The sequence below is a fragment of the Polypterus senegalus genome, chromosome 1, assembly GCF_016835505.1.
Source record: "Polypterus senegalus isolate Bchr_013 chromosome 1, ASM1683550v1, whole genome shotgun sequence".
Lineage (NCBI taxonomy): Eukaryota > Metazoa > Chordata > Cladistia > Polypteriformes > Polypteridae > Polypterus > Polypterus senegalus.
Window position 1 is genome coordinate 222,991,404 of NC_053154.1, and position 144,179 is coordinate 223,135,582.

General features: G+C 37.6%; 2 protein-coding genes across 3 annotated transcripts; one reads left to right on the plus strand and one right to left on the minus strand.

Moving 5' to 3' along the window:
- Positions 1-4,280: 4,280 nt before the first annotated feature.
- Positions 4,281-23,434, minus strand: ikzf5 (IKAROS family zinc finger 5). Of its 2 annotated transcripts, XM_039769463.1 has the most exons (5): positions 23,194-23,434; positions 20,190-20,496; positions 16,930-17,096; positions 15,901-16,083; positions 4,281-6,945 (listed from the first exon to the last, which is right to left on the minus strand). In XM_039769463.1, exons 3-5 carry the CDS (start codon positions 17,060-17,062, stop codon positions 5,984-5,986), a joined length of 1,278 nt encoding a protein of 425 aa, XP_039625397.1. In that variant the 5' UTR covers positions 17,063-17,096; positions 20,190-20,496; positions 23,194-23,434; the 3' UTR covers positions 4,281-5,983. The 2 variants fall into 2 exon arrangements, with proteins under 2 accessions (XP_039625397.1, XP_039625390.1); XM_039769456.1 differs by lacking the exon at positions 20,190-20,496.
- A 746-nt stretch (positions 23,435-24,180) lies between these two features.
- Positions 24,181-94,589, plus strand: acadsb (acyl-CoA dehydrogenase short/branched chain). The gene is made up of 11 exons (XM_039769444.1): positions 24,181-24,278; positions 36,685-36,853; positions 47,151-47,251; positions 51,297-51,503; positions 52,469-52,639; positions 57,405-57,530; positions 58,936-59,028; positions 64,084-64,173; positions 83,056-83,193; positions 92,163-92,262; positions 93,933-94,589. Exons 1-11 carry the CDS (start codon positions 24,246-24,248, stop codon positions 94,007-94,009), a joined length of 1,305 nt encoding a protein of 434 aa, XP_039625378.1. The 5' UTR covers positions 24,181-24,245; the 3' UTR covers positions 94,010-94,589.
- The last annotated feature ends 49,590 nt before the right edge of the window (positions 94,590-144,179 follow it).

Sequence of the window (144,179 nt, forward strand, 5' to 3'; positions counted from 1 at the left end):
AGTATACCTTCTCAAATTGTTTTACTGCGCACATAAATACAGATATAATTTCTTCATGATGAAGTTATCCTATGGATACAAGTTTTTCCCCATTTCTCGATGCAGGATTGGATTATGAAAGATTTGAAATAATATTTTTATTACAATATCATGCTAAAGGACAACAATTTCACGTAGTCCCATTTCTTGAAAAAATATTCATGGGCAAGAAGCACTTCAGTCTTCAGTTCAAGCATAACTATTTATCTGTACACTGCAGTCCAATGTTTATTCTGTCAAAAGAGGAGACGGACATCCAAGAGACAAAGGCAGAAATGAAGGAAAGTATGGAGCTGTTTTAGAAAAAAAAATATTATCATTCCATTCATTTAATGGAATGTGTGCCAGTGTACAGGAAGATAAACATTCAATGACATTTAAACATATTTTCTGTTTATATTGTGCTAACCAGAGGCCACCGATTTCCACTGTAGTAAGGCTAGTATTTTTGTACAGCATAATGGCTAATCTAGTCTAAGCTGTTGTTGCTTCTGGCACAGAATTTACAAAGCAGTTAAAAAAACAAAAAAAACAAAAAAAAAGATTCAATAAAATGTAAAATATAGATGAACTATTAGTATTAATATATGCGACAAATGGAAAAGAGCCCAATTCTTATAACTCCTGTAGTTATATTCATGAAATTCTTAATTTACAGTAGCGGTAGGGTACAGAAAGAACACATTCGGCAGATTTTACAGTTCAGTTTAGCAAAGGTAAATAGGGGATCAGTGCAGGTGTGATAATAACTAGCAGTGACACAAGCATCAGCTATAGTCTAAGAATTGAAATTTGGCAAGATAAAATTTGTCGTCTTGCTACACTGACAATAAAAGTGATACATGTAACAAATGTGGCAACAATACAAACAGGTTATAAATTAAGAAAGCATTTTAAAAATAGTTTAGTCACATTTCATTTAGCATTATAATTGTTTCATTTTTAGAGGTGAATTCAGTATTGTTATGCTTTTCAGGCAAAAAACACAGTATCCTCTGTAACTAGGATCTGTCATTCCCAACAAATACCATACATTTAACAGCACTGCCATAGGTATAATTTTTTTGTTTTCCATTTCCGATTTCAGTCTATTGTTACCCCAGTTACTTAGTTAATAGCACAAGTTTGCATACAATGTTGTACCTAAAGACGCATTTAGTGAAAATGTATAGAAATAAATGTGCAAGTAATTCATTGGAATACCATGATGGACAAATACAACAAACTTTGCCTTTCATGTGCACAATCTGTACATATGAAGAGTGCTCTTTAAAAAAGATTATTCAAAAATTATTGAAGAAACCTTTGGCCTTGAAATGACAGGTAACTTACAAGTATCAAATATTAATTTATACAATCCTATTTCTTAACACCAAGTTTCTAGACTGTTCTTCAGTTGCTTTGAAATGATCAACGAATGCACACATAATACTTTTTTCACTGAGGAGTCACCTTTACTGTGGAAAATCTAAAATATTGCAGGGCAGAATCTTGAAATAAGTTGCTCTGTCCCTAAACCCCACATATCAAGGTTGACATCCTAACTAGCATTTTAATGACTGCATTTTATGTAAAATTATGTAACCAAACAGGTTGGGAGCATGCAGAATCGTTTTTTAAGTAGCATAATAGCTAATGCAGATACAAATTTTAATCAGTACACATGATAATCTTGAAGGTTCTTTTTAAAGACTTTGCTTAAAAAGGAGATGTACAGCCTGTTCTATGATTTTGTATTTCGTTATTTTATCTCGGTTGCCAATAGGAGTAAAAAAAGCATAGGATAATTTAGAACAGCTGCCAATTCAATTTTAAACTTTACAGTTAAAAAAAAACCCTGATTGAACAGATTTTTGTTTTCCAGCATGTAGGAAATAAAAATTAAGTACTGTAGATATTCACATATAAAATTTACATCATAAAACAGAATAAATCTGAAGTTATGACTGACATTAATGCGAGATTAGCCATGATTTCTTTGTAAATGCAAATTAGTAATGGCCTAATGGTATGCTTTTGTTATCAGTATTTTTCTATGAAATGTTGTGGTGTTTGTATGCATAGTCAAGCAGTCACTTCATGGGTAAATTTACATTATAAAAAGCAAACACTGATTTGGGAAAAACAAGACATAAGATGAAGGTTATAAGCTATCCTGCACATATTAGATATTATAATTCCCTCTTAAACTTCCACTCCTCCAATAGCAGTACAGAACAAAATTACCAATAGTACAAAGATTTGGAGAGTAGTAGGGGGCCAGAGCATACCCTCTCAGTATAGGGTGCAAGGCAGGAATAATCAGTGGATAGTGTGCTAGTTCATCATAAGATACACTCATGCAAACATCTACACTTATTTACTTTAGGACAATTAATCTAGCACACATTTCTTACAGGGAGAGAACTGATGTGTGTAAAAAATAAATAAATAACTAAAAAAAAACTCACACAGTTGCGGGGAGAAAAAAGTGGAAATTTCAAATTAGTTTGTAAAAAAAACAAAAAACAAAAACTACTTGATACTGCAGCAGATTGAAGTTTGAGTGCTGTCTTCCATATAAAGCTCTCCCTACTCACAGAAGAAACTGATGAAGTGCAACAGTTTAGTTATGTGAATTAAGAAAAAACAGAACATTTGTAATATGTCTTAGTAGGTTTGAGAGCAAATTTTAATATGGACACAACAGCAGTTCTCTTAAGTTGAAATATTTGGGTAGATGTAAAACAGAACTTTGTTCTTTACAAGCCTCTCTCCTTGATTGAAGGAGATAAAGACAGATAAGGTAAGTGAATTAATGCATGAAAGATCGATTAATGCATCTATACTTAGGCATAGTGCTCTGTGCCTAACAAAAAATACCGCATATGAATAAAAACTCCACTCAAATGCAACATTAAATCTATATGATCTACAAGTAGCTTGAGTTTCTTAGATAATTCATATATGAGTATGGTATGAGAATGTTGGTGACAAAGGCTGTACTGATAACAGACAGAGAGGATTTTCTTCTGATAGCAGTTAAATGTAAGGGGTGCAGAGCTTGTCAGTTTTGATAGAATTTTTCATCCGGCAAAAGATGCATTAAATTTTGGTAATCAAAACTGAATTTCCAAATTCATGGTGCACAGGTATCTACAGTATGTACAGTACATAAAGGAAAAACAAAAACTGAATAGTTAAATTTGTATTGTGACGATCATCAATCATAAGCAATGTCATTTCCATCAATATTGTCTGCAGTCTTTAATTTTACTGCTGTCCTTAATACTGTACTCCACAATTCTAGTCAGCTACAGCACAACTGGGATTTACAGTCATTGATACTAAAGGCAGCCTCATATTAAAGTGTTCAAGTTTTCAGAAAGTACCATAGTCGCACAAAACATCTGTTGAGAAATCTATTTTGGAAAAGTATGTTATACAATGACTATTTTCACATTTTTCCTAAATATGGTCATTGAAACTCTGAAAGGTTTTCCAAATCGTCTAAAACTCTGGTTGTTTTATGATAACTAATATCAAATACAAGAACAAAAGTGGGCATAAATCTATCCCTGTAGTACAGTAAATTGAATTAATTTTCATTAATTTGTATATGCAGCTTCTAGACACAATGTGTTGTAAAGTTTATATATTACATACACACACACACACACAGTTGCACTCATAAGATTACATACCTTGGCAAAATTTGTGAAATATTGGCCACTGTTTGGAAAATATAAGTGATCATGCAGAAAGCTTTCTTTTAATTAGGGAGTATGCTCAAATGAAGCAATTTATTGTCACACAATTGTGTGCGCACTTTTACATCACAATGATAACTGAAATCACAGAAAATGGGGTGGATCAAAAGTGTACATACCCTTGAATGTTGGGGCTGGTTATACAAATTGACACACACAGGTTCAAATTAACGGTAATTAAGGGAGAGTGCCCACACCTGTAATTTATTTCATTGTAATTAATGTGATTGTATGCGGGAAGCATATCGTATATCATTGAGGAGTTTTATTTAATACGTAATACGTACTCTGATTGGGTAGCTTCTCAGCCATCCGCCAATAGCATCTCTTGTATGAAATCAACTGGGCAAACAAACTGAGGAAGCATGTACCTTAAATTAAAAGACCCATTGTCCACAGAAATCTGCGAACCAGCGAAAAATCCGTGATATACATTTAGATATGCTTACATTTAAAATCCGCGATGGAGTGAAGCCGTGAAAGTCGAAGTGCGATATAGCGAGGGATCACTGTATATAAATAGTCAATTTAAATTAATTAACGGCTGCACTGACTTTGCTGGATATTGATTCATGGGGAAACAAAAAGAACTGTTAACAGGACCTGTGAGAAAACATTTTTGAATTGTATAAATCAGGAAAAGGATATAAAAAGATATCCAGAGATCTGAAAATGCCTTGTCAGTAGTGTTCAAACTCTGATAAAAAAAGTTCTGTTGTTATCAAGCCTTGGTCAGGTGGGCCAACCAAGATTTCAGCCACAACTGCCAGGATCATTCGTCGAGATGCTAAGAAAAACCCACAAGCCACTTCAGCTGTAAACAAGTGCTGTTGCTGTTTCAAGATGCATAATAATCCGGTACTTGAACAAAAATGGGCTACACAGTTGAGTTGCAAGAAAAAAGTCTTTACTGTGCCAACACCACAAAACAGCCTACTACAATATGCCAAACAGCATCTAGACAAGCCTCCAAACGTCTGGAACAAAGTCCTTTGGAGTGATGACACCAAAAATCAAACTTTATGGCCTTAGCCATAAGCTCAAAACCCATGACAAAAAGTACACCATCCCAACTGTAAAGCATGGAGGTGGATCTCCGGTGTCCTGGTGGTGTGTGAGCTATAGCGTCACAGGTAACTTTGTGAAAATTGATGGCAAGATGAATCTCGCACTGGAAAATATTGGAGGACAACTTTCATTCATCAGTCCGGAATCTGCACATGGGATGCACTTGGTTCTTCCAGCAAGACAATGATACAAAACACATGGCCAAGTCAACCCTTCAGTGTTTACAACAGAAAACAGTGAAGGTGCTGGAGTGGCCACCACAACCTCCTGACCTCAATATCACTGAGCCACTTTGGGGAGATCCCAAATATACAGTTCATTCAAAAGAACTGAAGAAGAATTTTTGGGACCTGGTGGCTTTTCGGCAAAAAAAAAAAAAGCAGCTCTATCATCTGAGAAAATCATCATTCACAGCTATCACAAAAGACTGCATGCCATCACTGATGCTAAAGGGGGCAATACACAGTATTAAGAACGTAGGGTATGTAAACTTTTGAATGGGGACCATCTCATTATTTTCCTTATTACTATTCTGTGATGCCTTATAATTTAATTTGGATTGCATTAACAGTAAATGAAATGTGTTTTGCCCAATCAGTCATCTTTTCTTTAAAGTATGGTACGTATCTTACAAATTCTGCTAGGGTATGTGAACTTATACAGACATAGACACACAACTTAAGAACAGTTGACATAATGAGAGCTAATATAGTATACTGACATCTGCCCTGCTTGATATGATTCTGCATGCCTTTTGAGTATGCTAAAATGATATAACATCACTCTAGTGTCATTTTTGTATTGTAGATGAAACTATTCTCCTAATGACTGGACATAAAATAGTGCAATTTTAACTGCTGATTTTTTGCAGAAATTGTAAAGTGACCACTTCTCTTTACTGAAACTGAATTGATCAAGAAACAATCATGATCTCAGTATTATTCCCTATTCATATCAATTAAAAAAAAAATCATTTAGCACTCACAAACATTGCTTCTCCCAAACAGTGAAGGAAACGTTTTCCAGGTTTAAATCTGGAAAGTTGTGTGAAATTCCCCAATAGGGAAATAAAAGATGAATAAGTTCTAAATGAACAAAGTTTACTGTTATTGTATTCTCATTTGCAGTCACTGTTGTTTATGCTGACCCCTTGCAAAATGACAAGCAAAATCATACTTGTTTTTGCATTTGCATCCACATATGTTGCACTGAAATGGGTTCTCATATCCATGGCAGCCCATATGGATAGTATAGAGTATGTTATCTGCAAAATAGGTATCACAGTGCTGGCAGTGATGAAGTAGCTGTGGGTCTTGTACTGGTAAGGCTGGTGTCGGGGTGCTTGGTTGGCTGTTACTAATACTAGGAGTGCTAGTCTGAGCACTGTGCTCACTGCTTGGCCCTGCAACAGGACTATAGTTCCTCTGATTGTGGGGAAGAGGCCTTGGATCAGGGCTTGTTGGAGAGCTACTTTGAGCTGCACTGGTAGACACACCAGATGTTACTGGAGGAGCTGATGATTGCTGAATTAGGAATGGCTTCTCATCACGACAGGCAACAACATCTGGAGAAACTGGGGTGTGACTCTCTGGAGGCAGGCTGGACAGCTGGCCTGCCAAAGTGGAAAGCTGATTTAAAGGATTTTCTACCATTAAATCCTGAGGATCCCTGGAGATGCTGGAAGTACCACTACCACCACTGACTTGAGTTTTTGCAATGCTTTCATAGGCTTCTGCCTGAAGACTTGGCAGCTCATGAGAAAAATCATTCAGGTAGTCTGGTTTCTGAACCACCATTGATGGTGGACTAAAATTGATGAGGAGACGACGACTATAGGCAAGGTTGCTAGATTTTTTTTGAAGGACACTGAGCATCTTCTTATTAGCAATAGCAGATCGGGTACCCTTGATGGGAAGCATCTTGTGTCGACGTCTCCGATGATGGGAAAGATTGCTACGGTCACTGCAACGGAAGGAGCAAAGTTCACATTTGTATGGTTTCTCTCCAGTGTGTGAACGCATGTGTGCTTCTAGGTGGCGCTCATAGGCTGAGGCAAATGGACACAAGTGACAACGGTGAGGCTTTTCACCTGAGAGGGAAAGAAAAATATATTTTTTGTACCTGCACCAGATTATAAAGATATGCAATTGTTTAATAAATTTATCTTAGGAACATTAAAAAAACACACCACATTCTAATCAGTACATACACAAATTGTTTTATTGCTGTTCTGTTGACAATTGAACTACAAGGGACTAACAAAAAGCTTTAACCTAAACTTAACTTAAAAATGTATACAGGTAGCTTATTTACAAATAAGTAAAACACAAAAAATAAGTGACATTAACCTTTGTATAGTATTATAGAAATATTAACTCAGTTTTCAAATTAAAAGGATACGTTTGGTATTTTTCAATTTTAAATTATTACTTCACAAAGATAGTACCTGTATATATGCATTTGCCACATGAAGCTGCATTCCAATGTCTAGCATTTTCTAGTAGTACTAGGGTGTTGTACCGTGTTAGCCATTATGAATATAGTGAGAAGTCAAGCAAAATGACACCTTGATTACATCTTGCCTGAAGAAGGGGCCTGAGTTGCCTTGAAAGCTTGCATATTGTAATCTTTTTAGTTAGCCAATAAAAGATAGCATTTTCTATAAATGTTTAAAAATAACTTGCCTGCGCTGGCATTTTACTTTGGAATTCACCTGCATGGGTATAGCTGAAAAACAAAGGCCTTAAAACTTACTGAATACATTACACTTTGAAGCATCAAAGGTTTGGATTCAAGAAAATACACCTTTCATGTTTATGAGGCATCCATCTGATAATGAAAGGAAACTAGAAATACTTACTTTTATCACAGACTCTTAGAACAATTTTTCTTGTGGTAGGAATACATTTCCTTTTGTCTGCTCACAGCCATTGTCAAGAGTGGACTTATGAAATCTCAAAAAGTCCCTAGCATCAAGCTCTATTCTGCTTATTATCATACCTTTGCTCCTGCAAATCTATTTTTTCAATAGTTATGTTCTTCATTGGCTTGTGATAACTAACAGATGCACACACACATCATACGGTTATTTTTTCCCCAAATGACACTTACTTTTCACCCATTACATTCAGTTGTTGTGGTTCGACAAAATCTACAGAATAATATTCACACTGAGTGGCAACATAGTAAAAACAGCACATAAGAGCTTCATTGCACTTTGAACAGATAACAAATAATCTATAAATACACAGAGAAAACATGCAAAACTAATGTGGACCCTGTCACTAAGAGGCAAGCACAATAGTTCTATGCTACCTACAGAAGCCGGCATAACAGGAGCTCCATGAGCAGCAGCGGAAAAAGCAGCACTAAAGGCTGGATGAACAAAGGCATAGACCACAGGCACAACATTAACTAAGTGAGATGGGAGCACGTGTCGCTGCATAGAATCGACAAAAAATGATTATAAGTGTCCTTTTCAAAGTTATTATTGCCTAGTTGTCTACAGAACATAGAAAGCAATTCACATCTGCACATCAAATCCCAGGCCCTGAAAAATGCCCCAGAAGAAGGCAAGCAGTGCAGCAAATTGCACAGTCGTCTTTTAAAGTGGCTGAATTCTACAACAATGATTTGCTTTTTATATCTTTTACCTTCTGAAAACAACATGGATATGTTGTTTTACAATATGTGTGGAAATTAACAGACATGTATTAATCCTCAATAACATTTTTGGTTTGAAAAAGCACGGATTTAGAAAATTTTAAGGCTTTTGTTTTCCGGCTATACCTATGCCCCATGAATTCCAATGTAGAAAAATGTACAGAAAAAGCTTGACTTTAAAATGCCATTTTGCATGGCAAATGCATATACACCATATTTGTGAAGAAATAAATTTTACTTGAAAAATATCAAACATCTTTTAAAGAAGAAGAAAAAAAACACCCACACATTTGTCAAGAATGTAGCAGCAAGCCATATTAAATGGACTTGCTATTTTTAAACATGACTCCTGGTACGCAGGATGTGAATCAGGAGTTGGTTTAAAATTGCCTCAGGTCATAGCCTAAGGAAAATAAGGACAGTTTTCATGGGAGGCTTATTAATGAGAGAAAAGGCCTTGGTAATGGAAAAAAAGGTGTAAAATAGTGCATAGAAAGTGGTTAACCCGCCCCGCCATGTAGACAGTTTCCCTTTTCTCACTGTAGTTATCCCTTATGAGACTGTCTGCTTTGTTTTCTTATTGAAAAATAAACATCCTTTTTACATATATACATATACACACACACACACACGCATTTAGGTTTATAAATATTTGGACAGAGACATTTTTTTTCTAATTTTGGTTGTGTACATTACCACAATGAATTTTAAATGAAACAACTCAGATGCAGTTGAAGTGCAGACTTTCGGCTTTAATTCAGTGGGTTAAACAAAAAGATTGCAAAAAAATGTGAGGCAAAAAAGCATTTTTTAACACAATCCCTTTATTTCAGGGGCTCAAAAGTAATTGGACAATTGACTCAAAGGCTATTTCATGGGCAGATGTGGGCAAGTTCGTCGTTATGCCATTATCAATTAAGCAGATAAAAGGCCTGGAGTTGATTTGAGGTGTGGTGCTTGCATGTGGAAGATTTTGCTGTCAACAGACAACATGCGGTCAAAGGAGCTCCCCATGCAGGTGAAAAAAGCCATCCTTAAGCTGTGAAAACAGAAAAAAAACCATCCGAGAATTTGCTACAATATTACGAGTGGCAAAATCTACAGTTTGGTACATTCTGAGAAAGAAAGCATGCACTGGTGAACTCAGCAACGCAAAAAGACCTGGACGTCCACGGAAGACAACAGTAGTGGATGATTGCAGAATCATTTCCATGGTAAAGAGAAACCCCTTCACAACAGCCAACCAAGTGAACAACACTCTCCAGGGGGTAGGCGTATCGATATCCAAGTCTACCATAAAGAGAAGACTGCATGAAAGTACTGTAAACACTGCAAGGTGCAAGCCACTCATAAGCCTCAAGAATAGAAAGGCTAGATTGAACTTTGCTAAAGAACACCTAAAAAAGCCAGCACAGTTCTGGAAAAACATTCTTTGGATAGATGAAACTAAGATCAACCTCTACCAGAATGATGGCAAGAAAAAAGTATGGAGTAGGCGTGGAACAGCTCATTATCCAAAGCATACCACATCATCTGTAAAACACGGTGGAGGCAGTGTGATGGCTTGGGCGTGCATGGCTGCCAGTGGCACTGGGACACTAGTGTTTATTGATGATGTGACACAGGACAGAAGCAGCCAAATGAATTCTGAGATGTTCAGAGACATACTGTCTGTTCAAATCCAGCTAAATGCAGTCAAATTGATTGGGCAGCGTTTCATGATACAGATGGACAATGACCCAAAACATACAGCCAAAGCAACCCAGGAGTTTATTAAAGCAAAGAAGTGAAAAATTCTTGAATGGCCAAGTCAGTCACCTGATCTTAACCTAATTGAGCATGCATTTCACATGTTGAAGACTAAACTTCAGACAGAAAGGCCCACAAACAAACAGCAACTGAAAGCTGCTGCAGTAAAGGCCTGGCAGAGCATTAAAAAAGAGGAAACCCAGCATCTGGTGATGTCCATGAGTTCAAGACTTCAGGCTGTCATTGCCAGCAAAGGGTTTTCAACCAAGCAATGTTCTCCACAGAAATTTTTTCCAGCCAGGTGGCATGAAAAAGTGGCCAGGTGGGGCAGGACGGGGAAATTTGGTGGTTAGTTAATTATTGTTAACTAGCCAACCCGCGGCATAGCATACGCCGCATAATTATGCATTGATGGGTGAACACTTCCTGAAAGACACAGTTCTCCAAATGGGGTTGGTTTTTGAGGATACGACTGCAGGTGAATGAAAAGATATAATTCTGGAGAAGGCAACATACAATACAGCGATTCGCGACAAACTGTTTTACACACCGCATACAGTGATTCACATCCGCGACAAATATGATTCTTCTTAGATGGTGCTGTCACGTCCACCCACGCTCTTGAAGCATACATACTGCCTGGTCATGTGGCCGCTCGCAAGAGCAACTAACAGAGACCCGCCCACCAACTGAAAGACCATGGGACACACCTTGCAAAATGTTCTACACGCCGCATACAGCGAATCACATCCGCGACATGATTTTTCCTAGATGGTCCTGTCGTGTCCACCCTCGCACTCGAAGCACACACACTGCCTGGTCATGTGCCCGGTCGCAAGAGGAACTGACAGAGACCCACCCACCAACTGTAAGACCATGGGAAACCCCTCGGAAACTGTTTTACACGCTGCATACAGTGATTCACATCCGCGACAAACATGCCTCTTCTTAGATAGTCCTGCTGCGTCCGAACTGCCCACCAGCTGTCTGTGTGTGTGCTTCTGTCTGTTTCTGGCGGTGCCTGTGTGTGTGCGCGGCTTTCTATCGCGCTGCCTCTGTGTGAACCAGTCACGCACAGAGAAGGTCAGCTGCTGAGAGAGTGTCTCGACTGTTGTAGGGCCTGCATTGGTGAAGAAGGTGAGACGGTAATGAGGCACAGGGCTTATTGGTTTTTAAAGACTGCTTCCTTCATTGTGTTTTAACCTCAGTTTTAAAGGATTGTTTTAAGGATCCCATGGGATACCCCTCGCAAACTATTTTACACGCTGCAGTCCTGCCGCGTCCACCCTCCTTCTCGAAGCATACACACCGTCTGGTCATGTGCCCGCTTGGAAGAGAAACTCATGGAGACCCGCCCACCAACTGCCTGTGTGTGTGCTTCCGTCTGTCTCTGGCGCTGCCTGTGTGTGCGCGCGGCTTTCTCTCGCGCCGCGTCTGTGTGAACCGGTCAGGCACAGAGAAGGTCAGTTGCTGAGAGAGCATCTCGACTGTTGCAGGGTCTTGCATTGGTGAAGCAGGTGAGACGTTAATGAAACAGAGGCACAGGGCTTATTGGTTTTTAAAGACTGCTTCCTTCATTGTGTTTTAACCTCAGTTTTAAAGGACTGTTTTAAGGATCCTATGGGATACCCCTCGCAAACTGTTTAACACGCTGCATATAGTGATTCACTTCCGTGAGAAACATGCCTCTATGAACAGTCAACGTGGCTCAGAGGTGCATGTGGACTGTACGACAGACGAACATAAATTACTCCGTTTTTCCTGTGTCATCGCGTCCGAGTTGGTGGGCGTGGTTCTGCGAGTTGTTGTCGTATCCAATGGTCTTAGAGTTGGTAGGCATGGCTCCTTCCTGCGTGCGCCATGGGCGTCTTACTTGTCGGCGGCTTAGTGAATCCACACCCCTTCCGGCGTGCTTTTCATGGGTGTCTTGCCTTAGTGAATTATATATAGATTATTTTCCAATGCTCAATATGACTTCCTTTTTTAAGGTTTGACACTTGTGCCAGAATATTTTTTATTAAATTTATGAAGTATCCAATTCAGGATCCTGCAACCCTAACAAAAATTTTAAATAACAATTGTTATGACATAAACCAAGAGGCACAAGTATTGTCACTTTCGGGAAGTAAATATTGTGTAAGTGTTGGGTTCATGATCTGGTGGTTGGAGACACGAACACAGAATTCAATGGATGTTCTTCTTAGCAGGCTTTCTTTATTGCATGCGTGCTGTCTCTATCTGACGTGCCAAAACCCCAATTCCTACCCTTCCTTTTTCTTTCTCCACATAACCAATCATCACACGATAACACAAAGCATTTCATGCGCTACATAATTTATCACAGGGTTTGAGAAAATCTAGTAAATTAAATATTCATTTTTAGATGAAGTTTAGTTTAGTTTACGACATACTACTTTAATGAAAACTACGAGAATAAAGTCAACATGTCGACTTTAAATCTCGAGATAAACGGCGAGAATAAAGTGGAAATGTCAATTTTATTCTTGACATAAGCTTAGCAGCACTACACAGACTGCACTAACACTAAGAACAGAGACGTCACTTCCTGACGCCCTTTTTCTGATATCTGATAGGCTGGTTACACGAGTATTTTTTTTATTGTATTAGTCCTCCTCTCGCCTGCCCACCTCTACACCGTCTTTACTTGTGAAGTGTCGCTCCGCCCCTGCTATTACCATGTGCACCCCCCTCTCGAAAGCCAACCTCCCCATACTCTTTGCTTGTGAACTACGCTCTGCCTCGTCCCTGCTATTAGCACCGCGAAACTTGCGATCCTACCTCTAAAATATTTGCACACCTGCCTGCTCATTCCTTGCCATCTCTGCAGATCATTAGATCTGTGGCTGTCATCTCACAATGTCATGCAAGATGATAGCCGGGCACTCAACTAAACTAGCCGGGCGGAGCGCCCGCATAAAAGATGCTAGGGAGAACACTGTCAAGTATTAGAAATTAACATTGTATTTCCAGTTATTTAATTTGTCCAAATACTTTTGAACCCCTGAAATAAAGGGATTGTGTTAAAAAAATGCTTTAGTTGCCTCACATTTTTATGCAATCTTGTTCAACCCACTAAATTAAAGCTGAAAGTCTGCACTTCAACTGCATCCCAGTCATTTCATTTAAAATTGATTTTGGTAATGTACACAACCAAAATTAGAAAAAAATTGTCTCTGTCCAAATATTTATGGACTTAACTGTATATACTGCACATACACACAGTCAGTCATATGAAAAGGTTTGGGAACCCCTCTCAGCCTGCATAATAATTTACTCTACTCTCTACTCTCAACAAAAAAGATAACAGTGGTATGTCTTTCATTTCCAAGGAACATCTGAGTACTGGGGTGCTTTCCGAACAAAGATTTTTAGTGAAGCAGTATTTAGTTGTATGAAATTAAATCAAATATGAAAAACTGGCTGTGCAAAAATTTTGGTACCCTTGTAATTTTGCTGATTTGAATGCATGTAACTGCTCAATACTGATTACTTGCAACACCAAATTGGTTGGATTAGCTCGTTAAGCCATAGACAGGTGTGTCCAATCATGAGAAAATGTATTTAAGGTGGTCAATTGCAAGTTGTGCTTCTGTGACTCTCCTCTGACAAGTGACAAGCATGGGATCCTCAAAGCAACTCTCAAAAGATCTGACAAAGATTGTTAAATATCATGGTTTAGGGGAAGGCTACAAAAAGCTATCTCAGAGGTTTAAACTGTCAGTTTCAACTATAAGGAATGTAATCAGGAAATGGAAGGCCACAGGCACTGTTGCTGTTAAACCCAGGTCTGGCAGGCCAAGAAAAATTCAGTAGCGGCATATGCGCAGGATTGTGAGAATGGTTACAGACAACCCACTGATCACCTCCAAAGACCTGCAAGAACATCTTGCTGCAGATGGTGTATCTGTACATCATTCTACAATTCCGCACAATCTGCACGAAGAACATCTATATGGCAGGGTGATGAGAAAGAAGCCCTTTCTGCACTCACGGCACAAACAGAGTTGCTTGTTGTATGCAAATGCTCATTTAGACAAGTCAGATTCATTTTCGAACACAGTGCTTTGGAGTGATGAGACAAAACTTGAGTTATTTGGTCATAACAAAAAGCACTTTTTAAGAAGAACACCACATTCCAAGAAAAACACCTGCTACCTACTGTCAAATTTGGTGGAGTTTCCATCATGCTGTGGGGCTGTGTGGCTAGTTCAGGGACTGGGGTCCTTCTCAAAGTTGAGGGTCGGATGAATTCAACCCAGTATCAACAAATCCTTCAGGATAATGTTCAAGCATCAGTCACAAAGTTGAAGTTACGCAGGGGTTGGATATTCCAACAAGACAATGACCCAAAACACAGTTTGAAATCTACAAAGGCATTCATGCAGAGGGAGAAGTACAATGTTCATGTATAGCTGTCACAGTTCCCTGAGTTGACTATCATCGAAAATCTATGGAATGATTTGAAGCAGGCTGTCCATGCTCGGCAGCCATCAAATTTAACTGAACTGGGTTTTTGTTTATCATTGGCTGAGCTTTCAAAGTAGCAACTTCCTTTTAATATATGACATGCCTTATGGAAACAGTAATATTTCAGCAATGACAATAGGTTTATTGGATTAACAGAAAATATGCAATATGCATCATAACAAAATTAGACAGGTGCATAAAATTGGGCACCCCAACAGAGATATTACATCAATACTTAGTTGAGCCTCCTTTAGCAAATATAACAGCCTCTAGATGCCTCCTATAGCCTTTGAGGAGTATCTGGATTCTGGATGGAAGTATTTTTTATCATTCTTCCATGCAAAATCTCTCCAGTTAAACCATGATACTGAACAATCTTTGTTTTCAAATGTTTCGAGGGTTGCTTTGAGTATCCTATGCTGTCACTATTCAGGGGAGATTCAAAGGGAAGCACAACTTGCAACTGACCACGTTAAATGCCGCTTCTCATGATTGGACAGACCTGTCTATGGCTTAACGAGCTAATCCAACCAATTTAGTGTTGCAAGTAATCAGTATTGAGCAGTTGCATGCATTCATATCAGCAAAATTACAAGGGTACCCAAATTTTTGCACGGCCAGTTTTTCATATTTGATTTAATTTCATACAACTAAATACTGCTTCACTAAAAATCTTTGTTCGGAAAACACCCCAGTACTCAGATGTTCCTAGGAAATGAAAGACATACCACCTTTATCTTTTTTGTTGAAAGTAGAGTAAATTATTATGCAGTCTGAGAGAGGTTCCAAAACTTTTTCATATGACTGAAGTTATATGCCTTGGAAAATGAATATCAACCCATAATGTTATTTCTATGTAATATTATAAAAGAATTTCAACTTGTGCCTTTTCAAGTAATTAGACCTGAGAAGTTAGTCAATATAGTAACATTAAAAGGGTAAAACATTTCTAATGATCTATTTTCTTAATAAATACATTTTCATTTCACATTTCATAAAAAACACACACACACAAAAAAAAACCCTTTCATTAATAATTGGCAGGATGAGTTATACTCTGGTTGAAGGCCCAAATACTTTACAACTTTTATAACAAGGAATTCACAACCATATGTAAGTTTAAACCACCCACTAATGTCCTTACCTGTATGAATTCTGATGTGCTCAATAAGGCGTGCTGTTCCTTTGCTGGCATAATTACAGTAACGGCATTTAAGTTTCCCATCATATGTTCTCTCAAATCCATCTACCAACATCCCAGAGCTATCCTCTAGAGATACTTCTACTGAAGGATGATCCAGTCCATTCTGATCATTGTCTGTCCCAGCTGTCAGCACATAAAGTGAACATAAATGCTAAAATCCATGCCAAAATGTCTGCATGTTAATTAGAAGTATTTTTTAAACTAAGGACTGTGACCGTGATAGTAGTTCAGCAATGGAAAAATATGGGAAAGCAGAGAAAATAGACTTCAAAACAACAAATAGAGATGAATAGAGAATATAATGAATTAAACAATTATCTGGTCAAATTACCATTTTGTTGCAGTAGCTAAGTGCTCAAATGGTGTGGCATATCTTACTGAAATGGGAATCAAAGGTTGGAGAGGTTGGATAGTTAAGAGAAAGGGTTAGAGAAGAGTTGTAGAGGAGAATGATGCTCAACAAGGACCGTAGTACTAAGCAACATGAAGATGAAAAAGAAACTATTTTATCTATAAAGCCAAACAAAACCCTATACGGTTTGAGAACATTTGTGAAACACACAATTATTTATGTACAGCTATATTGCAAGGTTTCAAATTTCTGACAATTGGTGATCTGAAGACATTTTCTAAATTGCTTGACATTATTTTCCAAACAGGTATCATTTACATTTCTTGATGATAAACAAGAAATGTCCTGCTAATCAGGACACTGAACACCTCTACACAATTTGTATCCTGGTGGATCTACAACCACTTTCATTAGGATAGGTTTTTGATGCTCACTAACTAAACAACCAATATAAGAAATAATCTAGAATCTGGAAATTCTGAATGAAAAAGAAAATACAAAGATTCTCCCATGAATTTAGCCAAATATCACAAACGTAAGTCAAGTAAAATAATACACTGTAATAAAATACTACAAGACGCTCATCTAAATTGTAATGGAGAATACAATTTTATTACCTCCCTGAAGAGCTTCTGCCTCTTTTTCTCCTCCAACAGAGCCAGATATCATGTTGACGTGCTGTGTTTGCTGTGTGAGATACTCTTGAAAGTCCTTCACAAAATCCAAAGGCTCTGGTTTCTTTTCACCCATCTTAGGTGTGTCCTGTTATTTATATATGTTAACACTACAATACAGAAGAAGTGGTAGTTAATACATTAAAATTGGTCTTAATTTCTATTATTACAAACAGGGTCAAAAGTTTTTATTAACTGCATTGAAGTTCAAACATTATTACTTCTTTGAAAGAAGTCATCATATATATATATATACATCAAAAAGATTACTACAGTTTGAAAATGTAGTATCTCTTTATACACTAAAGGAACATTTAGTGTATTTTAAAAGCTCTTAAAATTGAATCTATCTTAAAAGTTTTGACTTGAGCACCATATTTAGTCCCACAGGCATCCAAGCCTTATGCTATTACCATATACCATTACTTTCATAGATGGGTTCAGTCAGAGTCTGTTTTAAAACATGTCGGACAAGCAAAAGAAACTCTATCATGCCATGATCCGCACTGAAGACATCATAGAATTCTTACCATTATGAAACAAGCTCAGTGGTGAGTGACAGTCTTAAATGTAATAATCCTGCTACAAGTAAGCAAACATAGTCAAAGGCTGCTGTAGAAACTTGAGCTAACAACTACTCCTAACTTGCAGAGATAACTGACTTTGCTTGTCCTTGTATAAGAGAAGGACAGATCTGAAAACGAAGAAACTGTCCTTAACCAAAATTTAAAAGCACTGAGCCTTCATGGTGGACAGCATACTTCTTTGCAACCTCTACTCGAATGATTTGGAATACATGACAATAAGAGCTCAGCAATTATCCAAAATCACTTGAGCTCAAAAAAAAGAAAAATGTTTGTTTTTCAAAATACCAAACATGTTTATATCCTTCCAGTTAAAAAATATATTAAACTTGAAACTGAACAACTTTAAAATCAATCATTTTAAAAGCAATGTCCTGGGACATGTGTAATTCCATTGAACATTTTGGTCTAGCATGTTGTAAATTATTATTTGAATAAAACAATAATATGCACATACCTAAGCTAAAAATACATGAAAAAATAGTACATTATACTCTCATAGTGAAAGGTGCATGTGTTTGTGTATATGTATTTTTTCTACATTCATCCACTTTTTAACTGGTTTGCCTATACTTGCAAAGGGACAAATGGAACTTCTCCATGTATTCATTCCAAAATAAAATTAGTCTCTTTAATGTTTTAAAACATCCACATTGGCCAGACATTGCAGTGGCTCAGGTCATAATGTTTTAAAGAATGAGGCAGACTACTCTGATGATTACACCGTGAATACATTAATGGGAGGTCATAATTGCCAAGATGAGTATTTAGTTAATGAGGCTGGTTAAAAAGCAAAATGTTAAACTAAATGTATATTGTTTGTAGGGTTTCTGAAGCCATACTAATGTTTACTGGTATAACAACTAAAATATGACGCATGTACTTGATTAGTAAGGGAAAGATTAATACAAAATCTCCAACTAGGAGCAACTAAACCAGGTATAATCAGTCCACTTCAACTGATAACACTGGCTTCAGTAAACATACCAAGCCAAAAGTGTCATAACATTTTGGAGGTATCTGGAGTATTAAAGCATCAGGAATTTGTGACATTTGAAATCTGAATTAATTTGACTTGTCCATTTATTATCACCCATCATTAAGTGTTATTATCTGGCTAATGTTTCCTCCATATAGCAATGCATACATAAATCTCACAACACCAAATATCACTAACCCAATATAAAAATGTACAGTTATAAATTTTACTTTGAAGGAATACTCCACACAAAATTTATATTTTTTAAAAATGTTACTTCATGTAAATTGTATTGCTGGGTGAGAAAAATGTTTAATCTCATGTTTTTGTAGAGAAGTTAAGTATTGAATATTCAAACTTAAAATGGACACTAACAGACTAATGCAGGATATTGGAAAATAATATGAAAGTGGTCCATGTAAAAGAAAAAAAAAATTGTCACATAACTTTTGTCACATAATTTACAAGTCCGATATCCACTTGTATGATTAGTACATATTTTGTTAAAATAGTATTAACAGTTACTTCCTGACAATTCTGCATTGAATGTCAACAAGAAATACATCATTTCCACAAAGCTGTATATTAGTATTGAAGATCTGCCTCTCCCCCTCACTCACTCTTTCCCAAGCCCAAAATCTTACCAAAACATCCCACACTCTCCAAAGCAGAAATAGTACCTTGTAAAATTTCTTTCACCATTTCCTCTGCAATGGACTTCATAACAAAACCAAAACACAACAATAACAACATATACACACTACTGCCAAATATCAGGGCATCTAAAAAGTATATATTGCTACCAGTCAAGACATATCAATCTACAGGTCTTTAAGTGCAACTGATTAATTTTTATTTCAGATTCCCCTTCAAGATCCTGCAACTCACTTATTAAATAGCTGACTGTTCTGCTGACTCCGAATAAAACTGTCCATCAATTGGGACTGTCAGACACCAGCTCTCCATCCATCTAACATCTTTCTGGCTAAACTTGCAGCAGAAGGTCATTCAGAATTTTTTTTACAGTTTCTGAATTTCACACACTGAAATTTGCTGAGCGCTTTGAGTAGTGAGAAAAGCGCTATATAAATGCAAAGAATTATTATTATCATTATTAATGTGTGAAGCATCACTACAAAACATTCTTTCATTGCTCCTCTTATGGACTCACTTTATTCTATTAAGTCGACTGAATATAAAATGTCATGATCATTTCATATAAGCATTTAAAGAAAATGGCTCTATATACACATCAATTACAATTGCTGTTTTGTAGATTAATCTTCCATCAAATGATGATAAAGTACACTGCTATACATATTGACAATTCAAGAACATATGGAAATTGATGTACATTAATAAATGTTAAAAAAGTGGCTTCACTTTATTCACATTTTGCTATGTTGCAGCTTTATGCTCAAGTTATTTAAATTCTTTTTTTTTTCACAACAAGCAACACTCGACGCCCCAGAATGTCAAAGCAAAAACAGGATTTTATATATTTTTGCAAAGTTTTTAAAAGTTAAAAAACTCTAATATCACATTGACACGACTATTCAGACCCTTATTTCAATAGCTATCTAAATCAACTTTGGTAATGATTATGACATGCAGTCTTCTTGAATATGAGCTTTGCACACCTGGATTTGTGGATTTTCTGCCATACTTTTTGTAGATCCTCTCAAGCCTTGTCATTTATAATGAAGGCCATCGATGGGTTCAAGCCTGAGCTTTGGTTGGGCCACTCAAGGACATTCCCGGAATTGTTCCTTAACCACTCCTATGCAATCTTTGCTTTGTGCTTATGATCAGCATCCTGTTGGAGCGTGAACCTTTGGCCAAATCCCATGTCCAGAGCACTCTAGAGCAGGTTTTCATGGAGGATATCGCTGTACTTTGCTCCATTTAGCATTCTCTTGACCCTGTATTGTCTCCCAGTTTGTGCCACTGAAAAACAAATACACAGAATGATGCTGCCACCACCACCACCACGCTTCACCATTGTAATAATTTTGCACAGGTCATGAGTGGTGCATGGTTTCCTCTAGAAATTATACTAATCTTGGTTTCATCAGTCCAGATATCCTTGTTTCTAACAGACAGAGTCCTTTAGGTGCCATTTTGCAAATTCCAAGCAGACTTTCATGTGTCCTTTACTCAGGAGAGGAAAAATAAGAAAAAAGTGGCTTGCCTGGGCCAGGAACCAGAACCATTGTAATACTGAATACTGGAAGGTGGTCTTAAAGAGCAATGAATCAAAATTTAAAATCTTTGGTGCGCCATGTAAGTTTTTTGTATGTTGTTGAGTACAGAAAAGATGGTTCTTCAGTCTATCACTCAAGCTGTTGACTCTCAGTAACGTGTCTTCTTATTCTGTTGTAGTTCTGAGCCATGAAGACCTGTTCCTGTCAGAGTTTCCACTAGTTTACAAGTTCCTTTTGATAGTGTAGGAAACTGCACTCATTGAAACTTGAAAGACGCTATACTTTTAAGGGTTATAATAGTGTGTGTGTCTGTCTGTTTTCCTTTGTTATGTCTTTTTATCACCATTATGAAAAAATATACTACTTCCTAAAGTGTAATATTGTCCTAACAATGTTTCACAGGGTCTAGCAAGGCAGCCCCCACCCCCTGCTTTTTTACATAGAGAGGATTTTCAGTAATCAACAAAAATTAGGACACCTGTAGGAATTGCTTGCATCAACTTTCAAAGCTTAATTAACTTTGATTGTTGTAGAGAAGTTGTAACTTGTTAACTAATTACTTGTTCCCTGAAAAAGACTTTATTGTATAATTATGAAAAATACAGTATTTTTTAACTTTTGGTAACTTATTATTTTTTTTTTTTCCAAACCTCTAGCAGTTACACACACAATAGTTGGGGCACCTGGTGCAGCCACTAAATAAATTCTGAAGGGGGAAAGTTTTTGTCCCATACCAAAAATGTTTACTCACTAAATCCACTGTCAGGTGGATTTAGTTTGCATACCTGTAGCAAGTCCCAAAAATACCTCCAAGGGACACTCTGATAAATCACAGATTCAGAATGAAACAAAACCTTGTACAAATCTAGAATCAGTGCAAAACCTGGTGAAGATAGCTTTAACAACCAGTGAAACGCAAGCAAGGGTACCAGGTGCTGTACAAGATCAGAGTTTTAACTTCATTTTTGAGGCCAAACAGACTATGGCCTTCTCCTGTACAGAATCTGACCTTATTTTGGTGGATACATTTCCTCTCTCAACTGCATTTCATAAAGCCTGTTTCTCAGACACTCTCATTATTTTCGAGGTGACTTGTTTGACTCCTGCCTGCTTTTAAACATCCCATCTTTGAAGGCGACTTTCGGCACACATCCTACATATTTACTCCTCCTCGCATATCTCACACTTAACACTTCCTCTTTTGATCACATTACAAGAACCAAACCAACCAATTAGATTGTTCGTAGGAACTGGTCACGCACACAGACCTTAGCATTTCATTACATAACAGATAGATAGATAACTTTCAAAGTCAGGGTACAGCTATTTATTACTTTTTTTCTTTCAAATGGAGCATAGACACCTGAAGTGACTTGTTCAGAGTCACACAATAAAGGTCAATTCCTTATTTCTAATTTTACTTATTACCAAAGCAAAAAAGGCATGTGGCTCAGAAGTAGGGATATCTATGAAGTATTATTTATTTAACGTGAACTATTTCCAGAATTTATCAATTTGCAGGACCCCAACACACACCCACACTTGTGTCTTATTTGAACATAAATACTAGAATTTATTTTTACCCATTTTCTGAAAATCCCCACTTAAATTGCGACTATATGCCAGCTGCATCCAGCTTGGATGGTACAATTGGTACTTAAAAACCCATGTTCTCTTTATTAGTTTGCTTAGAAATCACCACTACTTCTGAAATTAAAACAGGGCAGAGCAGTAAAGTGCATACAGTTACTCAGACCAACCAACTTAAAGTTACTGATCATCCTAACCTGCACTTTTGGGATTTGGAAGTTAACACGAGTATCTGAAGAAAAGCCACATAAACAAGAGAAAACGTTCAACTTTGGCACAAACTGTGTCCAAGCCAGGCCTAGAACTTTATTTAAGAGGGAAACAACACTCCATTGGAGTACCAAATGTACTGATATAACTGCATTAACCAGTTCGTTTAAGCTAATTAGTTATCAAAACTGTAAACTTATATACAAGACTCTCGAATTACACCCATCAAAATGTTGTATGTTAACAGCAATTCCTAAAAACAAACTTGCCGATAATTGGCTTGATGTGCTCAATTTAACGCAAAACAAGACATGCAATTACATATAAATGTATCTTATAAAGTGCCAACTTTACTAAACGTGATGGTGGCATACACTGTACATTTTTCTTTAAAAATTTCATGCCTACAAGACATAACTGCATCAGAAGGTATAAAACGATTCCTCACTAAATCCAAGTTAACGCATTTTTCTTTGAAGCCACTGGTCACGCCATATATTTCTCGTTGCAAATCCACAATACGACTGAAGAACTGAAAACCTCTAGATTTTGTGTCGTGTCAGATTTGAACACCGCTGTTCCCGTGTCCGTTGTATCAAACACAAGCGCCGATGTGCAAACACCGTAGTAAAGCTCTCACCTTCTCTGTTTACACTTCGCTGTGTAACCGCATCCAGATCCCCAGGCACGTCCGCTGCGATGTAGCCGCTCTCCCCATGCACTCGCTGCCAAACTCAGCCCGGGTTCATGGCTTTTGAAGCAGAAGTGCTAATGGGGAGAGAAAATGCTTTCTTTCTTTTTCTCTCGTACCTGTGTAAATCAAATAACAATTAGGGGCCGCATATCCATGTATACAGCGGACCAGCCCTACACAAAAGGAAAGCCACCTAGGGCTTCTGGAGTGAAAGTTCAGTGCAACAACAAAATAAGCTCTAACGAGCACCAAGGCTCTAGGGAGAAAGGGTTCCTATGCATCACTTTTCGAAAGAAAAGCAACGGGAGGGATTCTAGCGGCTTAATAATAATGAAAATATACCATGGTATCAACCTGATGGTATTATCTATGCATTTTTTTACAGTTCTGTTTCTGGTTAAACTCAGCTTAGCGTGATTACAGGAAAATGTATAATCATTATTAACGCATCAACAATGATAATGTGATTATGAAAAATCGATTATCAAACAAACTCCCCTATTTCATTGACTACATTTCTATAGTCTTACTAGCTTCTTATTGCACAGTTACACAGTTCTTCAGCTTTGCGTCTGGGTCTTTATGGAAATTATACAGTACTTGGCCCTTGAAGCACGACAGAATCTGTACGCAAGAGTGAAGTCTCGTTTCTCTTCTGCAGTAATATGCATAGTTTAACAATTAATTTCATAAACATTGAATGCATGTATATCTTATTACTTAAATCACGCATATTTTACGAAGCTATAGATATTCTATATGGGGCTATTAAAGTCTCTGTTTTTTACATAATGTGTCATGTACGGGCAGCTCGCCATTGCCGATTTATTTACACTCAGTTTGTTAGGGTGTCACAAAAAATCAGTTTTGCAACTTTTATTTGGAGTGAAAAATCAATAATAGAGCCGATTTAATGCGATTGTGTCTTTAAGTAAAATTCGGGGGCTCGCCTCTTACACACAATCATCGCGAGAGTTACGGCTGGGGAAAAAAAGAGCATGGCGGCGTCCTGGGCAAGAAGTGGTCTGAAGGTGAGTAAAGCAGCAAGAAGAGGAGTTGGGGCTTCTAATATACAGTATACAGAGGGTGGCACCATAATATTCACAGTGGACGTCATAGATGATGCAGCTCAAATTGGTTTGAACTATATACTGCACATATATGTAAACTGTGTGTGTGTATATATATACTGTATATATATATATATATATATATATATATATAATTTGTCCTTTTACAAACCATCAATAATACATTAGCTGCATCTGCTTATTCAGTTCGGTTACTAATAGTACAGTCAGGAATGAGATCATTTAAATAGAACTGCAGTTATTACGCGTCTTTATTCATAGTTTCATTGTTATGATTTATTTGAAGCTTTATATTGCCGGTGTAGAACAAGACGGAAAAGCTATATAGTACAGAACAAGTTTAACTTGTTAAGACCACTCTCCAGATTTGTCTATATACTCAACAATGGAGTTTAGTAATTAATTTTAGTAATGTAAACTACGCTTTATTATTTACGCTTGTCAGTCAGTCATTCTCCAACCGCTATAAAGGATACATATACATTTTTAGGTTATTGGTGTACAAATTTATAGCAGTTTAAATAAATAGTTATGTTACAGTAGAGAATTCTTTATATATTTGACAAACTATATTTTATTTTTTGATGGACCATAATCACTTTTATTATGATAGGAAATATTAATTCCAAAGAATATGAATTGGTGTAAGCCATTTGGGATGTTCATTAGAAATGTAAGATTTATGTTATGATGTAGAAGTACATAATAAAAAAAGAATAGCTGTGTCATATATTTAAAATATGAAAATATGTGCCTCATTATAAATGTTTAAAGACTAAATATTCTCAACTGTAATTTGTAATTTTCACCCTTTGATAGATGTCCATAGAGGGCTAGATTCCTAGTAAAAGATCAAAAATAACGTCATATTTGTAATCACTGACCTTGAAATAGTCTAAAACAATATGCCACATGCTTATGTTTTAAATTGGTCATTTTTAAACTTCTGGGAGTGTCTCTTTCAGGGCTAGGACTACAGGTTGAGAACCAAATGTCAAAAATATTTTATATATCATATTTATGATCAGCAACCTCAAAAAGTATAACACGTTACTTCACATATCTGCATTACTGATCACCATTTTTTGTGTCTAGTACTAGGGTGTTGTTCTGTGTTAGTCATTTTGGATGTAATGAGAAGTCATGCAAAATGACACCTTTTATTGGCTAACTAAAAAGGTTACAATGTGCAAACTTTTGAGGCAACTCAAGCCCTTTCTTCTCTTTCCTGAAGAATGTGGTCTGAGTTGCTTTGAAAGCTTTTATGCTGTAATCTTTTTAGTTATCCAATAAAAGGTGTCATTTTGTCTGACTTCTCATTAGGTTCTCGAAAGACATTTTAAAAACCCGTGAGACAAAAAAGACTGGCCATGGAGCGTCTTGCAGGGCCGTAAACATGAGACTTAGAGCCAAGAGATTGTCCCAGGGCAGTCTCACGGGGACGTGGAACATATAATTCTTGCAAGACACGCCCTTCTTATCAAATAAGAACCCGGACAGCCAGCAAAACATTCAGTCATGTAACGTCACGTGGCACACACAGATCCTGTGCTCTCAGCAAAGAAGAAAGAGCAGCGCAGAGAAAAGAGACCGAAGGCGTGATACATATGCAGAGAAAGGTACAGAAAATGAAAGCAGTAACAGTCAAAAGTATTGTAGAGTCCCAGCCAAGCGGAAGCCTTTTTTGTTTTAAGTGACTGTTGGGTCCGATCGAGGGAGGGCAGAGTACAGCATGGCAGACTGATAGCTGGGTGCTGATTGATGCGGTAAGGGGGAGGCGAGACCCATGGGAGCTAGAAAGTTGTGTTTGGGGTTACGCAGTCGGCAATTGTTAAAGTAGAACTTTTGTGACACTTTATTATGTCAGTCGCTACAGTATCAAAACAAAGATAGCACAGATCTAATTGACACAAATAAAAGGAAATTAGTTTAAGTCAGAGAATTTCAAAAACGGGGTTTAACTCACAGGCATTTATTGGTTACTTTGCAAAAAAATTATTAACTGTTGATGATGTGGATCGTTTTGTCTGTGCTGAAATTCCAAACAGAGAAACCTATCCAAAATTTGGTACAAAGTCATTAAATATAAGTCTCACAGACCTCATTTAAAAGATTCGGCATACTGGGACACGAAAGATTCCAAATATTGTTTTTACTGAAGTTCTGAAATAAAAGTGAAACTAATGAAATATCAACAATTCAAAGAAAAAAAAAATCTTACAAGTGTGTATCCGGAAAACCAAACACAGAGGTTGGCGAGCGAAGCGATATATATACAGCACTGTGCAAAAGTTTTAGGCAGGTGTGAAAAAATGCTATTTCATGTTTCATGAAGACAGTTTCATTTCATGGCAAGATTGAGCACAGCAAAAAGACACAAGGTAGTTATACTGCATCAGCAAGGTCTCTCCTAGGCAAAGATTTCAAAGCAGACTGAGTTTTCAAGATGTGCTGTTCAAGCTCTTTTGAAGAAGCAGAAAGAAACGGGCAATGTTGAGGATCGTAGATGCAGTGGTCAGCAAGGAAACTTAGTGCAGCAGATGAAAGACACATCCATTTTATTACCCTTCGAAATCGGAAGATGTCCAGCAGTGCCATCAGCTCAGAACTGGCCGAAACCAGTGGGACCCAGGTACACCCAACTACTGTCCGGAGAAGTCTGGCCAGAAGTGGTCTTCATGGAAGAATTACAGCCAAAAAGACATACCTCCGACGTGAAAACAAGGCCAAGCGACTCAAGTATGCATGAAAACATAGCAACTGGGGTGCAGAAAAATGGCAGCAGGTGCTCTGGACTGATGAGTTAAAGTTTGAAATATTTGGCTGTAGCAGAAGGCAGTTTGTTTGTCGAAGTGCTGGAGAGCAGTACTCATTATTGTCTGCAGGCAACAGTGAAGCATGGTGGAGATTCCTTGAATGTTTGGGGTTGCATTTCTGCAAATGGAGTTGGAGATTTGGTCAGGATTAATGGTGTTCTCAATGCTGAGAAATACAGACAGATACGCCTCCCTGATGGTATTGCATGATGGATAAGTATGATTGGCCCCAAATTTATTCTGCAGCAGGACAACGGCCCCAAACATACAGCCAAAGTCATTAAGAAATATCTTCAACGTAAAGAAGAATAAGAAGTCCTGGAAGTGATGGTATGGCCCCCACAGAGCCCTGATCTCAACATCGAGTGTGTCTGGGATTACATGAAGAGACAGAAGGGTGTGAGGAAGCCTACATCCACAGAAGATCAGTGGTTAATTCTCCAAGGTGTTTGGAACAACCTACCAGCCGAGTTCCTTCAAAAACTATGTGCAAGTGTACCTAGAAGAATTGATGCTCTTTTGAAGGCAAAGGGTGGACATATTGATTTGATTTAGATTTCTCTTTTGTTCATTCACTGCATTTTGTTGATTGATGAAAATACATGATTAACACTTCCATTTTTGAAAGCATTCTTTGTTTACAGCATTTTTTCACACCTGCCTAGTACTATACAATACACAGTACTGTATATATATATTGTGGAGGACTGCCGGCTTCCCATGCCGGTCCGCACCCCCAGGCCGCCAGGAGGAGCTCTCCCGACAGCAGGATCGTTCCCCGAGGTCCATTAGGGCCTTATGGACTTTGTAGTGTTTATACACAGCCCTGCTGGATACCTTGGGGACCACCAAGAGTCGCTGTGGGGGGGGCTTATAGGCTCTGTGATGCCGTGACCCAGGAGTACGTCACGGTCACGTGACAGGAAGAAATGTCGTGCTCCCGGGTTGAAATAAAGGACTGATTGCCCTGACCCGGAAGGAATAAGTAACTGTGGACTGTTGGGACAGAAACACCTCTGGGTCAGGGGTTATAAAAGGGTGGTGCCTCACTCCAGACAACGAGCTGTGCTGGGAGGTGGAGGAGCAAAGTGTCTGGGCGGGGAGGAGAGATTATTGTGTGTATTTAGTGATTAGTCGTGGATTGTTGATTATAGTTATTATTGTGTTGGTGTATGAGTAGTGTGGAGGGTGCTTGGTGCACTGAAGAACAAAATAAAAGTATTGGACTTTTACCCGTGTCTGGAGTTGTACCTGAGGGTTCAAGGGAGCACTAGCCCCTACTGACACATATATATATATATATATATATATATATATATATATATATATATATATATACATACAGGTGCCGGTCATAAAATTAGAATATCATGACAAAGTTGATTTATTTCAGTAATTCCATTCAAAAAGTGAAACTTGTATATTAGATTCATTCATTACACACAGACTGATGTATTTCAAATGTTTATTTCTTTTAATTTTGATGATTATAACTGACAACTAATGAAAGACACAAATTCAGTATCTTGAAAAAATTAGAATATCAATTAAGATTATGCAAAAAAGTATTTTTAGAAATGTTGGCCAACTGAAAGGTATGAACATGAAACGTATGAGCATGTACAGCACTCAATATTTAGTTGGGGCTCCTTTGGCCTGGATTACTGCAGCAGTGCGGCGTGGCATGGAGTCGATCAGTCTGTGGCACTGCTCAGGTGTTATGAGAGCCCATGTTGCTCTGATAGTGGCCTTCAACTCTTCCAAATTGTTGGGTCTGGCGTATTGCATCTTTCTCTTCACAATACCCCATAGATTTTCTATGGGGTTAAGGCGGCGAGTTTGCTGGCCAATCAAGAACAGGGATACCATGGTTCTTAAACCAGGTACTGGTAGCTTTGGCACTTTGTGCAGGTGCCAGGTCCTGTTGGAAAATGAAATCTGCATCTCCATAAAGTTCGTCAGCAGCAGGAAGCATGAAGTGCTCTGAAACTTCCTGGTAGACGGCTGCGTTGACCTTGGACCTCAGAAAACACAATGGACCAACACCAGCAGATGACATGGCACCCCAAACCATCACTGACTGTGGAAACTTTACACTGGACCTCAAGCAATGTGGATTCTGTGCCTCTCCTCTCTTCCTCCAGACTCTGGTACCTTGATTTCCAAAGGAAATGCAAAATTTACTTCCATCAGAGAACATAACTTTGGACCACTCAGCAGCAGTTTTGTCTTTAGCCCAGGTGAGACGCTTCTAACGCTGTCTCTTGTTCAAGAGTGGCTTGACACAAGGAATGCGACAGCTGAAACCCATGTCTTGTGACGTCTGTGCGTGGTGAAAACAACAACACTACTGCTAAACTGAGCCTACATTCACATTTTATGACCCCCAATCCTCCATCTCCCTGGTATGTTGGCTTGCTAACTTGCCCACCTCTTAAACATTATGAAATCCATCTATTATTTTTTTTCCTTCTGTCTGTTCCTCTCTCTCTGGCATCTCTTCCTTGCACCAGTGGACCCTTCAACCCATCTTGCCTCCCAGCTCAAAGCTCAATGGAATCTTTACTGTGAGGGGTCAATAAGCCCCTTCAAAAGATGTTTCCTTTCCAGTCAGTTACAGGGTTAGGAGTGAGCCTGTAAAGCCATAATGCTAATTTTAAAGACAATTAAAATTATTCAAAATTATTTAAAACTATTTCCAGTTGCTATTGGTTAAAACAGTAAGTTAAGGCCAATGAGTTAGTTATTTAGATAATTATGGAAGGAATGTATACATCTGAACAATAGCTAATTGCAGTACTCTGTAATCTTCCTATTAGGGCCTTACTATGCTGTATCCTTGACTTATACCACCCTTTGCATCCTGGCAACTCATCAGAAGGATTCATCAGATAGCTCCAGAAAGCTCTAATATGTGCAACGTCACATTGCTTCTCTGTGTGTTTCTAATTTTAATTTCTATTGTCTTGCTATAAACTTCCTTACAGCTTGTTTCCTCATGATGATCTGTTGTTCCTGAATGTCTTCACATTTTCCCTACTTGTTTGTTGATCCTGTTATCCTTTTAGGGGACTTATTGGTCCATGTTTACTCGCTGCTTCTCTGGCTTTACTGTAAGCTAGACAAAAGTTCATCAAACAAGAGTTTCTTCAAATGCTACTTAAACACTGAGGAAGTCACAGTCGTTTCTTTCCTGTCTGTGTATAATCCCTTTTTAGACCATTTCATTTCATGCCTTGTTTTCTTTTTCTACCTATTTTGTAAACAAGGTAATGGAAATTGTAAAAATACTGTTTTTTCTCTCTCCTCTATCACATTTAACACCTTGTTTTTTCTGCTGCACACTTCAGAATAATTTGAACATCTCTATGTAGACTTTAACTAGCATTCTCTCATCATCCATCTCCTTGATTCTCATGCCCTTCAGTAATTTGTTCGACTCACTTAACTTTTCAGACTTGGCTAACTTTTATTTGCATGGTATGTGCAGTTCCCTCAAGGTTTTATCCTTGTGCCTATTTTATTCAGGTTTTAAATGCTACTACAAGGCTAAATTCTTCAAGATAACAGGATTGCCTACTATAATTATGCAGTTGATACCTAAATTTGTTTAGCTCTTTCATCAAACAACAACCATTCAACAGACCTCCTGTTTCAAAGCATTGAACAAACATATAACTGGATGGTTACTAAATGAATATATTATACACATTTTATTTGGCAGCAAAAGACAATATTAGAGTTAGCACTTATCTTGTCCTAAATAAAAGACAGATTAGAATGCTTGGCGGTTTAATACAGGTAGAGTCATATTTCAGCTTTTGTAGCCATATCAAAGCAGTAACTACATTATCTGTATATTATCTTAAACATATAGTAAAAGCAAGGTTTTATGGCCAAGAAAGAGTTGAAACTGATCTATGCCATTATCTCCAGCAGGGTAGATTATTATATTGCTGTCTTATCTAGCCTCCCAATGAAAACCATTAGACAGCAACAGGTTATTAAATATACCACTGCTAGGTAGAATACTAGTATCCCACCAAGGACCACAAGGTTGCTTCTTGTATACAAATCTCTTAATGGGAAATAATTGAAATGTACATAACAAGCCTATTACAGGAGATCTCTTGGATCTTCAGGGATTGGTCATTTAGTAGTGACCAGAGTTAAAATTACACATGGCTAAACAACATTTAGCTGTTATGCAGACCATAGCTGGAACCAGCTTCTAGAAGACAAACAAATGTGCCTCAACTGTGACCATTTTATATCCAGACTAATTTTTTCTTCTCTTCTGATGCTGTTTGTCTTCTTCATGTTAAGCACTGCAGTGCACTTTTGTCTCATTGTTAAATTCAATATATTTTTTGACTCTGTAAAGCACTTTTATTACTGTAATATATGAAATGTGCTATCTAATGGGAGCAGCCGAAGATGCTGAGAAATACAGGCAGATACGCCTCCCTGATGGTATTGCATGATTCTGCAGCAGGACAACGGCCCCAAACATACAGCCAAAGTCATTAAGAAATATCTTCAACGTAAAGAAGAATAAGAAGTCCTGGAAGTGATGGTATGGCCCCACAGAGCCCTGATCTCAACATTGAGTGTGTCTGGGATTACATGAAGAGACAGAAGGGTGTGAGGAAGCCTACATCCACAGAAGATCAGTGGTTAATTCTCCAAGGTGTTTGGAACAACCTACCAGCCGAGTTCCTTCAAAAACTATGTGCAAGTGTACCTAGAAGAATTGATGCTCTTTTGAAGGCAAAGGGTGGACATATTGATTTGATTTAGATTTCTCTTTTGTTCATTCACTGCATTTTGTTGATTGATGAAAATACATGATTAACACTTCCATTTTTGAAAGCATTCTTTGTTTACAGCATTTTTTCACACCTGCCTAGTACTATACAATACACAGTACTGTATATATATATTGTGGAGGACTGCCGGCTTCCCATGCCGGTCCGCACCCCAGTCCGCCAGGAGGAGCTCTCCGACAGCAGGATCGTTCCCCGAGGTCCATTAGGGCCTTATGGACTTTGTAGTGTTTATACACAGCCCTGCTGGATACCTTGGGGACCACCAAGAGTCGCTGTGGGGGGGGCTTATAGGCTCTGTGATGCCGTGACCCAGGAGTACGTCACGGTCACGTGACAGGAAGAAATGTCGTGCTCCCGGGTTGAAATAAAGGACTGATTGCCCTGACCCGGAAGGAATAAGGAACTGTGGACTGTTGGGACAGAAACACCTCTGGGTCAGGGGTTATAAAAGAGTGGTGCCTCACCCAGACAACGAGCTGTGCTGGGAGGTGGAGGAGCAAAGTGTCTGGGCGGGAGGAGAGATTATTGTGTGTATTTAGTGATTAGTCGTGGATTGTTGATTATAGTTATTATTGTGTTGGTGTATGAGTAGTGTGGAGGGTGCTTGGTGCACTGAAGAACAAAATAAAAAGTATTGGACTTTTACCCGGTGTCTGGAGTTGTACCTGAGGGTTCAAGGGAGCACTAGCGCCCCTACTGACACATATATATATATATATATATATATATATATATATATATATATATATATATATATATATATACATACAGGTGCCGGTCATAAAATTAGAATATCATGACAAAGTTGATTTATTTCAGTAATTCCATTCAAAAAGTGAAACTTGTATATTAGATTCATTCATTACACACAGACTGATGTATTTCAAATGTTTATTTCTTTTAATTTTGATGATTATAACTGACAACTAATGAAAGACACAAATTCAGTATCTTGAAAAAATTAGAATATCAATTAAGATTATGCAAAAAAGTATTTTTAGAAATGTTGGCCAACTGAAAGGTATGAACATGAAACGTATGAGCATGTACAGCACTCAATATTTAGTTGGGGCTCCTTTGGCCTGGATTACTGCAGCAGTGCGGCGTGGCATGGAGTCGATCAGTCTGTGGCACTGCTCAGGTGTTATGAGAGCCCATGTTGCTCTGATAGTGGCCTTCAACTCTTCCAAATTGTTGGGTCTGGCGTATTGCATCTTTCTCTTCACAATACCCCATAGATTTTCTATGGGGTTAAGGGCGGGCGAGTTTGCTGTAAAGCACTTTTTATTACTGTAATATATGAAATGTGCTATCTAATGGGAGCAGCCGAAAGAAAAAGATATGAAATGTGCTGTATAAATAAATTTGTCTTGCCTGATTGGTATATTCAGTTCCTCACTACACTCACAAACTGTATTTGCGTTGTTCTGTCCTCCAATTCTAGTTGTTACTAGAAAATGGTTTAAAGTTCTTGTCTTGATCTACAAGTATCTGCATGACTCTGTTTTACAGTTCATCCATTGTCTTGTCTTTGCATGCATTCTTCCAGGAAGTCTCCATTAGACCTCTCCCTGTTTACTAAGTGTTATTCGTTTGATAAGGCTTGCTAAAAATGGACATTCCTACTAAACTATTAAATTAACTTCCCATAACAGTCTGTGCTTTTTACCCCTCTCTTCTTCACTTGATTATTTAAAGTATAATAAAACAGTTAAAGTTAGGGGTTCCAACAGGAATGATCCATTTAATCTGAGGTAATTGAAATAAAATGCAAAAGTACCAAGAAAAATTCAAAGTCTGTCCTGTCAGCAGTCTATGCAGGTAATTACTTCAACTCATGGCTTGAATTTTGCTCAGATACACACTACAAACTATGGGACTTTATATATACAGTTGTAATTTCAACTATTTTTGCACAACGCTGCAACATAGAAAAATGTGAAAAAAGTAAAGATTCATCCTCTCCAGCAGCAGGTCCATAAATTGACATATATGCAGGCTGGGAGCATCTTAAATAGTTGAAGGAGAACAGAAGGGGCATAATTTTTGGAGTTCCTCTAGGGCATTCTCCTCTGCTTTTATGATAAAGAGGGAAAGAAAATGAGTGATTGTGTCATCCCTTTATTGTTGCACAACCTATTTTCTACCTGGACAGATCCTTCAAAACATTCCATAGATTCACATCTGATAACAGTTTTACTGACCTTCACTGTATGTTTTTTAGGTTATTTTTCGTCGGTTTGTAGTACTAGAGTGTTGTACTGTGTTAGCCATTATGAATGTAGTGAAAAGTCAAGCAAAGTGACATCTTGATTACATCTTGCCTGAAGAAGGGGCCTGAGTTGCCTCGAAAGCTTGCATATTGTAATCTTTTTATTTAGCCAATAAAAGGTGTCATTTCGTCAGTTTCAAAGAGTCTTTGGATTAAGTATAGTTATAAGCTTTTTATGATGTACTTTGAAATTGGTTCTCTATTGCTTGATACTTCATGCTTCAAAACTCTAAAATGTGTAGTATGTCTTTGTCAGTCATCATGGATAAAGATGTTTGCTTAATTTTTAATTATTAATGCAAATAATATGACAATAATGGTGAACTAATTATATACTAGAATAAACATGGCAATAATTAAAGCTTTTTTACATGAAACTGATCTAAAAAGTCACTTGTCATAGGGTTACTACATTTGTACTTTTGGAGTTTTTTTTTTTAATTTGGCAATTAGTTTTCTTTTGCCTAATTGATTGTTCTTTTATTCACATATACTTGCTGTTTTTCTTTGTTGACTGTCTGACTGTCCACACCTACACAGCACAGTCTGATCTTTTTTATTTTTTATTTAAAGGATCACTGTACCAGAATTTGTCAGGTTTGTTGGAGGAAAATCATGGTACAACTTCAGCCTCCTGCTTCTTGCAGATTAAGTGAATTGGGATTGGGATTGGGATTAGGATTGTGGCAATGGCTTGATTGAGCTACATAATACTAATTGATAAAAAGGAAGATAAGATGTGTCAGAGACTGTTCCTGATTTCTTGCCTAGGCACATGTGAACATATTGTTTTGCTTCTTCTTGGTGACTTGTGTTTGATTGCTTTATTACATTGATCTTGGAGAAGATCAGAAAGATTTCTTTTAGGCTTCTTCACATCAGTTTAGGGACAAAAGAAAACCTAAGTTCTGCTAATATACAATACCAATTAGTTAATTTCCAACATGATTAACAAAAGAGAAAAAAGCACAATTCAGTATTTTTAAAGGACACATGTAAGAAAATCCTACACAATGATCTGTGCCTTGAACATGGCTAAGTCTTCTTTAGGTGATTCTGTATAAATTCTGTGATATTTTCCCTAACATGCTTGCTACAGCAGCTAAAGATAAGAAAATGCTAAAGCTTTCCATTAAATGGAGTCTTATGCAACAAGCCAGAGTTTACAGGGCTTGCTTGCAAAGACAGAGATGACATCTATTTCATAATCAGTAAAGCCCTACAGTTCATGTTAATGGCCACAATTTGCTCACCATTGTGTATTTTCTAAAAGTGTCTGCACATTTTACAAAAAGAGAACCTCCTGTTTTGCAGTATTTAATGCAGTTACACTTCATATGCCAGCACAAGTTAAAATAGTATTATTTTTCCCAATATTTTAATATTTCAGATTTAATCAACTTATTTTGAATAGTTTGTTCATGTATCACAAAAAGGTCTGATGGTTAGGATCATTTTTTTTCATCTGACAATTGTAGAGCTCATTTCTGAGAATGTGATACTGCAGCAAAAAATGTGGTCTTATGATTATCCAGTCTCTTAACTTTGAGAAAGCTTTCAGGGCTTTCTTGTTAAAATCAGGATTTCTTGTTGACATGTTTAGTCATTGAGTCTTGCTTATCTGTTGCATATCAGAAATTGCTAGCAAAGAGTAGCATCGAAGGTAACAGCCACTGAACACTGAGCAAACAACACTAGTAAGGAGGGGAGAATAATACAACAAAACCAAGTGGGTCACTTTACTGAATGTTTTTACCATTGTTTTCCTAGGCTTCCAGGATTCCTTTGACAATATCTAATATTATGAATGATTCTTGCAATCCCACATTGACATTCAGTCATTATTTTGTTTTTAAACTCAATCCCATTTTAAGTTTATTGATTAAATCCAAGAATCTCCACACCATGGATAGCTTCATAACATATTTTAGATTTGTATATTTTAAACTATAAAGTTTATCATTTCTATAATGGATGATAAAGGAAAGTGGGTCTCTTCTCTGGCAGATGTGTTTTATGTTAGTATTCCCCACATCACGGATAGTTTCATAACATATTTTTAGGTTTATATGATTTAAACTATAAAGTTCATCATTTCTACAATGGGTGATAAAGAAAAGTGGGATTCTTCTCTGGCAACTAGCATATGAAAATATTGATTATAATTTAAAATAAGGCCATCAGTCTTTAAGAGCCCATGGAGGAAAATATAATACTCTTTAATTCTTGTTATTTTCTGTTTTGTCCTATATAACATATATGGGTGCACTTGTAGTACTTTTGCAATTTAATATACTGTAATTTGCCTTCTCCCAGATTACTTGAGTGGCGCAGGGCAGTGTATTGGTTAGTTCTAGAAAGTATATTTTTCTGTGTTTCTAAACAATAGAAAATAAATGCATTAATAATGCATTCAATTATGCTTACAGTTCTGCAGAAATTTTGTTAAACCATGGAGTGTAGAGGTCTGGAAGGGACAGGCTGTGGGAGCAAGGAGAGGCATAACTCAAGCATCCACAGAAAGAGCTGGAGTGAATGGATTTCTGCATGCACCACTCCAAACATTTTGTGAAGAGGAATCCATGATGAAAGATGCAGGTATGTTCATTGTTTAATTGAACATTCTAGTTCTTTTTATTTATTATATGCCACAAGGGCAATTTTATGTTATCTTTTCTGTGTTTAAAATTTATCTAGTTAAGGTCACATTTTAGGAGTCTTATATATCAGAGATACGAGTCTGGAGAAAAATCTGAAACTTACAATTTATTGTTGTCAACATACTAGTAATTAGGGAGGTCTTTTTCTTTGTCACTGTGGCAAGATGTATCAAAATATTAACTAGAATAATTTGTGTCACATTGTGTATATTCATTCTTAAGAAAAGTTAAACTGGATATATTTTTTATTACCAATTTAAGGCAGATATACAGTATGTCTGTTCAATGCTATATCAGGCATAGTAGTAATGTGCTTGACTAAATGTTGTTAGTATGGCAGTGCCTTTAGTTGCTAGATGTGAAAATTGTAAGCACATATTAAGCTCCATGACAGATACCACTAGCTTGGATGTAATTACTGTGACTTATAGTTAAAATGCATTGGACTGAATTTCCCTTTTTTATTTGAAGAAAATAACTCCATAAAATTAAATTAAACTTTTACAACAAATAACTTCATAAAACTAGGGGAAAAAAAAGGAAAAGAAAAATAATATAAATGTAAAAAATACTTTTTAAAAACCATGCTTATATTAAGTTAAAAAGTGTACTAAAAAGTAAAAAATAAGTCTCTCATACATCACTCGTAAAATAAAAGTGTGGGCGCTTTTGCTGAGATTTTAAGAAATGTTTTTTGAATGTTGATTGATGAAAAGATGTATGAGAGACTTATTTTTTACTTTTTAGTACACTTTTTAACTTAATATAAGTGTGGCTTTTAAAAAGTATATATATATATATATATATATATATATAATATTTTCAACTTTTCAGTCTTGGGTTTAAGTATAATTTTGTAATCAATATTTTAACACTTCCTTTAATATCTATCTCATCCGGCGCCGCTGTGAGTGGCAGCCTTTCCAGCAGCTCCATGTATGACTTTATCTTTCTACCTTTTTTCTCTATTTTTCTCTATTTCACTGATCACTCCTACCACTTTCTTTTATGTGGACTCGTTCCCTGGACACTACCACTTTTACTACCTGGACATGGATATTTACACACCCAGACTCATCTGTTCAAGTAGTCAACTTCAAGCACTGAGAACAAATGCCCACATCTGTGCGGTTCCCTATTTACCTGATGAGGTAAGAAGGCGGTATTGGGGCAGCAGAACCCGCGCTAAGATAAAAACCAAGCGTCTAGTGAGAAAGTGGTGCTACAAACCTTCGGTGCCATCTGTGATCCTAGGAAATGTGAACTCACTGCCAAATAAGATCGACGAACTGGCTGCGCTGGTGAAAAGTGTCAGGATCTACAGAGAATGCTGTATTTTAGTGAAACGTGGCTAACAACTAACATCCCAGATGCTAACGGGTTTAGCAAAGTTAGAGTGGACTGAGACGCAAGTACCGGCGGGAAGCAGAAAGGAGGGGGAGTCGCTTTCTGTGTCAATACAAGGTGTTGCAACTCTGGACATGTAAACGTTAAAATCTCCACTTGCTGCAGGGACATCGGACTGTTGGCCATACGTTTGTGTCCCTATTACTTGCCCAGAGAGTTTGGACACGTCAATGTTGTTATTATTCACATCCCTCCTCGGGCGGACGTGGAGATAGCGGGTGATATAATCCATTCCGCGGTTGCTAAGTTACAAACACAGTACCCTGAGGAGCTTGTGCTAATCACTGGAGACTTTAACCATGTGACACTGGAAAAAAACATTACCTCCCTTCTCCTAGTATGTGGATTGTAACACCCGGGGAAATAGAACTGTCGACCTACTGTATGCAAATGTAAAAGACGCATACAGCGACACCCCACTACCTGCGCTTGGGAAAGCAAATCATAAACTGGTTCAGCTTCAGCCTCACTATAAACCAAGAGTGAGGGAGCTACCAACAACCACACGCTCATTAAGGAAGTGGTCCCCTGAGGCTGAGCAGGCTCTGAGGGACTGCTTTGGAACTACGGACTGGGATATCCTGCAGGGGTCACATAGTGAGAACATTGAGGAGGTTGTTGACTGCACTACTGACTACATCAACTTCTGTATGGACATTGTAGTTCCAGTAAGAACAGTACGCTGCTATGCTAACAACAAGCCATGGATTATAAGTGACATCAAGGGCCTTTTGAACCATTAGAAAAGCGCTTTTAAAGGCAGTGATCAGCATGAGCTCAAGTGCGTGCAGAAGGAACTCTGAGTCCAGCTGAGGGTGGCGAAGGAGCAGTACAGGAGAAAGCTGGAGCAGACGTTGCAGAATAACAGCATAAAGGAAGTGTGGGATGGGATGAAGATCATCACTGGCTGCAGCTCGAAGGGGGTGCCACCATTGAGAGAGACGTGGAGAGAGCAAACCAGATGAACAACTTCTTTAACAGGTTTGACCACCCTAACCCACTCTCACCTCAGAGTGCTGCACTCTCCACCCATCCTTCTGCTGATACCAGCTTAGGAGAGAGTTCCCCTAACCCACAATTACAGCAGCCCAGGTAAGCAGAGAGCTGAGGAGACTTTGTGCCAGCAAAGCAGCGGGTCCAGATGGAGTATCGCCACAACTGCTGAAGGCCTGTGAATTGGAGCTGGGGAGTCCTCTACAGCGCATCTTCAACCTGAGCCTGGAACAGGGGAGAGTCCCGAGGCTTTGGAAAACATCTTGCATCACCCTAGTCCCAAAGGTGTCACATCCTAGTGATCTGAACGACTTCCGGCCTGTCGCTCTAACGACACATGTGAAGAAGACCATGGAGCGGCTGCTGCTTCACCACCTGAGGCCACAGGTCCGCCATACCCTCGACCCTCTGCAGTTCGCATACCAGGAGAAGGTGGGAGCTAAGGATGCCATCATCTATATGCTACACCGATCCCTCTCCCACTTGGACAGAGGCATTGGTGCTGTAAGAATTATGTTTCTGGACTTCTCTAGGGCCTTCAACACCATCCAACCTCTGCTCCTTAGGGACAAACAGACAGAGATGGGAGTAGATTCATATCTGGTTGCATGGATTGTGGACTATCTTAAAGACAGACCTCAGTATGTGCGTCTCAGGAACTGTAGATTTTATATTGCGGTCAGAAACACAGGAGCGCCACAGGGGACTTTCTCCGGTCCTGTTCAGCCTATATACATCGGACTTGCAACACAACTCGGAGTCCTGCCACGTGCAAAAGTTTGCAGACGACAGTGCTATCGTGGGCTGCATCAGGAGTGGGCAAGAGGAGGAGTATAGGAAACTAATCAAGGACTTTGTTAAATGGTGCGACTCAAACTACCTACAATTGAACACTGGCAAAACCAAGGAGCTGGTGGTGGATTTTACGAGGCCCAGGCCCCTCATGGACCCCATGATCATCAGAGGTGACTGTATGGATGATAAATTGGACTGAACTGCCAATACTGATGCTCTGTGTAAGAAAGGACAGAGCCGACTATACTTCCTTAGAAGGCTGGCGTCTTTCAACATCTGCAATAAGATGCTGCAGATGCTCTATCAGACAGTTGTGGCGAGCGCCCTCTTCTATGTGGTGGTGTGCTCGGGAGGCAGCATAAAGAAGAGGGATGCCTCACACCTGGACAAACTGGTGAGGAAGTCAGGCTGTATTGTAGACACAGAGCTGGACAGTTTGACATCCGTGGCAGAGCGATGGGCACTGAGCAGGCTCCTGTCAATAATGGAAAATCCACTGCATCCACTGAACAGGATCATCTCCAGACAGAGGAGCAGCTTCAGCGACAGATTGCTGTCACTGTCCTTCTCCACTGACAGACTGAGGAGATCGTTCCTTCCCCACACTATGTGACTCTTCAATTCTACCCGGGGGGGTAAACGTTAATATTATACAAAATTATTGTCTGTCTGTTATACCTTCATTGTTACCACACTTGAATTTAATATTGTTCTTTATCAGTATGCTGCTGCTGGAGTATGTGAATTTCCCCTTGGGATTAATAAAGTATCTATCTATCTATCTATCTATCTATCTATCTATCTATCTATCTATCTATCTATCTATCTATCTATCTATCTATTACTAGCGCCATCTATTGGTGAAATCTTTAACTGTTCTTCATATGAAAATTTAATTTCTTAATTAACATGGATTAATTGATCAATTAGTAAAACTGATTATTGATTCATGCATTGTCATCGGAAGTGAGTAAGTGTGCAAAATATCAAGTCATTTGGACAATAAGAAGTGGGTTAAATATCGATTACAAGATTTATACCAGGCAACAAACAAGTGAAGTTAAAAGAAGCGTGGTAATAAAATATATATCAGAAAGTTAAAAGGAAAACAACCAAACAGATGTCAACCCCCACACGGGAGAAAGAGTGGAGAGCTGACAGCATGGGCAAAAATAGAAAAAAAAAGAAAATTGTCTTTTTCTCCCAGTTTCACAATTTTTTATACTATAAATAAAATCTGATATTTTTGCTGTCATGAACAGTTCTCTAATTGACATTGGTTGCTTTTGGGTACTATTTTCATAATTGAAGGTTTCTATTATTGGGGGAATTGTGTATTTGAATTAATTTAAATATAGTATGTCTTATATAAAAAACCCCTACCTCACACTAAAGGTAACTGTGTTTCATCATGAACTTTATTTTTTGATCAAATTTATTTCTGAAAAACACAAGAACAGGAGCAGTAAAATCTGTACTTGTCATAATTACAAAAGACTTCTAGCAATACCTTCCTCCACCCTCAGCACTTGTAAAAGAGGTTCACAGAGGATCTGAAGCCTGCAGACCTTGGAGAGAGTTTTGATGAGCCTCTTGAAGCAACATTCTTTTTTCCTCACAATACTGGATTTCTCAGACCCCATATAGTGTTTGGCTGGATCCAGACTGCAATATCACTTTCTCTCTTGAAGATATCTTAGTAATAAAGTTTTCATCAGTTTTTCTCAAACAGCCTGAAGATGCCATCTGTGCTTGTAGTAAGACTTTAGTAAGGTTGACTAAAGCAATATAAAATATTTTTTCAGCACTTTTCCTGTAGCTGACATAAGGAGAAGACCATATCTGCTTTTTTGCGATTAAGAAAAACAATAATAATGTGAAAGAATCACAAACATATCAGCTACAAAAACAAACAGTACCCTTCCATGGATGAGCACCTCTGTTGTTGATATGTTTATGAGGAGTGGCTATGTTAATGTTTATTTTTTAAAGCTGTTGATGTAATGTATCTTGCATTTTGGCCTCTGGACACTGTTGAGATTGTGTGAAGGACTGTTCAAGAAACAGTGATGGATAGTATTGATCTTTGCAACTCTCTTTTCCAACTACAATTTTTTTGCATTTTGTTTGAACAAGATAGAATGATTGTTTTGACCTCCTGGTTAATTACCTCTGTTTGCCTTCTGGCCACAAATTTTTACCTGCAAGGGTAAATGGGGAGGGTTAAGTTGGGAAGGGCATCCTATGTTAAATTTTGCCAGGTCAAAATGTAGGCAACAATACAAGGTCTGGATTAACAATGGCCACCACCAGTAGTCTTTGCCAACAGGGGCTAGGGAATATTTGGGCTACTGTTGGCTGAAGGAGAAGAAAATGGGAAAGGTGTGTTTGAAGGCAGGAAGAGCAGAGAAAGGTTAGGAGAGTGGAAGTGAGGGTAGGAACTTTGAATGCTGGCAGTATGACTGGTAAAAGGAGAGAGTTAGCCAATAAGATGGAAGAAGGAAGGTTGATATTTTGTACGTGCAAGAAACCAAATGGAAGGGGAGTAAGGCCAGGTGTATTGGTGGCATGAAAATTGTTCTACCATGGTGTGGGCAGAAGGAGAAATGGGGTAGTAGTTATCCTGAAGTAACAGTGTGTCAAATTTGTTTTTGAGATGAAAAGAGTGCCGGACAGAGTGTTGATTATGAAGCTGGAAATTGAAGGTGTGATGATGAACAAATGTTATTAGTGCATATGCCCTGCAAGTTGGACATGCAGTGGATGAGAATGAAGATTTCTTAATTGAGTTGGATAGTAGTGGAGAGTGTACCCAAGGAAGATAGAGTGGTGATTGGAGTGGATTTCAATGGACATGTTGGTGAAGAGAATAAAGGGTGAGGAGGTGATGGGTAGGTATTAGGGAATCCATTCCCAGGCTTCCCGGACATTTTTCATTTCCGAAACTGATGTAATTCCCAGGAAACCAGGAACGGCCAATCTCGCATATACAGCATGTAAAAGTGTAAAAAATCAATCAAGAAATAACAGAGTTACAGTTGAAAATAATTAATTGGCATGGTTTTTTGGCCCACGGTGTAGTGTGTTGCAGATTAATTCAGTTAACAAGCAGTAGTCGTCAGTTGGCTCTGACTAAGACTGAGTATAGTGAACTGGGAGGAGTCTGCACTATGCAGCTCACGAATGCCGGTACAGGGCAGACTTCATTAATGTCTGTCGGACAACAGCTTTGAACAGCAACTTGAAATTGCAGTGCATCAGTCTGTTGCATTCGTATTATCTGTGCCAAGAAACTTGCCATCACAGAATGATGACAAGAAACTGAATGCATCAGTAAAAGCTGAAATGGCGGTATTTCAGAGCAATGGCAAGCGCAGGCGTTGTTTAGAACAAGTGTATCAGTATCTGATCAGGTAGATCGCGTTGCATTCCAAAAAAATTTTTTTTAAACCTTAGTCTATCATATATCCTCCCTATGACATTTGCCACTTGATTAACATACGGGACAGCCAATCTGAGATCTGTTTTCTTCTAACACACTGGTCATTCAACATGCACCCATACAATCAGATTGTGATTCAGACTACGAATGCCATGAATATAATTACCCCGATCTACAAGCTGTCAAATAAACGAACCACGCGCCGTGTCTTCGCTTCTGACGCTGACGTCCAAGGTTCGATTCCCTAGAGGGGGTGCAGTGAGTGTGTATGCCTGATGAGCCCAGAATTAGGGCGAAACACGTGTTGCATACTCTTTGCATTATTTGACAGTAAAACTTTTGCAACATTCTATGATCTGCTTCTCGCAACTGAAGAGGGCACTGTGGCGGATGTTTGCCGACACAAGCATTACCTGATAGGTAACCACCCATACAATCAGATTGTGATTCAGACTACGAATGCCATGAATGTAATTACCCCGATCTACATGCTGTCAAATAAACGAACCACACGCCGTGGCACAACGTAAAGGGTGAAACACGTGTTGCATACTCTTTGCATTATTTGACAGTAAAACTATGCAGTATATATATATATATATATATATATATATATATATATATAGCATTTTTAATGTAGGTAGATCATTTCAACCTGGTCATTTTAAAAGTAGCTCACAAGCCAAAAAAGTGTGGGCACCCCTGAACTAGATACATGTACTTATATGACAGCATGAACTGCTTGTAGATAAGGTTAGTCTTTTATTGGTGTCAACATATTGCAGTAGTTTTATTAAAAATAAATGTGTTGGTCGTTCTAAAACCATTCACATGTGAGATGCCCATGCACTGTGTCATCCCCGGGAATGACATGCGGAATTCCCGGAAATGGATAAACCCGTCCGGGAATGGATTACCTAGTAGGCATGGTATGAAAGAGAGGAATGAAAAAGGTCAGATGGTAATTGATTTTGTGAAAAAGATTGACATGGCTGTGGAGAATATGTATTTAAGAAGATGGAGGAATACAGGGTGATGTACAAGAGTGTAGGAAGATTCACACAGATGTATTATATCCTGTGTGTTAGGGTCAGTCTGAAGGATATTGGAGACTGCAAAGTAGTTTCAGGGGAAAGTTTACTTAGGCAGCATAGGATGGTGGTCTGTAGGATGATGTTGGAGGTCAAGAAGAGGAGGAGTGTGAGGGCAGAGCGAAGGATCAAATGGTGGAAGTTGAAAAAGGAAGACTGTAAGGTGTTCAGGGAGGTGGTAAGATAGGGGCTAGGTGGTAATGATGAGTTGCCAGATAGCTGGGCAACTACAGAAGAGTGCTTAATGTGACATCTGAACAGAGGAAGGACAGAGAAACCTGGTGGTGGAATGGGAAAGTACATGAGAGTATACAGAAGAAGAGGCTGGTGAAGAAGATGTGGGATAGCAAAGAGAGTGTGTTGAGCAGATGGAAAGAGTACTTAGTAAAGTTGAAGAATGAAGAAAATGAGAAGAGAGAAAGAGAAGGTTGAATGATAAAGCGCAATGGATTAGCAAGGAGGAAATAGGGACATCTATGAAGAGAAAGAACAATAGGAAGGCTGTTGGTCCGAATGACATTCCTATGGAAGCATGTAGGAGTTTAGGAGAGATGGCAGTGGAGTTTTTAACTAGATTGTTTATTACAATTTTGGAAAGTGTGAGGATGCCTTAGGAGTGGAGAAGAAGTGTACTGGTACCGATTTTTAAGAATGAGGGTGATGTGCAGAACTGTAGTAACTACAAAGGGATACAATTAATCAGCATGAAGTTATGGGAAAGAGTAGTGAAGCTAGGTTAAAAAGGGAGGTGATGATTAGTGAGCAGCAATATATTTTCATGCCGGGAAAGACACTACAGATGCGATGTTTACTCTGAGGGTGTTGATGGAGAAGTATAGAGAAGGCCAAGAGGAGCTACATTGTGTCTTTGTGGACCAAGAGAAAGTATATGACTGGGTACCTAGAGAGGGGTTGTGGTATTATATGAGTAAAGTCGGGAGTGGTAGATAAATATGTAAGAGTAGTACTGGATATGTATGAGGGAAGTGAGACAGTGGTGAGGTCTGTGGTAGGAGCCCTGAGTTCTTTCTTGTTTGCAGTGGTGATGGACAGGTTGGTATACGACATTAGACAGGAGTCCCTGTGGACAATGATATTTCTGGATGACATTGTGATCTGTAACAAAAGTAGGGAGCAGGTTGAGGGAAACATAAAGAGGTAGAGATATAGTCTAGAAAAGAGAAGAATGAAGGTTAGTAGAATCAACACAGAATACATGTGTGTGAATGAGAGGGAGGTCAGAGGAATGGTGAGGATGCAGGGAGTAGAGTTGGAGAAGGTGGGTGAGTTTTAATACTTGGGATCAATTATACAAAGTAATATGGAGTGTGGAAGAGAAAAGAAGAAGAGAGTCAAGCAGGGTGGAGTGGGTGGAGAAGAGTGTCAGGAATGATTTATGACAGATGGGTACCAGCAAGAGTGAAATGCAAGGTCTACAAGACGGTAGTGAGACCAGCTATGTGATATAGGTTGGAGACAGTGGCACTGGAAAAAAAAGACAGGAGATAGAGTAGGAGATGGCAGAGTTAAAGATGTTAAGATTTGCATTGGGTGTCACGAAAATGGACAGGATTAGGAACAAATTTATTAGAGGGTCAGCTGAGTTTGGTCAGTTTGGTGACAAAGCCAGAGAGACGAGATTGCATTGGTTTAGGCATGTGCAAAGGAGAAATGCTGAGTATATTGGGAAAAGGGTGCTGAGGATGGGGCTGCCAGGCAAGAGGAAAAGAGGAAGGCCTAAAGGAAGCTTATGGATATGGTTATAGAGCACATTCAATCTGTGGGTTCAACAGAGTAAGATGCAGAGGACAGTAAGATATGGAATCAGATGATCTGCTGTGGTGACCCCTAACAGGAGCAGCCAAAAGAAGAAGACTGCTTATAATATTAATCTATTGGTCATTATTCTTTTGCCCTTTTTTCTTTAAGTGTACACATTTCTTCTGTCTACTTTTAAATGTATTTTTGCATATATGTTTTAACTAAAGCAGTTGCCACAAGCAACTGGGCTGAACATAAAAGAATCAAAATATCTTTTTTTAATTAAGGCTGCTAGCACTGCTTTAAAAACTACAGAATTATGCTTCTGTTTATATGACTAGCAAGCCAACATTTACAAGTAGTGGTGCTCATACACTGTAAAACAGACTATTTTAGGTTTTGTTTATCCTAACCTGCACTTATAAATAGATAATTAAATTCTTTTGAAGAGGAAAAAAATGTTATCATGTTGTAGTTTAACTTGGGTAAATTCTGGTAAAATGGAAAATCAAGTGTAATCAAACAAACCATTGGACAACCAGTTTAACTTTGCTATTCTCACTGATGAGTTCTTTAAAAGGCTTGAGATCAGCAATACCAATTATGAAAACAAATGTGAAATCTGACATGCATCCTTAGTTTAAATACACACTTAAGAAAAATGTTAGCTGGTCACTTTGAGGGAAAAGTTTGATCATGGGCAGGGATCTGTTTTCACTAACCTTAAAATTTATTTCTTTCGACAGTTAAGAAGTTTGCCCAGGAACGCATTGCTCCATTAGTGTCAAAAATGGATGAGCAGTCTTACATGGATGAATCAGTTATACATGGATTATTTGAACAAGGGGTTTGTACACAAGTCATACTTTTTAAATTTTAATTAGGAACATAAAATAATACAAGTTAGAAAATGTATGCATGGTATAACATTCAGGTGCATTTAGCTAACACATTTTTGTTTATTAGATATTTTTGTAACAATGGGTCAATTAAAAAATAACAGAAATAATAGAATGCACTTACAAGTGTTAGTAGACAATATAAAATATATGCTTTTTAACAGTACTTCATAATGTCATGTAGTTAAAAGACTAGCTTAAATAGGCTTGTGGTGGCTCAAAAGTTTTCATACACAGCAGATTCCATTTCAAGTGATTTAAAAATGTATTTTAGGGGTGGAGGGCCTGAGATTAAAAGTTTACCTAATAGAATAGTAACTACTAGAAGAAAAATAACTATGAATACAAAATGACCAATATTAACATAACATAATTATCAATATTACCCTATGAATGGAGAATAGCAACTGAAATAAGTTCTCCATCTACCTATTAATTTTAGTTAAAACCTAGTAATTCATTAAAATTATATAAATAACTAAGAAGTGGGAAAGTAACAAACTTCTTGTATAACTTAAATACCAAAGATGACACCTGCCTTAAATATTTTAATTCCAACCTGAAGATAAACAGAAGCAATAATCGCTCTTTGGGCACTGATAAACCATAACTCATTCTCAGTCTGTTATATGTTATACTGCTAAGTAACTCTTTCAGCATGACACAAACCGTAATCCTATTCTGTCCTTGGTATTTGCAGCACACTCATCCTCAACAGGCACCATTAAAACTATATACCACAGCGTGGTCTTGATCTTCTGCCCCATGTCTTCTGCAGTCCACTTTTAAACTGATCCTGGGTTTCTATTAATTAGGTGTGCTGTACCTTTCCTTTCTAATTAATTAGCTCAAACACTATTCAGTTGCAGGTTGACAACATTGGTTGCTTGCAATAATAATCCATCCATCCATCCATTATCTAACCCGCTGAATCCGAATACAGGGTCACGGGGGTCTGCTGGAGCCAATCCCAGCCAACACAGGGCACAAGGCAGGAACCAATCCTGGGCAGGGTGCCAACCCACCGCAGGACACACACAAACACACCCACACACCAAGCACACACTAGGGCCAATTTAGAAACGCCAATCCACCTAACCTGCATGTCTTTGGATTGTGGGAGGAAACCGGAGCGCCTGGAGGAAACCCACGCAGACACGGGGAGAACATGCAACTCCACGCAGGGAGGACCAGGGAAGCGAACCCGGGTCCCCTAACTGCGAGGCAGCAGCGCTACCACTGCGCCACCGTGCCGCCCGCAATAATAATCTGAAGATGATATTAGTTCAGTCAATTCAGTCTTGTATATGCTTAAATAATTGATTTTATCATTTACTTACCTAAAGCAGCAGGAGCTATGTGTGTTATGAGCTGCTTGAATGCATGTGCCTTCCCTGGTGTGTGACACACTTGCATTAGGCATTCATGTGACTTTTGGATGAGTAATAGTAAAATACAGAGAATGTGCAAGCTCATGTAACTGCTGTCAAGGTGAACTTGAAATGGTAAACTAATTCGTAGTTGAAGTCAAACAGAAAGTTTCTTTGTTTTAAAATATAGACAGACTTGCCAGTACTTTTCAATAGGAGATTTAGTCCAGTGGTAGCCGTCTGTTCTTGTGTCAACTGGTTGTTAGCATAATTAGCATGCTTGGTGGAAAGTGACGGCTGATGTTGTATTCCTTCCAAACTGCAACGGTTTCTTGGCAAATAAGACATACAGCCTTTGACCAGACTTCAGTGAAAATGTATTTAGTTGTCCATTCCTTATTAAACACTCGGCACTCACTGTCGACTTTTCTTTTCTTTGGTCCACTCATTGTTGCAGATGGGTTCAGAGCAGTAGCAGAGTAATAATAGAGAGTAGCCCTGGCTCCGCAAAATCAAGTCAATGTATCACTGCGCCTAATGCGCCACCTGGTGGAATGCCAGGCATAACAGGACAAGGTCAAATGAATGCAGTCATAATTATGATATGATTTGATTTGGGTAATTCTGTACCAGGGCGGCATGGTGGCGTAGTGGTAGCACTGCTGCCTCGCAGTTAGGAGACCCGGGTTCGCTTCCCGGGTCCTCCCAGCGTGGAGTTTGCATGTTCTCCCCGTGTCTGCGTGGGTTTCCTCCGGGCACTCCGGTTTCCTCCCACAGTCCAAAGACATGCAGGTTAGGTGGATTGGCGATTCTAAATTGGCCCTACTGTGTGCTTGGTGTGTGGGTGCGTTTGTATGTGTCCTGTGGTGGGTTGGCACCCTGCCCAGGATTGGTTCCTGCCTTGTGCCCTGTGTTCGGATTCAGTGGATGAATAATTCTGTACCAATCTTCGGTGGGCCGGATGTGGCCCGCGGACTGTAGTTTGCCCACCCCTGGTCTAGCCACATAGAAGAAAAAACATCAGAAAAAGAAATTATTTTGTATGTTATTGAAAGTTGCCACCACAATGAGTGCACATATACAACACTTGAAATTTTTTTCTACCACCAAATGAATAGTGCATTAAGTGAGTTTGTCAAAGTTCTTGTGGAAAAAATTCCCCCTTCCTCAATAAACCTCATAATTATGCCTTTCAGGCTTGTTTAGTTTTGTCACTATCATCATTATTATCAACATTACCAGCTATTTCCCAGATTGACACAGGTTGCCTGGTTGCCCTCCGATTTTTTTTTTTTTTTCTGAATTTTCGGCAGTGGGCCAACTTTTTTGTTCTTCCTCTGGACCACATCCCTTCCACCTCTGTCACTAATCTTCCTCCTCCTTAGCCTTTCACTCCACCTGCCCAGCCCACCTTTGTCTGTTTCTCACAAGCACAACAAATATGACCTTTACATCAAGGTTTTCTCTGAAATAAGTATTTGTCTTTCTCTCACCCAGTGACATGCAACATATCTACCTGATTATGTACGGACTTTCTGTTTTTTTCTCAGTTTGAGGTAATTTGCCTCTTAAATCATCTAGATTTAGAAAAAAAATCTCCAGTAAGTCATTTATCCTGTTAAAAGTGTACTGTAAATAAAGTCATACAGTTTTAGATATAAAAAATCAGATGATTATATCCTCCAGTAAGTTATTTATCCTGTAAAAAGTGTACTGTAAATAAAGTCACACAGTTTTAAACATATAAAAAATGAGAATGATTTTGAAAATATTTATTGCATTATTCCCGAATTGACAATACATATGATACTGCAGAGGAAAGCACTTTCCCTTAGCTTCTTTTAGCTGAAACATTTGCCAATATCAGATGTAAAATTGTTCCATATGATGAAAAATGAAACAATTGAATTTTCTTTCACTGGAGCACACATTGCTGATTGTAATGGTACTAACATTTTAAACATTCCACTGGATAGCTGTCTGGGCCTGCAGCTTTACTTTTTTTCAGTGGGTTTATGGAATCTTCAATTTTAGAGAGCCTCAGAGCTATATGGAGTATAGTATTTGTATTTTATCAAAGAAATCATTAACTTGAGTTTCACCTTCTTTACACAATTTTAAACTGCAAGGAATAATTATGATCCTTAGTAAACTGTGTAATTAACATCACAGTTAATTTTACTGTGACAGTAAAATTGTAGTTTTTGAGGGCCTATCTAAATTTGGATTTAATACACTTTTACAGTCTCCCACAATCTTGAATATGTTTAATGTTTTTGTTGTCTGTTTTTCAGCTAAAAATACATTGAATTGGTATATATAAATAAAAGTGTTTGCCCACAGAAAATAACATTTTAAAGGTTTTTACCCAGTTTTGAAGAGTGTCCAACTGTCATTAGAATCTCTTTTCAATAGTTGTCATTGTGTATATTATTAAGAGGTTTACAGCGTTAACTTTAATTTGTTTAATTTTGTATTTTGAATTTAAAGTGATGGCATAATTGTCATTAGAAACATGGTATTAGTATTTTTTCTTCAATTGTTTATAATCTAGGGATAGTTTTCCAAGTTTTCTGTTCCTTCTCTGATGCTTTTATTTTTAATGATTCATCCCTTTTTTTAGTTAATGGGCATTGAAATTGATGAACATTATGGTGGAACTGGAGCTTCTTTCTTCACATCAATTCTTGTGATCGAAGAGCTGGCTAAGGTTGATCCATCAGTTGCCGTCCTGTGTGACATTCAGAATACACTCATCAATACACTGTTTAGAAAATGTGGTACTGAAGAACAGAAAAGTTATTATCTCCCCAGGCTTGCTACAAACATGGTAATAAAGGTTTTCTCATTTTAATTACATAGATAAGCTTGAATATATATTTTAGTTATAGTATTGATATGATTTGTATGTATTTTTTCAGTAGAAGCTGCAATATATGCCATTTTATTGTTTGTTTATTTTTAATATTTGATGCATTAACTGTCAGCTAGAGAAATGTATTGTGTGAACGTTGTGTGAAGTGCCATGCCTCACAGTCAGTTTTGTAGAGGCAACAAAATTAATCATTTAGTGACTACTCTCATAGAAGACTGTTGTTTTAATAACTTTATTATACAGCTTGTGTTTCCTTAAAGATCAGCCTTAGAAGAAAGTATAATGTTCACCTTTCAAATTGGAAGGAACAATATCAAATGCAGCTAACATAAACAATCAAGCAAAAGATATGTAAACTTTTTTGGTCAAAAAAGTTACATCATAAACAAAAGTTCCAAAAAGTAACAAAAAAAATAGACAAAATCATCATCTAAAAATATGAAAAAAAGTAGGTCAAAGTGCAAGAATGAAAAACAATACCCATCAAAATACTATTGGAAGAGGTAGTTGTTGGAAAGGCACAAAGTACTCAATGTTTAAACAACACCATCATCTCCGTGCACCCTCTTTTACTTTTCCTCTGCCCCTCCCATTGTGTGGCAATGTTGTAATTAGAGTAGCCTGGCAAGAGATGCAAGGAGGATTAGGTGGTAGGGGTAGCTGGGGTAATGGCACAAACAAGAAAGAATGGGATGAAAAAAATAACTGTTTTATAATGTGATTAAACTGATCTGTTATTCACTCTTTTTAATGTATCTATTTACTGAACAATATATAATGATATCAGTTAAATAAAATATTATTATTATTATTGACATACTGATTATTTATAAACATACTTTAAATACAATATATAATGCAGAAGTTTTACATTAGTTGTGCAAATGTGTGAATTTCCTTTTTGTTGTTGCCTGTTGCAGATAGGCAGTTTTTGTCTTTCAGAAGCAGAATCTGGAAGTGATGCCTTTTCTTTGAAAACAAAGGCAGAAAAGCACAAAGATTATTACATCATCAATGGGTCCAAGATGTGGATAAGTAATTCTGAGCAAGCCGGAGTCTTTCTTGTCATGGCCAACGCTAATGCTTCAGCAGTAAGTAGGATCATTGCCATGTAAAATATGTTTACTTATTTCAGTTTATTTAGTAACAATTTTGATGATGTTCACTTACTGTGGTTGTGCATTTGTTAATGTTTTTAAAGTATTTTGCAATATATCTTATAATTTATTTCAAGTTAGACAAAAATAATAAAGCATAAAAAATAACATCAGAAGAAACTAATATAGATTTGTTACCATAAAACAATGGAAAAGTATACAATATAATATATACAATAAACTTATATAGCAATTGATTGCAATTTTACCAAAGGTTTAACAGAGCGGAAGGAGCAATTAGATGTTAGAGATTAAGAGGATGGCCTTAGAAATGTTGCAAGAGGGGGAAAAACCCTACTTACTTGGGAAAACATCCTAAAACCCTTGTGAACAAACAGTTGTCATCAGAATCTAGGATTCTTAAATGCCACTGAAGGAAAATACACAAGGCCACAGGACTTGACTTTAATATTTTAGTACTTTAAATGTTTTTCAGGCAACTTTGTATTTAACTCTTTTTTGAAAGAATCAATTACTTTAAACTGTATGTTAAATACATTTTTATGAATAAGGGCTGCCTTTGACTAATTGAGCATTTTTACAATTGTAAAATACTTTATGGCAGCACTGAGAAACACACGGTGTTCCCGTTTATCTGGGATCTTCTGTTGAAAGCTGCTTGAAAGAGAGGTTGGGGAAGAAACCAATATAATTTTCCCATTCAGTCCAGTTTTTTCCTGCATTCCTATACATTATGAGAAAAAACAGCTTCAGAGAAAATCCAAGGAGCAGTGTATAGAGCATGCTATGTAGAATGGTTAAAGGAGCTAAACTTTTTAATCATGAACAAGTGATAGGTACAGAAAGATTTAAAATCATAAAGAGAATGATTAAAGTGACCACCAGCTGTTAAAGTAACTGGAACTATAAATTCATTCAATGAATTGCATAGTAATTAATTGAAATTAACATGTAGAAGGCTTTTAATTCTCGATTGTTTTAGACATACTAGACAACTAAATTATTAACTGAATTTGGGTAAATAGCAAGTTCAAATCACAATGTTTTGATACCTTCAAACCTCACAATTTAATATTTCTTTTTTTTTTTTTTGCTTGAAACTGATTAATTGACCTATGGAGGTTCTTTAAAAAAACACAAAGGTGGTTTCTACAGAGGATGTATATCTCGGGATCTAATAGTATGGGTGACATGGGAGTTGGTATCGGCCATTGTAAGAGATTAATATCTAGGATGGAGCTCTGCTAGCAGTGGTGTTATTTAGATTTTTTTTCTAATATTATTCTGAGGTATCCTGTATTTAGCCAACCCAAGAGGATTTAATTCTAAGTAAATTAAAAGCATGAGCAGGAGATCAAGGGTTCAGATAAAGAAGGAAAAGGTAGCTAAAGTTCCATTAAAGGCTAAACCAGTATCAAGTTCATAATACAGCCTACTAGAGTTGGAGGAGATGGGTCGAAGGAATGGATCATCCGGGACTTCATGCTGCAGCATTGGCTTCAGACAAAATCTAATGAGGGAGGCGGGCAGTGAGAATTCACCAATCTCACATAGGTTATTGGAACTGAGGATTGCGTCACTATCTGTGCTGTCAACTACTACCAATACATTGAGTGAGTCAACAGCATCAACACCAAGCAAACTTGCAGCTCCACCTTTGGTGCGTGGAGAAAATGAAAATTAACTGTCTGAGCTGAAGGTAGTGATTACCACACTCGGGGGCAGTATAAACGATATAAAGAATGATATAAATGAGGATATACACAAGGGCAATGACAAACCTGACAACAGAATAGACAATCTGCTTCAGGATTTAAAAGACGCAAATATAAGTTTAAGTAATAACTTTCCTGTAAGCTTTAAAAACATTCTAGTAACAATTGATGAAAAATAAAGGAAAATATGAGTAAAATTGAGAATAATATTTGAGTACTTGGTGCTCATCTTGAAGAAGTTAAGCAAACATTTATGACTCATATTGAAGAAGTTGAACAATTGACTTCCACCGTTGACAAAAAAGGAACTGTTGCGAATCTGAATGCAAAGTGCTTGGTGATAAATTAGCTGTGCTGGAAGATAGATATAGAAGGAACTACCTCAGAATCGAAGGTCTCCCTGAAAACCTTGAAAGTCCAAATTAAGTGAAATTGATGGATGACTTGTTCTCTTAAATAATTGGAGATAACTTCAAATCAGACACCAAGATCTCATCAGCTTACCTCATATGTGGATCGAATGCCACAGAACAGAGAAGCTTGATTTCACATACTACAGGTTATATAAAATTTTATGTCAATTTTCAGACAGAAAAAAGATATTATATTTGAAAATAACCGCATTCATATTATCCCAAGTTTCTATCCTTCAACATCTGCCGAATGAGCTGCATTCTACTGCATTAAACAGCATTTAGACAAAGCTGAAATCAGATACAGCCTCTTGTTTCTAGCTAAATTGAAAGTGATTTTTGATGACCATTTCTACATATTTAATTCCCCTAAAGAAGCAGAAAAAAAGCTAAAAGATCAATCCCCACATTAATTTGAAACATGAGCGTAAATCCTATTGTGTCTTGGTAATGCAAGGAAGATTCTCCTTGCAGCTTGGTCTATTTGTAATGCCACATTTGCTGTAACTATGCATTCAGTTTTTGGCTCTTTTTTTCCAGGTTACTTCATATTTATCCTTTTTACCCCAACAATGCTAACTGCAAACAAAATAATAGGCTCCTTAGCCGAAATACCTGGAAACAATATTAAATCAAGGTTAAAGCTATTGTATAAAATAACATACTACCTTTACTTAGGTTTTCAAAAAACCCTGAAAAGTTCAGAATTGTTCTTTGACCAAACAGTGAATTTTGTGAGCTGCAATGTCGAATTTCTCAATAACAATCTAAAGAGAAAAAGGTATTTTCTTACCTGACAGGTCTAAATGCCACGATGATATTTTTTTACAGGAGACTCACTTAATAAGTAAATACCAGTTTCTGCTGCAAAGAGTTTGGACTGGCCAAAGGTTTTACTCCAGCTATACAAAGAAAACTAGAGGTGTGTGAATCTTAATAAACACAACAATCTCATTTATAATATCAGATGTAGTATCAGGCAGCACGGTGCTGCGGTGGTAGCGCTCATGCCTCACAGTTAGGAGACCTGGGTTTGCTTCCCGGGTCCTCCCTGCGTGGAGTTTGCATGTTCTCCCCGTGTCTGCGTGGGTTTCCTCCGGGCGCTCCGGTTTCTTCCCACAGTCCAAAGACATGCAGGTTAGGTGTACTGGCGATTCTAAATTGGCCCTAGTGTGTGCTTGGTGTTTGGGTGTGTCCTGCGGTGGGTTGGCACCCTGCCTGGGATTGGTTCCTGCCTTGTGCCCTGTGTTGGCTGGGATTGGCTCCAGCAGACCCCCGTGACCCTGTGTTTGGATTCAGCGGGTTGGAAAATGGATGGATGGATGGATGTAGTGTCTGATCCAGAAGGGCAATATGTCATGGCGAAAGGTAATTTATTTAAATCCAAAGTCATTTTGATATATATGTATGCACCTAATGTGGATGATAGAGATTTCATCCAAAATGTATTTTCATCTATTCCTAATGTGATCACTCATAAAATCAAAATGGCTGGAAACTTTAATTGTGTTTTAAATCCAGACCTGGTCTTCCACTACAGTGGCGATAACATTGAGCACCTCAAAAATAATCACATAGTTTGTAATGGATCATAACGTATGAGACCCATAGAAATTTTTAAATCCAAACTCAAGCATATTCCTTCTTCTCATCAGTATGTCACAGTTACTCAAGAATTGATTATTTCTTAATCAATAATAATTTTTTGATCATGGAGCTTAAATCACTATTCCCTAAACACTCATCACATAGTTGCCGTCTTAACCCCTTGTTGTTAGCAGATGAGAGCTGTACAAAGTTCATCTCTGAGCAAATGTGATTATATTTTATAGAAAAATGCATCCTCAGAAGTCTCTGCAAGAATACTCTGGGGAAACTTTAAAGGCTTTAAGAAGATAGTTTATTTCATATCTTTCCCAGAGAAACACATTTGAAACCTAGATGGTTTTGGAGTTAATCAGCAAAATTACCAGAATAGATCAAGTATACGGCAGGTCATTACTTTGAACATGGAGAGAAGACTAGTAAGATCTTCACTAAACAAATCCACAAGCAGGAGTTTGCAACCCGATAACTAAAATTACCAACACAGATAAAATTATTGACCATAAAAATACAACCCACACATATAGAGAGTACTATAAGTCCTTTTGTTTTACCCAGTTTAAAGAAGGCAAGACACAGTCTAATGAGTTTTAGATGCATTACAGATACCACAGCTATATATTCTTAGTGTACAGAGAACTGGATAAACCTCTGACGCTGTCAGAATTATGCTATAAACTCAGCCCAGTGTGGGAAAGATGCAGGCCTTGTTGGCTACCCAGTGGAAAATTATAAAAAGTTTAAATAAGTTGGCTCCAATACTATTAGCAACATTTATAAAAGCTAAAGACAACAAAATTCTACCTTAGCCTCTTTGCCAATTATTAATTACCACCTCATAAGGGATAGACAGTGTGCACTTTTCTTTTGGCAATGCTGTTTAGTCATCAATTTTTGTGATCCTTTTAATGTAAAATAAGGCTTCTGCTGTACTGAATTATTTGTTTTTAATGTTTTTGTTGTGCCTGTTTGTGTATTTTAATTGTAAATTTTCTGTTTATGTAGGGCTACAGGGGAATAACTTGCTTTATTGTGGATAGAGATACTGAAGGACTGAGTATTGGAAAAAAGGAAAACAAACTGGGGCTAAGGGCATCTTCTACTTGTCCATTGACCTTTGATAATGTTAAGGTACTGAAGATATATTCAATAATTAAATCTAAATGTGCTTAAAATATAGTATTTAGCTTTTGTCTTTTTAGATGTGAAACATTTTAGATATTGTCAGTGTTCCCATGTTTATTCACGAAGGTTTGCACTTCCCTAATTGTTGTGTTTTTGGGAATGTGGAAGAAAAGTCAGAGTACCTGGAGGAAAACCTTGGCAGAGACAGTGAGAATGTGCAGACTTCACAAGGACAATGACTGGGCATGGGATTCAAATCCAAAACGCGGATCTGTTTGGTGGCAGTCCTACCCAGTGTGATACCTTGCCATGCCAGGCTTGCATGTTTCACAGTGAATTAATAATCTCCGTGGTGGGGTTGGCTTAAGTGAAAACTCATATTAAAAGTTGCATTAAAAATTTGAAATCATGTTGTTTAATTGTAGTATTTTAATTCATTCCATTTGTCTTATTTTTATCTTTCACGTTTTGTTTAGTAAAACTTTCCTAAACCATAGCATCATATTGTGAACATTTTTAATTTTCACTCCTCTTTTTCTCACACACAAACATAAATGCATTCATATTCAACTGCCTTCCAATCAGAGTGGTGAAGCTTAAGCACTTATTATATCATTCTGTTCTGTTCTAGGCTCATTTTGCTGCATTTTGCTTAAGTTGTAATGCAAAACAAATATGATTTTGAATCAACAAAATAAAAAATTTGCATTTAAGGTCACTCAAAATTATGGTCAATCACAGAGGAATAAAGACAATCCACATATTTTGAAAGTTAAAATTCATAGGATTAGGCTCTCAGTAAGCCAAGGATAGCACTTTGGAGTTTATAATAAATGGTGCTTATTCCTGCCATGCAAGAGTTTTATTTCAGTGTTGTGACGACCTCTGCTGGCCATTTCCTTACATTTAGAGTAGAGTGCAGCATCCTGTTTTGAACAAGCAGAAAGTTAAATTCAGTAGATGCATGTGACGTTGCTTTTTTATTTTACTTAGAATAATCTAGTTATTAACTGTTCTTAACATCCCTGGGCACATAGCTGTTAATCGCAAATGCCCTAATACTAAACTGTAAATCTCGACTACTTGTGTCCACATGTTCAGAGGAAAACCTGTTTATCAGCAAGTTATGGCCGATATTAGTCTCTCGTCTACCAAGGTTATGGCAGAGGCATGTTGGCATCCTTTCTCTATGCCTGCCTTGTTCTGGCACCTCATTTTCTCACATCTCCTCTACATATTAAAGTCGGCTCAGGGTGAATTGAAGTCAGTGCTTACTCATGCAGGAACTCATGTAATCAAAGCCATATTTATCAAACAATAATGGCTTAAAAGTTGTTTTTTTTCTCATCATCATAATTACTTTTTTTGTTCTTGGTATTTTTGGTAATTTTTGTCTTTTTTAATGTTACAGGTGCCTGAGAGCAATATCTTAGGGGAATTAGGCCAAGGCTACAAGTATGCTATTGGAATGCTGAATGAGGGCAGAATTGGGATAGCTGCTCAGGTTTGTGTGTGTTTTTACTTTTTTAATATTGATACAATATGCAGTAGCTTCTAAAAATGTTTGTATTGCCAACAGTTGCTTCAGATTTTAATGAATTGTCTAGCATTTTTGTGATTTTTAATTTAAACTTCATTAGTTTAATAAAATTATTTTATAGGTGGGGTAACAGCACACACCCCATAGATAATGTATAATTTAATGTATCTGGTAAAACTATTCTTGCAGCTGCAAGTATTTCTTGATAGGTCTCTGCCAAGACTTGAAAATGTTCATAGATTGTCTACAACTTTCTAAGAATAACTAACCTCGTTGAGGGTTACAGTAGTTTAAAATTATTGTTGCCTGGGCTAATGATTACAAAAATATTCCCTTATCATTTCTTTTCTGGAAAATTTTGTTTTTAACATACATGTGGATTTCAAAGATGCTAGTCATGGCTTTTAGATTATTATAGATATAATTGCCAAGAACATCTTTCCAGAAAACGTACATTTAGATTTCGTTGTCATTTTGATGTCCTGTATAGCTGTAAAAAGAGCTTTTCATACAGGAAGTTCACTTTTTAATCAACAAACACTTCTGTATTTTATTATATAGACTAATATTTTATAGAACTTTCTATACATTTTTTGTTATCTTTCGCATTAAGTTTATTCTGTTGAGGTTTTGTTTTTGTTTTTTTGTTCCTAGAGCACCACCTACAGGTACATGTTTTAAATATGTTTTCATGTATTATGCAAACATCAGTTGCTGCCATACATATCACTCTTGCTTTACTATTTTAATGAAGTACACTTAGCCAATAAAAATCATTTTGCTCAATCAAAGTCATTATATCACCCTTCCTTTATATACTTTCATTAAATGTTCTTCTTCCTGCATCGTCTTACACAGACACAGATTAAAGTAATGGGACCAAAAAGGTACAATTAAATCCCAAATGGAAATGTTACAGTCAAGAGGGGGAAATCACCACCCTCCAAGAAAAGATATATATTAGTGATCAAGCTAGATGTGAGAGTTGCCAGGTCTCATTTATAAAACTTTGTGTGGATTTGAGCCTAACACAGATAAAAGCGTATGGAAAAAATTAAAAAATCAGATTACTAACACCTGCTCTTCATACATTTTTATGCAGTTTTCTCATGAACACCCCTTGAACCCCATCCAGTTGCCACCTGAAACAACCATATATGAACTATGCTAATTAACCTCATAAATACTGTATGTAATTACAGTGCTGACCTTCATTGACTTCTAGAGCAGCCTCCTACCATACACATCTATGCACTACCATGTACATTTGGGGAGTACTATGCTGTTCTCTTTTATCTGAGTACACTAGATCGTGCAAGCTGTTATAGCACCTCTCCTCTGTGTTCTGGGGGTCAAAAAGGTGTAAAGTGGCAGGATCCTAGCAGGTGGCCATTATCACCTGGCATGTGTAATGTTGCTACAATGAGTAGTATTGGCCCTATGAAAATCTGAGTGTTCAGCCAGTTACCTTATCAAAAAGCCAGACATCATGTACAGCACCATCATCAAGTTGTGTGAATTAAATCTGGATTGATGCAGGCCACCAAGCCACAATGTTCATCATTCCCATCATGGAATCAAAGGTGACTTATATGTTAGTCGAATGTAACTGCTTATGGTTAACAAAAGCAGCTTCATTCTTGTTTGGTGCCCTTATTGCAATGTAAGTGTAGTCAGTCGCTCCAAATATATTCGGAAAACCTGACTGTGGTAAATTGACTTTATATGTTTGCTAAAAATGTTATGTTTTATATATGTACACCCATACCATACATAAACTGAACGAATCACCTCTTCAGTTGGTTAATTGCTTCCAGGACAGCGGGCATGATGGAACTGAAGCTTGGCTGAGATATTCCTGAACTGTTGGCTAGTTCTCCGAGAAGTGACAACAGATAGCCCTATCAAGAGATGATGATTCTTCAGTTCAAATACATAGCATTGGCCCTCTTAAAAGGGAACTAAATTAGAGTCTGCACATCAACACTTTTGAGATCTAATATGTTTGTCACATCAACGTACATTATAATAACGATATGAATTATTAGGCATGTGAGTCATTATTTACCTTGTTTGACTTCATTTTTGTACTTGATCAAGGGTCTCGGCATTTCCCACTTGTTCTGTAATGTTGCATATGAATGGGTCAGAGATGCTCCTATCAAGTGTTCTTTTATAAATCCTGACTTTTGCGTGGAATGTTGTGTATTCACATTTTGGATCTCTTGTTTTATAAATCTGACCCTGTACTACTGTGTGGTGTGTATTTATTGTTCTAGTACTTCAGCCTAAAAAATGGTGGTCTCTATTAGTTTGCCTGAATGATCATCTCCAGATGGCATAAGTCTTATAGTCTGTAAAGCAGGTGTGCTTGATTGTGAAATTAACTTGCGGACATCAAGAAACACATTGTGACTTACTTCTTTCAATCATTTTTCTTTTTTTAATAATTATTAATCTGACACCTTCTACCAGCACATCCAGCTCAGTGGTTTTATATGTCATGAACTATACCGTCATAGATGGGATACCTAGATGTTACATACTCTATGTAGTGGATGAATGAGAAGAAGTATGTTAACAAAACTAAAATGTATGTTTTGGCTGAGCTTCACTCTGCTAAACTACAACCGGGTCGTTAAAGGACATAAACATTATATGCGGCAATCACATAGTGCAAAATATTGTTATAGCTTTTATTATCTTTTTATTGTCTAACTTTAGATAGTTATATTTCCACAAAATAAACTTTAGGCAGTATCTCAAAAGTTTCAGGCTGCCTAGTTAAACTTCTGAAGTTGTAATCATTTAGATTTGTATAGAAATACATTAATCCATATGAATAGCATCTACAGCAGAAAGCATGAGAGATTTAACCATCATTTGTATGATAAGAGTGGGGCTACCACAGACATATTGAAGTATCAATAATAAAATAGATGAATGTGAAGGCAGTGTGTCATCCAGTTCTTCACTTGTGGAAAACAAAATGATGCTGTATGTGGCTTAGTCTCTTACTGTTTTCTATAAATATTGACCTTGAACATGCAACTAAGTTTGTCTATTTGAATCTGAACTTTGTAATGCAGATGAGAGAGGATAATGCAAGATGTCTCTTATATTGCTGTTAATAATATTAAAATAATATAAAAAATTTAATATTAAAAATTGATTAGAAATTAAGTGGGATTAGCTCCAGCAGACGCCCTGACCCTGTAGTTAGGATATAGCGGGTTGGATAATAGATAGATGGATGGATGGATATTTGTTCTTATAAAAGAAAATATCCTTTATTTTGAAAACATAAAATAAGTTTCTGGCCAATCCGAGTAGATAGTTCTTCCAATAGGTTTCTGTAGAACTTCTGTGTTAAACTTCGTCAGGTTCGTGAATGATAACATGTGCAATTAATAACTGTAACTCAAAATATTTCTCTTATAAATAACTGCATAGATTTTATGAAGAATTTTATATAGGATTTCACAAACCTTTGGTAACAGAGGATAATTATTAGCAATTAACCAAGGTTTCTGCAAATTAATTTTATCTTTAATAATGCCCCCCTCCCCCCACTATATACACTTTGGTTTCTGGAACCTGGAATTTGGCTTTAGCATTTTAATTTATGCAAAAAAAAATGGAAGGGGATATACATGTTCTCCCTGTGTCTGCATGGGTTTCCTCTGGGTACTCCGGTTTCCTCCCACAGTTCAAAGACATGCAGGTTAGGTGGACTGGCAATTTTAAATTATGTTCTGAAACATTAGCTTCTAAATTATTAGTAAAGTATTCTTTTACATATAATTCCAAAAGCTAACTAATAAAAACTGATAAAATTATGTTTCCTATTTTTCTATGACCCTGTCAGTCACAGGCTCTTGGAATCATCCTAACTTTCCTGCCTTTATATCATACCTGCATTTATCACAAAGAAAACTAAACTGTCAGAGGAATTGTATCTCCTAGGTGTTGGCTAGTGAGTCCTCATTTATTAGATGTTTCATGTATTATTTCTGGGGACGTTACAATGCTGCATGTGCTTAAGAGCAGTAATGACCAAAAAAGACTACTGTGACCTTGAAATTCATAGTCAGACCGAGATGACTTGCCCTTTTACTATGTTCGTTGTGGATTAGTTGTCAACTCATCCTATAATTTTTTTAAAATTTTATTGTAAATGTTTACAGTGTATTTATTTTTAAATCTCCTGATGTCTTAGTGACCACGTGTGAATATATGGATAAAATGATACAGGACTACACTGCTGAAGAGGTAGAGTTAGACAGAAGTTCTCCATTTATTTTAGTGATTATTATGAGGAAATCTATTTGTCTAAAAGGTTAATATGAAACCTTTAAACTATATCCCTGACACTGAGAGATATTATTTCGATATATTTTCTAACATATTAAAAATTGGGTTTATAATAATGTATTATTTATCATTGACATTTCAAAATGTTACAAAAGGATGTGAACTCCATTTAGAAGGATAACAACTTATAGGCTTTGTGATCTGAGAGCAACATTAACTATTGTTTTGGAATACATTATAAAAAATGCCCAAGAGACAAATAATGAACACGCGACTGTAAAAGGCAATAATAATTTGTGGTGACAATGCAGTAGGACAAATAGCTGCTCTGTAACTCTTCTCATTGGACCCATTACTAACTGCCTTTGTTTATAATGACATTGGGTCAAAATAAATAAGGTTTTCAAAAAATAAATATAATAAGGTTGCATTATGAGAGGCATGTGGGATAATGTTATGTATTTTTCAAAAACCTTGCTACATAGATATGTCATTATGTAGACAGTCAAGCACTTGATCATGAATTGTCAAATGTGGGGCTTGATAAATTAGATACAAATAAATGTGTCTGCAGAAGTGAAACCCTCATAAAACAAAGGTCTTCTTAGTGAAAAAAGTATTATATTGTCTTTGTCAGTTTTTGATTTAATTATTAAAATGCCACAAGTAATTAACAAATACACCACTTTATCTATTCTTGTTTAGATGCTGGGACTGGCACAGGGCTGTTTTGATAATGCAATTCCATATACACAGCAAAGAATTCAGTTTGGAAAAAGGATTTTTGACTTTCAGGTACAATTTTTCCATTTATTGTATGATAGCCAGGTAGTTCACTTAAACATTCTACTCTGATTATTCCTGTTAAATGTAATTAACACTTTGTATTCTAAGTCACTGGTATTTAATTTGTCTTTTAAATAGACTTTTTATTTCATGTTATAGGATACTGATTTTGCAGGCATGTTTTTTCCACTCTTATCAATTAAAATGACCCATGGTGATTTGTTTATATGTTTTAATAGTCTTAGTTTACAGAACTATGTCTGGTTTCTTTGACCTGCTAAATTTGAGCTCTCACTGTAAAATTTAAAAATAATGCCAATGATTTATCAAAAAAAGAGATGTGATAAAAAAAGTGTTGGACCTAAATCTGAAATGATTAAGTAGACAGAGTTTAGCAGTTGTATACTAAAATATGTGCATTAAAATTTCAAGCATTTGTAATTTATAGCATTTTTTGCTTGCTTAAGAACTATTCAACATGGATGCTACTGAAAGCTGCAAAATCAAGTATTATAATATAAATGAATCTCTAATATCACTCAGGCATAAGATAATTGAATCTATAATACTAGAGAACAGTACAACTTTGGAGATTCATTTTCACTTATTCCACTGAGATCAGTCCCCTTTATATGCCACAGACAAGAGGTAGGCTGCAGAATTCTTTTGCAACAAGATGTCTCTCAAAGATGACCCAAAATCTAAGCATCTTTTACCATTAATGATAGAAAACACTTTTGCTACTGTGGAGGAAATCATAATTGAGATTTGAATTGTGATGGTGCTTGAGATTATTCTTGATAATTAAACCTGAGCAATGTCTTTGAGTGCCGGTTGTCTACATCATTGACTCCTGATCTGTCAAACTACTGTATATACTCTGGGGCAAATTTAGGAATTGTTTTACAACTGGGGATGAAACTTTACACTGCTAAGCCAGTATAGGCAGGACTATAGATACCATTTTTATGATACTGAGGATATATGCAATATTGATTACATGCCTCATAAAACCCTCATAACAATTTAATGATTGATTTGATTTTTGTTACAGTCAGTTAGGGAAAAACAGGGAGGAAACCTGACAGCCACCTCTTTCTGCTTCACAATTATATGTCTGCTCATACTCCATGGGATACAAAGTCTGCTGTGAGAAGCCATGGATTCAAAGAGAGGCAATTCTCACCCTTTACACCAAAAAAGGGTCCATGTGACTACCACCTTTTCCCCATTCTGAAAGTCCCCCTTCTTGGGACAACTGACAACATATGTCAATGTTGAATGTATTACGTCAGCTAAAGTATAGTGGCTGTACAATCAAGGCAAAACCTTTTGTCTGAATGACATTGACAAGCTTTGTGAACATCATAACAAGTGTATTAGTGTTACCGGCAGTTATTTTAAAAAGTACAACTTGTTTATTTTACTGGTGTTTCACCAAGCTCACTACCCATAATGAAGACTTATATATATATATATATATATATATATATATATATATATATATATATATATATATATATATATATATATATATATATATATATATATATATATATATATATATATATATATATATATATATATATATATATATATATATATGATATATATATATGATATATAAAAATAAAAATATATATATATATATTATAAGGGGCCGTTCAGGAAAAAAAGATTGGTTCGTAAATATATACATTGGTTCAGATATATATATCGGTTCAGATACATTGGTTTGAATATATACATTGGTTTTAATATATCCGTTCAGATATATATTTCGGTTCAGATATATACATTGGTTGGGATATATTGGTTGAGATATATACATCGGTTTGAATACATCCGGTCAGATATATACATTGGTTGAGTTATATATAAATTGATTTGCATAGATCCATTCAAATATATACATAGGTTGATATACATTGGTTTAAATATATATATTGGTTAAAACAGATTGGTTTAGATATATACATCGGTTCAGATACATCCGTTCTGATATATATATTGGTTCAGATAGATCCGTTCAGATATATACATTGGTTGGGATTTATGGGCAGGCACAACGCGGCCACCCATGTTTAGCATCTCCCTTTCGCTTCATCATTGCTTCACCACTGTTGTAATTATTGTGCACATTTTATACATGTAGCGTATGCCTGTCTGTCGCGTTTTGTTTCGTAAGCCCTCTTGGTTGGGGGTCCTTATTTAAAACACTCGCACAGATACCCGCCTCTTCGCCTCGCTCCGTCCTGCCCCGGCTCATTGTACCCGCCTCACTCGCTCCTTCTTGTCCCACCCATGACAGATTCTTCTCAAAAGTAGAGTTACCAGAAAGCATTAATCGCAGCCACAGTACGTCCCATTTTTTCACCTCATGAGACGCTGGTTTATCATTGGTGGAAAGCTTCCTTGTGATATCTGTTATTCCCTATTGGCAGCATTTCATTAAAGGGCAATCTGCTTCAGCAAGGAACTTAGTCCTGTTTGCGTAACTCCGCCTCCCACGGGCATCGAGCAGAAGTCTATTATAGTATATGGACGAAAAAATAGGTTCCAGTTATGACCATTACGCATAGAATTTCGAAATGAAACCTGTCCAACTTTTGTAAGTAAGCTGTAAGGAATGAGCCTGCCAAATTTCAGCCTTCTACCTACACGGGAAGTTGGAGAATTAGTGATGAGTCAGTGAGTCAGTCAGTGAGTGAGTGAGTGAGTGAGTGAGTGAGTGAGTCAGTCAGTCAGTGAGGGCTTTGCCTTTTATTAGTATAGATTCCTGCTTCACAAATAACTGATGTCTGTTTTTATTGTAAAACTGAGAAAACCACATATATGCGCGTACACAACACAAACACTCAAATTCACACATTGTGGGTCGCACACACTACTGATTAAATGTATCTGTCACGGACGATCATTTTTTTCACCCAATAAAACTTCAGTTCATCAAAGTTAGAAAGCAGCGCGGTGATTTCTATTATTCCTTCTTGGCAGCATTTAATTTAAAGATGATTCACGTCAACAAGGTGAAAGAGTCTCTTATTTCGACAGGACGATCTTTTTTTAGGCTTAAGCAGTTTTGACTGACTTATAAAAGAAAATAGTTATTACTTACCCTCTTTACTTCAAATTCGCTTTTTAAAAACCTTTTTGATATAATTTGTTTATGGCAGTATAAAATAACAAATGTGGTGCTCAAAATGATAATGCACGTATCTAACAGGAAAAGGTGGTGGTAAGAGTAAGATTGCTGACTCGCAGTTAAATGATCACTGGTTTGTGTCCGGGGGGCTTCCTTTCTGTTATTTTATTTATTTATTTTTAAAAATTGCTTTGAGTAGTAAGAAAGGCGCTATAAAAATGTAAGAAATTAATAACAATAATAGTAATAGTATTATTATTATTATTTATTATACGTGTGAATGTGTGAACATATTCAGCCGCTGCGTAGTGGGGTATGAATAGGGACAATACCACGAGTTCATTGAAATAATCACACAGCAAGGTGTATACGCAATACAAACGTAATGTGTATTTTACTGAAGTAAAGGTTCATATAAATTAATTATATACAACATTTTAACAAGTTGAGAGATGTCACCTGGTTAAAATGCACGAAATTATACATGTATTGCTTTACAGTCCACACATAGTGTATGTATATTATTAAAATAATTATATAAAAATCCTATAAAATGGTATAGAAACTGCGTAATAGACTTATTTTGTGTAAAAGTTCTTCAAAGAAGTTTTTAATTAGTTTGCTTTAAAAAATCTTTCCGGCAAACATGTGAACCGTTGAAAATCGCTGATCTTAATCAATTTGTTTTAACGCATGCTCCGTGCAAAATGCTGTCATATCTGTTAGTAAACATGCACATGCAGCGATGTCCTGATGTGTGCGTTCTGAGGCTGCAGGAATATTAAACGCTATTGACGTTTTACTGGGGTGCTCTGTGATTGAGGGCGGACAGTAAACTTTTTTAAAATGATATCGAAAAATACCAGTCATCAGTTGTGTTTTCAATCGTTTTGCCGTGTTTACTGTTCTGTTACCAAAAAATTCTTCAACGGGGCTCATCAACAAAGAAACGTGGATAGTAAGATTTAGTAAAATATCAGTAATAATAATACAATGCTCGACACCCAGTATCACTTTACAAAGACATTTAAAAGACAGCTCGTTAAAATAAATGTAGCAATCCATTGTCATGCTATAAGTGACAGCTTGCTCTTAAACATTTACACAGGTGTTTTTCCTGGGAATAAAAAAGGAGAAAAAAATCCACGGGAAAGGTTTTGTTGTTGAACTCAAATTTCACCTCCGCCATGTGAGTCATTAAAACTATTGGAATGAAATATAGTTCTATATAAATAAATAAATTTCCTATCACACCCACCCTTTCACCCATGTACATTGGAGAGGAATCTCATTTTCACAGCAGGTGCAATTATCCTATAAAACACTAGATTAAAACTCATCAAATATATTTAAAAAACTTTTAGCAGCCTGTGGCATTCCTCATCTGCCGTGGTCCATTACAAAATGAACACCAGGCTGTTAAAATTGTGCACAGTTTCTTTAATAAGCCTATCAGACAGTCTTTCATAGCACTATCATATCGATTGGGTCTCTTAATCTCTTCTAGCAGAGGAATTAAAGGAACACTTTTTAATCAGAGTATAGCATAAAGTCAATGAAACTTATGGGATATTAATCTGGTCAGTTAAGTAGCAGAGGGGGTTGTTAATCAGTTTCAGCTGCTGTGGTGTTAATGAAATTAACAACAGATGCACTAGAGGGGCAACAATGAGATGACCCCCAAAACAGGAATGGTTTAACAGGTGGAGGCCACTGACATTTTTCCCTCCTCATCTTTTCTGACTGTTTCTTCACTAGTTTTGCATTTGGCTACAGTCAGTGTCACTACTGGTAGCATGAGGCGATACCTGAACCCTACAGAGGTTGCACAGGTAGTCCAACTTCTCCGGGATGGCACATCAATACGTGTCATTGCCAGAAGGTTTGCTGTGTCTTCCTGCACAGTCTCAAGGGCATGGAGGAGATTTTAGGAGACAAGCAGTTACTCTAGGAGAGCTGGAGAGGCCATAGAAGGTCCATAACCCATCAGCAGGACCAGTATCTGCTCCTTTGGGCAAGGAGGAACAGGATGAGCACTGCCAGAGCCCTACAAAATGACCTCCAGCAGGCCACTGGTGTGAATGTCTCTGACCAAACAACCAGAAAGACTTCATGAGGGTGACCCAAGGGCCCCATGTCCTCTAATGGGCCCTGAGCTCACTGCCCAGCAGCATGCAGCTCGATTGGCATTTGCCATAGAATACCAGAATTGGCAGATGCACCACTGGTGCCCTGTGCTTTTTACAGATGAGAGCAGGTTTCACCCTGAGCACATGACAGAAGTGAAAGGGTCTGGAGAAGCCATGGAGAACATTATGCTGCCTGTAACATCATTCAGCATGAGCAGTTTGGTGATGGGTTAATGATTGTCTGGGGAGGCATATCCATGGAGGGTCACACAGACCGCTACAGGCTTGACAAAGGCACCTTGGCTGCCATTAGGTATCAGGATGAAATCCTTGGACCCATTGTCAGACCCTATGCTGGTACAGTGGCTCCTGGTGCACGACAATTCCTGGCCTCATGTGGTGAGAGTATGCAGGCAGTTCCTGGAGGATGAAGGAATTGATACCATTGACTGGCCACCACACTTTCCTGACCTAAATCCAATAGAACACCTCTGGGACATTATGTTTTGGTCCATCGAATGCCACCAGGTTGCACCTCAGACTGTCCAGGAGCTCAGTGATGCCTTGGTCCAGATCTGGGAGGAGATCCCCCACAACACCATCTGTCATCTCATTAGAAGCATGCACCGATGTTGTCAGGCATGTATACAAGAACACAGGGGCCATACAAAGTGCTGCGTACAATTTTGAGTTGCTGCAATTAAATTTTGGCAAAATGGACTAGCCTGCCACATAATTTTTTCACTCTGATTTTTGGGGCGTCTTTGAATTCAGGGCTCTGTAGGTTGATCATTTTCATTTCCATCAAACGATGTGGCATCCTTTCGTTCCTAACACATTACCCAGTCTATATCAGTATAGATATCCAGGAGGATTTCTTTTTCCCATTGAGATCTGATGTGTTTTCAAAGTGTTCCTTTAATTTTTTTGAGCAGTTTATATTAAGCAAAAAATAACTTTTCATCATCTTCTCATTTCTAATTTGGCATTTCAGGATACAGTATATACTGCAAATATACATTTAAATTGTAACCGCTGACAATTATTTACTCGTGTGCTTGCGTTTTCCATAAAACAACTTCAATATGTGCACAAAGTATAGGTGATAAAACACACAAATTCTGACATTAGCATGACTGTTGAAGGAAGGAGTTTTCATAAATTAATCATTATATATGTTTTGAGGTGTCTTGATATATTTTGTAATCAGGTTTTAAAATTTTTTTTTGATTTTTACTGCCACTTCACAGATCAACAATCCCCAACTTGGTCACTGTCAGAATAAGTCTTTCAAATTTTTTCCTGTATCCATTTATACATTTTCCGAGTTTCACTACCCATCTGAAAGAGTTGGCATCAGGTTGGGTGGCACTTTTAAATTGTAGTAGTATGAGCGAGCATCAGTGTGGCAAGCACTAGATTGGCAATTCTTTCCGTTTCATTTTTTGTCTTCTGGCCCAAGCTTGTAAATCTATTTTGTAAATCGGTGGCTTGGGTAGAGGACAGATACTAACAATTTTCAAGGCTATATTAAAACAAAACTAAAAGATATTTGTGTATGTGTGTTGTAAGTGTTAGATCCATTGAAGAAGTCAACTTAAACAAAGAAAATGTACAATTTGCAGGTTTGTTTGAAGTGTTTTACATTATAACCATATTATTAATTGCTGCGTGAATATAATTTTTTCAAGGGGGTGACCTTTCCTATTGTCAAAAAAGACAAGCAAGGCAACAGGAGGAATATGGAAGTTATTTGTTGAGTTTAGGAGACAAAGGATACTTGTAAGGAAGTTCATGCCAGTGCTATTGGTGTACATTCTGGAATTTATAAAACTGCTGATATTATTTCAAAAAAGATGTTACTGGCCTGGTTTTATGCTGACATTAAAATGGCTACGTTTTCTGATAATTATAATCATTATTTTAATTAAAAGACTATAACTGTCAGAACAGATTCAATAAAATGTTTTAATATCTCAGTTGCTGTTTGTCTGACTCTTTAATTGACTTGTAATACAAATGTGTATCAGTGGATATTTGGTACTTCATTTGACAAATAATATTAATTTTTCCAAGTCTCATATATTTCAGATAGATAGATAGAACTTTACTTGTCCTCTAAGGGAAAATGTGCTTCTTTTTTTAACAGAGGCTGAATGAATAAATAAATTAATAATATATTGAGAAAAACAGCCAATCCAATAACAATTGTCTAATATTCGTTCTGTAAGCAGCAGTTGGGGCTCACAACTCTGATGCAAAAGCTCAGCTGTAGAAGTGAGTGTCCCTTTGAGTGGAGACTACAATGGGACACAGTAGACTTGAAAGTGATGTAGAAGACTTTCATCAATCTTTTACCATGGATTTTAGATAATATTAGTTATCCAGGGTTCATTTTGAAAGCAGCAGACAGGGTGCACACAAGCCCATGGATCTGCTCCAGCCATGGAAATGAGTGTTCCCTGTTGGGGATAGGATGCAGACACATAGTGGAGAAGATTATATAGAAAACTATATCTACAACCTTTTAAAATCAATTTTACATATTTTTACCTCTCCAGTGTTCATTTTGTATTCAGCAGTCAGAGGGCACACATTTTACGGCTCTACAGCAGCCATGAAAAATGACTGTCCCGACCAGTGGATGAGACATGCGTTTTTATTCCAAAAGTTTTAATGAATCACATGGCGGAGGTGAAATTTGAGTTCAACAACAAAATATTTCCCGTGGATTTTTTCCCCCTTTTTTATTCCCAGGAAAAACCACCTGTGTAAATGTTTAAGAGCAAGCTGTCACTTATAGCATGACAATGGATTGCTACATTTATTTTAACGAGCTGTCTTTTAAATGTCTTTATAAAATGTTACTGGGTGTCGAGCATTGTATTATATTGTTGATGAGCCCCGTTGAAGAATTTTTTGGTAACAGAACAATAAACACGCCAAAACGACTGAAAACATAACTGACGACTGATATTTTTCGATATCATTTTAACTGTTTAAGTTTACTGTCCGCCCTCAATCACAGAGCACCCCAGTAAAACGTCAATAGCGTTTAATATACCTGCAGCCTTAGAACGCAGACATCAGGACATCGCTGCGCGTGCATGTTTACTAACAGATATGACAGCATTTTGCACGGAGCATGTGTTAAAACAAATTGATTAAGATCAGCGATTTTTAACGGTTCACATGTTTGCCATAAGATTTTTTAAAGCAAACTAATTAAAAACTTCTTTGAAGACATTTGTCACAAAATAAGTCTACGACGTAGATTCTATACCATTTTATAGGATTTTTATATAATTATTTTAATAATATACATACACTATGTGTGGACTATAAAGCAATACATGTATAATTTCGTGCATTTTAACCAATTGACATCTCTCAACTTGTTAAAAAGTTGTTTAAAATTAATTTATATGAACCTTTACTTCAATAATATACACATTATGTTTGCATTGCGTGTGCACCTTGCTGTGTAATTATTTCAATGAACTCGTGGTATTGTCCCTATTCATACCCCACTACGCAGCGGCTGAATTTGATCATGCAATCACACATAATAATAATAATAATATTGTTATTAATTCCTTACGTTTTTATAGCCCCTTTCTTACTACTCAAAGCAATTTGTAAAAATAAATAAATAAATAAAATAACAGAAAGGAAGCCCCCCGGACACAAACCAGTGATCATTTAACTGCGAGTCAGCAATCTTACTCTTACCACCACCTCTTCCTGTTAGATACGCACATTATCATTTTGAGCACCACTTTTGTTATTTTACACTGTCCTAAACAAATTATACCAGAAAGTTTTTTTTAAAAAGCCAATTTGAAGCAAAAAGGGTAAGTAATAACTATTTTCTTTTGTATGTCAATTAAAAATGCTTAAGCCTAAAAAAAGATCGCCCTGTCAAAATAAGAGACTCTTTCACCTTGTTGACGTGAATCATCTTTAAATTAAATGCTGCCAAGAAGGAATAATAGAAATCACAGCGCTGCTTTCTAACTTTGACGAACTAAAGTTGTATTTGGTGGAAAAAATGATCGTCCGTGACAGATACACTTAATCAGTAGTGTGTGCGACCCACGATTTGTGAGTTTGAGTGTTTGTTTTGTGTATGCGTGTGTGTGTGGTTTTCTCAGTTTTACAATAAAAACAGACATCAGTTATTTGTGAAGCAGGAATATTCTGATCATTCTGGTCCCTGATCACTGATAAACATTCAGAAGAAACAGTGCTATTCCAGTGTTTTCGTCCATAACGTCCTTTCAGCAAACAGGACTAAGTTCCTTGCTAAAACAGATTGCCCTTTAATGAAATGCTGCCAATACAGAGTAACAGGAATCACCGGGCGGCTTTCGGTCAATGATAAACCAGCGTTTGTTGAGGAGAAAAAATGGGAGGTACTGCGGTTGTAATCAATGCTTCCTGGTAACGCAGCTTTTGAGAAGAATCTGTTTTATGGGGTGAAAAAATAATCGCCCTTGACACACACGCTTAATCAGTAGACCGTGCGACCCACGATTTTTGAGTTTGAGTGTGTGTGTGTGAGCGTGTACGTGCTTGTGTATGGTTTTGTTAGTTTTACTATAAAAACAGTTAAACATCAGTTATTTGTGAAGCGGGAATATTCTGGTCATTTTGATCCCTGATCAACATTTAAAGAAACAGAGCAACTCCAGTGTTTTCCTCCATAACATCCTTTCAGCAAACAGGACTAAGTTCCTTGCTGAAGCAGATCGCCCTTTAATGAAATGCTGCCAATAGGGAATAACAGATATCACCGGGCGGCTTTCCACCAATGATAAACCAGCGTTTCATGAGGTGAAAAAATGGGACGTACTGTGGTTGTGATTAATGCTTTCTGGTAACTCTGCTTTTCAGAAGAATCTGTCATGGGTGGGACAAAAGGGAGCGGGTGAGGCGGGTACAATGAGCCGGGGCGGGACAGAGCGAGGCGAAGAGGCGGGTATCTGTGCTAGTGTTTTAAATAATGAAAGGAAAAAAGGTGCTTTGAAATCGACGACCCCCAACCAAGAGGGCTTACGAAACAAAACGCAACAGACAGGCATACGCTACTTGTATAAAATGTGCACAATAATTACAACAGTGTTGAAGCAATGATGAAGTGAAAGGGAGATGCTAAACATGGGTGGCCGCGTTGTGCCTGCCCATAAATCCCAACCAATGTATATATCTGAACGGATCTATCTGAACCAATATATATATCAGAACGGATGTATCTGAACCGATGTATATATCTAAAACAATCTGTTTTAACCAATATATATATTTAAACCAATGTATATCAACCAATATATATATCTCAACCAATGTATATATTTGAACGGATGTATTCAAACCAATGTATATATCTGAATGGATGTATTCAAACTGATGTATATATCTCAACCAATATATCCCAACCAATGTATATATCTGAACCGAAATATATATCTGAACGGATGTATTAAAACTAATGTATATATTCAAACCAATGTATCTGAACCGATATATATATCTGAACCAATGTATATATTTACGAACCAATCTTTTTTTCCTGAACGGCCCCTCATAAGATATATATTAGTAGTGTGTTAAAGAAGTTATGAAAAAGAAAAGAAAACATTTTAAAAATAACGTAACATGATTGTTAATGTAATTGTTTTGTCACTGTTATGAGTGTTGCTGTCATATACATATATATACTCACACACACACATACACATATAAACATATATACATATACATATACACACATACAAACATACACACACATATATATACACACAGACACATACAGTAATATACATAGATATACAGATCTACATATATATATACACATATATATACATATCTACATATATATATACATATATATATATATATACGATCTGCTCCTGCTATTGCTTCTGGGGCGGAGCCCAAGCTCCAATGTAAGATGCTAATAATTGCTGAAAAGGTAAAATTGTTGGACATGTTGAAGAAAGGGAAAAGCTACACCACTGTAGGACGCCACTACGGCATCAACGAGTCCACGGTTCGTTATGTTAAGAAGGATGAAAAGAATATACAATCTACAGCCGCAGTGTCCTTTAACCAGGGTGCAAACTGAATTGTAAGTGGACGTAATAAGGCGGTAGTCCGGATGGAATCGGCTTTAGGGATTTTGGATCGAAGACTGCCGGAAGAAGAACATCCCTGTGGACACCAATATCATCCGAGAAAAGGCCAAGCAACTTCATGATAGGTTTTCGGATGCCGGAGATGCTCTAGATGACGTCCCTCAATCTGGAACTTCTGCTAAATCCCCCAGCGAGAACTGTGAATTTACTGCCAGCAAGGGCTGGTTTGACAAACCCGCAGCCAAGAAATATGTCGCTGACATGTTGAAGGCAATCATTGAGGAAGGCGGATATCAGCCTGAAACCGTGTTTAATATGGATGAGACAGCCCTATTTTGGAAGCGGCTGCCGTCTCGTACTTTTATCATGAAGGAAGAGGCAAAAGCCCCAGGGTTTAAGGCTCACAAAGATCGTATCACGCTGGTCATATGCAGCAATGCTGCGGGCTTTATGATAAAGCCTGGGCTCATTTATAAGTCCAAAAACACCCGGGTCCTGAAAAATAAGAATAAAAACCTGCTGCCTGTGTACTGGATGCACAACCCGAAGGCCTGGATTACAAAACGCCTAACGTTGGATTGGTTTCACCAATGTTTCATCCCTGAGGTAAAGATCAATCTGGCAAAAAAAGGGCTGGAGTTCAAAGTTCTTTTACTTCTGGACAATACTGGAGGTCATCCCTTGGATTTATCCTACCAAGGCTTAAAAATAGAGTTCTTGCCGCCGAATACGATGTCACTGATTCAGCCAATGGATCAAGGAGTTATCCGGGCTTTCAAGGCATTGTACACCAGGAACAGCCTGCAACACATGGTCGAGGCAATGGACACGGACGGTAACTTTTCCCTGAAGGAGTACTGGGGTAAGTACATGATCACATCGTGTATGGTGAACGTGCAGAAGGCCCTTAACGATATGAAGAAAGGGACGGTTAATCCCTGCTGGAAGAAATTGTGGCCAGAAGTTGTGCACGTCAATAAGGGCTTTTCTGCAGAAGAAATTTAGCACTCAGCAGTTGACAAGGCAGTCAGGCTGGCAAAACTGCTAGGAGGAGAGGGATTCAATGCCATGACCTGTGATGACGTCAATGAGCTGCTCGATGCCCACTCCGAGCCGTTGAGCGATAAAGATTTGACCGAGATCACCAAGTCAGCGAGCAAGGAGGAAGAAGAAGAAGACCCAGCACAGGAAGAAGAAGACGCCGACCTAAATCTCGAGCGTCTCGCGACCATTCTACGAATGGCAAAAGATCTCCAGACATCAGTTGAAGAATGGGACCCGCAAATGATTCGTTCATTGCAATTTAAAAATGCTCTTGATGGTGCCATGGAAGTGTATAAGAACCTCTTTACATAAATGAAAAAGCAGCGCCAGCAACTGCCCATCACAATGTTCCTCACCCGCAAAACACTGCCTAGTACGCTTTCAGTGGAAGAAGAATGTCCAGACGACGACGGCAGTGCTACACAGTTGCCTGAAGAGGCTCCTTTAGAAGAGCTGTGACAGTGCAGTAAATGTCATCGTTATTGAACAAGTCGTGTCATTGTTGGTGAGTACCCATAACTAATTTTCTACGTACTTAGTACATGTATGTACGTTTATTGTAACTGTACACACATTTTATACAATTTTTCTTGCATTGTAGGTATTTATTGCCGGTGGCCTGTCTATCGTATCTTTAAAATAACATTTTGGTTTTATGTACAGCATTTACATCTTATAGATTTTTCACTTAATTTTATATTACCTAATCAATTACAATATGTTTAAAACTGTATTACGTATTAAATAAAACTCCTCAATGATATATGATAAGTTTGTTTGTGAGTAGTATATAAACAGTGTGTTTACATACATAATTTCAACGAATCTTACCTAATAACTAAGAGAATATAAAGGGTTTATGCTGTATAACTGTGCGGGGAATATTTATAAACAGTGTGGGAGAGTTTATAAGGGCTTAAAATATATAAAAATGACCATACAAACATGGTTTCTATTTTGCGGATTTTCACCTATCGTGGGGGGGGATCGTCTATGGGTTCTGGAACGCAACCCCCGCGATCGAGGAGGGATTACAGTACACCAAAATCTCAAAAATACCTTGATGCATTTGATTACAATTTGGTGACAGTATAGAAAAAGGAAAATTAGCTAAAATGTTTTTTTTTATTTGTCGATACATTTTTTATTTTTCAATATTTATTAAAATTATGCTGTTTTTTATGCGCTGTGCTGAGAGTATGCTTTATGCAAATTAAGGCTACAACAGAAATGATTGATGAGCCACACAAATAGTATCATTAACCAATAGGGTGGAGAGATGAGTGAAGATGGGGCAGTGTCCTGGACAGTAAAAAGTGTAATCATGTTATGAAATAGAAAGACAAGGTTCGGCAAATGGTTAGCAAGCATTTTTTTTTTGCTGTTGACTACCGTCAAACTAAGGGCTTGTTTATACTTCACGCTCAGAACGTGGACGCGCATGCATCATGGCTGCCATGCGTTCCCAGCGTTCATTTCACGTGTCCTCTGAGCAGGTCCTCAGAAGTTAACACGATGCGTGCGCGAGTTGCAGTATCAGCAAAAAGTCTAAATGTGGCAGAAAGTCACTATGCAGATCCTATGGGATTGATGTGCGCACTTTAATGTTTGATGAATGGTTCGATTTGGTGAAGAAAAATGCCAACATACAGATGCATTTGTGGTGGTTTTATATTTAAGCGTCGCATATTCTCCATCGTAATGACAAAACACATTTTAAAAGTCTCACATACCATCTTTTTTTCATTTATTTTTTTTTTTTTGCAACTTCACAACAGCAACATAATGTACAGCCACAGAGAAAAAATTAAGGACACAGTGAAAAAATGTATTTTGTGATTAAAGTGGAAATTTTCGGCTTTAATCTCGAATTATTCACTTTAACATCGTAGTTTACTTTATCATTAAAGCAGACTGTTGCAAACATCATCCCAGTTTTTAATCATTGCAAGCTTCCGGGACTGCCTCTTGACCTGACAGCAGCAGCAAGCAGCAATAGATCACCACACAAAACACATTAAATGTATGATATTCTCTGCACATTTACAATCCTTAGATTTATACTTGATATCACTTTTATGATGAAATGCATTAAAGTATGTATGTTACATTTTACAGATAAGTCGTTAATTTCGTTTAAATAATGCATACTGTTAATAATTACAAACATGGGTTGACATGGTGGCAGAGCGGTAGCACTGCTGTCTCGCAGAGAGTCGCATCCCTGGTATTCCCTGCCTGGAGTTTGCATGTTTTCCTGCTGGGTTTCCACAGTGTACTCCGGTTTCCTTGCAGATTTGGTGACACTAAAATGACGCTAGTGTATGTGAGTGCTTGTATTCACCTTGTGATGAGCTGATGCCCTGTCCAGGGATTGCTTCTGCCTCGTGCCCAATGCTACCTGAAATTGTCACATCCCTGGATTGATGGATGTAATCATTAAACATCTTTTTCAGAGATATTGCGGCAAGTTGTCATCAGAATTTAATGAGTGTTCCATGCAATTCACAACACAGCGAAGCCAAACCTGTTCTCACCATGATAATATCTCACACTGCCACCTGGTGGATTCCTCCAGATTTATGGAAAGTATAAACAGTAAAACGCTTGCGTAGCAGGAGCATTCACTGCAGCATTCGTCGTGTGAAGTATAAACCCGGCCTTAGATGAGTACCGGCCAGAGGCATCACTAGCTTTAGCACTTATTAGGGGCTTAAACAAACCCCATGTTGATGCCATTAATCCTTCAAGTATGTTAGTTGGTAAAGGTTTGTGAGGTTTCATGCAGTCAAAGAGAGGGGGAGTTTCCCCATGGAGTTTTGCACACTCAAAGAGTGGGGGTCCCCATAGGTTTTTGCGCTGTTATTCATGCAAGGTTAGGGGCTGGAAACCTGAGATAATGCTACAGTTCTCTCCAAAATCTGTGACTAAAGCCCTGGATGCACCCCACAACACTAATGGTATCTGATTTCATCTTGGCTATCCATTCTGCTCCATTAAGTTAATACAGAATTTAACATTAACATACCGAAAAAGACCATATAGCTGTACAACAAATTGGAAAAGTGTAAGTCCTTGCAAGCATTTATGATGCAAAGAAGTTTTCCATATAATACAAAATATGCTAGTTCTTTAATCTAGCACATCAGCACATCTGTCTTTTTCAAGAAGCACTGCCTGTTACTGTTTTTTCCTGTAAGCATTCCAGAGTAGCTATCCATCCTATGTACTTTTAAGAGGCAGAGTGGAGCTGACAGTTTTTCTCTCCATTATCACCAATACTGATTGTTATGTAGCACAGTACTGTATTTATATAGCTATTATTTTTGAGCAAGTGAGTCTGGAGAAGACTTATGGTTTGCATCATAGGGCACATTTCCTTTCATGATGCTCAGTCTTACATTCCAGATTTATGCCTAACAGCATCTTCCGCATCTGATCCCTACCAGGTAGTCCTCATGTAGGATAGAAGTCACATTTACAGATATAACATCTTAATTTAACCTCTTCTCTAGGGAGTCAACTTTTTTCTCCTCAGTTTAATATGCTGCCTGATTTTGACATTATGTGAATATATGTTCATTATATTTTTTTCTTTCATTAGAAGAGCAGGGATTCAACAGTTAGCAAGTCTTAATGCTTACTTCTAATGAATTAGCTTCTTCCTTTCTAGCATATGAGCAAATGAATGGAAATATTGATATTACCATCTTACATTTGATTTATGAAGCTAAAATAATTTTGCTGTTTAATTGATCTCTTCTTTGGATTTTTGGATGTTTTATCTTTATAATACCAAATATTGTAAAAAAATTTAAATAAATGATTTAAATACATACTTAATGCAAAATTCTAAATTTCAAAGTAATTTCATTTTGTTGGGTTATTTAGAATTTTATTATTTCCCATAAGGGGCTATACAAGTTTATAGTGAAACTCAGTGGTCCATGTTTGGACAGGGAGTATAAAATGGAAAAATCTCTGTGCAGCGCATTCAAACCGAAGCCATTCAACAATGTAACCTATTGGAAGTTATGTGGTTTCATGAATTAGCAATCCACTTGTATATTTCACAGTTAAAAATATAAGGGTTTTTTTGGGAGTTTTTCCTTGTCTTCTTAGAGAGTCAAGGCTGGGGGGCTGTTAAGAGGCAGGGCCTGTTAAAGCCCATTGCGCACTTCTTGTGTGATTTTGGGCTATACAAAAAATAAATTGTATTGTATTGTATTGTACTAATTTGTTTGAATAAAGAGCTATCTGACTGCCTGTCGGTTTTATCATCATTATGTCTGTGTTTTTGCACTACACCCAGTAGTCTCTCTTCAAAGTTCTTTTTTTTCCAGTGGGATGTAGTTGGAGCATTTTGGATGTATATGGTATTGCAAAAGAGAGGATTATGCAGCCCTTGTGTAGGAGCATATCTTCTCATGTGACATGATTCTTGCCATGTGGTCCTTGCAACCATGTCAAGTATAAATCTGTTGTTACATCCTTATTTACAACCACAGGCAACATGATCATCTGTTGTACTATATCCTCGTTTATCTTCTTATAAGTGAAAGTCCTCATTTCTTTTTCACTTATTTGAAAAAATAGGCTCCTGGGAATGCCGAGTCTGTTGCACTTCTGGTGCCCTGCTGAAAAGTATCAGAGCAGGTTTACATTCCCCTTTCTAATGGAAGTTGTTATGACTCCTATGGGTTATGGACATGGTGCTGAAAGACACCGACATTCCACTTCAGTCTGAAGTCTTTTACAATGAGAGCCTTTGAACTGGTGGAAGCTACATCCTTTATTTGCTTTGGGCATTTCTGAGTATTACACTCTGGGTAGTAGTTTTGACTACTCGCTTCTTCGAATATTTCAGTCACAGCGATCCATGGTTCCTGTACCTTCCTCTTACTTTTTCTTTTATTTTCAGCTGGGGTGAATCCTTAAAACATGTGAAGTGCTGCTATCTTCACGCTTTCCCTCCCACAAACATTGCAGCCAAGCTGGCTCTGGCCTCTTATTGAAAACTACCTAACTTTCTTTCTGCTGATTTCTGGTCAGCCTTTTATAATTTGATATTTAGTAAGCTTTATGCACTATACTCTATACATTTAATATTAAAATAAGCACATCTTTTGCTCACTTAGTGGGTAACTGTGGAACTGTGTGATGACATGGAGAAACTGTTTGTTTTTCTCTCTTGCTAATTTTTCTTGTTTTTTTTGCTCAATGATGGGCTTCTTCTTCTCACATAACTGTTCAAAAATTGTCTTTAATATCTACCTTAACATCTTCTTCAGTGTTGGGAAGGGGGCATGGGTGACTTGGGATAATTTGTCTTTTTATTTACGCTAGCTTCAAACTGCTTGTATCTGTTTCTGTCTTACATTTGCCTTTTCCAATAAAATGTGACCACAAAGTTTACAGTAGGAAGTCGGTGAAAGTGCAACCTGAGGTTTATTAGTAGCCACAAGTATTAGGATTTCTCTTTATGTCCTACTGTGTTAACAAATATTTTAGAGGCTTTAATTTTGAACTGGTAAGAATTTTTGGCCCCAAAAGATACTCATATTTAAACAGTACTCACATTCTGTTGCTATTTTTACTACTTTTATCTTAAACTGATCCCACATTTCCAGTTATAGTAGCAAATTACTTTTATCTGTAACTGCATGGCTAACTCTCCTTTTCACTGCTCTGCGTTTATGATTCTCCATTGTTTTCTGTTGTAAAAGACAAACATATTGACGGAACAGTTTGAGAATATGACATAGACAGTTGTGGTGGCTTTGTTCCTAGCATTTTATTGGTTGATAATTGAGGGTACAATAATGAAGGGCTTGTGCGCTTGATATAAAAAATAAAATCAAGTGGAAGTGGTTGTACAAGACAAAAACAATTTTAAATGTCCTTAAACCTAGATAATTATATTAGTTTAAAGTTCACCAGACTCTTGAAACTATATTTTTAATAGTTATTCGGCAGTGTTATAATAGTGCTAAAGTGGCCCTTGGTTTAAAATTACGACAACCAGAAAGTTAAAAAAAAGAAATATTAAAAAAAAAAATTAATGAAAATAACACATAAATTATACAGACACATTATTATTCAGGTTATGCATAATGTTATATGGGTCTACTCTGCAACTCTTGGTTTTAAAGGTGCTGCATCAGGATTTTCTCACTCTATTGAAGATGTCCAAGTATAATCTAATAAGTATGAATATAATTTTTTGTCTTACATAAAAAACTAAATAATTTGACTAAAATGTTAAGGTTTCTCAATACTCAAAAACACTTCTCAAGATAACAAAATAATTGTGAGATTTTAAATGTTATTGAATTATTCCTTTAATTTGAACATTTATTTTATTTCTTTTGCTAATTACTTAATAATTTGAAGTTAAATTAAACCATACAGTTGAACCTATTTTTATTTGACACAGGGTATGCAGCATCAGATCGCCCATGTTGCTACTCAGATAGAAGCAGCACGACTTCTAACCTACAATGCAGCACGTTTAAGTGAAGCTGGAAGACCTTTTATCAAAGAAGCTTGCATGGCAAAATATTATGCATCTGAGGTAAGAAACATTGAGAGGTGTTGTCCAAATCAAAGTCATTGTAGAAAGTTTCAAATACAAACTTGTGCACATTCATATTTTTAAGCTGCTTTTTCAAATGTAAGTGTGCTTGTGAATTTTATTGTTCACTATTATTGTGGCTTTTGTTTCATACTTATTTTCTTTGGTCTGTGTCCTATAGAGTATAAAAAAGAAAATCGGTTTTAATTATTGTTTGTTAGAACTAAAATTTTCAAGTCACCTGCATGCCTCACTGCCTTTACTGTATTTGTGAAATTACTTAAATGAAAATATCCCACAATATTTTGAAATATGCTGTTTCAGATAGTAATTGTTATATTTATTGATTGTAAGACAGTCTATCTTGTACATATATAAAAATAATTATTGTAATTCTAGACTACTCAAGGACACGAGTTAAAAAAATTGCATTACATTGAATTAAGTTCTAAGAGTATAAAAAATTGATTCTTACACGTTTATTGAATAACAGTAGATTATGCAAGATTTTTATTTAAGTGGACAAAATGCTTTTAGAGATAATACTATACAACAGTCATTATTTCCCAGTTTCTGTGTTTTGGAGTCAATGTAGAAATTACAAACTAAGTTTGTTAGATTTTTATTAAAATGTAATAAGCTGTTACAGTGGGATGCAAAAGTTTGGGCAACCTTGTTAATAGTCATTATTTTCCTGTATAAATCATTGGTTGTTATGATAAAAAATGTCAGTTAAATATATCATATAGGAGACACACACAGTGATATTTGAGAAGTGAAATGAAGTTTATTGGATTTAAAGAAAGTGTGCAATAATTGTTCAAACAAAACCAGGCAGGTGCATAAACTTGGGCACCACAAAAAAGAAATGAAATCAATATTTAGTAGATCCACCTTTTGCAGAAATTACAGCCTCTAAATGCTTCCTGTAGGTTCCAATGAGAGTCTGGATTGTGGTTGAAGGTATTTTGGACCATTCCTCTTTACAAAACATCTCTAGTTCATTCAGGTTTAATGGCTTCCGAGCATGGACAGCTCTCTTTAACTCACACCACAGATTTTCAATTATATTCAGGTCTGGGGACTGAGACGGCCATTCTAGAACGTTGTACTTGTTCCTCTGCATGAATGCCTTAGTGGATTTTGAGCAGTGTTTGGATCGTTGTCTTGTTGAAAGATCCAGCCCCGGCGCAGCTTCAGCTTTCTCACTGATTCCTGGACATTGGTCTCCAGAATCTGCTGATACTGAGTGGAATCCATGCGTCCCTCAACTTTGACAAGATTCCCAGTCCCTGCACTGGCCACACAGCCCACAGCATGATGGAACCACCACCATATTTTACTGTAGGTAGCAGGTGTTTTTCTTGGAATGCTGTGTTCTTTTTCCTCCATGCATAACGCCCTTGTTATGCCCAAATAACTCAATTTTAGTTTCATCAGTCCACAGCACCTTATTCCAAAATGAAGCTGGCTTGTCCAAATGTGCTTGAGCATACCTCAAGCGGCTCTGTTTGTGCTGTGGGGGGAGAAAGGCTTCCTCTGCATCACTCTCGCATACAGCATCTCCTTGTGTAAAGTTGCCGAATGGTTGAACGATGCACAGTGACTCCATCTGCTGCAAGATGATGTTGTAGGTCTTTGGTGCTGGTCTGTGGGTTGACTCTGACTGTTCTCACCATTCGTCGCTTCTGTCTATCCGAAATCTTTCTTGGTCTGCCACTTCGAGCCTTAACTTGAACTGAGCCTGTGGTCTTCCATTTCCTCAATATGTTCCTAACTGTGGAAACAGACAGCTTAAATCTCTGGGACAGCTTTCTGTATCCTTCCCTAAACCATGATGGTGAACAATCTTTATCTTCAGGTCATTTCAGAGTTGTTTTGTGACCCCCATGTTGCTACTCTTCAGAGAAAATTAAAGGAGGAGGGAAACTTACAATTGACCCCCTTAAATACTCTTTCTCATTATAGGATTCACCTGTGTACGTAGGTCAGGGGTCACTGAGCTTACCAAGCCAATTTGAGTTCCAATAATTAGTTCTAAAAGTTTTGGAATCAATAAAATGACAACGGTGCCCAAATTTATGCACCTGCCTGATTTTGTTTGAACAATTATTGCACACTTTCTGTAAATCCAATAAACTTCATTTCACTTCTCAAATATCACTGTGTGTGTCTCCTATATGATATATTTAACTGACATTTTTTATCGTAACAACCAACGATTTATATAGGAAAATAATGACTATTAACAAGGTTGCCCAAACTTTTGCATCCCACTGTATATGGGGAATATGTCATTTTTTAAAGTCTTTAACAGTATTTTCAACCCACTTTTCATTCTGCTTCTCCAGGTGTTCTGGTTATTTAATTGATTATTTACTAATTAGCAGGTCTGACACTGAAGTCTTTGCAGCTCTCATCAAGCTGGGTGTCTGCTAACCTGTAGTTAATTGTCACTATTAGGGTTAAATGAAGCAAGCAAACTATACAGGAAAAGGGAAAAATAATAGGAAAACATCAAAAGAGAGTTAAACATTTATAGCTTTAGAAAAAAATAGAAATATTTCTAAATGTCTTATAAATGTAAAAACCATACTGCTGTGTTTTTCTGAATGCAGAATAAGAGAAGAGTAAAAAGGACCAACTAATTAAATGAGATCAGTTGTTATCGATTATTATCACCGATTGTGAATCTAGTTGGCATAAAAACCTGCAGCCACAGCAGGTCCCCAGAACTGAGCTTGGGAACCACTGGTATACAAAATATTTTCAATTCAGCGTCCCAGAGGCTCTGGTTATTTGACAGTAGTCTATTACTTACAGTAGATCAAAAAAGTAATATGTTGAAAAAAACGTAAGAAAGTTATTAAAACAAAATTAGATGCTTATTGTATATTTGTACTAATACCAGGAACTGTAACAGTGCTGATAAAATGGTTCCATTTGTTTTTCTATTAACACAGTAATATTAAAAGAGAATCCACTTGTACACTGATGTTACATGTAATGTCATAGATAATTATTGTGATTCCATTTATTTCTTGTAATAAGTGGAAGTCTCCAAGGTGGAAAATATCACCAGCCTGTACTGCAGCAAGGGCCTTTGTCAGCAGTCCACAGCAATTTTTACAACATTTGCACAAAACAACTAAATGATACAAAGAAACAATGCTTTGACTACAATCTTGTTGACTGTTTAAAGGACTTGGACTCAAACCAGTTTCTGACCTCTAAATCAATACTTCATTGAATCTGTTTTTAGATGTCTCTAAATTTCACTGGTGGTGGGGTCTTTAATTTGTAGTTGTCTATTGTTAGTTTTGTGAAACTTTGTATATAAAATGAAAGTAAATGCATTTAAGGGAGTTCAAATACAGGAACGTTAATTTGAGAATATTTAGTGTGCTCAGAAAAATGCTGTGCTTCTCCATATCCAGAAGGGCTAAAATATAGCATTATTACACCTACTAAATCCAATTTAGAGCAGTCAGGGACTAGAATGTATCCCAGTGGCAAAGAGTTCAAGGCAGGATTGAACCCTGGACAAGGTTCCACTCCATCCTAAGTTACAATCTTTTTTTTTATACTGCCCCTCAATCAATTAAAGAACATATAGAATGTTGTATAAGGAGTATTTGATATAATGCTCTAATGAACACAATAATATTTACAGTGCATCCGGAAAGTTTTCACAGCGCATCACTTTTTACACATTTTGTTATGTTACAGCCTTATTCCAAAATGGATTAAATTTATTTTTTTCCCTCAGAATTCTACACACAACACCCCATAATGACAACGTGAAAAAAGTTTACTTGAGCTTTTTGCAAATTTATTAAAAATAAAAAAACTGAGAAATCACATGTATTCACAGCCTTCGCTCAATACTTTGTTGATGCACCTTTAGCAGCAATTACAGCCTCAAGTTTTTTTGAATATGATGACACAAGCTTGGCACACTTATCCTTGGCCAGTTTCGCTCATTCCTCTTTGCAGCACCTCTCAAGCTCCATCAGGTTGGATGGGAAGCGTCGGTGCACAGCCATTTTAAGATCTCTCCAGAGATGTTCAATCAGATTCAAGTCTGGGCTCTGGCTGGGCCACTCAAGGACATTCACAGAGTTGTCCTGAAGCCACTCCTTTGATATCTTGGCTGTGTGCTTAGGGTCGTTGTCCTGTTGAAAGATGAACTGTGGCCTCCTTCTGAGGTCAAGAGCGTTCTGGAGCAGGTTTTCATCCAGGATATCTCTGTACATTGCTGCAGTCATCTTTCCCTTTGTCCTGACTAGTCTCCCAGTTCCTGCCATTGAAAAACATCCCCACAGCATGATGCTGCCACAACCATGCTTCAATGTAGGGATGGTATTGGCCTGGTGATGAGTGGTGCCTGTTTTCCACCAATTGTGACGCCTGGCATTCACACCAAAGAGATCAATCTTTGTCTCATCAGACCAGAGAATTTTGTTTCTCATGGTCTGAGTGTCCTTCAGGTGCCTTTTGGCAAACTCCAGGTGGGCTGCCATTTGCCTTTTACTAAGGAGTGGCTTCTGTCTGGCCACTCTACCATACAGGCCTGATTGGTGGATTGCTGCAGTGATGGTTGTCCTTCTGGAAGGTTCTCCTCTCTCCACAGAGGACCTCTGGAGCTCTGACAGAGTGACCATCGGTTCTTGGTCACCTCCCTGACTAAGGCCCTTCTCCCCCTATCGCTCAATTTAGATGGCCAACCAGCTCTAGGAAGAGTCCTGGTGGTTTCAAACTTCTTCCACTTACAGATGATGGAGGCCACTGTGCTCATTTGGACCTTCAAAGCAGCAGAACTTTTTCTGTGACCTCCCCCAGATTTGTGTCTCGGAGGTCTACAGACAAAACCTTTGACTTCATGCTTGGTTTGTGCTCTGACATGAACTGTCAACTGTGGGACCTTATAAAGACAGGTGTGTGCTTTTCCAAATCATGTCCAATCAACTGAATTTACCACAGGTGGACTCCAATTAAGCTGCAGAAACACCTCAAGGATGATCAGGGGAAACAGGATGCCCCTGAGCTCAATTTTGAGCTTCATGGCAAAGGCTGTGAATACTTCTGTACATGTGCTTTCTCAATTTTTTTATTTTTAATAAATTTGCAAAAATCTCAAGTAAACTTTTTCACGTTGTCATTATGGGGTGTTGTGTGTAGAATTCTGAGAAAAAAAAAAATTTAATCCATTTTGGAATAAGGCTGTAACATAACAAAATGTGGAAAAAGTGATGCGCTGTGACTACTTTCCGGATGCACTGTAAATGCCACTTAAAGGCATTTTTTTCTCAGGCTGTGCTAAAATGGCTTGCCATTATAATAGCATTGTTTGCAGAGACTAATTTGAATCAGTAGTAGTGAGTTAACAATAAAAAAGAAATTAAACCAGTCAATTTTACAATTTACATTAATATTACAGCACTTAAAATAAGGACAACTTGGAACTTGCTACAAATGCTGAGAATTCAACATCATCAGGCTAAGTTGCAGTCCACCCATACCTCATTACTCTAGGGTTGAGGTGAGCAGCAAACTCTAAATCAGTTACTACACACAAAAGGCTTCTTTCTAAAGGTGTAAATTGCTGTCGTATATAAAATTAGATATTTTGTTTCTGGTTGTTCTCAGTAAACAATAGTTGCAATTGTAAAATCTGAAAAACATTCAGTTGCCGGTATTTTGTGTTTAAAGCCTACTTTCATGCTTAAAATTGAAAAGAAATGCTTTTCTGTTCAGCAGGTTCAGCAGCCCTTGTTAACACTTTCAATTTGAAATTTATAGTTGTATATGTATTAGTGTGTTATTTTTAATGTATATAATCTGGAAAAAAATAGTACTTCGGGATTTACATCCTGAAACTTGTCTGCTGCATGTAACTTTGCCTGATGTACTTCAGAGTAGCAGTCCTGACATTATATTAAACACTTGTAAAAACTTAAAAGTATCTTACCATAATCCTTTGTCAGTTCTCAGTTTGTTGATGGATCTATACTTGTATTTATCATTTTACCTCATGGTTGGAGCAATAGTAGTAGTAATGGTTTATATTGTATTTTTATTCACCTTTTAAAACATTTGCTCACTGATTTATGTCCACAGTTAAACTCTTAAGCTCATTTGTCTTCCCAGTAGCACACTATGCTATGGATGTTCTTTGATTAAAAAAGACAACTTTCTTGTATTGGGTGAAGTTTACTTCAGTATTGAGTTTAAACTTACTTACGTGAAACAAGAACTTACTGCTTATATATAGATTAAATGAATACTCCACCCAAAATTATGTTTTTTTGTTTAATATGTTGCTTAACCCATGTGCTTTGTAGTAACAGCAGAGGAAAAAATTTAATCTTGTGTTTTTTATGGAGAATAGAGATCATGTTTCTGACAGAATGGGTGTCTGTAGACCAACACCGAATAACTGAAAACAATATCAAAATTGTCCATGAAAATGTTTTGCATTACTCGTGACACATAATGCATGTCAAATCATCCATTCTTATACTCTTCAACATGCATAGCGCATGCATTCTTTGCTAAAATACGGTTAAATAAATACTTGTGGAATATCAGAGTTGTACAAGCATGAAATCAGTCTAGTAAATTCATGCATTCATTTGTCAAGAGTCATGCCTTCATAGCCAGAGTTTTTTGCACCTTTACATGTAACATGCATACATCAATGGCTTGCATCCACAGGAAAACTATATAGCAGCCAGTCTTAGAACTTTTATATTAACTGTACATTGATATATCGAATTGTATTGTATTTCTTTCAATTTTTTTACTTAAACAATTATATTGTTATGAACACACTTCCCTCTGTCTACCAAGCATGAGTTCACAATATCAGTGATAGATTTATTCAGTTCTTCAAATCTGCGTATTAACGGAATAATTTTAATTTTCTTGGCCAACATGTTATTCCCTGGTCAATTTAAACTCATTTATTTTTTAATGCACTTTTTTCTCATAAAAACAGAAACTACAAAGAAAATCACAACTCACAAGCAGGTTAGACTTGGAACAATGCAGTTTAAGGTCACATTTAGAATTAACATATTTCGAGAGGCTAGGAGTCCATTTCCTGGCATACATCATTTCAAGTATTATCTTGTCTGCTGGGGTGAAAGGAATAAAAAAAAAGGAAATACTATCAATTGCAAAGCTGCAGTATCAGACCTCCAATGAAAGCAATGTGTTAATAAAGGACTGAACAATAAAATGAGAATCTCACTTTGACTGCTACAGTTTCGGTAATATAGAGGTAGGACCCCATTTTCCAAGTCAAACCATATCAAGTAGCAATTTTGGGTACCTGGTATTTACAGATTGTGATTTAAGTGTTTTTTTTTTTATTTCAATAGTCATTAAAAGTAAAGATTTTAAGTTTTGAAGTTATGTATAGTTGAATGCCTATGCATCTTCTTGTGATTAGAAAATATACACATAACTTTAAATTTCAGTTAATGTACCTTACCTTTACAGGATGGTTAAAGAAAGCTACAATTTTGTGAACTCTGCATCTTAATTTATAGCTGCTAATTTACACTCACTAGCCACTTTGATATATAAACCTGCCTAGTAGTGGATAGGAGCCCATTTACCTCCAGAACAACCTAAATTTTTCAAACTATGGATTTTATCTCATAAGATATAAGATCTAAATCAGTCTGTTCATACAAATCTGCCAACAAATCTGGAGCAGCAGAAGTAATTATTCAGAGAAGAGTGAAAAATTCTTCAAAACATTTGTAACGTTAATTGTCAAGTATAAGAAACTGTTGGTTGCTGCTATTAAATAATTTTTTTTCACTTATTGTGTTTACTTATATTAAATTTTCTACTTTGCTAAAGACATGAATGTGTATAGTACAGTATTTCACTGTTCAGATATGATATACATGTTTTTCTCATAGTTTAAAGAAATGCCATTTGTTTCATGGCAGCCATTTTGTGTCATTGTGATTGAGTGTGTGAGTGTGGCTGTTCAGTAGTGTGTATGCTTAATGGACTGAAGTCATATCCAGTGTTGATTCCTGCCTTTCTCCGATATGCTGCCAAAATAGGCTGTGGAACCTCTGTGACTTTTACAGGGAAAAACACTAGTATAGGAAATGGAAGGATAAATGTAATCAGTATGCCTGCTTAAAAGCACTTGAGCAGTTTTTCATTAGGAGTCGATTAGGTAATTGGCTATGAATGTGATATTTAATCAATTATGGAAACTGTCAGGAACATAATACCCACAACATTATTTGTATGACCAAATAAAATTTTACTTCATTTTTACCTTTTACTTTTTTACAGAAAAGTAATGTGGAAAGATGTAAGTGGGGAATTGTCTGAGTACTTTACATGGTCATTAGTCTCTGAATTTATCCCAATTCAAAAATAATTCTCAAATTTAAATGTTTTAATTGAATATTAAATATGTTTTAGTGTGATTGCTCTTAAAAGCATGAACATAATTGACTGAGCAGTGGAAGTAAGTTTTCAGCTTATATATAACATATAAAATTAAAAAAGAAAAATGCAATGAACGCCCTTGTTAATGCCATTAGGTAATGTATTATATGTGTTAACAACTTGGCAGGTTTAGAACATGACACCAAGGTCACTTTTAATAGTTGAAACATTGAAATTTGGAGAATGGGAAGAGCTTAATGAATAAATTGGAACACGTTCAATAAGCTGCCTGGCTCACTAAAAACGGCCTGATGCTTGCTTGGCCCCAGATGGAATCATTGTTTACTTGTGTGTACAGCAAATAAGAGGAGAGCCGAGCAGAATATGTGAAGTGTGAATTGCATGTAATGCTGACACCCATTTTAAAAACCAGTGCATGTATTGCTGCCTTTTGCAACCGAAATCATCTCTGTTGTGTTGTATAATTGTGTTTTTGGCACTAAAACCAGTTTATTCAGACCCCTGACTTTTTTTCCTTCCAGGTGGCAACTCTGACGACATCAAAATGCATAGAATGGATGGGAGGTGTAGGATTTACTAAAGATTATCCCATCGAAAAATTCTATAGAGACTGTAAAATAGGTATTTTTATTTATGTTTTTATTTCTGTCATGTGTACCTCTTTTTATGTAATGCTTTGAACATCAAAACATGAAGAAATCATATTGATAGTATTTACAGACTCAGATAAAAAAACAAGCTGTGTCAATATCTTTCTATATGTAGTTCAAAACTATTTACATTAATGACAAAATAATTAACTTAGTTGTTTTTTTTTTTTTTTTTAATTTTCCTAATATGTGTTTTTGTTAAATTATGAATCAGAGATATATATCATGGACTTAAAGAAATCTTCATGGAAAGTGAGGGAATATTCATGTGCCCTCCAGTGCAGCGTGCTTCCTGCCCCAATCCCATTAAGTCAGGATAAGCTTTGGTTTCTTGAGACCATGCACTAAAAAATGTTTATCAGGTTTATAAACTGATAGGTAAATGAAGCCAAAAAAAGGAATATGGTATTCCGCTGATAGGTATACAATATTGAAATACAATATTTAAATTCATTTTTGAATTAAGAAAATAGAATTTCATTTATAATCAGCGCTGTCATTAACAGGTCAGTGGTTAATCACTAACAACTGAAAGAGTGTGCAGTCTAGCAACACTGTGCCTTTAATTTGAGGATTTTTTTATTGAGTGCTTTGCTTCACCAGCTTTTTATTTATCCTGTTTTTGTAGGTTGAACAGTAGAGTTATTAAGTACTTTTATGAGACTGTGCATATTTTAGTTCAACTGCAGTAAAATATTTTACAATTCCTGTGACCTGTTAAAAATTTAATTTTAAGAAATGTAATCAACAACTAAGATGACAGTTTTTATATTATTTTCATCTTTACTTTAAAATAGTAGTTTATAAATATGAAAATAGTATATACTTTTACGTGCTAGAAGGAGGAGAAACTTTGTTTTAGTCTGTAAACTACAGTAGCTTCTGCAAGTTTCTGTGCTCTTTAGCCAAATCTTGTCCCAGTTTTGCTTAGAAAGTGTGAAGACTGGTTGTATTTTAAGCCTGTATGCTTTAATTTTTTTCACAACAGGACAAGTCATGTTTTATTTCAACACACAGGGATTGAATGCAGTCTTGAAATTTACAGTTTATATGCACATCTTTCAGCCCAAAAAATTGTTTGTTTCTATTGCTGTAGGGACTTGGTTATCTGTAATAGTGTTTTTGTCTTTCAAATCATATTAACAGTTAAATATGGTAAGCCATCTAATTTACATGAGCAATTGATTCCATTGTCTTTTAAATGAATGTTTTTTGGAAGAGTTGGAAGAGAATTTCTGAATACATTAGTTAAAATTTTGCAAAGTTCTACAGATGTGTGTGTGTGCCCTGCGGTGGGCTGGCACCCTGCCCGGGGTTTGTTTCCTGCCTTGCGCCCTGTGTTAGCTGGGATTGGCTCCAGCAGACCCCTGTGACCCTGTAGTTCGGATATAGCGGGTGGGATAATGGATGGATGGATGTGTTGGCTGGTATAAATTCATTATAATTGCAAGTGTGTGGTTTTAACAAGTTTAAACTGCTGTTTTACTAAAATGTTTCACTTTTAAACACACATTTGTTTCCAATGCTTCAAAATATAGTACAGTATTTGATTAGGCTTAATGGCTTCTTTTTCCTCAGTGATTCCAATGTAGTAATCATTTAAAAACTATGTCTTTTCCAATGTTTCTGAATTTTTCATAGGTTCAATATATGAAGGAACCTCTAACATTCAACTTACTACAATGGCAAAATTCATTGACCGTGAATACCAAGCCTGAGCGTAATGGAGAGGGGTAGAGGGGTATTGGACTGTTGCTGTAAACATCCATTTGTTAAAATTGTCTCTGATCTCTTAATTCTTGAAGTAAGTTTTTTTTTCTCTCACTCTTTCTCAAATAAATTATGTTTTCCATTCATTTCCATTTTTACACAGTGTTTTACTTGAAATTTATATAGTAATGTATAATAAATAATTACTATTAACCTATAATAAATGGGAAACTACTGTATACCATTTCATAAATTTTACTAAGCTGATGTGGGTATGGTAATATATACTATCCATCAATAGGATCGTAAACTCTTTATTGACATGAACTTTGCTATGGGTATAACTAATCCTGCTACTGTGTATAATTTGACCATGTCTGAAGTTAAGTTGTTTAGTAGGTTACTGTAAATAATTAATTTATAGAGGTTCTTCTATGGCTTTGAAAAGATGGGTGTTAAAAGTAGCTGTAAAGCACAATGTTACAGATCAACAATGTTTTTTGTATTGTACATTGCTGTCTATGTCTTTGTACATGATGCAGCTGAACCGGTTTTAGGGTGGCTACAGCATATTAAATGGTAGAGGAATTTGTGTGTGTGAGTGATTTTTTTATTTTCTTTATTAATGGTACTACAGTAGGTTATAAAACCTTCTCCCATTCACCATTACCACTAATTATTCTTTTTCCTGGTGGCTCAAAATGAATCTGACCACTTTACAAGATGACAATAGGCAACTGTCCTAAGATGATAGACAAAAAGAATTAAACAACTTTATTTGTGTGTATGTGCATAATGACCTGATTCATGTCTTTTAAATTCCCAAAGGCATCAATAAAACTGTGTTTTTCTAATTAAATAATGATTCACATACATAGTGAAGTCAGTGGCAAGTACTTGTAAGAAGTGCATTTAAGGCCAGGCAGCACCTCTTTACTCAAAATGTCATGGAAATGCGAAACAGACTACTAAGTCATATAATGTAGCTGATGCTGAAATCTTGATAACTTTTCAAAAGTGTCTCGATAAGATATTCAATTATCTAACTTGCCTGGTAACTGACAGTCCATACTGCTGTTCTTCAGGTTGTAGTGTGCCAACACCATATGAAACTGTTTGAGAAAGGTGTTTGCAAATGTTTAAATCTGTTTGCTGAAATTAGCAGTTTAACACCTTGGGAAAGTCAACTAATTCTTTCTTTCCTTAGCTATGCATTAAAAAGAAATATAAGGCAGAAGAGAATAGATGGACAAGGTCTAAAGCTAAATTTTGTTTTGCTTACTCTGTGTGTGTGTGTGTGTGTGAATATGTATATGCAAGTATATATACATACATCTGTGGTTCCAGAAAAAGACAGTAAATGACAGAACTGATGCAAGATGTCTGTAAAAATTTCCAGATTAAGACCAAACCATATTTTTGTTCCAGTACTATAATCTGTTTTATAGTGTTTGTTTGGCATGGATGCCCATTTATATGTGATATATAAACCCATCCATCAATTTTCCAACCTACTTAGCCAGTTCACCATTGTGGGTAGCTAAAGCCTATAGTGATAGCAATGATTACATGATAAGAACCCACCCTGGGCAAGATGCCAGTCCATAGCAGAATATACCTTTGCTTGTACACTGGGCCAGTATAGAATGACCAATTTGCCTAATATTTAATATGAAGCCTTAAGGACCACCTGAGTACCCAGAAGAATGCACAAAGACTGTCAACTCACGCAGTCAATGCCTGGAACTGTCAGTCAGAAGCAATAACCAATACATTACCTATAGATAAAAAAATGTTTCTCATTTTGTTTTTTGTTTTTTTTTTTTTTCAGAAAAGTACATGAATTTTTATTTAATCATCAATGACGTTATAATAAATTAGACGATGGCTGCGTAGAGTATGCATTATGGCACTGGTCCGTAGACCGTAAGGCTCAATATTGTAAACAATATAAAAATGATTGAGTATTTAGTAATTTTATATGAAATTGTCCCTAATAATATCAGTATATAGAACACATTAAAATGGTCTTTTGATGCAATTACATTTCTTTATTCTACACGGATCAAACTACAGTATGTCGATACACGTAAACAATGGCTCTTTTCTCTGTTAATGTGTTGACTATTTTGCTGTACGGTAATTTTATTTAAAATTTCATGTTGTATTTATTTCACACACCACGAGATGGCGCACGTTACCTAGTAACAATGGCTTCACTTTCGCTGTATCTCGGCTTACTAATGATTGAAAGTACAGTTTTTCAGATTTGCATTTCGAAAAGAAATGTACTGTTCGCGGGTACGACAGTAATAGATATACATAACTGAAAAAAGTGAGAATGTAACCTAAAAAAGATCTGTTTTCAGATTAGGGATGAAGCAGTGTTGTCCCCCGAACGTGCGTCTTACTGTCTTCCTGTTTTTGCCCTTCCCTATTCCAACTTTACCCACGCAATTGTTATTAATCATAATATATGATTTTTTTTTTTACTTGAATTGGTTGTAGATGTTTCGTGCCGTTGTTTTCATTGCGTTAAATGTTCAATGGCCTCCAAACACTTTCCTCCATCTTTTTGCGGTTTCGATTGCACACCAGATCGTTTTAGTTGGTGCAACACACTCCCGTTAAGCGGATGTTTTTCATTTAATCGATGATAAGATCAGAAGACTAATCCCTTCGCTTTAAAACTTCTCCTTCGTGTGAAGCATTTTTTCTCCCGGACAGGACAGTCAATTAGCACACCTTCCAATAGCCTGTCACCAGTAACGTTATTTTATTGCACTTTAATTATGCTCGGGGTTGAGACTGGAGAGCTAAGTTTAAATAATTTACCTTCGATGACAATAATTTATCAGCCGAAGAAAAAAAGAATTAATTACAGTGCTGTTCATTAATTTGTCCATTACTAAAATAGTAATAATTTCTTAACATCTGCGCTTTTTCAAGCAGCCTGGTGAAACGGGGTTCATCAATTACGTTTTACCCGGTGGGACAGGTTATGACAGCCGCGCTTCTTAGAAGAATTCCAAGATCAAAAACACGCACGCCCAGCCTGCTACGAGTGTTCGATGTGTGTGCCAAACAACAAAAACAGCAACAATAATAATGATATCGGCTATACAATTGTAACGAAGAAGTGACTGGAATCTTAATGTCGACCTTCTCACCTGATTAATTATGTACTTGGCACAGCGCAAAAATACTCATATAATTTACGAAGAGACCGATCAGCTAATATCAGACGGCGCTTAATATAATTAGTCATACTTCATATGCAGGTATAAATGGGGAGCTGAAACTAATGGATATTGAAACAAGTTAAAATGATAGCCTGTTTGACATTAATGACCATTAAATCAGGAGCACGTACTTACAGATACGGAAAAATTATATCGTAATGACTTTATCAGATCAGATTTAAATTTTGTAGAGCGTTGCAGCCTAATGAACGGTTCACTGGCCGTATATAAATGTTTTCTTGCTATCGGATAAGCGTTCACTTGCAGGTTACAAATAATGGTTAATTAGAAGCTCATTATTGTTACATGTGTTGTCTTATATCGTCTGATTTTTTTCCTTTTTTTTGTAAAAGCAGAAATTGTGCAGCCAACTACTTTTACAACATTTTCTTACAACTTACAGACATGTCACGTGTATTTATTTTTTTTATTATTCAAATATGCCGCTTTGTATGCGAGTTCTTCAGATGTTTAGTGGTAATGGGAACGACCGATTTCAATAACGTTTGTGGTAGGGTTTTAATCAATAGAACTGTGCCAAAAAAATCCGTTGGCTTTGTATCATACAGCGGTGCAGCAACTAAACAAATTAGTTACAACATTAAGCGCAGGCGTCCCTTCCGGGGTGGTGCAGCTGTTTGTTCTACACGGCTTTTATGAGATAATCTTCTGTTTTACTCAGTCCTAAATTAGAAATAGTAATAATAATAATATTAACAGTGGATTCTAACAAAAATATAACAACAGAATTTGTAAAACCTATTGAGTGGTACTTATAAATATTTATAAAAGACACCATATATCAGCCCTGAACTATGGACGCCAGTTCTGCACCCATTATAGGCTCTTTGCATATGAAATGGGTTCTTTGCGGTTTAAAAATATTCCTAATATGTAGACAAAACTGAAATATTTAATGTATGGTTGGCTACCTACCTATCAGAATACTAACAGATCAAGAAAACTTGAACTCCTGTTTTACTTAATGCAGTAATAGTCAGTTTAAAATAATTAATCCATTTGTATATCACAATTCTGTTATTATATGGAATATGTTGCGGATATATAAGTAAAGGAATTGTGTAACTTTCATGTGGATGGTTTTTTTAGAATCCTAAAACGGTTCCCCTTAGGCATCTCTCTGAAGAACGGCTTTGCCAGCTTTATTTTTAAGATTTCAGGAGATAGACATGTACACGGGTGGCCACTTCGAGCCCATCCTGCGTGTCTTTGGGGATATGGAGGGTTAATCCCACGAAAACAAGGACGGGGAGAACGTGCAGACTCAATACTGACAACGGCTGGGCGTGGAATTCCGTGAATCAGAGAACGAGAAGCTCAGGATACACGTTACTTAAGATTTTAATATTGTGTAAAAGAAACAAGATATACGGATTAGACTGTCCATTCCTAAAACTAACAGCCCTAGCGTATCACTGTAGAGAAAATTTACATAATTTATAACAAGTTTTAGCAGCGACGGCAGACGAGTTGTATTTTGACAGAGCCGCTCCTATTTAAAAAGCCTTTAATTGGTCATTTATCGGATTTGATTTCCGGCACGTTCATCGAGGTTCATGGTATTCAAGTAGGAATGGAAATAATTAACAATAAATGACGAAATTTGAAATTTCGAAAAGGACAAAAAACGTAGTAGTGGCACAGCATCGAATTCTGTACTTGGAGACATTCGTTTGAACTATCCATTATGCACATTGTGACATTTTTGAGCACCGTCCTGAAGTTTAGATAACATTTGATCGATAACTGATAATTATTCTATCAATTATTTTACTGGCCCCACCAACCAAGATTTAAGTCATCGAGGAGCCGAAGTTTATTCCTGGAACCAACTGCGGGCGAGCGCAGACACAGTGCCAGTCCCACTCAGAGCCCACTGACGCGCACATTAACACAGTTTAGAATCGCCAAGGCTTTGAAGACATATACCTAAGAAATCAATTTCCTGTTCTGTAATTTATAAGCAGTGGTGAAATATCTGATAGAAGTTTTAAATGTATTAGAAAAAATATGCAGACACGGGATGAGCGTGATGCTAGAGGAAATCCAACACAGTCAAGGCGCAAATTCCATATAGTGACCACTGCCCCGTGTTACACTGACAAACGGCATATATTATAAAATCAGGACCGACGTTTTCGTATGCAATACGATATTTTTACGCAAAAGAGAAAGGCAGGACGTGAGAGAAAAACGAACGGCTTGCCAACTCCAAATACCCAGCGACTTGCTGGGCACGTTAATGAGTAATGATGCCTATACGCAGAAACTACTATATTATCAAATGGCAATACACGCTTTACTTAATTATTAGTTTCAATATTTGTTTCTAAATATGTGTAGTGTAGTCATCCTTTAAGAAATTCACATTTAAATTAAAGGGTCAGCACCCTTCTAACGGTCAAATCCGAATTCAATTCGGATTTTTCATCTCCCATCAATGCAGCATCTCCCTTATGATCTCAACTTTCACGGTTCCCGAAACGCAAGGCCAAATTCTAGGTTGCCAATAATTGGTTTTAATTATATTTGCAATAAATATTTCCCCGTGTTTAGCTAACAAACAGGTCAACAGCCTCATTTGCATGTCTAATAATAATATTTGTCGTTTGCACGTATTCATGTGTTTAAAAAGGGAGCATTGTTTCGACACCCGATTGACTAATTACCCGAGTAAAAAGGCTTTGGCGGCAGGTTGTAATCCAGTTGAAGTTGACAGAAAACATTTCTGTGCTTGTTTTTTCCACGCGATCTCAACAGCTCTGAATATTCATGTCCTCTATTTTACACCTGCTTATCCAGGAAGTCATGGAGTTATCCACTTACCCTAATTCAGATTTAAAAGGGTCGAATTAAAAGGCTCACGTCCCCTTCCAAACGGGTTGATTTATGTGCTGTTTGCGGTTTTATAGAACACAAAACAATTAATTTACGTCTGAAAGGCACCGCGAATTAATTTCGCGGAGCCCTGAAGCTTTTAAAGACTCGAATCATATGTTAGGCTCATTTAAAACCTGCATAGGAAATTAGCCCGAAATAAAGCCTTTTAATTTTTGAATGTGCTGCTATAGTAACTGTCCTCAGGACTACAGCAGCTAGATCATTATTCAGAGAAGGTTAAGGAGGCCTTTAGCTTTTTTTCCCTCCCCACTTCTTCTCTCTTCTTTTTGATTTTTTTTTTAACTTCAGTGAGACACTGTATTTATTTGGTAAGTTTCTAGGTCTACATTAGACATTTGAAAACGCTGGAGGAGGGAAGAGGGGGGGTTAGCAGGCTTTTCAATCCTTTACCACTTAATTTCCGTGCTGCCACGCCAGACCCAGCCTAATGAATGTAATTGCTACCTTTGATGAAAATACTATTATCTAGATCACACTTTACATTGGCGTGCGGCCCCCCAGCACACCCCCCGCCTTTAAACGCGGCTACTGGGATCTCTAATTATGCACAGAACAAGTGGCTCCTCACAAAAGAGCATGTTGTCCACAATTACTAAGAATTGGAGCAAGCTACATTTGCACAAAGGACAGATTAGATTTACTATACGCTCCACAAAACCCATTCCCTTGATTAATTTCCTGCGAAAACCAAAACGATTTTCTTCTCCTCGGCTTAAATAGACGAATTTCCATCTCTTCAGTGATCTGTTTGCTCTATGAGCCATTCTGCAAGACATTATTGGGAAAGGATTACGATCTGAGGCCAGACCAGGAAGCGCATACTGGAAATAGCAGAGCCACACCAGCATTATTAAATAGGATTATTTTTAGGAGGGATAGTGTTGCATTGTGTACCCCCTGCACTTTCATCTAAACGCTCGAAAATGCATGCCTTATTAATCGAACGGTTTATCTTTAAAGACACTTTTGAAAATTATTGTTAGTTTTTTTTTCTTTATAGCTTGAATTAAACTAACAGACCTATTCTGAGGGTTTAGTATATGCTCATTTTCACTCTAGCTATCCCAATATTATAATTTATAACGATTAAATTCGGCACTGCATCCGCTACCAAAGATTCTGCTTCGATCCAGGTCAAGGCGTGTCTGGCTTCCGCGCGGTGTCCTATCAGTTCGTGCTACTCTGTCGAATTGCACTACCGCAGCAAAAATCGATAGTTATATCAGTCAGCCTGTGGTACTCTATTGAAAAATACTACGGGAAGCAGTTTCAACATTAATAGCTAAAAGAAATTTAAGAGTCATTTTTATTTTATCGGGAAATGCTTCTAAACAAATGATTTTTTATTTTCAGTAATTCATCTAACAAACCTAAAAAGTTTTAACTAGCACACATTAATAGAATTGTTTCCTTTATCAGGAATTGCTGTGAAGTAAATTTTAATAAAAGGCATACTTACAAGTGATCTGTAAACGTTGTGTGCTGGGTAGCATAGCTTGTCAGTGTAAAATGCCTTATTAAAATAAGTTGCCAGGCTGCCAGAAGTATGTTATAGCTTCTAATGCCAATCTTGACACACTGTAAGGTATAAAGGGTGGCATATCTTGATACTGTAAAATGCTTTATCAGGACATGCAGCCAGTCTGGTGCAAATGTGTGGTTACATCTAAGGCCAGTTCTGGTACACTATGGGATATAAATCAAAGGGAGCTCAGCTCAGTAGTGTAAATGCCCTATACAGACATGCTGCCAGGAATATATGGCAGGACTTAAGGCCACTTCTGACGAGCTCTAGGCTATAAAAATGAATGGATAGCGTATCTCAGCTGAACCTCATGGGCGTCTCCATTTTGAGGTTCAGCCGCCTTTCCTGTCCTTCATTTGTCCCTTAGGTTTGTGTTAGTAATGGTGTGTTGGCACCCGTCCAGAGTTGCCAGGTCCAGTTGCAAAAATTCCTATCCCAATGAAAGCTCAAAACTTACTTAATGGGGCTAAATGGCAGTCTTTTGAATGGCATATTTTCTCTTGTGACAATAATACACAATGTAAGATCAAAATAGTGCTTTATCCCTCTTACTGTTTTAAGCACACTGGACCAATCATTAAGACTATGAGGTGTCTGTATGGGTTTGACAATGCTTTTCTAAAATAGCTCAAAAGACTGCACACCACCAAATTAATACTTTTATCCATTGTATGGTTTTAAAATTTGATTAAAAACTCATACATCTGGTAATCCTGCCTGTCACATGCCCGATGCTTCTGCCATGATTGGTTCTTTCTCACAACAATACTTAAATTGCAAGCTCAGTAAATGGATGAATGGACTGTTGCTGAATACTGTGCGAGCATAACGCTGACTTTCTTCTCTTGGTGTTTTGCCTTTTTTTTTTTGCTGCCCTTCACATTTTTCTACCTAAGGGAAGCAAAATGTGACATATATGGTCGATGGATCATGCTTCCCATTAGATGTTGCTGCATTCATACACACATTAATATTAAATAAAATCACATGATCAGCAGGTGGAATTGTAACATGTGTAAGTAAGAATTTCACTGTACTCTGGACACATGCGTCAATAATGACCCTGCACTCTTAAAAGTAAACCAGCCAAAGATGTTCTTCATAGCGATTCCATATGGAAATCATTTGTCGTCCCCAGAAGAACCATCCTCATGAAGGTTCCAGAAAGAATCTTTATTTATCTGGATCTATAACAGGTTCCATAAATAGCCATGAACAGGTTATAACAGATTTGTAAAATACCAGTGCATCCCTGATTTTTAAAGGACTGTTGCTGCATACAATAACTTAGGCTAAATTCATGTTTCCTTGATCTTTTAGTATGCTGCTAGGTGGTCTTCTGTACATTAAACATTTCTGTTTTCTCCACATATTATTTCAAAAGCCAAAGAACCCATTTTACATGCATAGAGTCCTTCCCAGAATGTAGTGGTTCTTTGTCAAGCAATGGAGCTAAGAGGAACCCCACAGTCCAGTGAAATGTCATTACAGAACCAAAATTTTTAAGACTGTGTGATAAGACTGCTGTTCCAGCCAGGGCTGGTTATTATGTTCTGCCTTGAATTATTTGCCAACTTTTTAATGTATTTATACTCATGTCCATTCAAATGGTTTTTAAATATATTATTGTTTGCTATTGTTATTGATTTGTTTCATGGAATGAATTGGTTCTTTGTCATGCAATGGTTCTCCAAGCAACCACACAACCTAGTAAACTGCCATTAAATAACTTTTACTTTTATATACACTTACAAATTATCACCAATAGTAACACATATGCTCCAAAGTATGGCTGATGAAAATCAAACTAAAATGTGCAGAACCTTCAGGGGACGATTTTGCAGAATACTAGTTAAACAGAAAGATACAGAATAAAACAGCATGCACATAAGTAGCAATGGCTGCAGATTAAGCTTTGGTTTATCGAATATCTATGCTACAAACATTATTAAAATATACAATGCACAAACTAAACTTAAACAGTAAAAAGGGCCAATACAAAATTACAATTTTAAAATAACACAGATCTCGCAGTAGAAATTGATAACACCATGTGGGCAAAATGGAAGCTGCAAAAAAAACTAAAGATATGTTGTAAAAGGTTGGGACACCTTGGTGAACCCTGACTGTTGAAATTGGAAATAATGAAGTTGTTCAAAAACAAAAAAAATGTTGACATCTTAATTAGGGGGTAGCCTGCTCCAGACTGCCCCCAAGATGGCGTCAAGATTGTTTTTCATTGGGAAAATCCGCAAGGGGCAGGCTCAGGAGGGTGGAAACCAGAAGACATTGGAGGTGGAAGGTCTGTCAATCATTCATTCTGGAGAGGGTGGTAGAGGAAAGGCATTGAGCAACAGCGTCACCCACTGGCCCGGAGTGTGACAATCTTTAAATGAGCCCTGAGGTTGCCACCAAGACACATATGTGTGACAAAGCACAGAATTGTTTGATGGGTGGAAATGGGACAGTGCACTGGGCTGGTCACTGTCCGTTTGGGCTTGGCCTCTTGTTTGGACGATTGCACTGTTTGTTGTTCCCATATTCCTTTAGGTGGATTGCAAGTATGGAATGGATGTGATGTTTGCGAACTGGTACTGCAATGGACTGGCGCCTCATTCTGTATTGGTTCCTGCTTTGCCACTTTTTTGGAGGATCTGAGGGTGGCAATGAAGAGAAATTTACATTGCCATGTATTTCACAAATTTGATACAAGAATCTGATGGTAATCTTGGGTCTGATTCTCAAATTGGAATTTCGATCTTGCAGTATAGAAGCACTCTACAACTAAATGTATGTGAATTACTGTATAGTCTAAAGAAAAAAAATAATTATCATGTTCCATCTAGTTTATTTAAGACAAACTAATATTTCATGAAAATCTCCTTATCCCTTTCATATAGGTTGATGCTTCATGGCCCCACCGACTTGAGCTTGGCACTCAGATGCACAGATGAAACTGATCAGTTGTGTGCATGTATGTACCTTGTGCTCGTCCATTAATGGTTCCAACCTCGTAGGTAATGCCTCATAATAGATCAAGAAGGTTCATGAAATGAATGGATGGTTGGATCTTTCTAAGTCACTATGCCTGTTTTGACAGCCTTCAAGAATTTAGAGATAAAGTAACTTCAGAGAGTGACTGGGTAGCAGAATTCTGTCATATAAGACAGAAGATCGAAATGTTGTGGATTGTGCTGGCACCCTGTCCTTAACTATCTATGAAAAGGCTTGCTTTGCTTAGAAAGAAACACAAAGCCAGGTATTTCATTTTTTTCAAAAATGTCTATACAAGTTGTGTGATGTTCTTCAAAAAATATGTATATTTTTTGAGTTCTGGGTATACTGCTGCTACTAGTATGACTATTAAGAGCTACAGGGTGACACGGTGGTGTAGTAAGTACTGTTGCTTCCTCACCGATTCAGAGTGCAGTATTCAAATTCCTTGCCTTTATTTGTTGTCCATGTTATGTCTTTATGTTCTCTTATTGTATGTTTTCCTCCCTCACCCTCCAAAGACATGCAGATAAGGTTTGTCCCTGTTGGCCCAGCTGAAGACTTATACGCCGTCCAGGATTGTCTCCTGCTTTGTGTCTGTGCTACCAGAATCATATCAAATAAGATGGACCTAACCCAAATTGCTGAATATGTGGTCATTATGAGGAAACAATAGAACACCTGCTCAGTGGGTGTGGCGAACTGGCCAAAGCCGAGTATCTACACTGACACAATACATTAGGCAACAAGTCAACACGTTGGAAAATGTGTTAGCCTTACCAGCTTCCAAAGGCAGAGTAATGGTTTGACTGCCATACAATACAAAACAGTTTATTTTTGTATAGCCCAAAATCACACAGGAAGTGCCGCAATGGGCTTTAACAGGCCCTGCCTCTTGACAGCCCCCCAGCCTTGACTCTCTGAGAAGACAAGGAAAAACTCCCCAAAAACCTTGCAGGGAAAAATGGAAGAAACCTTGGGAAAGGCAGTTCAAAGAGAGACCCCTTTCCAGGTAGGTTGGGCATGCAGTGGGTGTCAAAAGAAAGGGGTCAATACAACACAATACACAGAACAGAACAAATCCTTAATACAGCATAATAATAAAAATTTTAGAAATACTGAGCAGAATTTAACAGTAGATGTTATCACATAATAAGATTTGGATATTTTTAGAGTTCTGGAGACCTCATCCATCAAGCTGCCTCCCCATTTGGCCATTCCACGGCTGAAACGCTGTGCTCATGAAAGGACCCTCTTTCCCATGATTCCTGTGATCCTCCATCAGGGATGACTTTACCATAGGCAGGCAAACAACTTGGCAGGTGGGCCGTGGCACCAATTGCCACATTTGGGTACCGAGAACAGAAACAGAATAGGTGAGGGTTAGTATTCAATTCTAACTATCATGTTACTTATGTTTTAGTGCTAATAACTAACAACAGAGATGCAGTATGTACAGTTAATCAGCAGCTCTAGTCAGGATATGCTAAACTGAAGTAGTGAGTCTTCAGCCGGGATTTAAAGGCTGGGACCGAAGGGGCATCTCTTATAGAAGCAGGAAGACCATTCCACAATTTAGGGGTCCTGTAACTAAAAGCTCGACCTCCCACTGTTATTTTATTAATCCTTGGAATCCTAAGTAGACCGGCATCTTGAGATCTTAATGTGCGCAGGTTTGTAAGTCATGATAAGTTCAGACAAGTAAGCCGGACCTTGGCCATTTAATGCTTTATATGTTAAAAGGAGGATTTTGAAATCTGCCCTAAACTTAACCGGGAGCCAGTGTAAGGATTTAAGAACTGGAGTTATGTGTTCATATTTTCTTGTTCTTGTAATAATTCTTGCAGCCGCATTCTGGATTAACTTGAGGCTGTATAAATCCATGCAGATGGAATCAGAAACCAAAGCACCTTCTGACAATGCTGATTTACCAGGAGCAGCTTATGATGAGTGGAAGTCACTGAAATTAACGTCTGGTAAACAGTTCATCTACTAGTGTTGTTTGCCGGTTGGTCAGACACTCACAGATAAAGTTTGTTCTATTTGTAGACAAATTGCTGTTGGTATAAAGGAACCCATGTAGCATTTCTTCACACATGTCTGCTGAATAATTTGTTGGCTTAAATTAATCAGTGTTAGTGTATCAGAAAGATTATGTGCAGCATTGTCCACAATGACATTTGTTTTACTTCTCTCTTTTGCTACTTGCAGAGCATTTTGAGTATGTCCTATAACTGAGCTTGCCCTTTTAACTACCTTGTTGATTTTGAAGTTGTGTTAGCAGTCCATCACACCACAGCATTGAAAATCACACTAGCCATCACAGAGTTAGAGAAAATGTGAAGGATTTCACTTTTCACATTAAAGGAAAGCAGTCTCCTAAAGAAAAAGAGTCTGCTCTACCCCTTCTTATATAGTTCCTCTGTGTTCTGAGACTAGTTCAATTTGTTATTAATGTGGACCCCAAGTACTTATAGAAGTGGACCACTTCTACATCCACTCCCTGAATTGTGACTGAAGATAGAGGCTCTTTGGTGCAGCGAAGGCCAATATCCAGTTCCTTGGTTTTGCTAATGTTAAGATGCAGACGATTCTCTTTGCACCAAAAAACAAATTTCTCCACCTGACTCCTATACTCTGACTCATCTTCTTTATCGATACACCCCATGAGTCCAGAATCATATGAGAATTTCTGCAAGTGACATGACTTGGTGTTATACAGTACTTGTAGTTGGAAGTGTACAGAGTGAAGAGAAAAATGTATTGTTATTATTTTATATTAAGGAGATGGGACTGTTCCTTGTGGTGATCCATTGTTGCTCACATCTGTATCAACAAACACAGTCCTGGAGTCTCTGCCTGAGAGACGGTCCATTATCCAGGACACCATAGGCTCATCCACCTGCATATGTCTGACCTATGACAGAAAGATTAGGTTTGCACCAGGATGTGCAAGGAAATCAATGCACTAAAGTTCTTATGATAAAAGATGGACCTTTTACAGCATCAGAGAGTGTACACAACTCCGTGTTACTGCTTGAGTATAAGTTTGCTCTCACACTCCCTTTGAAATGATGAAAACGCCAATGTAAAAAACAGTAATTTATTCCCTGATACTGTGCATGGTCTGCTTTTTTTTTCTAAATTTTTTGGGGAGGTTGCACAATCCGCCTTCTGCCAGCCTGGACATACCCCAATGTTAAAATTGACTTTTGAGTTGCCAGTAAGGAATCAACATATTTCTGTCCTGTTTTTATGAATTCTAATTAAGTGGTAGAGGTCCCGAAAAACACTTTTAATGTAGTTCTGTGTATGCTGCATCTTTTAAGATGCAATTCTGGGTTCAAAGTGCATGGATACATAAAACTAAGTTTGGAACCATCTACCTACAAATATTTGAAAATCTCAATTTGAGTACTCATTAAAATCAAAGCTCAAGATGTACAGCATACTCCTGTTAGAAATGCTGCTAAGGCTGTTCACATTGCCTTTTAGTAACTGTAGCAATTGCTTTGTTTGACTAAGTCTTTCCTTTCTCTTTCTCTTTTTGGCATCTTGAGGTGGCCTTTCTGGATATTTTAAAGTGGATGCCTAATTAGTAATGGGGTATGGCATTCTAATGTAATCATGCCCACTGGTGACACTCTCTTGTTCAACTCTGAAACCTTTTCTGTTTTCTGTCTTTGTGAGAGCTGTTGAATGAATGCAGAGAGAGTGGCTAGAAGGTGTCAACCTACCCAGTGGAGGTTAGCTGCAGGGTCTTCATGGGAATTTTCAACCAGAAGTTTCCCAAGGGACATTGAACTGTCTGGGGACAAACTGAGAAAGACACTAAAAGAAATTACAGAATTAGCAAAGAAAGACAGTTTCTTGCTTTGGCTAAGGAAAAGGGATGAAGGCTGTCCAGTCGCAGGGGGTGGTGGGGAGACCTCCCTGACCACTGTCCCACCACCCAGAAATGTTCTTTGATTGAAGGGACAAAACATCTGAGAAAGATGGCTCCATTGCTGACAACTCTGCAGCTGGGCATGTGACACTAGTGGAAGTACAACAAGCAGCAGTGCCTTGCAGGATCAACCTTTGCCTACACTCAGTGGAGAGTATATGTGTGTGTGTGTGTATATATATAATATATATATATATAGTAAAAGACTCAACAGAAAACAACATAAAGGTTTGGGGTTTCCGGCCCCGTATATTGCAGACAAATCCACAATAAATCAAAAGCAGGTCAAAATATAAACATAAGCAGTTCATATGCGCGACGCCATATCAGGCGTCGGCGGCCATTTTATAAGGGAGGAGTCGGAAGTGGAGGAATGCTGGGAAGGAACAATGAGGGAGGATGGGACTGATGACGTCAAGAAAGATGGCGGAGGAAGGGCGGAAGTAACGTACTGCGGGAATGAGGCTTATGGTGGCGGAGCATCTTTGTTCCTGGAAGAAAGCAAAGGAGAAAGGTTAGTACCCGCCACTCCCTGCCGCAAACGCCTTCCGAGCGTGTTAAGGTCCGTCCGGTCTCCTATTCAGCGTGCGTGACAAAATATATATATATATATATATATATATATATATATATATATATATATATACCTGTACATATAATATACAGTTGTGCATGAAAGTTTGTGAACCCTTTAGAATTTTCTATTTTCTATATTTCTGCATAAATATGACCTAAAACATCATCAGATTTTCACTCAAGTCCTAAAAGTAGATAAAGAGAAACCAGTTAAACAAAAGAGACAAAAATATTATACTAGGTAATTTATTGAGGAAAAAAATTAGAATATTACATTTTTGTTAGTGGCAAAAATATGTGAACCTCTAGGATTAGCAGTTAGTTTGAAGGTTAAACTCGAGTCAGGTGTTTTCAATCAATGGGATGACAATCAGGTGTGAGTGGGCACCCTGTGTTATTTAAAGAACAGGGATCTATCAAAGTCTGCTCTTCACAACACGTTTGTGGAAGTGCATCATGGCACGAACAAAGGAGATTTCTGAGGACCTCAGAAAAAGAGTTGTTGATGCTCATCAGGCTGGAAGAGGTTACAAAACCATCTCTAAAGAGTTTGGACTCCACCAATCCACAGTCAGACAGATTTTGTACAAATGGAGGAAATTCAAGACCATTGTCACCCTCGCCAGGAATGGTCGACCAACAAAGATCACTCCAAGAGGAAGTCGTGTAATAGTCAGCAAGGTCACAAAGGACCCCAGGGTAACTTCTAAGCAACTGAAGGCCTCTCTCACATTGGCTAATGTTCATGTTCATGAGTCCACCATCAGGAGAACACTGAACAACAATGGTGTGTGTAATGGGCTAGAATTCAGTATTCTAAAGAAAATTACATTTCTGTGTGTTGCTTAGTGTAATGGACTATAAACCAGTGTTTTAAATAAAAGGCAGAATTTCTGGAAAATTCTGCAACAGGTTATTGCTGATGGCTATCTACAGGACATAAATATTTACCTGTCTTGCTAAAGAGTCACCTGCTTTGAATAGTCAGACTGGTTTGATTTAGTATCTGATCTATACACAATGTGGGGATACAGAACTGTCTGCTTCCTTGAAAAATTGGTTTCTAATCAAGTACTCAAAGTAAATGTGTTTACACTATTTGTTATGCAGAGGAAATTGGCTTGCACCATTGTTTTCACTGATTACATGTTGATCTATGCAGAAATTGAAGCATATATATATTTCTGGGAAAACGAGAATAAAAGAAGAGATCAGAGAAGTATGGTCTGAGACTCAGGACTGCTGCCTGTTTCTTTTATGCTTTGCACCATATTGCTGTGGCTACGCCCTGTAGCTACAGTGGATAGTACTTGGCCCAGGTTTCCTTAGACCAGTGCTTCTCAATTATTTTCTGTCATGCCCCCCCTAGGAAGAAGAAAACATCTCGCGCCCCCCCGCGCAACTATAAATAGTATCATTTGTCTATAAAATTGTTATAAGTACACCTCTGCATAACACTGTATCCTTATTAACGTATAAGAGAATAAAAAAAGAAAGAAATATGGACCAATTTACAACAAAGAATAGCTTTATTAAATGTAACAGAAAAGATTTAAAGTGCATTCTAAATTCAAAAAAATTTAAAAGAAAAATAAAAAGCATGTTCCCCGAGGTCAAACGCGCCCCCCTTGACGGAGCCAGGGGGGGCGCGCCCCACTATTTGAGAAACACTGCCTTAGACCATGAGGCCAGTAACATGTGCATGGCAGGGTTGCAAGGAGAAAGCCATTGCTCTCCAAATAAAACATTGCCGCTCGTCTGCAGTTTGCTAAACATCATGTGGACAGACCAGAAGGCTACTGGAAGAATGTTTTGTGAATGTATGAGACCAAAATAGAACTTTTTGGTTTAAATGAAAAGCGTTATGTTTGGAGAAAGGAAAACACTGCATTCCAGCATAAGAACCTTATCCCATCTGAGAAACATAGTGGTGGTAGTATCATGGTTTTGGCCTGTTTTGCTGCATCTGGGCCAGGACGGCTTGCCTTCATTGTTGGAACAATGAATTCTGAATTATATCAGAGAATTCTAAAGGAAAATGTCAGGACATCTGTCCATGAACTGAATCTCAAGAGAAGGTGGGTCATGTAGCAAGACAACGACCCTAAGCACACAAGTCGTTCTACCAAAGAATGGTTAAAGAAGAATAAAGTTAATGTGGAATGGCCAAGTCAAAGTCCTGACTTTAATCAAATCGAAACGTTGTGGAAGGACCTGAAGCGAGCAGTTAATGTGAGGAGACCCACCAATATCCCAGAGTTGAAGCTGTTCTGTACGGAGGAATGGGCTAAAATTCCTCCAAGCTGGTGTACAGGAATGATCAAAAGTTACCAGAAACGTTTAGTTGCAGTTATTGCTGCAAAGGGGGGTCACACCAGATACTGAAAGCAAAGGTTCACATACTTTTGCCACTCACAAATATGTAATATTCGATCATTTTCCTCAATAAATAAATGACCAGGTATAATATTTTGTCTCATTTGTTTAACTGGTTTCTCTTTATCTACTTTTAGGACTTGAGTGAAAATCTGATGATGTTTTAGGTCATATTTATGCAGAAATATAGAAAATTCTAAAGGGTCCACAAACTTTCAAGCACAACTGTATGTATATATATATATACACTGCTCACAAAAATTAAAGGAACACTTTAAAGAAACACATTAGATACATCAGATCTCAATATGAAGTTGGATATCTATACAAATAACGACAGGGAAATGTCTTAGGAACAAAAGGATGCCAAGTCTTTTAATGGAAATAAAAGTTTTCTGCCTACAGAGGGCTCAATTGTGTAGACACCCTAAAATCAGAGTGAAATGAAGATGTGGCAGGCTAGTCCATTTTTCAAAAACGTAATTTCTGCTACTCAAAATGCTTTTCAGTATCTTGTGTGGCCCCCACGAGCTTGTATGCATGCTTGACAACGTCGGGGCATGCTCCTAATGAGACGGCGGATGGTGTCTTGTGGCATTTCCTCCCAGATCTGTATGAGGGCATCCCTGAGCTGTTGTACAGTCTGAGGAGCAACCTGGCGGCGCCTAATGGACCGAAACATAATGTCCCACAGATGTTCTATTGGGTTTAAGTCAGGGGATCGTGAAGGCCATTCAATTGTTTCAATTCCTTCATCCTCCAGGTACTGCCTGCATACTCTTGCCACATGAAGCCGGGCATTGTCGTGCATTAGGAGGAAACCAGGACCTACTGCACCAGCCTAGGGTCTGACAATGGGTTCAAGGATTTCATCCTGATACCTTATGGCAGTCAGAGCACCATTTCTAGCAGTAGATGTCTGTGCGTCCCTCCATGGATATGCCTCCCCAGACCATCACTGACCCACCACCAAACTGGTCAGGCTGAATGATGTTACAGACAGCATAACATTCTCCATGGCTTTTGCAGACCCTTCAATGTCTGTCACATGTGCTCAGGGTGAACCTGCTCTCATCTGTGAAAAACACAGGGTGCCATTGGTGGACCTGACAATTCTGGTATTCTATGGTAAATGCCGATCGAGCTCCACTGCGCTGGGTTGTGAGCACAGGGCCCACTAGAGGACGTTGGGCCCTCAGACCACCCTCAAGAAGTCTCTATCTGGTTGTTTGGTCAGAGACATTCACACCAGTGGCCAGCTGGAGGTCATTTTGTAGAGCTCTGGAAATGCTCATCCTGTTTGTCCTTGTCCAAAGGAGCAGATACCAGTCCTGCTGATGGGTTAAGGACCTTCTATGGTCCTGTCCAGCTCTCCTAGACTAACTGCCTGTCTCCTGGAATCTCCTCCATGCCCTTGAGACAGTGCTGGGAGACACTGCAAACCTTCTGGCAATGACACACATTGATGTGCCATCCTGGAGAAGCTGGATTTCCTGTGCAACCTCTGTAGGGTCCAGGTTTCCTCATGCTACCAGTAGTTACACTGACCATAGCGAAATGCAAAACTAGTGAAAAAAACAGTCAGAAAAGATGAGGAGGGAAAATGTCAGTGGCCTCCACCTGTTAAACCATTCCTGTTTTGGGGGTCATCTCATTGTTGCCCCTCTAGTGCACCTGTTGTTAATTTCATTAACAGCAAAACAGCTGAAACTGATTAACAACCCCTGTGCTACTTAACTGACCAAATCAATATCCCAGAAGTTTCATTGACTTGATGCTATACTCTGATTAAAAAGTGTTCCTTTAATTTTTTTGAGCAGTATATATATATATATATATATATATATATATATATATATATATATATATATATATATATATATATACAGTATATATATACAGTATATATATACTGTATATATTGTTGATGATGACGTCCAGGGAGCAAATGTGGTCAGAGCATTACCTCCCTGGAATGCTAGATGGCAGCCCCCCTGGGTTGCAGCAGTGCCTCGGACTCCTGCAGGGCTTCATGGGAGTTGGAGTTGCATACAGCCCTTTTGGGATCCAGGGGTGCCGCTAGGGGGTGCTGCAGCTGCTACTGAACCCTAGAGAGCAGCTCTTCTGCCACACTCAGAAGTGCTGCTGGAAACAGGTCATCAGACACCTGGAATACTTCCAGGTACTTTATGCAAGGGGTCAGCAGACACCACATTCGGCAAGAATCGGGAGGAGGAGGACGAAGCTTGCCGAGGAGGAGTGGAGGAGAAAGAGAGAAAAGGACTGAAAGATAAAGAGGAAAAGAAAGAAAGAAGAGAGAAAAGAAACGGAAAGGAAAGTGTGTGTTTGGGCTGTTGAGTATACAGTAAATAGAAATTAAGTGATAGACATATGCACGCCGACAAAATACCGGCGATTAAAACGCAACGTCAAAATCGCGCCGATAAAATCACGAAAGTTTCATTACATATGAATTACTAGTTTAAAGCATACTGTATATAATAATGTTTATTTTAGAAGTCAATATTATGAGACGTGGCATGCCATCAGCGCAGCACGCAGATAGTCCTTAAGATCACGCCCTACATATGTAAGAAGAATTGCAGCAAGATGTCTTGGTAGTTGAACGTATTTAGACTTGCTGGCTGCCTGACTGCTGGTAATTCCGCTTTGTATACGATGCGTTATGCCAACCCTCGACTGAGTTAGTTGTTAGCGGCATGCCATCAGCAGTTATAACAGTTATAACCTAGCACATAATGTGTACATAATGCGCACGTACGCGTCCCACTCTCTTGGCCTTTCTTGCGATTTTGACGTAGCGATTTTGTCGACGCGCATTTGTCGAAAACCAGTTAGTGGGTTTGTCGGCGCTCATTTGTCCTTTGCGGTTTTGTCGGGCGCATATGTCTATCAATATATCAGCTTTTGTCAGTGAACCGCACATTATAGCTCCATCTCTCGGTCACTCATATATAATATACTGTATAATCACACTTGCAGGATTGATCTGCATTTTCCGAGGTCCAGTATAAAGGTAGATGGAGGAAGAGGCTGAGTTTTGCTCAGCTTCACTTTGCCCTTATCTAGGAAGACCTCAACCAACCAGACACCGGATGTCTTCTAAGCCCCACCTCCATGTCTGCCTATTCCATTCACCTCATAAATGTTGCATATGCAAGCCTATGCAACAGAGGAGCCAGACATTGTAGTGTCACAATGTTCTGTGCTATTTTTTTGCCCACAATACTATTCCATCATTAACTGGGGATGTCTGTCATTTCCCCAAAATATTTTTAAGCACTCACAATCTATACAGTATATTGTTACACATTTATGACTGATGAATGCTTTATGAGAACTGGTTTAAGTTTACACCAGGGAAGGAAAAATGGCTTGCCTTGACTCTACACTAACACTTTTGGTCTCATTCACAGGCCAATGGGTGTCTCACCTGAAGACAAGTGACATCTTTTTCTCCCCTTCCAGAATCTTCCCCTTCTAGTCTCCATACCATAAAGCTAACTCAGCTTATAAACATCAGTCAACACATTGCTGATATGCAAAACACCTTTCTGTACCAGATGGTCATTGATCCTTCTAGTAAATTCACAGTATTTTTTTCCCTTTTGTCCAACTCTTCATTAAACGGGGTCCCCCAGCAAGGACCCCATTTGTTTTTGTGTCTCATTTCGATTTCTTTTACTATAAAGGTCTATCTATTGTGGGGAACAGCCCGGACACAGACAGAAAGACATTGTTAAAGTCACCAAACACGCTTTATTTACACTATATACACAACAGTAAAGTACCACACACAACCCAGTGCTCCCGCACCGATCACCCTCAGTCCAGGCCTCTATCACAATGCCTTTCCTTCACCGCCTCCACTCCTTTCCTCCAGGCTTCGTCCTCTTCCACCTGACTCCAGCTATCAAATGGAGGGAGGCGACCCCTTTTATGCTGCCCCGGATATGCTCCAGGTGCCCCTTGATGAACTTCCGCCGGCACTTCCGCCGCACCCAGACACACTCTGGGCATCCCTGTTTTTCCTTTCCCCAGCACGTCCAGGTGTGGTGGAAGTGCTGATGTCCAGGGCTGTTCAGTCATTTGGCGGTGACCATGGGCCCCTATAGGGTTGAGATTCCATGCTCTGTTCCCATGGTCCCCATACCAACCAGGACGGCTGCCCTCTCGTGGTCCGGAGGAGGCGTAGTCACTCTTCCGGTCCTTCCAGGCGTCCCCTCGCCACACTGTCTATATACTATTTATATACACTATTACAATTTGAAAAAAGAGATTGATTACAGAATTTTAACATTTTGTTTTACTAATAAAGTTTTCACCAGAGGAAAAAAAATATGTCTAAGTGACACAAATCACCCACTTCCAAAGGGCTGATTTAATCTGAATGAGTTCACTGTCCCATCTGGACTCGGTCTAAAATTAGAGCGATCGAACATTACTTTTGATAGAAGTGGCGTTTCACCAGTATTTATTTGATTCTGCAAAAGCCTAAAACTATGAGACTACAAATAAAGAAGATGGGATAATAGCTTCTGACTGGACCAGTTGCACTCAGCTTAAAATGAAGTGTCCAGTTGCGAATTATTGTGAGCGAATGCCATTTGTACAGGTTGAAAAGTGGGGCCATTTTTCTAACTTGTGACTGCTAGCTATAGCTCATTCTCTTGAATGATATCTCTAAATGATCAGTTACATGCACTGCACGCGGTGCCTGGATTGTATTTAATGGACTGACCTGTCCCAGCGAGAATAATTTAAGAGTCACCTAGACCCCATCTTAAACATTACTGGTTTGCTATTTCATAAATTTGGAGGATGGGTTTGCATTATATGGTCTGGCAGTAGTTTTGGGATTAAAGACTTTATTTTTATTCTTTTCTTATACTGGAAGCATTATTGCTTTGATTGCTTTATTTTATGTTGTTTTTTTTTAATTTTTATATAAGAACAAGACAAGACAATATCGGAACAGAAAGTTTTTGTCTATTGCAGAAAGCTGAAAGGCTGGCAAATGAATGTCAAGATAAATGTTTCAACAGAAGAAATAATTTTAGAGTCAGTAGTCCATTTGCTTTCACATAACTGGCAAAGCATACAATGTTATTAACCTGCCATTATGCGATCCTCAAAATGTATTGATCAGTCACAGACAGCAGTAGATTTATGACATTTTCTATGGTTAATACATTATCAAGAAAATAAGTCTGGAGCAGTAGCACTCATTCTACCATATTTTCCTTTATATACTCCCATCAGAAATCCAGGCTGCTTTCTGTTTTCGCACACTCCTGCCTTCACATCTGAATATACATTAACACACTTCTCTCACTCACCACTCAAAATTTATCAGGGATTTGACACGTTCTGTATACTATTCCTGTGAACAACAAAAAAAAAAAGTAAAAAATACTGCAATAAAAAGCATTGACCCTTTGTTACTTTTGCAGTTTTCACACATTTTTTCAATTTATATTGTTATTGGCATGTACCTCTCCAGTTTTAATTTACCAGTGGTTTTTGTGAGTGAATATTGTACAATAATGAAAGAACTGTTTGCCCTTATAGGAATATTTTGTGGCTCTTTTGGAGTCAACTGTTTTGCTTTACCTTTGTTTTTTGTCTCTTACGGAAATATTAGAGCCATATACATTTTTAATATACAGTATGTTGCCTATTTAAATATATTGATGAGAGAAATGATGTTGCAGTAGTCAGTGCTCCTGCCTTACAGCTCCAGGGTCTTGTGTTTGAACCTCAGTATGGTCACACTGTGTGTCGTATTTGTTCTCCCCAAATCAACCTGACTCTTCAGTTACTTTAAACAGAAACTCTGAATGAACCATTTATGAATGACTGTGTGTCATGATTACTGCCTGTTTCAAAATACAGAACGGTGAAGGCCTTCAATACATTAGGCCGACCTGCACTCCCACACAGGTCTGAACCCAATCTATAGGCCTTAACACTCCAAAACAGCCTTGATCCAAACTCTAGTTACAGACTTATGGCCATGAACAGAGAAAGAAATGGGGAAAAAGGCATTAAATTAAGAAAAAAAAATCCACTAAAGGAGAGAGAAAAAAACGTGAAAGCGGTATATTACAACAAAGACCAGAAGTTAATAACCAAGGAATCTGAACAAAAATGCAAAATTATAAGACAGATAGCTGGAGATATTATGAAATATTGAATCAACCTTTACATGGGCTGCTCCTTAAATTGCGCTGGAGTGGTTCCCCAGTTACAGCATCAGGTGCAACATACACAGTACAAGAGACATAATTTAAAACAGTAGGCACAACAAAACTAAACTCATGCATAAACACAAAAATAATGAATACCGAAAATGTTCATGAATACATACCGAATAAAAATAAAATAAATTGAATAGTATTTACAAAAATAAATTAAAGAAAATACCAAAATGTTATAACAAAAAGAAAACGCACTTGAGCCAGGTATGAAACCTTGGCTGTAATATAATGCTGTGAGTACAATTAACTAGGAGGATAGGCAATGGCTTCCACAAACCTAAACTGATTTAAGTGGGTTCAAAATGATGGATAGATGGATGGATTTATGTGTATAGTATATATAATGGAGAAATTGCACCAAAAGGACCTTAGTTCAGGATTAAACAATCATTTTTTTTCTGTTTAATGTCCTCTGTCCTTCTGGCTCTGTTACTGCAGTACATCTTTTTGAGTTCATCATTCTACTGAATAAACTGAGTGGATAGCTTTTATGGTCAGACAGTTAAGCTGAGTGGAAATGGAACTGACTCTTTTGGGTCCTTGTGGGATAAGGCTTCCTTTTCACTACAGATAGGAGAGACAGATGCATTTGAGGCTACACCTTTTACTCTGTTCCCATGCAAATACTTCCCATCAAAGGAAGTCAATGTTCATACGTCAAGTCTATTGAGTAAGGGTGGTACCAAAAGTAATGAGCAATTTTGTTTTATAATTCACTAAGGATATGAATAGGAAATTAATACCTCTAGTCAAATCTAACTGTTTGTGTTAATTTCTTTACAACAACCCTATAACACTGATAGGTTTCCTTCAAGCTAAAAACAGACAGCATGGTACTCTAGGTACAGTAGATGAAGTTTGTGAGCATTTTAAACAGGCTTATCATTGATGTTTTTACTCCTGTCTTTATAAAAATTCACTTATGGCCTTACACTGCTAGCACACAAGCAAGCTGAGGATGTGCATGGATAAGAAATTCACTTGCCATAAAAGTTTTCAGATATTTTCTCATACTGACCCATCTACAAATGGCCAAAGAAGGTAATGTAATTTACATTTCTGTTATGACACAAGAGATGATTAAAATTTTGATTTTGGTACTGATACCAGCTTTGGCACCTCATAGAAAAATGATACTGAAGCAAATAATGGATAACATGTAATTTTTCAAAAAATAAAATGCAAAAATGGTCAGCAGAGAGAACCCAGACAGAAGTGAAACAGAATGCTAAAGGTCCGCAGCTACTTCAGTATTACCCACTTGTGTACTTATTAGGAAACAATGGTTTAAATAATCTGAATATTAACAAAGAGCAAATGTTGAACCGTGAGATAAAATAATGAATCTTCCTTATCTTATATACATGCAATTACACTTCTGTGGGTTTGCTTAGACGTTAAATGTTAATAAAGTAAAGAGGCGGAGCAGGTGGGTGTGGAGAAAATTCTGACTTTATTCAAAGTAAGTCCAAAGACAGCACTATCAGCAAATCTCCTTCATGTACACTTATTCAAAGAAATAAAATTTGAAGAGCATATCTCTTCTGAACTACAGCAGCCCCAAGGGATCAAAATACTTTCAGTACCTAATATAATAAAGGTAAACCCACTCCGGAAAAGTAGAATGTAGGCAGGTCTGTTACACACAAAATTGTTTTCTTTTTCCCGTAACCAGTTTGTAATTTATGTAGTAACACAAAAAAACATGGCAATTGGGAAATGACAGCTTGAATTAATGGAGGAGTCCACTTAAAAGAAGAAATTAGTTGGGGTGAAAACCTGCAGCCACAGGCCCCAAAACTGAACTTGAAAACTTCAATCTAGACAGTGTGAACATTAATACTGGCTTAATTTCTCTTACGTTTTCTGAAATATGTAATTAAACCAGTGTGTGCAATATACACATTAGGGGTTTATAAATATTACTTGTGAAATGAGCATTAATTGAACAGTGTACAATGCATAGGCTGTATTGCGAAAGAATCCCATAAATTACGGAATCACAGTGATAAGCCTTAGTTTGTGTCTGTTTATCAAGCAAACTTTGGGAAAGCTTTCTATGTGAACTTGCGCTCTGTGAAAATCTATCAAAATACTGTTAACTTTACTTGGTTTTACTATAAATATAATTTCTCACCTGTTGAATTCTGAACTCCTTAGAAGACATCGGGATGGGCAAGGGATAAAGCTTGGAGAGATTCAACGCTTTCAAATGCTTTAGTGAGACAGGCTTTGTAACATTGTCAGCAAACAGGTGTTTTTACCTTTTTCATTTGCCTTATAAGTAATGCATTGCCATATCTCACTTTGATTTCTCTGTTTATCAACAATTTGGGGAGCACTAGCATTATCAACCATTTCCATCTCTCTTTTTGAAAATTGGATTTATGAGTATGTAACAAAGCTCAGCTGGTGGGATTTGGCTTTCTACTAATTACACAGATGCAGTGCCGAATGCATAAAATCAGTAGGCCTACTCATTGCGGCCCATGCTTTCTTAAAGATACAGTGCTTACTTTTCAAAAAAGTCAATGTAAACCAATTTCAGTAGGATTTACATGTAGTAACATCTCCAAATTTTGCATAATGTTGGTATAGTACTGTTTATTGAAATTTTTAACCGGGTATTTTCTTATTACTGGTATACTGCACAACACTATATATACGAGATCAGGGGTGAGCAACGTCATTCCTAGAGGGACGCAGTGGCTGCAGGTTTTTGTTTCAACCCTGTTGAACTAATCCTTGCCAAAAATGTAATTTCATGGTTTTAATCCTGCCTTGTCAGGTCATTCTTATATCGCAGACTTTTTCCTTGCCATGGATATCATCAAAATGATTTGAAGCATATAACGAATAAGTACTTCTCAGTCCTTCACTTTTTTTCATCCATTTCCTTCTGGGTTCTTTATTAAACTAAACAGTGCACGGTGAACAGACACAGGTGTAAATGGAGGTAAGTTCGACGGAGAACTGCTGGTTCTTTTCTCATTTGCATCATATCACTTTTTAAGGCTAAAATAAGCAATTAAGGTTAGGAAATTTTACCAAGGGAGACAACCAAAATGAAGCAGAAGAATGTTGTTTGAGCACTAAGCTCTTCATCAACAATAATTGATTTCATATTAAGCAATTGGGCTGGAACAAAAGCCAGCAGCCACTATGGCCCTCCAGGACTAACGTTGCTCACTCCTGCTATACTGTAGATAATACTGTGTGTTTCACTATTACCTAACACTTCTTTATAGTAAAATACAATTAGGCCCATAAATATTTGGACAGAGACATTTTTTTTTCTAATTTTGGTTCTGTACATTACCACAATGAATTTTAAATGAAACAATTCAGATGCAGTTGAAGTGTAGACTTTCAGCTTTAATTCAGTGGGTTGAACAAAAAATTGCATAAAAATGTGAGGCATCTAAAGCATTTTTTAACACAATCCCTTCATTTCAGGGGCTCAAAAGTAATTGGACGATTGACTCAAAGGCTATTTCATGGGCAGGTGTGGGCAAGTCCGTTGTTATGTCATTATCAATTAAGCAGATAAAAGGCCTGGAGTGGATTTGAGGTGTGGTGCTTGCATGTGGAAGATTTTGCTGTGAACAGACAACATGCGGTCAAAGGAGCTCCCCATGCAGGTGAAAGAAGCCATCCTTAAGCTACAAAAACAGAAAAAACCCATCCAAGAAATTGCTACAATATTACGAGTGGCAAAATCTACAGTTTGGTACATCCTGAGAAAGAAAGCAAGCACTGGTGAACTCGGCAAAGCAAAAAGACATGGATGTCCACGGAAGACAACAGTGGTGGATGATCGCAGAATCATTTCCATGGTGAAGAGAAACCCCTTCACAACAGCCAACCAAGTGAACAACACTCTCCAGGGGGTAGGTGTATCATATCCAAGTATACCATAAAGAGAAGACTACATTAAAAGTAAATACAGAGGGTGCACTGTAAGGTGCCAACCACTCATAAGCCTCAAGAATTGAAAGGCTAGATTAGACTTTGCTAAAGAACATCTAAAAAAAGCCAGCACAGTTCTGGAAAAACATTCTTTGGACAGATGAAACCAAGATCAACCTCTACCAGAATGATGGCAAGAAAAAAGTATGGAGAAGGCATGGAACAGCTCATTATCCAAAGCATACCACATCATCTGTAAAACACAGTGGAGGCAGTGTGATGGCTTGGGCGTCCATGGCTGCCAGTAGCACAGGGGCACTAGTGTTTATTGATGATGTGACACAGGACAGAAGCAGCCGAATGAATTCTGAGGTGTTCAGAGACATACTGTCTGCTCAAATCCAGCTAAATGCAGTCAAATTGATTGGGCGGCGTTTCATGATACAGATGGACAATGACCCAAAACATACAGCCAAAGCAACCCAGGAGTTTATTAAATCAAAGAAGTGGAAAATTCTTGAATGGCCAGGTTAGTCACCTGATCTTAACCCAATTGAGCATGCATTTCACTTGTTGAAAACTAAACTTCAGACAGAAAGGCCCACAAACAAACAGCAACTGAAAGCTGCTGCAGTAAAGGCCTGGCAGAGCATTAAAAAGGAGGGAACCCAGCATCTGGTGATGTCCATGAGTTCAAGACTTCAGGCTGTCATTGCCAGCAAAGGGTTTTCAACCAAGTATTAGAAATGAACATTTTATTTCCAGTTATTTAATTTGTCCAATTACTTTTGAGCCCCTGAAATAAAGAGATTGTGTCAAAAAAATGCTTTAGTTGCCTCACATTTTTATGCAATCGTTTTGTTCACCCCACTGAATTAAAGCTGAAAGTCTGCACTTCAACTGCATCTAAGTTGTTTCATTTAAAATTCATTGTGGTAATGTACAGAACCAAAATTAGAAAAAAGTTGTCTCTGTCCAAATATTTATGGAGCTAACTGTACTTAGCAGTAGAAGTGGTAGTAGAAATTCTTACTTAAATGTCATACTGTTTTTACTGCCTGAACAACAGGAACTGAAAAAGTGGTATTGAAACAGAATAAGGACATAATGTTAGGTAAGTTGGTTTATGTATTGTGCTAAATAAAATTAAGTTATGTATTTTAATGCATTTTAGTTTACCATGGCACTAAGGAGTGGCAACACGTTGTTACATTTTGGTTCAACTTGCAAATAAGATTTTCCCAACTACTATAACTTCTTATCACTTTTGGTATGACCAAAATAAAATATATAGAATTTATGTATTCTTTTCTTTATTTGTTATTTTGTCAGTGTTTCACAGTGGAAGAGTCCTGGGTTTGTGTGCAGTTTATATGTCATCACTGTGTCTTTGTGGGTTTTTTGTTTTGGGTAATCTGATCGCCCCCACCACATTCCAGAGACGAGCGTGTTCCTAAGCTGGTCCAGTGTGGGTGTGGCCATGAAGGTGGCCTTCTATGGCCTAGCACCCCATCCAAGGTGGATCATATATTCAGCACAATGCTGAATGTTATGGTATGTAATAGCTTTCCACAACCAAAGACCTGAATACGATTTTAAAAAAATTATGAAAAAATTAATCATTTTTATTTTGTAATTTTTAATGTTTGTTTCAGGATATTTTAACTTTGGTGAATAATGCGAGAGCATTCTTTGGTGATTTTCTGTAATGGCTCAGTCACTTTAAGTAAGCCTTTACTTATTATACTGTGTGTCATTTTGAATTTTCCTGATTTATACCACCCATGTGGTCACTGCTTATTATTATTGTATTTCTTTTGTCTCGCTCTCACATTGTGCATTTGACAGACAGCACTGCTAAATAATAAATTCCTGAAAATGCAGTGGCATGGTTTATATTCTGTGTTATCGGCATACAGACGGTCTGTGTCGAGATTAGCATTCACAGAAAGTGGTCATGCGCAAAAACCATAAATAGCTCATTCAAACTTGACAGCAGGCATTTACAGCCTATCCACAGACATGGTAATGTTGACAGATATTCATTCATTTATCCTTAAATAATTTTCCTACCCACTTAGTCCAATGCTGAATCATGCTGGGGCAGGGCCTAATCAAGAGATATCAGGCACAAGGCAGGCATGCACCCCACATAGGACAGCAGTCAATGGCAGGTCATCGTCATTTGCACATGTATATTCACTCTAAATGGATCAATTCAGACTATCCTGTTAAGCAAACACCATGTCTTTGGAATTAAACACCCTCACATGTGAGAACTAACATCAGCATCATAATTATTGTTAGCAATGATCAAGATGAGAAATGAAAAAGAGAGGAATCCGTGGTTTGGAGTCAGAACAGGATTAAGTCAAGGATGAATTCTGCCACCATGTTTGTTGAACTTTGCGTTGGACCATGTCCTGAGGGAGACAGATGAAGTTCATAATAGTGGCAAACTAGATATCGGCGGAAAGATCTTGAATATGCAGAAGATACAGCGGTTCTGGCAGTGAGTATACCAGCATTTGTAGAGCTGTTGAGAGTATTTGGATCCGAATCGGGAAAGCTGGAATTAAATATATGCATAGCCAAAACAAAGTGGATGAAGATTGGTGACCAAGAAGAAATGAACAGATTGGAATATAAGGATCAAGAGCTGGAAAGAGCAGAAAGATTTACATATTTGGGAGGTGGCTGAGGCGGATGTGACGAAGGGCTTGGGTTTGGCAGGAGCAGTATTTGGTAAGTTAGAAAGAGGACTTTAAAGGTGCAGAGGACAAAATTAGTGCTGGAAGCCTTGTATGGAACTGAAAGGTGGACATTTAGCCAAGTAATTAAGAGAAGACTGGACGTGTGTGACCGAAGATTCTTGAGACAGATTATGGGAATAAGATGGCCAAAAACAATTAGTAACAAGGATTTGAGAGAAAAGACTGATCAATTGGAGCTGAGTGAAATAATGATAAGATGGGCAGGACATGTATGGCACATGGACAACTCAGGAACTGCATGAAGAGTGTAAAGATGGTTTCCAGTAGGAAGGAGAAGAGCATGAAGGTCAAGAAAGAAGTAAAAAGATATGGTGATAGACAAAGCAAGAGGCAGAGGAGCAAGGGGAAGAAATCTTGAGGAAGTGGCACAGGATAGAGAGAAGTGGAGGAAGCTTTATAAAAGGAGGGGATGAAGAGTTGATGATGATGGAAGTATGGCTATCTAATAATAAAGATATCCTGTCTTATCAGTGGAATATTTAGAAGTACAAATTGGAGTGTTAAAGAGGATAGCAAAAAGTCCATTGTGATATACTTCTGAGAAAACGTAAACTCACTGGGGATGAAAGGTCCACATTCCTTCTGGAAAATTAATCTTTTTTAAAACTGGATCAGCTAGGACAATGAGATGCAGCTTAAAAATTATACATGTTTAACCAGTCCCATTATCTGATGCAAAAATGAGTGTGCTGTCTTCAAAGAATGCAATTCGGAAGCTTTGGTGATTCTTTGTTTTCACTTTACCATGGGAATGAGCGTCATGTTGTTATGATTGAGTAGAGATTTTATTTTATTTCCTAAAATCTGTAATAAATATTTTTTATAAAATTGAAAAAATGAAAATTGACTCATTGATGTAATTAAAATTGTAAATGAAATTCGGAACAAAGCTGTCAATTCTCAAATATTTGAGGCAGTTTGTGAAGAAATGGGCTCTCGACATATTCATCTTCTTCTTCACACTAAGGTGAGATGGCTGTTGAGAGGTAAAATACTAACTCGATTGTTTGACCTGTGCCAAGAAGTAAAGTTATTTAAAACAAAATAGTTTGAAGTTCCAAGATCTCTTCTCTGACAATGATTGGTTAGCTAAGCTTCCATATCTGGCAGATATTTTTTCTTTGTTAAATGAGTTGAACACATCCTTGCAAGGACAGCTTACGGATGTGTTCACATTGAAAGGTAAAGTGGACTCATTTTAAAAGAACGTATTGTTGTGGCAAATACGATTAGCTGAAGAAGATCTGCAAATATTCCCGAATCTTGATAAGTATGTGAAAGAGAAGTTCACCAGCACTTACAGTCGCTCACAGAATCTTTTGGCTGTTATTACCCAAAGAAAGAGGACCCCAGACATAGCAATATGTGGATAATGGACCAATCTTCTTTGAAAATTTAAGACAGCAACTTGAGCATGAACAAAAAGGAAAGCCTAATCGATCTATCATCCAAAGAGAGTCTCAAAGCTAAATTCCACTCATCCTCATCAAGATCTTATTTTTGTTGAAACTGGGAAAAACTGTGGCTTGTGACCAAAAAAGAAACAATGATATTTCACAAATGGAAAATATTTATTTATTTATGAAAAAATAATAAACTTCTGCTCAAAAGAACATAAAGGAGTTGCCCAAAGGACAATCCAAAGAACCAAAGTTCCGTTACACAATCCAATATTCAGAAGTCAGAAAGGAGAGAAAATATTCAAAATAGCCATAAAATGCAAGCAAATATAGTAATACGAACTTCAACAAACTTTAATGAAAATGATACTGTGGCCTCTTCTCAGATAGAATATTGTATATAGTCACGGTCTCAGCAGCATTGACATCAGGGCGGCTTTGCCAAAGCACATAAAATGGAAGGTACAGAATATACATACACATATAAAAAAATTATAATTGTTAATATTTTAAAAATTGCAGAAACAGCAATAAAACACATAAACTCAAGCTGATGCATAACAGATGTCATCATTACCCCTGTACAAAGGTCAGCATTGTGCACTTCTGTATTGTCCAAGATTGTGGATAATTCTCAAATATGTGTAGCTGCATTTACAGTATTTTAAAGTTAGTGTTAATTAACTTCTGGCAGCATACCTTTTGACTTCAACTTATGTTTAGTGTTCAGAGTTTGATGTTTGCTATTTTTCTAAAGCATAAAATCATTTCAGAACTCCTCAGCCCATGAGTTTTGTTTGCATTTATATTTTTGGTTTTCGTCTCCAGGTCCCTGAACCTCTTAAATCTTTACTGTCATTTTGCACCAGTATATGTGTATTGTACCTAACAGAAGTTGTAACTCTACAATGGAGTTTGGTAGATGGAGTAAAGAAGTAAAGACTTAAATATTTCTGTTTTCATGCAACAATAGCAAATTTTATTTTATCTTTGTTATGTGCTTTGTAAGTACAGAACTATAGTACATTTGTCAAGGATGTGATCTTTCACACAAGCTCACTGGACTTAACAAAAGGGATCATGGAATAGAGGTCTGGAGGACACAAAGGAACTCACATATCTACTTCTTTCTTAATTCTAAAGTCATTAACCCCCTTCAGATCCTCTATACCTAACTGCTGTAAAATAAGAAATGGAAAGATCGTGAAGGATTGGGATTGTCTAGGTACTCTATTTAATGTAAGAAAATAAATAAAACAAAAAGTCCCATATGGAACTGTGGATGTCTTGCATCTTCTGCAGCCTATCACTACCAGTTCTCAAGAAGGGTCTCTTCTATGTGCTGTATTTTTCCTTTGAGGAATTCTATGCTCTTTGGAAGTGGGTTCCCTATTGAAAGATGACTCCCAGAGCCATTGTTTCTTAAATAGCTTTGGGGGTGGAAAAGGTGGGGTCTCTGAAGTCAAACTTGAATTGACATCAGTTCTCAGGTCAGGGTTCATCCTGTGGTCTGTGGGTCAGAGAGAAGAAGGCAGTGAAAGTGTGATCCCTCAGGCATTCAAGTTGATGGTCTTACCATATCAGAGCCTTGTAAACGCTCCCTATGCACACTCATGTGACACCGATCTCACCTACATGCCACCTGCCCTTTCAAAAGAGTTCCAGAAGAGTCTTATTTCCTCAAATGACCAAGAGTGGATAAAGATACTTCTGTGTATACATGTGTTCTGACAATACTTACAAGGTCCTTGCACACCACATTTCTAAAGCTCTGCCCAGGGACCCAAGCTTTGACCCTGTCTCTTCACACTTTTCATACAGGATGTTTCAATAGCAGCACAGCCAGGTTTAATGGCCTGTGTCACACAGGTAGGGAGTGAACCAGCATCCTTGTGGTTTCTGTTCCAAAGTCTTATATACTATTATTGTCTGTTAGTAAGCAATTATTTAATTAAAACTTTGAAGTCATAACACTTTTTGCATTTATGTGTATTGATAATTGTGTTAACTTTCACTAACAGTTTCTTATTGGTGAGTGTGCATTGGTAATTAATGAAAAAACTGTTAATAATCTTACATTAATAGTTGATCTAATTTGTTAATAGAATATAATTCCCTGTCAAAAAATAAAAATGTGAAAACCAAATATGAAACCAAGTGTATTCTGCATTTTACAAATCCTTTGACTTTTTTTTTTTTAATTTGCTATAACCTCACGTACACCTGACATGCATTTGAATGTTAACAATTGTAAAATATGCCACTTGTGTCCACTTAAACTGCCATGGCAAAGTAGTTCTTTATAACAGGAAATCACTTTGGTACATTTTCTGACCACCACCGACATAACTATATATCAGAATGAGAGCTGTTACGATTTCACAGACACAAAAATAATAGTCATAATTTCAAATACTGAACTATTGAAAATGAACAGCAGCAGTGGAGATGGAAATCTGTAGGTTCAGAAACAAGCCACTTTAAAATTCACGTTTTCTGTTTTAAATGTCATCCTTGTTCATTTTGAGAACATGTAATAGTAACAATAATAGTGCTGATACAGTGGTGCAGTGGTTAGGACCTCAGGCTCACATTCTGAACGTGGGTTCTTTATGTGGAGTTTGCATATTACCTACATGTCTGTGTGGGTATTTCACTGGAATTTTTGGTCCCCCCCCACATCCTAAAATTGTGAATGTTGGGTTAGTTGGCTCTGGACTGAAGCTCCATCCAGGGTTGCTGCCTTTCTTGTACCTGATGCTGCTAGGATAGACCTTCTACAGTCCTCATTTATATTAAGTAGGTTTGAGATGATATGCTGTTGTGTGTGTGAACAGTTTATGGTGTTCTGAGGTTCCATCCAGGTTTGGATTCTACCTTGATCCTGATGCTACTGGAGCAGGTTGTGGCTTCTTACAGCCCTTAACTAGATTAAGCAGATTCAAAAATGAATAAATAGTAATAATAATAATACCTACTATATATTTGGTGCATGATGGTCCTGTTCACAGTTGGACCCTGTGACCTCTGGTAGTACTGATGCAGAGGGCAAAAAACACAGTCTGATGCCTGTAAAATATCAGTTATACCTAAACCTTACACAACATACTTGATTTCTTAAAATCTATCCATTCATCCATCCATGCAATATGACATTTTATAAAGCCCACTTTTGCCCAGCTCATGTTTTTGGAGCCCACAGCCTATCCCAACAACACTGATCACTATTCAGGTGCCAGTCCATCACAGGCCACACTCATTCTCATACTTACACTCAGTAAAGTAAGATGATCAATCAATCCATCACAGAACAAACTCAGACATACCAGGCAAATTTATAATCACCAATCTACCTAACTTGAACATTGTAGGGGCTGTAGATGTAAAAACCTACACACACGGAGAACATGCAGACTCCACACAGACTGTAAAATGAACCTGCATTCAATCCTAGTGTCCTGGGCCTGTGGGGCAGTAAAACATATTAATATAATTAGAATTTAAAGTCTATAATAATTCATTCTAACAGCAGAAAGGAATGGTATACATAAAAAATCGCTTACCCACAGGATATAGAAAGTCATAAATTTATGCACTGTGAAAGGTCCTATCACAAAGGCAGTCTTACTGTTTAATTTTTTTTTCTTTAGTATCCTTTATTTTGTTTTGTTTTTCTTTTATTTAATATTTTGCGTCAATGCCAACCTCAGTATGGTTTCTTACTAAGCCCTGATCCACGTGTATACTTTGTCCTGCCATGCTAAGGGCTGTGTGCAGTTTATGGGGGATCCCACTAGATGGAGGGTTAATGATCCTTGTTAGCGAACCATGAATGTAAAAAGCTCATACTCCACCTGCAGGCATCGTTAGCTTGGAAATGATGGGACGGTGACTGAACTCTGACCTTATTGATCGGAGTCAGCTTTGTCCAGCTGGGTTCCTACAAACTCAGTCAGCTGGAGAGGTATTTAAAAGAAAATGCACTTCGCTGACAGGGCGCTGTGTCATTAATTACATTTTCACCTATGACAGTGACAAACATGCTGGATCAGCCTAGAGTTTATTAGGGTCACTATATAAATCCCGATCCAAATTTCATGAAAAATGAATTTTTCAGATAGACACTTAGGCGGGCAGACAGACGGATGCATGCAGGCAAGGATGATTAAAGAGAGAAAAATGATTGATAAGCCAGTCAGATAGATGAACAGATTCCAAATCAATGACAGACTTATAGCCCGGCGAGACAGGTAAAAGTCTTGTTGATGTATTTTTTGTGCTTTCTTTTCAATTGTATAAAGCTTCTAATGGCAGATTTTAATGAACCTTTGACAATAAGAGAACATGTATTTTAATGTAAGAGCATGTATGATATTTGCTAACTGGTAATCAGATCACATTTTAAATAGTCAAAGGACCTGTATCTCTTTCATTCATTTGGTCTCATTAACAATTATGCAATAATACTAATTGAAGTTAACAGTTCATTATGGATTTTTGTTTTCTTCATTATTGATATCTGCAGTGGTTGCTGTCTGTAACATAATATTAATGTCCTGTTTTGTTTTTTTGTTTTTTTATCTTTCTGACCCCTAAACATATTTTAATGTTCTAAACTCAGAACATGACAATAGAACCAGTGGCATATTTTTCTGCATCATTCAGTGTGATGCCCAAAGGTCTCTTTGTACCAGTCAATGAAACATTACCTACCATAGCATTCTTTCTTTGCCTGGGAGGCTCCCTGAAATATATCATGGAAAGTGTTGCCTGACTGTCAAGAAAAAGGGCCCAACAAAGGTTAAGAATCCACACTAACAGATGGAGAGCTCCTCTGTACATCAGTGTAGATACAAAGAGGAGTGTAGGCACTGTCACTGGAGGGCATGTCCCAGAAGAGACTCATCTGAGAGCTCCCCAGAGAGAGACAAGGCCAATTAAAGATTGGCAAGGGAATAATAAGACACTAACAGGCCTGAAAGTGGTACCTGGGGCAAAAGGAGTCCTGCAGCCAAGAGGGTCTCATGCAAGCCTGGGGTTGAAAGAGTGTATCAGGGGTCCCATGTACATTGGTGTAATGTAAGAGGCTGACAGAATTCACACAGCCAACCCCTGATGCCTTTGAGGTATTTCAGATTTTAGGCCAGATGTGAACACTTGTGTGGAATTTTACGCCTCATAAGTTATGAAGGGGGTTGAGACAATCTAGAGCTTGGAGAGAGGGCAAGAGGAGAATGGTTTGAGGGGTGAGGTTATAGGCAGATTTTGGGGATGTAGGAAAAGTACGTGAAATGATTGACTTTTTTTAGTATTATTCTGGATTTGAAGGGGTGTTGAGGTCCTTTAAAATACTGTATGTAACCCCAAGTACAGTATATATATATATATATATAGATACTGTACATGTATTTAGTATTTACCTTATAGAGTAACATCCCTGGACTGGACCTGAAAAAACTGAGAGAGAGGAAGAGAGAGAGATCACTGGTGTCTACAGACCATCTGAAGGACCATTTGAAGAAGTCAGCCATGAAAAGAACCCATACAAAATGGTGAAAGGGGGCCAGAAAGAGAGCACTTACCTGTTAAGAGGCAAGCACTTTGAAGACTCTCTGCCACTAAAATCCATTGACCTTGGTGCGTTGTTCAAAAGATGTCTCAAGATGGATCTTGGCAAGGACAAGCTCACAGAGTTGGAGTGTGATTAGGATAGTGCCTTGGACCCCAAATAAAATCAAAATGACATGGATGGTGAATGTAAAAAAGGAGAGTGAGGCTGGTTTGTAGAGAATGGAGTGGAGATCACTGGAGGAACAGCGTGTGATGAAGCAGGGCCTTTTGAGGACAGCCGAAGATGAAGACATGGGTTTGGTCACTGTATGATAAATGGCCATTTTACAGGTCACCAAGTACCAGTGTTGTCTGTGTGCTATTCCATTCTTCCATTGTTTGGGTCCCACTCCTAGGTCTTTACAGTCCACTTTAATGAAAGGATAAGTGTCTGTATATCTGTCTGTCCATCAGTTGCTAGGATAGGAAGAAAATTTTTAAAATATGCAAAATATATAGAAGAAGAGGGTGCACGGTGGCACAGTGGGTAGCGCTGCTGCCTCACAGTTAGGAGACCCTGGTTCGCTTCCCGGGTCCTCCTTGCATGGAGTTTGCGTGTTCTCCCAGTGTCTGAGTGGGTTTCCTCCAACAGTCCAAAGACATGCAGGTTAAGTGCATTGGCTAAATTGTCCCTAGTGTGTGCTTGGTGTGTGTGTGTGTGTGCCCTGCGGTGAACTGGCACCCTGCCCGGGATTTGTTTCCTGCCTTGCGCCCTGTGTTGGCTGGGATTGGCTCCAGCAGACCCCCATGACCCTGTAGTTAAGATATAGCGGGAAGAGTCATAAATGTTATCAGAATCAGAAATGTTAATAGAAATACCAAATAAGGCTCTAAAAATAAGAACATTAGTCTTATTGGTCTATTCTGTTGTCAGACATTATAACAGCAACAGTAGTGGTAGTGACTTTATTAATCCTGTTCAGGCCAAGTGAACAAATTTTATAGCTGTAATGCTAATGACTTCGCATGGTGGGCAATGGAAGCGTGAAAACCAAGGCCCCGACAGAACTAGGCTGAAGTCACTAAACCAGGTAAATACAATAGAGACCATCACTGCATTTTACCAGCAAAACACTTTGACTATAAGAGTGGTCAATTCGACAAGCAATGCCAAAGGAAGTGGTGAAAATGGACAGGGCTATCTAAAGGCCTGAATGAGGGAAAGGGATCAAGTGCACATTATTATATTAAACCAAATAAGACAACTCATGTGTCAAATAAAAGAAATGAGGTCTATTTGGTTAGATTTCAGTCCATCTTTGACTGGTTGCACAGCTACTATATATATATTTAGAGTCGCAATATCTGCGTTCTGTATTAATTGCCTTAAAATCTTTACCTACTGTATGTCCTGATAACAAGTCAAGCAAATCTAATTAAAGAAAGAACTTTGTTTATTGCAAACAATCACAAATCTACACAAAGTAAACACTTAAAACAGAATTACAATAATTGAATAATGATTAGATTTAAGCATTGAAAGAGAACTATGGAAAAATTACACAAGCTACATAATTTATTAGAGAAAACTACCAAAAATGTAAGATTATTTCTCTTAAACCTACACAAAGCTTTTGATCTTAATTGCTTTGAGTGTTTATTAATTGTGATTTTAGTTTGTTTTTGTTGAAATACATTTTAGTGTTTATTATAAGCTTGTAACTTATTTTTTTTCATAATGACAGTGACATCTTTTAGAGTACCATTCAGACATTTCTCTGCTCTTGCATTAGTATGTTTATGTTCTTTTTATTGTCTGTGTAGTCTGTAGTGTCTTTCATAACAGAGTCTCTATATAAGATGGTGGTGTCTCAGGAACTTCAACATCCACATATTGGATCAGACTATATTTGTTTGCAACAGGAGGTACAGAAAGGCTATTAGAATAGGCACTTTTTTACTTTGATCTTTGAATTCCATTTTTTGGTTTTGCTGATGGGCTTTGATTGTCTTTTCTAGTATTCAACCCCTTCCTATTTCGTCAACTATTGTTTTTCTTCCCTTTAAAGGTGTATCTGTTCACAGACAAACCAACTGCATAGGATCAGTTTAAATGAACAAAATTATCTGTACAGCCACCAATCAATTTTCTGAAGTGGCTAACTCCAATTAAGGATGGATCAAATCCAGAGCCCATTATAAGTAAAATATCTTCTCCAGATATGATCCATAAAAGAACATGGGAAGATGGAATGTCTACCAGCATTCAGAGTCAGAAGGCATGCTCATCTGTTCGTCTATGAGAACCTTCATGCACACACCCAAGCCACTTCATAGATGTTAATTAAATGTAATTGCACTGTAAGTGGATAATGGATGGATGGATGGACTGTGAGAGGAAATTAGAATCAAACCAGGGATCCACACTGTGTGGTAGCATTATCGTCTGCTGCAGTACCATGTCACCATGAAACCAACATTAACATTTTCCTTCAAAATTTATGAGACTTGTTCTATCCTTTGAGATGGTTTTGATACCAGCCTTGAATTTCAATAGAAATGTTTATACCTTTAAGTTGTTGATCCCATGTCACACATGTGCACACACAGTAGGGAGCTGAAGGGCTCTAGTGGCTGTAATTCTACCGCCGCTCCATGGGTTTACACTGTGTCCTAATACCCCTTTTTCTTACTCCCTCTGCAGACCGAATGACTGATGGCTATAGCATCTCTGATGTCACTTCTGGTGTCCGTCCACCTGGAACTGCTTCTTCCTGCTTGAAGGACTGAAAACCAAAAACTTCTTGTTAGTTCATTTTGAACTTGCATCTGAAAAGAAATATCTGCAAATTACTTTGTTTTTGTTTTGAACAAAACCTTCAGTTTTACTGGGTCAACAGGCTGGAACCCCAACTCTGTCATTGCCTTATTCTTATCTTACACTCAGCAGCACAAATAGCAAATCAAGAAACAACCCTGAATAGAATGCCAGCCTACTTCAATGCAAAGACCAAAATAATACATAAAGAAATACAAACAATGTCAAAGCCAAAGCCAAAATATCCATGTAAATCAAAACTTACTATATAATATGTACTATAAATTGAATAATTATTTCCAGAAATGTAGCATTCTGTCTGGAGTTCAAGTTCCAGGTACTTCCTTCAAAGTGTTTGCATCTTCTCCCTGTGTCTGCATGGATTTCCTTCCACATTCCAAAGACATGCAGGTTAAGTGGCTCAATGTTGCTAAATTGGCTCCTGGTTTCTGTGTGTGTTTATGTGCTTTTGTATATATGTTCCCTCTGTAATAAGCTGCCACCCCGTCCATGTTTTGTTCCTGCCTCATGGGCAATAATATGCTCTGCATGAATGAATTTAGAAAATGGAGGGTTGGATGGGTAAATGTATAACTTTATTGAAAGTTTATACAATAGACAATGAATATTAATTGCAATAGCTGACAGATTTAATAACTAGCTAAATAAAGAAAAGAAATAGCTCTGATCTGATCCCCTTAGTTTTGTGATACTCATAATCCAGAGCACTTTATTGCTTATGAAAGTGATTTTTTTCTACCTTCATTAATCATTAAATCCATTTGGGGTGCTGGGCATGTAGACTTCAAACCTTTTAATTGATCAGAGTCATTTGCAGGCTGTTTAATGTATTGAAGTCATTCTATTCAGCTGTTCATTTGACTACTTACAGCCATTGCTACTGTATATACTATGTAATCATAAAGTCTATAGGAAGTAAGAAAGTGAACTCTATCAGGTATGTTCATATATTTTTTATATCAAGCAATTAAACATTTTTAAGTGTCAGACAATCCTCTCAGACGTGGAGAAAATAATTCCAAAAGTTAATAGAAGGGAATTTTAGATAGCTGTTTGTCTTTTGATATACATGAAATGTACCGGTTGTGCCAAATGCTGCTTCATGTAAGAAATAATTAACTGTACAACAGTCAAAAAACAAAGACCCCTCCATGAACAACAAACACGTGATACACCTAAATACAAGGGTGATTATTTCAAGGGCATAATAATTTAAAACAATCACTAGAGGTGAGCAGCACAGAAGTAAGGTGAGAAACAGAACAGGATATGTTAATCAGCAGCTCTCTGTGTACAAGAGTAATCAACTGTGGTTTTAAAATAACTCTTTCTAGGACGCTCCTGTTTTACAGCTCAGACTGCATAATAGATGTCAACTGATACCACAAAATAATAGACTTAACTAGAAAAAATGTTTAATTGTAAAGTTTTTTTTATGTTTAAAGCTAATGTAAGAAACATCCACCCATCCATCCATTATCCAACCCGCTATATCCTAACTACAGGGTGACGGGGGTCTGCTGGAGCCAATCCTAGCCAACACAACGTGCAAGGCAGGAAACAAACCCTGGGCAAGGTGCCAGCCCACCGCAGATGTAAGAAAATAAACCAAATATTTGGCTATTTAAACCTTTAACTCAATTAATCGATTTTGTAGTCTGTGCATGTCTGTTGCACTCTGTTAGCCTGCACATTTCCATGGTCAATTATGTCCAGCCATTACATCGTTCAGCTTACTGCATAATTTCACAAATGCACTTCTTGACATCCTGAAGTTCTCTATCCTTTCATTGTTGGTAAACTTTTTCAAAGCAACTCTTTGTCCCACCAGTCTTTGCTTCACACTTGCACCTAGCAGCCATGGGAAGAAAATTGCAGAACCATCCACAGAGATAAACTCTTGGGTGATTCCATTATTCCTTCTCCTGGTTGAATTAATCCATCCATCCATTATTCAACCTGCTAGCTGTATAAATATTTCAGAAATAGTTACATTTCGTTGATGAGCTGAATGTACAGTGAAAAGCTCATCAGTACAATCTTGGCAGACACAGGATCCATTGCTTGTTTTCAGACTCATGGCAGCTGAAGATGACATTGAACTCTTTGTGTCTTTGAAAGTTGCTATGTAGTGTTTGATTGTAATTTGGTGACTTTTAAAAGTCATGGTGACTATAGCAGTAGTATCAGATACAAATTAGGAACCAGTCCTGAATGGATGTGTATCCACCACAGGACACAATCATAACTGGCAAATTTAAAGTTACCAACCAGCCCAACTTCTGTGTCCTTGAGATGTGAGAGAAAATCTAACTACCTTCAAGGAAACATGGAAAATGTGCAAACTCCATTTAGACAATGACTGGCCTAGGATTTGAACCTTGAATTCTGGTTCTTGGCTCAATCATTAAACACTGTATCATATTGTAAAAGCTAAAAAAAAAGATTAGCTTTAAGAAAATCCATCTTTTTTGCTTTTCTGAACATCAAAGCATTTAATACTTAGATTTTGGGTCTTTTCTTTTATGTGTCTTCCTGTAGTTCATTAACCATAATTTCATTATCTATTTTGATGGATGGCCAGGGATCGTGCCCTGTCGGGAAGCCTGGGAGAGCAGGGGACCAAGAAAAGGGCAAGCCATTCCCCGGGACATGAAAGGACAGCCACCCTGGGTTACATCGGGGCCACGAGCATGGGGCTGTAACGCTCAAGCCTGTTAAGTTATGTGGCCACCACCAGGGGCCACTGGGATAATTCCAGAGTCTTACTTATTCCGCCTCAACCAGGAGTGCTGCCAGAAGAGGAGTCGAATTTAAAATGCATTATGTCTGCCACACCTGGAAGTGCAGCCGGGACTTAAATGAGGAACACCTGGAGTACTTCTGGATGTGGTATAACAGGGGCCACCTCACTCCACTTGAGGAACTGGAGTCAAGTAGAAGAGGACGGAGGTTGCAGGAGAGGAGAGGAGTGGAGGTGGTGAAGAAAAGAAAAGGAAAGATAAGGATTGAGCTATTGGGAAGATTTGTGGTTGCATTGTGTTGTGCAAAAATGTAAAAATAAACCGTGTGTGTTTTGGGGACATTCTGAGCCCATCTGTCTGTGTCCAAGGGGGCAAAACTCCCCATATCTACAGTCAACCCTCGTTTATCACGGTTAATCTGTTCCAGACTCTGCCGCGATAAATGAATTTCCGCGAAGTAGGATTCTTTATTTATAAATCGAATATTTTCACAGTTAGAGCACAGAAAACCTGTTTATGACCTTCTAAATACATTTTCTAACATTATTAGAGCCCTCTAGACATGAAATAACACCCTTTAGTCAAAAGTTTAAACGGTGCTCCATGACAAGACAGAGATGACAGTTCCGTCTCACAATTAAAAGAATGCAAACATATCTTCCTCTTCAAAGGAGTGCGCGTCAGGAGCAGAGAATGTCAGAGAGAGAGAGAAAAGCAAACAATCAAAAATCAATAGGGCTGTTTGAGCTTTTAAGTATGCGATGTACCGCCGGACAAAGCAGCTATAAGGAAGGCAGCAATGTGAAAGTAGTCTTTCAGCATTTTTGAGAAGAGCATCCGTATCCTCTAGGCAAACAGCCCCTCTGCTCACACCCCCTCCGTCAGGAGCAGAGAATGTCAGAGAAAGAGAGAGACCGAGAAAAGCAAACAATCAAAAATCAATTCGGGCTGTTAGAGCTTTTAAGTATGCGAAGCACCACACGGGAAGCATATCGTATATCATTGAGGAGTTTCATTTAATATGTAATACGTGCTCTGATTGGGTAGCTTCTCAGCCATCTTGCAATAGTGTCCCTTGTATGAAATCAACTGAGCAAAGCAACTAAGGAAGCATGTACCATAAATTAAAAGAGCCATTGTCCGCAGAAATCCGCAAACCAGCAAAATATCCGTGATATATATTTAGATATGCTTACATTTAAAATCCGCGATAGAGTGAAGCCGCGAAAGTTGAAGCGCGATATAGCGAGGGATCACTCTATCTATCTATCTATCTATCTATCTATCTATCTATCTATCTATCTATCTATCTATCTATCTATCTATCTATCTATCGCAGATGGCCAGAGTTTACTGGGATTAAAATGCTAGCAGAACAGCCACAGGGAGAGCATGAAACTCACATTATTAGCAGACAAAAATGACCAGGGATCAGTAAGCCCCATCCATGTAGACTATAAAAGAATGTGCTCAAGAAATAGAAAGAGAATGGTGATGAAACATAAAGGGAAGGGATTGTCTTGAAGGACTGGCAAAAATCCACTGAGACAGGCCCATAAACAGAAGGAATGAAACTGCTGGGTAAAGTTGTTCTCCCAGAGAAAGATCTTGGATGACCAGATGGCTATAAAAACATAGGTTAGGTTTCAAGAGTGCAATGGTTTACACAATGGTCCTGTGATCTGGTGGCTCCAAGAGTTTGTGGATTTATTCCTGACTGTAGGAATCACTCTGAGATTTAAAGATAATTGCTCAAAATTGTATCAATGAATCAAGAGAAGAGTTTGTTAAAGGCGCAAGGCTGGGGGGCATAGAAGGCTAGAGATAGAGAAAGACAGAGATATAGAACAAGGTATGCATAAACATGCATTACCTCTGTGAAGAAATTCTGGAATATTACTTATTCAAATAAAAGATTATTCAACTGTGGTTAATTATACTTTTAAATTTGTACAAATTAGGCTTTGTTCAAAGAATTTGCATAGACTTTCAATGGCTTACTCAGTTCGTGGAGAGCCACAATGGCTGCAGGTTTTCATTCCAAGCAGAAAAGTTCACTTAATTAAACGGCTAAATGTCTGCAATTTAAGCAATGTCTGACAGTGCTATTTTGACTTCTTTATAACTTTGACCGAAATATCTATTGCAGTCATAGCTTTTAGTCCACAGGAGCTTCCTCAGCAGTGCACTTTTATGTTCCTTTGTTCTAGTCCAGTTTCCTTAGGATTTTTTGCTTCCTTTCTTAATCAATTAAAGTAAACTACAAATAAGACAGTGACTAACACTACTTATAAATCAAGAAGTTTAAGTACCGAGGCTGAATACTGCTTATCTATTCCAGATGACAAAATATTTTGTTGATTTTTTCAGAAAGGTAAAATATAACAACAGTAAAATATACAACAGAATGAGATCAGGAAAAGCAACATGTTGCCGAAAGGACAAAAACAGTCATCCCGTTAAAAAACTGCTTTCAACAAAATCCAGCAATCAGTGTAGCTCTCCCAAATCTGAGTTTTGAGTTTGAGAATCCTAGCCTATGAACCATCCATCCATCCATTATCCAACCCGCTATATCCTAACTACAGGGTCACAGGGTCTGCTGGAGCCAATCTCCGCCAACACAGGGCGAAAGGCAGGAAACAAACCATGGGCATGGCGCCAGCCCACCGCAGAACCTATGAACCCCTTCACATAATTAGGGGCTTTAAAATATTAGATTCTGCAGCTTTTAATCTAACTGGCAACATTACTGAGTTTCTTATGAGAACCTGAAATATGTCTCTATTGAAGTAACCGTTCAATGCAATATTTTACTTTTATAATGAGAACTTGGCCCTAGACCAGGGGTCCTCAATCCCAGTCCCGGAGAGCCGCAGTGGCTGCAGGTTTTTGTTCTGACCTGGTTGCTTAATTAGAAAGCAATTCTTGCCAATAAAGCACTAACAAGCTATGAAATTAAATTAACTCTGCTATGTCAGGTCATTCTCATATCCTAGATTTTTTTTCCCTTTCTATCATGCAAATGATTTGAAGGCTAAAATGGACGAGTAATTCTCAGTCCTTCACTTTTTTTCTCTTCATTTTTCTTCCAAGTATTTAATTAAACCCAATAGTGCAGATAAATACACACAGGTGTAAATGTAAATAAGCTAAATGGAGAAATGCTGCTCTCTCTTGTCATTTGCATGTTATTGATAATAAGGAGCAATTAAAATAGCTGTTTAAGACAAAATTAAGCAATAAGGGCTCAAAATCACTAAAGTGAAGCAGAAGTGTTACTTTAGCAATAAGTGCTTTTTATTAAGCAACTGGGTTGGAGCAAAAACCTGCAGCCACAGCGGCTCTCCAGGACCGTGATTGAGGACCCCTGCCCTAGACTTTCCCTCATAATGAAAATGAAAGTATCTTATTGTGGCCAGTAGGGGGTGTTCTTGACCTGAACCCTAAATCCAAAATGAACTAAGAAAGTCAAAGTCTGAAAAAGGAGAATGTAGGAGGCATGATGCATAAAAATGTATAAATGTATTTAAGCATGAAGCCAGGACGCATTTCTCTCACAAAGAGTTTTGGGACTCTAGAACAAACTACCAAGTCATGTGGTTGAGGCAGAAACTTGACAAGTATAGAAAAATAATTTGGATGAGGCATTGGGACAACTTAGCTATTAGATGAAGTTTATTGACTGAATGACCTCCTCTCATTTGTCAAATGTTTAATGCTCTTATGTTGTCTGAGGGTTTTGAATATTGTGGGTCCCATTTTTGTACATTTTGTTTTGCGCTTGTTATTTTTTTGTTGTTGTTGCCACTTAGCTATTTTTTTTTTTTTTGCAGATGCTGCCATATGATGTAACCATACAAACAGTTTTTAAGTCCTGCTTTTGGATTCTGTACAAAAACAAAAAAAGCATTAAAGTCATTTTGGGTAGCCTGCTTGTGTTATTTTGATTATGAGTTATCGTTAATATTTTGGTTTTGGTTGACTTTTTGACGCAGACTTATGCTTGTTTTCCTAAGATTTTTTCCTTACATCTCCAGGGTGTCTTGTTTATAAAACTTTGCATTGATTCGACCATGAAAGTATGCGTACATCAAATAACTGGAAAATACGTACACTAAATAAAAATCTGATTAATGAAACCTGGTGTATACACATTTGTAAGCAATTTACTTTTATTATTCACAATTATCTTGTAATTATGAGAACTTGAATGCACCTTGAACTCCACCCATTTGTCACCCTGAGACGACCATGTATAGGTTACGCTAATCAACCTTGTACACATGCAATTAGATGCTGCAGGCTTTCATTTGCTGATAGAACAAGACAACACTGCCTGCATTTGAGAAGTCCTGTGGTTCACTCCAAAACTGAGAGTGCAAGAGCACACAAGCATTATTAAGCCTCTCCTCCATGTTCTTGGGGCCAGGGAAAGGCGAAAGTCACCAGTGTCTGAGTGGGTACCCATTATCACCTGACGCATGTCATGATGTGATTGCTATTACAATAAATAGTATACAATTCACAATATGAAAAATGAGGGTTCAGCTAGTACCCTTAGTAGCAAACCAGCCATCACATACTGTATAAGTCATTTGCCAATGCACCTTTGCCTCTGAATTAGTGAATCATGGGCCTACCCCGACCACTGAGCCACCGTGTGTGTCAGTCTCATCTTGGCATCACTGATGACTTGTGCGTGAATAGAATATAGTTAACAAAAAGCATCTTCATTCTTGCTCTGTGCAATTATCACAATATAAGTACTGTTAATTGCCCCAATTACATCAGAAAAACCAGACACTCCTACAAATTGCCTTTTTAAGCCATACAGAAATTAAATACAGTAGTTGGTTAAAGGCTTCCAGCACAGCATGCATGGTAGAGCCAAAACTTAGCTGAGATATTCCTGACCTGTTGGCCAGTCCTGTCTAGTATTGGCTGTTGCTAGTGTGGAGCCGACCCGGACACAGACAGGCGGACATGTTGTATTCAACCACCACACGTTTTTATTTACAATTATTTACAATATAAGTGTCACCCAGACACTAAATAACGTCAGTGCACAAACCCCAACACAGTCCTGGCCACTCAATGCCTTTCTTCGGGCCGCCTCCACACTCTCTCTCTCGTGCCTCGTCCGTCTTCCACCTGACTCCAGCCCTGAATGAAGGGAGACGGCCCCTTTTATGTCCTCCTGGATGAGCTCCAGGTGGTTCCCGGCATTCCCCTCTTGGCCACGCCCCAGCGTAGCGGAAGTGCCGGCTGTTCTCCCAGCAGCTCTCCAGGTGTCCTCTTATATTTTCCCCTCAGCACTTCCTGGTGTAGCGGAAGTGCTGAGGTCACAAGTCCCCAAGGCATTGGGGCGCCTCCTGGCGGTGACCACGGGCCCCTACAGGGTGGGGCTTCCATGCCCTGAACCCGTGGCCCCCAAAGCAACCAGGAAGGCGGCCCCCACGTGATCCCAGATGGGCACACGCCCACTTACTGTCCTTCAAGGCGTCCCGACACCAGAAAACCAGCCATTCTTAAAACTTGAATATGAACAGGTAATGCTCAGTTTTAGGCAGTCTGTCTTTCTAATGCCAGGCCCAATTCAGCTCACAGTTCCAAGAGAATGGCTCAGAGCACATTATAATAACATACTGTATCTTGGTGATATGAATTATTCTGCTTGAGAATTATTTATCTGATTTGGCTGAATTTCCGTGATTTATCATGGGTGTCATCATTTTCTACTTTCTCTGAAATGTTGTGTATGGATATGTCAGACTTGCCATAAATATACAGAATTTCTCCTGTCAAGTTTTCATTTATAAATCCCAACTTTTGATTGAAAAGTTGCATATGCAAATCTCAGGCTTTTGTTCTTTTACTTTTATAGTTATTAAGAATGATTAACTCAGTAACTTTAAAGTGGCACCGGAGGTTTGCTTTACATGTCATGTTTTACCAAAGTTCTTTTATCTTTTTTATTTTATTTTATTAGTCATTTGTACTTTTCCACATGAGCATTTACTTAGCTTATCCCTTCTCTTTTACCTTCTTCTGTTGCAATCCATTCTTCTTTCCATCTTCATTCTTAAATTATGTATTCTGCATATTAATACATCAGACATTTAAAATGATCTTTAGAAATTCAAAATTTGGTTTTCTTTTAAGAATAAAGTTGAATTTGTCAATATTTAATGTCATACCTTATGTGTGTGCCAATGAAAGCAGTTATTTGTAGCATTGACAGATTTTCATCCAGTTAATTTCTTTTTTCCAAGCAGCTCCATAACAAGTGTAGTCTGGAGCAGAAAATGTCATCAAGAGTGAGCAGTGGGCTACTGGTTTGTCTTCATATTTTCTCCCAATAAAGTGATTTATTTTCCCAGCATTACAGCCTGTTAGATCTCATTGGCTTGTTCTATGCCTACCATTACTCATTCCCTGCAGTGTTGCTCGACAAGGAGAACGTAGACAAGCAAGAGTTCTAGGAACACCAACACCTTAAAGATATAAGTTCTCACCTTAAGAGCATTGAATGAAATTGAAATTTATTCACAAAAAAATATTTTTTTTTATCTATTGCATTATAAAAATAAATGTTTATTTTAAAATTAAAATTAGAAAAGCTGTTTAATAATTCTTATTTTTGTTAACAACAAATTCCTCAAATATGTCTTACAGAAAAAAAAAAACATTTCTTTATCAACAACTCCTGCCAACATGTGGTTCAATCTCGTCTGCAGCTCTCCTAATTGTTGTAGGCTGCAGTTTTACGTACACAAATCCAATGTGCATTAACCTTTACATTGAGACACAAGGAGAATGTGCAAACTAGACAATGGCCAGGTACTAAATTCAAACATGGGACTTTGATTCCATTAAACAGTAGGGCCAACTAAGCAATATACATACAGTAAATAGCCAGCCATTTACATTTACATTTTGATTACGAGACATTTTTATCTAACACGACTTACTAAAAAAGGAGCAAAGATAATCAAATAAACATGTTCTAGAGCAAATGTTTTAGGACAAGTTTACAAAATTGATCATCACAAGTGAAGAGCTTTAAACCAAACAGAACCCAAAACTAGTGAATCATT

What these genes read in the sequence shown, in the direction of transcription:
- ikzf5 (XM_039769456.1), bottom strand. Translation starts at nt 17,062, where the DNA reads ATGGGTGAAAAGAAACCAGAGCCTTTGGATTTTGTGAAGGACTTTCAA. An exon ending in GGCAGAAGCTCTTCAGGGAG is followed by an intron (nt 16,084 to 16,929) that starts GTAATAAAATTG and finishes ATGTGCTGACAG; the next exon opens with CTGGGACAGACAATGATCAG. An exon ending in GCACATCAGAATTCATACAG is followed by an intron (nt 6,946 to 15,900) that starts GTAAGGACATTA and finishes TTTCCCTCTCAG; the next exon opens with GTGAAAAGCCTCACCGTTGT.
- acadsb (XM_039769444.1), top strand. Translation starts at nt 24,246, where the DNA reads ATGGCGGCGTCCTGGGCAAGAAGTGGTCTGAAG. An exon ending in GAATTGGGATAGCTGCTCAG is followed by an intron (nt 59,029 to 64,083) that starts GTTTGTGTGTGT and finishes ATTCTTGTTTAG; the next exon opens with ATGCTGGGACTGGCACAGGG. An exon ending in CTATAGAGACTGTAAAATAG is followed by an intron (nt 92,263 to 93,932) that starts GTATTTTTATTT and finishes AATTTTTCATAG; the next exon opens with GTTCAATATATGAAGGAACC.